This window comes from Rhamphochromis sp. 'chilingali', assembly GCF_963969265.1.
Source record: "Rhamphochromis sp. 'chilingali' genome assembly, chromosome: 10".
NCBI classification, from domain to species: Eukaryota; Metazoa; Chordata; class Actinopteri; order Cichliformes; family Cichlidae; genus Rhamphochromis; species Rhamphochromis sp. 'chilingali'.
In genome coordinates, this window is record NC_137937.1 from 24,623,750 (window position 1) to 24,766,575 (window position 142,826).

Genomic DNA, 142,826 nt, shown 5'->3' on the forward strand with positions numbered 1-142,826 from the left:
ACCAATGACATGAAAACATCACTTTCTCTGCTTCACACATTACAACAACCTTTGAATCGTGAAGTTATTGACATTCTGGTTTTTCATTCTGTTATCCAGAAACGTCTTCAAGTTGTGATATTTAGCTTGCAGATTTGGCTCACAACACCAAACATTTAGATTTCTTTGCCATCATCATGTTTTTGGATCCTGGTACGCTGTTGACTAGCTGAATGCTGGACTTTGATTTAGTACATTTTCACACGTTTTGGGTCGTCTCTTTTTCTCTCTCCTCAGGAGCCAACACACTTTGATGCAGATCCTGTTCTGATACAGGAGGACATGGAGGTGATGTCAGATTTTGAGCTGAATCGTCTGTGCCAGCAGTACTCCACTATCAGCTCCTACCAGCTTGAAAATGATCTCCTGCTTGACTCTGGAAAATTCCACCACCTTACAAAGCTGCTGGCCTCACTTAAAGAGAAGGTAGATAGAAATATACCGAACCATTTCGTTCTACGTTTTAGATTTTTGGAGCACAGGTTTAAGATTTTTTACAGCACAACCTTCCTGTCGTCATACAGGGGGACCGAGTGGTATTATTCAGTCAGTTCACCATGATGCTTGATATTGTGGAAGTGCTGCTGAAACATCTTATGCATCGTTACATCAGACTGGATGGATCCACACCCATAGCGGACAGGTGGGTTTCAAATATTGAAATAAGATCATTGTAGCTAACAAGGCATCAAGCATTTGATGTTATTAGGTCTAAATCTTTTCCTTTAAAATTATTTATAGGACTTCATTCTTGCGGTTCTCAGTCATATAGGTCATGCTTATCTAAGGAGCTTGGAAAGAAAAGCGACTAGACTTCTTTAAACTTCTTTTCAGTCACTTTTTTCCCCAAGCTCCTTAGATTCTAGTTATATTCTATGTTCTGCAAACCAGTAGAATAAAATTGTAACGTGATTTAAATTTAATATCTAAAAGGTCACGTTGTGCACATGTGGATGTCTATACAGACACTTTGACTGGAACTTAAACAACATCAGATATTACATTACAGTAAAGGCACCTTAAATCCTGCAGAAGTGTTTGTTAAAGTTTAAGCTGTTTGAAAAGTTTAGCACATCTGTTATTCTAGCTGTTGCATCAGGTAAAAATGTGTCAAAATGGAACCAATGTCTGTTCAATTCAGCTTGTACCCACCTGTAGCTGTTAAATGGTTTTCTTTCTCCTTCAGGATTGTGTTGATTGATGAGTTCAACACAGACCCTGACATATTTGTGTTCCTGCTGTCAACCCGTGCTGGCGGCCTCGGCATAAACCTGACCTCAGCTAACGTTGTGATTCTACATGACATCGACTGCAATCCCTACAATGACAAACAAGCAGAGGATAGGTGTCACCGTGTGGGCCAGACCAGGTTAGATGGAATCTGTGTACAATCCTAGATATATTTTACCCAACAATGTCTTGTGATTGTGCCTTATCATGTCAGTTACTGGGCAGAAAAGCGTTTTGCAATATCAATGCAGGTTCTGTTGGGAGGAAATTCTGTGGTTAGTATGGTTGCACACATGCCGTGTGTAGTGATGGATCTACTTCTGTGTATCAGAACTGTACAGGTGATTAAGCTGATCAGTAAGGACACTATAGAGGACTGCATCCTGCAACTGGGCAACAAGAAACTAAAGCTGGAGCAGGACATGATCTCATCTGAACAAAGTAAGGAGATATTTAAAGATATGTGCTGTACCTATTTTCACCGAAGGTTTCTCTAGTAGATAAATTCAATTAGATAAATGCATTTGTTTCGGTTTTTAAAATAAACATGAAAAAAATACTCAAAACATAAAAAAACAGTAGTGAGGATTTCATTAAGAAGTTCTAGCCTTTAAGGCCCAAAGTGTGCTTCTGTTCTTTTAAACATGGTCAGCTGCTTTCACAATAAACTCCTGCAAATTTTGTACGAGTACCAAATTTGTCAGAGAGATTATTGCCCCTCACTCACGTCTGTGCTCTGCAAGCAGACACTTTGAATTTTTATTTTAGCAAGTAATACTTACTGGCCATCTGACACTTCTCTTTCTCTGTGTGAGCACCCGAATCGATACTCTATTTTGCTTCTTTCTGTCTTTGAGTGACATTTTTAAACACCACAGCCGCTATCTTTAGCTTATGTGTACGACATATTTTTTTCAGATAAAGGTTGAAAGCCTCTGACTGCAGTGTCTACATCTGTAAATATTTGCTTTTGATTTCTGCTAAAACTCCAGCTGACTTTAAAACTGGGTCCACGTTTTATGGGGTTTTTCTGTTTGGAAAGTGCATGAATTCCAGGAGCAGTTATTGGATTAACCTGATTCTATTGTGGAAAATGTGGGAAATTGATTAACATTATTAGGCAGGTGAAGTGCAAACAATGAGGATTGAGAAGATAATCACAGGAAAATGTAGATATTTTTTGCAGTGTGTACCCTGCCTTTTGTTAACTGGAATAGGGTTAGCTAAGTTGGTTAGGATAATGCAAAAATAATGCTAACAAATGATTTGTCCTTTAGGTGATGAGGGGACCATACCTGAGGATATGGCATCTTTGATCAAAGCCTCACTGGGACTGTGATACACAAACATGTGAAACTTGAAACTGTACAAATGCATTTGTATGGAGTCTCCTGAGATTTCGGGAAGACTTGAGTATTCTGACTGAGCTAACACCATTGTGTCTGTACTTGAGAACTGCTGTAAACCATAAACTGCCATGCAAACACTGAAATCCAATAGATCAGATTTACAGTGTGACATGGCAGCTGTGCCTAAAACAGTTTTTACATACGCACAGTTTTTGCTCTCACTTTGACTACACGACCAGTATAAACTGCATTTTAGCCTCTGCATTTTGTAAGTGTACCAAGCAGTAAAAACTTGAAAAAGTGTGATTTTTAAATCTTTAGTAATAAAAAAGTATTTAAAGTACACTATCACACTGGTCTGACAGAATTAAAGTGTCGTTTAAGTTTAAACATATGCAGTGTTGCACTGCTCCCATTCAGATAAAAGTAACATGGTGGTAAGGAGAATGATGCTTACTTGCCAAACTTTGATACAGGAAATATTTTAAAATCTAGGACTTAAAGAAAAAGGTTCGAGCATGGAGAATGGTGGATATATTTTTACCCGCCGTTCCATACAGTGTTTACGTGTTCAGAGAAATACAGTTCTCATAGCAAGTATACTGAAAATGTTGTTCACATTAAATTCCTCTACCATTTCTGATTTAAAATTTGTGGCTGCATCACATGCATATGGACTCTGTCAGTGTTAAGTGTAATGTCTTACATTTCATCCTGTTGTCATCTTCTAATTACATATTTAGGAAAGGCAGACTGCATCAAGCATACAGATATTTTAATTCTTATCCTGGTATGTAAGAAAAAACCTATGGTGCTTGAATTTCTTTCATAGCTGTTTCTACTCCTTTAATTATCGTGCCGAGAGAAGACTTTTCGATTTAAGGAAGCAGCTGCCGCATTCGTGTACTGTATAAGTAGATAATGTGTTGTTATTGTAAAAGTGTTACTGTAAAAGCTTTTACTAAGTCATGTGTATGTTTGTTTGTTTTTTTTAGTTTCTTGTTAAAACTGAATAATAAATATTGGAATAATTGTTTGTGTGGTGTCTATAACAGTGCACCAGTAGAGGGAGCCAATGACAATTTTTTTTAACTATTATTATCAGAGATTACAAAGATCCTCCCAAAGGCCAGAGTTGGTAACGGTCTGTAGTAGTATACATTGCTGAACTATAATTACATTTCCAATTTTTCATTTGGAGAAACTGTAAAGGATTCTTTGATTAATCTAATGAAAGAGTGCCAAAATAATCACAGAGCAATAATATAAGAACTTATTAATAAACTGAAATTGGGAGGTCTGATATTTTTTCAGAAAATAATTGTTTGTATAAGTGCGTATTGTTACCTTGTTGCTGATGTAGACAGTTCCAACAGGCTTAAGAAAAGTCAAGGGTACTTAAAAATGAAACTGGTAATGTCTTGATTCAATTGTTTTTTTTAATTTTGGTTTATACAAAAATGCTGCTGACATGTATATAGAAGACTAACAACAAGTAGGCTATCAAAATGTATCAATACAATATAATGTACAATGGCACACTTTATCATTCATTATATATGTATATCATTAGAATGCATTCATGTCAGATTAAAAAATTAGGAAAAATTTGTTCCTGTAAAAATGTGCTCAAATACCATTTTGGTGCACATTTTACCAAGTTGTTCTGTCATATAGGCAAATCACAAGAAGGACTTAATGTCTTGGAAAACAGAACCACCAAATGATTATATAGAGTACTGTGCAAAAGTCTTGAGCCATATCTAATTCCTTTTTGTTTCCAAGAGTTTATTGTAATTTTTAAAGTGTCTTTGTTTTTATTTGATCACTCATTTAAAGTCCAGTCCTTGTACCTTGTACCATGCAGCACTGACCCATGGCTTATTCAAGCATAATAAAAAGCACCTATTCCAGTACTGTCTATGCACAGATAGCTCGGCAAAGAAACAGTTTTAAGTTAAAAACGGTTCAAACTTGACATATTTCAGCATGGTGTTCAGCGTGTCCTTAAAAATAGGAGGACTTAAATAAGTCAAAGACCATAGATGGTATCTGAGAGAGAAATCTGTTTTTCCAGTTTATCCATCGACCAGTCACTGAAGCATCATCAGAAATGGTCTTAAGAGAAAAATGGCTGTCGAGGAGTGTTCAAGTAAGGGAAAGATAAAAGGCTGGGGCGTGGCCAATTACACAAGAACTGGACTGAAAATTAAAAGCAACAGGTCTTAACAGCCACAGCCATTGTAAGACATGGTTGAAACTGACTTGGTTTGGGGCTGCATTGGAACCAGTGGTTTTGGGAATCATCTGAATGGCCACAGCTTCATTTTTCAGCATGACAATATTCTATCCATGAATGCAGTAAAAGCATGCATGGATAGAAAAACACAAACGCTCAGTCATAGATCAGAATCTGGACGTCAGCATTATTGAAGCAGTCTGGGGATCATCTTGACAGAGAACAAAGCAAAAAGTAGCCAACATACAAAGTACAGCATTGGAATGTCCTTCAAGAAGCCTGGAGATCTACTTCTGAAGGCTACTTAAAAAAAAATGACAAGAAAGCTTGTCTAACAGAATTCAGTCTGTGTTGAAGACTACAGCTGGTCATACCAAATATTGACTTTTAAGCTCATTACAAATGTACAAACCCTTATTTTGTCTTAGATTTTTTTTTAATAAATGTTGATCTTGTAATGTTTGTTGCTGCACCTATTTCCTGTTTTCATAGCAAAATATGGAGGAAAAAAAGAAATGAGGTACAGACTTTTGCACTACTGTAAATCCATACCTAATCTACTCAGCATTGGGGGAGTATCGTCCACACCTATATCCTGTCAAGTGAGCATCACAGTTGATTCTGTAGGTAAAATAGAGAACCCCTTTGCGCAGCTGACAGCTTAAGGAATGAATTCCTCGCTCTGGAAACACAATACACCTCCCTGCAATATCATTGTAAAGCACGTCCCTATCCCAGACTTCAAACCTCAACTCCTGACCCAGCTCCACCGAGCCAAAGTCATAGGTGGCATTCCATATCGGGTCATTGTCATCCATCACCGTGTCAGTCTCTTCATATATGCCATTGTAGAAGATCTTCACATAGGCATCTGTTTTTGTGAAGGTGTCTGCCCTCAGGCCTGCAGCTCTGTGAATCTCCAGTTGGAGAGTTCCTCTACCAGCCCTTAAAGGGCAGCAGTTATGGTCCAGGTTGGGAGTCGGTGAGCAGTTCTTGAAACCAAGTTGGTCTTCCTTCAGCTGGTTCTCTTTTATGTACTCTGAGACAGTCCTTATCAGATTAGCGCTGATTTGTGAATCCTCCACCAAGTGATGCAGAGGGAAGATGGCATAAGAAACCACATCGGGGTTTTCATGAAGGCTGTTCATCCAGCTGTGGTAGGCTTCAGATGGGTCCTGCTGATAGAGGATGTCAGGGAAGTACCTCTCTCCTCCAGTAACCTCAATCTTATGGGTCATGAAGCCTTGGTAAAAGCCCATGCTCATGTTGCCTTTAAAGAGGCTGTCACACCTGTTGGAGAAAGATACATTGGCCGGGAGGAAACCCAATGCCATACGGAGTTCAACATTCAGGCAGTTTTTGATCTCTGCCTCTGAAAAGCCCTTCAGGGTGGCCAGGCAGGTCCTGAAGGCAGTGATTCGCCTCACCTTACCACCGAGCTGGACCTAACACAAAACAGTAATAGAATGCATTATAACATCACCATTATTTTGCACCAGAAATGCTTTCCACAGCCTACATATTGCAGCATTAAACCCCTGTGTATCCAACAAGTTTCACTGACCTGGTGTATATAGTGTGTTCCATAAGTGTCTATTAGACGTCTGTATAGGGCTCTGTTCTGGCTTGTGTTTAAACTCTGTGGGAGTCTCTTGAGATGCTTTGTGAACTCTGCACTCAGCGGTGGATGATCAGCCAGCCTGTAGCTGCAAAAACAAAAGGCATGTGGAGTTCAATCATGAAACAACAGCAATTGAACCTTGCTTTTCTGTAAGAGGGACGATAAGCAGCTCAGTCCACTGAGTCCAACAATTCCAAAAGTAAACATTTCTCTCACATTGTAATCAAGGTCATCCTTTCAATTGTAACACATACAACTGAAAGGATGAGCCTGTGTTGCTTTACCTGTAATAGGTGCAACTGATTTCATGAATGGCAAAAGTGGCTTTGTCCACACTGTGCTGCGAACGTGCAAACTTTGCCAAATCTGAGCGGCTTCCTCCCAGAACTGCCTTTCCAATGTTGTCAAGGCTCAAACCCAAATCCCAGTTGTTGTTAACCAGCGAGTTGGAGCTGCGCAGCAGGGAGTCCACAGAGTGGTGAAGTGCACTGGAAAGCTGCTTAGAGCAGCGGCTGAAGGGACGCCAGTCAAGCACTGAAGCTGGGAGTCTCTGAATCTGTGGAGCAGATGAAAGGCAGGAAGTGGAGCGGGATGCAGGTGGTGGAGGAAAATATAGGAAGTTGAGGGGGAGGAAAAATGCAGGAAAGTACAGAAAAAAACAGGGTGAAGGAATGAACTTGAGGCTGATAAAGAGTGTGAAGGTTAAGTAGTAGGTTTCATGTTTTCACCTCTCCTTTTTGGAATCGGTTCGGACACAGTGTACAGGTGTGGTTGTCAGCTAGGTGGGCTTTGACATTGATGACATATGCTCCTGTCCGACGCATCCGCACCACGTCAAAGCCTTCTCCAGCCAGATTGTGGCCTGGTACAAAAGGAGCTTTCTCACACTGGGACCCTGTGCCACTCCGACAGGCCTGGACACTGCAGTCTTCCAGCATAATTGGCAAAGCCAACATAAACAGGAAAATGTGTCTCTGCTGGTATCCTCCTGCACACATGGTTACCTAAAGGTACAGTGAGGGATAAAAAAGGGAGTCAGTGGATATTAATGGTTACTGTGTATAAGCACATTTTTGTAACTGAGTTATTTTCCTTTGAAATAAAGAAAATGTCATTTTTTTTATTGATGTAAATGCAGATGAGCTTCTAATCCTCTTAAATATATAAGCTGTAATCAGGCCACAGATATTTTGTTAAAGCTGAGAATGTGCACATTGGTGGCATACATTCTTACCTTGTCCTAGCTTTCTTTGTCCTCTACGTTTCGTTGTTGTCCAGTATTTTTTCCACAGCCAAAATAAATCTCTTGATTTTAAGTCCCCCTCCTTATTTGCACCGTTGATTGCACAGCTCGCTGTGAACAATGGAACCTCAAGCTGACGTCTCGATCCTGCTGGAAATAAAATCACGGTTGGACGAGCCTTAGCGTTGCTGAGAGGTTGTGCTGGAAGCCTGCTGCGTGCACACTTTGGTCTATCATCTGCCTTTTAAAAAAAACATGGAGGGAGTTGCCTGGCTATGCTGCTCTCTCCCTCTCTGTCTCTCTCCCTCTCTACCCCAAGGCCTTCCCAATTTCCTCAGCATGAGCGGGTTTGTTTTTATTCTCAAGACCCAGTTCTGTAAATCCCTCACAGCCCTGTATGTCTGTGCACGTGCATGTGCATTTGTGGGGGAGGGAAATTTTGTGTAGTCACGAGAGAAAAGATGAACAGTGGTCTGAGCAGTCTTTACGGGAAATGGGCGTGTATTTATGTATGTTTGTACATGTGAGTGTACAGTGCACGGGTGTATGTCTGCTGGACTGAATCTGTGCTTTCGTTCACATAATGTCTGAGCTGGCCTGTCTGTGTGCTGATAACCTTACCAAAACCATGAGCTCAGCTTTGCCACTGTCTATTTCTGGATGTGGGTGGCGTGTTTGTGGTTTTTTCTCAGTGAGGACAAAGGAGAGAAACATGTCTTTATGCAAAAGGTTTCATTCAGTGTAAGAGGTATTCAGTTCATATTTGAATAAAGAATATTTTGTGTGGTGCCACAGATTTATGCAAGTTTTCCTAGTGTAAGTTCCCTTCACTGTTAAAATTTTGTTCTTTACACTATACAAACTATAAAGCAGGTATACTATAAAGTTCCAGTTAAATATGCTTTGTATCAGGTCAAAGATCTAGCACAAATTCATTTGTTGTATCATGAAAAAAATTCATACACACCCTGATCTAGGTAAGTCTTTTGTGAGGGCTGTTTCTTTGCTGACCATGACAAAGTATAAAGTAAAACTGAATTAAATGTTTTATTTGAGGCAAATGTACAAGCAAGATCTGACCTTGATCTCTCTAATAATCCTGTGTTTGTTTTAATGTCGGCCTTCACTGATTACCCCGTCCCAGATTCACATGAACTCTGGCCCACAAGCACTTGAATTGTGATGGACACTGCTGTGTATATAAGATTTTTATCTTTCATGTTGTTTTAGTGAAGCACTGAGGTCCGTGGGAGCACTGCACTTTCAAGTTCCTGTGTATGAGCTGTACATATGTTTTGACAATAAAGCTGACTTTGACTTTGACTAATGTTAATGACTGATTAAAAATGGTTTGGAGTGGGAGTTGTGAACCTTGTTTGCCTTCTAAAGGGAGTCTACATGGTTAGAGAAATACCATTAATCAATACAATGATAAAATAAAGACTGATCCATATAATGTCTGCTATGCTCTAGTGCACTTTCAGAGTCACACCAGTTTTTATAGTAGGCCTTAGAGACAGAAAGTATCAACATTAAAAAAAAAAACATGTGATACTTTAGATTTGTACTCCAAAAGATTGATTTTGTTCATCTGGACGTAACGTTTTCAGTGGGACAAACATTTTGTCACTAATTCAGCTGAGACTCGAGAATTCATGAATCTCAGCTGACTGCAGGTTTCCCCAACCTTGAAAAAAAGTGCATTTGCACAATGAAACTAGCACCCGAATGAACAATGGGCTGTGAGGTGAGTTCCTTGATCATTAATGTGCAAATTCTCATGACCATTGATCAACAACTACTGATCAAAGTGGTGCTAGTTTCAGTCATTGTGCAATGTACTGTTTATAAGGTAGTCAGCTGAGGGTGAAGAAGTCACTTGGATGAGTGATGAAACATTTCTCCCACTGAAAACACTACGTCCAGATGAACAGAATAAACTATATGGGAACCAGGTATTTGTCCAATTAGGCTTGTTAAACTCTAGTTTCTGTTTGCTTGTGTCCACTTTTGGCTCCTTCTCCCGCACTCAACCACAGGGTACTATATAATACAGCTGTAGCATAATATTTGCCTATGAAAATCATTAGGACCTGTCAAAACATGTCCAGTTGCAAGTAAATCAAACCTCCATTGAGTTAATGAGAAAGACACATCTGCTAGTTCTTCTTGCTGGAGGACAGCAAGAAGAATTTAGACACTCTCAAAGCTCATGTTCCCTCTGCTAAAATTGAAACAGCATCCTCCAAAAGAAGTTGCCCGGTTTTGTGCCAAGGTAGGTATCCCCAACAGAAAAATTTCCCCTGCATCAGGAGCACGCAGCAGCTGTCTAAATCATGGACAAATAGTATCTCACATTCTTGGTTTTTAGTTCACAAACACTTCTTAAAATAACTTATTACTCCAGACATTTTTGAGGTTTTAGCTCTTAATACAGTAAAGTTAGGATACAAATAATTATCAGGCAATTATTTGTATCCTGTGTGGTGCCACAGATTTATGTCTACAGTAGTTTTTGACAATTACTGTAGACAAGGCTTAGAGTTAGACCAGTCTAGTTCTTACTTAAGTCGACTTTAAAAAACCATCTCATAGATCTTAGTAACTGGTCCATGATGCAAACAGCATCTAAATACAAAAATAATGATATACTTTGTATTTAGACATTGTGAAATTACAAATAAAGTGTTCTTCGTTTATGAATTATACACGGTTTATTGCAAGCAGTGTGAAAATCATACACAAAGTTCTTTTATTGGAGCAAAAATTGAATTAATATAAAACATGGCATGTGCATATTGACCTCAAGGGGGAGCCGTTGGGCTTAATGTTAACTTTGAAAATCTCTTCACCTTCTTTTTTAAAAAAAGAGTCAAAACATTTTTCCAGAGCTATAGTATAACAGTATAAAGTTCTCGAGTACAAAACACAAAAAAACAAACTGAAAAGGCTGATCCAAAATAAAAGCTCTTAACATTTTTCAGTGCTGTAAGAAGCATAACAACCAATAGAGTCACATTACTATAATCTTTGTATCTAGTTGATCAAGGTATTACGTTCTTATTACATCTTGTTGTGTATCCATTTCAGCCTCTTCAGGTATTTTCTCATAACCTCTCATAGTTCTAAACCCTGACATCCTCCTCCTTCTTTTCACCAAGAAAACTGCCACTATGGCCACCAGCAGTATCATACCGATCACCCCAAAAGCTACACCTGCCTTTTCGCCACTAGACATCTGATTCAGTTTAGGATGAAGATTTTGAATAAATTCCTTGATTTCTTCTGGTTTGGCAAGTTTCCACGTCTTGGTCTGGCCCACTCTCACCCAGCTGTTTTCTCCTTCAGTCATCACCATCACTGTGTTGGTGGCTTGCATGCTGATAAGTGGAGGTTTGGTGAACGGAGGCAGATCGATGGGATTCAGCTCACCACCTGTGAACAGTCCAGACTGAACACAGTAGAGGATTTCACAGCCATCACTGATTGCAGCAAGGTGCTGACTAAACTTGGGAGGGCACCTGCGTTGACTCCTTGCCAGTGGGTTGGTTGACTGACAGCTGAAGAGACCTCCGAATGGTACTGAGAATCTGGTACCTGTCTCATAGTCATTACTCATACAGATTACCTCACCATCTGAGAGGAACTTTAGCGGAATAAAGTTTGGAGGACAGCTTTTGCTTTTCGTGAGGGGGTTTGGGAGATTGGGGTTGTAAATACCTCCAAACAGATACCCTGAATTTTCTGGAGCCCTTCCATTTACGGAGCACCAGTAGGTGTTGATGCGAGCAGAGCGAACATAGGTGTTGTCCCGACACCAATGATCATAACAAGTTGACATGTCAAAAAACCCACAATCATAGCTACGTGTATAACATTCATTCTTTGTTTCAGTGACATGTCTCACCTCTGATCTGAGTAAAGTTGGTGAGTAAGGTGGACGACAGGAGAAGTCACCTGTATCTGGGTTTTTCTGGGCCAGGGCATCACAAAGGGGATCTGCATCTGAGCTGAGTTTTACACACTCTTGGTAGACACCACCAAAACTAAGATTTGTAGCGGGACCCTCACAGGAATTATCATCCATGTTAGCCTGGAAGTTGAAGTTCTTGGAGTTGACATCAACACACCCAGGGCGAGTATTGATCTTGTAGTAGCGCTCTACAGCCTGACGGACTTTAAGAGCAACTTTTCCAATCGTAGGGTGTGGCAGATCAGTGAGAGTGTTGGTGTTTATGAAATAGTGCAGAGGAAATCCTGAGCGATCGATGGCAACGAGGTTGTTTCTGGTACTTTCCTGCCACTTCTGTAGAGTTATGCCAGGATAGAAAGTTGTGCCTCCGTGGCTTTGAATGAGGGAGTACTGAATATTGGATTGATATGTTTGAAGTGATGAGCTCTGTTGGGCACTTTGACTGCTAATGTCAAACTTTAGTTTATCAAAGAAGTTTAATCCAGCCTGTGCTTTCACAGAGGAGCTTTGTGACTGGCTGTCTGACACATATGAGGAACGGAGATAGTCCTCCTGCACCAAAGCAGCCCCAGCATCCACAGTAGTGATGACATGAGTCCCATAGTCCAGCACCATCATCTCTGAGAGATAGTCTGCATTTTTCGTCTGGTTGTTTTCAATCGCTTCAGCGATGTCTCTGACTTGCTGAACAAATCGTGTGTCCAGAGTGAAGTCTGGATAAGCCTTAACTGTGTAGAGGAAGTTACGAACCTTTGAAAGAGAGGATTACAATATTATTATTTCTAACTGCAGTATTTTTTTATCATTAATATATAATTAATTTTCCATATGCCATATGTTTTTGAATAAATCTTGAATGTCATAATTAATTTCTTCCTAACACAAAAAATATTTTTAGCATTCATTGGTTTAAAGAGACTAATAAAGAAAAAATATGTAATGCCATTTATCATATTTTAGCAACTAAATTTTAAAGACAGAGTACTTCTTACGCAAAAAAATGTTTAAAAGTGCTTTAATGAAGAAGTACCCCAACTTATGAAGCGCCTTGAGGCGACTTTTGTTGTGATTTGGCGCTATATAAATAAAATTGAATTGAATTGAATTAAACTGTGGCACTTGTGTTTTATTTTACACTAAAACATCTGAAGATAAACTTACCTGCACTCTGGCTGTGGTTGAAGAGTCTCTGACCTGATGGGTTTTCATTCTCTTGTTCTCACTAGAAAATTTGCCATTCAGCAGCTTGAGGAAGGACATGTCTGCATTAATGCTTTCAGAGGTTGAGCTTTTCTGCTCAAGCCAGGACCTGATGATCTCTGAGCTGGTCTCCACACCCTTCTCTTTGTGAGGGATAACAAAAATTTCATCTGGGGTAAGGTAGAGCCCATCCTCAGTAGTCTGGCACTGGAAGTAGCTGAGGTTCATAACTCGACCCATGTCCATGTTCCGGAGGTTGTCCCATCCTCCACCTGGCAGCACCTCCAGTGCTGTGATGGAGAGGTTGGTAGAAGCACGGCATTGTCTGAGCCAGTTTGTTGGACGGCTCACAGGTACTGAAGAGCAGAAATGAAAGAAAAAGATCACCAGGGGTGCTGCTGCAGCTTTCATGATGACTGTCAACTTGAGCACCAGCACCACTGCATATATACAGCTTTAGCCAAGTCCCTCCTACTCTTATCATATACTTGCCTTACTGTATCATATTACAGACATCTTTTTCAACTAATATCTGTAGGTTGAAGTTTTGTGTTCATTCCCATTTCTGCAATAGTTTTTTTTTTTTTACCCCAGAAACCATTCTTGTACACCTGAAACTTTTGCATATTCCTGCACAGTTTTATGTTATATAATTTTTTGATTATTATTGTTTTTATGCTTTGACTGTTTCTCAATCAAAGCATATTCAAAGTGTATAGTGTTCTAAAATTAACTCCAGAGAACCTGCCCGTACAGTAAGACAGTCTTTATCTTAAAAATATTAACAGACAGACACCTTAAGGTAGAGTCTTTGTCGTCCTCATGTAAAAGAGCAGATGAAAACAATCTTTTAACATCTGAACAGTCACATGAGTGTGCGTCACTGAAAAGTTCCAGGGAATTTTTGAGACTCCAACAGTCAAGCCTAGGATTGTATGGCAAAACCTCCTTTCAAGAACCTTCTGTGGCTGGGGTGGGTGAGGGGAACGGGTTGAGCAGAAAAACACAAAGAAAGTTGGTGAACAAAACCAGAACAAAAACACTGGCTGCTGAAGAGTGAAAATACTCTATAATAATACTCTTTTTCTCTAAAAGTAACTCATGGCGGGTTCACGCCCTCGGTCCACGCCTTCCCGGATCATGCACACCTGGGCCTCATCAGACCAGCTGGTATATTAGAAGGAGGAGATCAGCTGTTCAATGCTGGATTGTTGTGAAGACTCTAGTCCAGGGGTGCCCAATCCCGGTCCTCGAGAGCTACCGTCCTGCAGCTTTTAGATGCATCCTTGTTCCCACACACCTGAATCAAATGAATGGCTTGTTATCAGGCCTTTGCCAAACATGATGGCATGCTGAAGAGATCAAACCATTTGTTTCAGCTGTGTTGGAGTAGGGATGCATCTAAAAGCTGCAGGATAGTAGCTCTCGAGGACTGGGATTGGGCACCCCTGCTCTAGTCAGTACACGTCAAGCCCAAGTTTCGCATGCTTCCGTCTCAGAAAGTTAACGTGTGTCTCTGTGTTCTAGATTCCCCGGACCTGTCCCCATGTTTCCCCGTGTGGAGTGTGGAAGGAGTGACTGGTCACTAGCGGAGAGAGAGAGGATGGAGTGAGCGCGTGTGTGATTCCCTTGTTTTCCCTGGAGCCCTGGAACCCTGCCTCTCACATCTTGTATATAGCCCTATCCTCGCACTGTCTGTTAATACACTTGGTGAAGATCTTGTAAATAAACCATCTCTGTTAAAACACAACTCCGGAGTCCTGCGAGTGGATCCTCAGAGCAACCCGTGACAGTGATATCAACAGCAATATCAACTTTTCTGGTACCAACAAGTCAAATCAAGGGTTAAACTAGGCAGAACCATCCCAAATGGTGTGCTGGTGCCTTTAGTTAACCGGAGGTGAGAAGTAACAGCAGTTACGTAGAATTTTCAGGTATCTTAATTTATTTAATCATTTATTTTTCTGGCAGTCTTTTTGCTTTAGGCCTACTGCTTACATTTTCAGACACATATCTGTACTTTCTACTTTTTTTATACTTTTGTAACACCGTTATTATTTTACTTTGATATAAAAAGAGGATTTTAAAGAGGCAGACTTTCACAGAAGTAAAGATGGGCAAAGGTTCACAAGTTGAGATTTTTGTCTCAATGCATGGTCAATCATCCAGGTAAGAAAATCCCAGAAATGTAATTGTGCTCACCCCCAAATAAACAGAATAACTGAATAAACTTTCTCTGAGTTGAACCTTTCACCAACTGAGAACATATACAGGAGTGTTGAGCAGCTGGAATCCCCCACAAACATAGGACAACAGTTCTCTACCAAAAATCCAGCAACTGGCCTCCTCAGTTCCCAGACATTTAAAAGTTAAAAGATACTACCCAGTAGTAAATATGGCCGTGTTCCAGCTTTTTTGTGACATATTGCTGGAATCAAAGATTCAAATGTACCACCATTGCTACAGTGGCACCAATGGTGGTACATTTTCTCATTTTAAACATTTGATGTTTTTTATGCTCCACTGTTAAGAAAATATGGGTTTATGACAATTGAAAATCACTGCATTATGTTTTTATTTACATTTTGTTAGGCCTGCAGTTCTTTAGATGTTATCTGGGTTCTTTTGTGACCTCCTGGATGAGTCATTGATGTGCTCTCGAAACATTCTTGGAAGGCTAGTCACTCCTGGGAAGGATCATCACTGTTCCAAGTTTTCTCCATTTGTGGATAATGATATAACACATCTATGCCTGGTTCCATTCCATTTCTATCTTCCACTTTTTGACCTCCCACAAGGGTGAGAGTGAACTGCTTGACATGAAGAAGAACTTTGATCTCTGGCCTAGAATCATCATCAGGTCATGTATTAGCATTGAAGCCAGGTTCTACTGTTTGAAACCACAGCTCCTGTCTGCTGCAAGATTGTTATGCCTTAGTTTCTTTATTTAGTAGCAAAATCCAGTGTTTAGCTTATTCATTTATGGAAACTACGGACAATTCTTCTTGTCACAGCTGCCCCCCTGATTTCCTGTTTGCCATTTAACACACCAACCCCCTTCCTTACTCCACCTTTCCCTTTTGTTTTGTTATTCTTTTTACTGCCGGCTGCTGGTTGTGCTGAATCCCACGAGACATGCCTCAGAAACTTGACGTTTTAAAGAATTAGATGTGTTCCACAAACTCAGTAACTCAATTAATACTCGTAGTGTTTACATTTCTCCCGTGTTTTGATGTTCCCCTGTTTCACTTTGTGGTATACTAGCTGTGTAGTTCTTGTTTTTGGTATTGCACGACTGTCAGTATCATTAGTCTTCTATTCACTGTCATGGTGGTGACATAATGGGCTGTATATTTTCACATAGGGACAGGTAGTTTATTTTCCCTCAATAAATAAAAGTATAATTTAAAAAAAACAGCATTTTATATTTATTCAATTTTTCTTTAATTGAATAAATGAATTTTAATAGTAAAATGTGTTTAATGATCTGAAACATAAGTGTGACAAGTGCAATAAATAAGGAAGAGGAAATAAGAAAACACATTTTCAGAGTGCTGTACATACTCAAATATAGTGGATATGAAGACAGATTACAATCCTGTAAAACAGGAGAGATAACAAGCTGAGGAAACATGATGCTGTTCGCCAGAATGGCAAGTTTAAGACGGCTATGCGAACAACTGAGTTCCAAGGCACTCTGCTGCCCTCTACAGCCAAAGTGACACACATTCACTTGCAACACTGTTTATTTACTGGTATAATGAGGTTCACAATGTGAAGCATACAAGATTACCTGGACAGGTTGCCAATCTGTTGCAGGGCTAACACAGAGTGGCAGACAACCACTTACACTCACATTGGCCAGTTTAAAATCACCTCCACTCCAATCAAACTCCACTGAGAAAGGCCAGATGATGGATTAGACATTAGGACCTTCTTGCTGTGAGACAACAGTGCTAATCATCGAGCTACCTTGGTCCCCCAGTCATCCAGCCTTCACATGTGAATGACATTTGATTAATTTGTGCACTAAAGGATATGTCCTGGTCAAAAATGACTCCAGGCTGTTTCACAGTGCTACTGCAGGTCATCCTGATTGAACATCAAGTCTGACATTTTTAGTGAAATGCAATATCCAAGTATTTTTGTTCTTTTACATGCATGGATATGGTTTAACCAATATGTGTCATCGGGTGATTAAAAGCTCTGATGACCCTTTGTCAGTGAGCTGAGGGAGTCAACAGGCAGCTTGTTGGGTTTACTTTGACATTATAAGACTTTTTTAAGTTCCACGTCCACACTACTTGCCAGAACACTCATGCATCACCTAATGGAAGGCTAAATGAATCCCCATCATTGGCAACAGGGTGTGGAGATGTTCTATAGGTGGAGTGTGAATGCTATACAAACCATCTGGGACTCTCCACCATTTGACCCTAGAACTGAAGAAGCTTCTCAGATGAGAGGTGAAACGTCTTCAAGCAACTTAAAGAAGTCCAGACGCTTTTCTTTCCAAGCTCCTTAGACTATGATGACCTGGATAACTGAGAACCTTCACAGACATATTGCCGTTATGCGGTTATCCTAATTGGGCGTTTATAAAGTCAGCAAAGAGTAATTAGTAATTAGATATGTTACTAATCTCCCTGTGCAATACAGCAGCTGGACCTTTAGCTAGCAACACACTGTGCAAACTGCATACAAGCAGTTTGTTTCTTTACTGATGTTTGTTGAGCTGATGGCTAGCAAGATACTGAAGTACCGCAATTTATGGACACCTGCAGTTGTTCCGGTGTTCAACAAAAAATAAATAAATAAAAGGAAAAAGGACAAACATCCCCACTTAAACCCCTGACTATAGCACTCAGTTTTGCCTCTTTCATCTATTTTTATGCAACATCCTCTGGTGATTAATACAGGAACAGGATTGAGTTTCATGTGTTACTTTTAGGAAAATTAGTTTGATGTTTAAAGGCCCACAGTGACGAAATAATAACGCAAATGTGTCAAACCAAAAGTAACGAGCCTGTTTTGAAAACACAAGAAGTAGAAATTACAGATATTTGTTTAAAGAATGTAGAGAGTAAAATTAAAAAGTTAACGTAAAGTAAACAAATAAACTATAGATACCTGATAATTGTACTTAAGTAAAGTATGTATTTGTAAATTGTTACTTCCCGCTCTCTGGTTATGTGTGTTTTATTTAACGTAGTTCTAAACAAAGTTTCATGCAACCTCTCAATATTTGTACAAAATTATTTATAATCAACATGGAATTCTGCAGCTGGGCCTGAAGAGGGCAGTATTGGTTCAATGTGGAGTTTGGAAATCTCTGATTTCTGTTTTAAAAGCACCACTTAGTACTTTCAAAGATGGTGTGACAAAGCTATCTGTCCACATATACAGTACCCAAAAATAAGACGGCATGGTTGACAAACCATTGTTGGCAAAGATGCATAAGACAGTCTCTTGTCAGCCTCACACATGTAGAGCTTGGAAGTAGAAGTTAAGATCAAGATAGAAACAGTACAAACCAAAGATAGCCACTTCCTCCTCCATCAAACACATCCTGCATCAAGACTGATGATGATGTGATCTCCATAGCACAATCTTCTCTGTGCCGCTATCGACTTACAGAGAAAGTCTTGAATTTGGCGTAGATTGTATTTTATTGTAATTGTACCGGTAAGTGTTTTTAAAAACTCTGCCATAAGGGGTGTCATGTAAAAGAAATACAAACTTTCATAGCCGCTTTCATTCTGGGCCTCTACAGGGCTAGAAGCATACAATGCATAATATTAGTAATGTGCACAATAAAAACAGTTTTCACTTTAATCAGCTTAAGATACATAACAGAAAAGGTGTGCAAGAAACTACACAAAACAGAAAACTCTTTTTCTTTGCTTGTTTATTAGAATATATTGTGGAAAAAATGAAAACCCTTCTCAGATTATCTATTATACATGTTTTCTTGAAAGTATTTGCAAACAAAATCATGCATACAGTGCTTAGATATTTACAAAAAAATTTTTACAGCATGATCTTATGCATCTTGGGCCTTAGTATAAAATCACCCCTGCTTTCCCTTTTTGATGGCTCCATCTGGTGATTTCAGAGGCAGACTGCTACAAAGTCATTTCTCCCTGCATATATGTTAATAGTCTACAGGTTAAAGTACAAAATGTGGAGCATAATAAACTAAAGTAATGCAAAGACTGATTCAAAATAGAAGCTCTTAAATGTAAATATTTTCCAGTGCTGTAAGAAGCATGAATGTGGAGACAATCAAAAGAGAAGTTCAAAGCTAAACCTGCCACACCGGTTTCATTTCTCTATGCGAGTGATCAAACTTCTAAGCTGTGTTCTGCTCAGGAGCCTCATCTTCCTGTGACTCCCTCTCAACTTCTTCACGTATTTCCTCATAACCTCTACTTCTAAGCCCTGACATCCTCCTCCGCTTGAATAGGACCACTCCCACTATGGCCACCATCAGCATCACACCCATCACACCAAAAGCTACACCTGCCTTTTCTCCATTAGACATTTGACTGAGTTCAGGGTTAAGGCCTTGAACAATTTCCTGGATTTCTTCTGGTTTGGCAAGTTTCCACATTTTGGTCTGGCCCACTCTCACCCAGCTGCTTTCTCCTTCAGTCATCACCATCACTGTGTTGGTGGCTTGCACGCTGATAAGTGGAGGTTTGGTGAATGGAGGCAGACGAATTGGTTTGAGCTCTCCACCTGTGAACAGTCCAGACTGAACACAGTAGAGGATTTCACAGCCATCACTGATTGCAGCAAGGTGCTGACTAAACTTGGGAGGGCACCTGCGTTGATTCCTTGCCAGTGGGTTTGTTGACTGACAGCTGAAGAGACCCCCGAATGGTACTGAGAATCTGGTACCTGCCTCATAGTCTTTACTCATACAGATCACCTCACCATCTGAGAAAAAATTTACTGGAATGAAATTTGGGGGGCAGCTTTTGCTTTTCGTGAGGGGGTTCAGGAGCGAGGGGCTGTATATGCCTCCAAACAGATACCCTGAGTTTTCTGGACCCTGTCCATTTATAGAGCACCAGTAGGTGTTGATGCGAGCAGAACGAACATAGTTGTTGTCTTGACAACGTGTTTTGTGACAAGTGAAAAAACCCCAACAGGAATGACTTTCCCTATGACATTCATACTTAGAGTAACTCTGAAGTCTCACCTCTGATCTGAGTAAAGTTGGTGAGTAAGGTGGACGACAGGAGAAGTCACCTGTATCTGGGTTTTTCTGGGCCAGGGCATCACATAGTGGATCTGCATCTGAGCTGATTTTAACACACTCTTGGTAGACACCACCAAAACTGAGGTTTGTAGCGGGACCCTCACAGGAATTATCATCCATGTTAGCCTGGAAGTTGAAGTTCTTGGAGTTGACATCAACACATCCGGGGCGAGTATTGATCTTGTAGTAGCGCTCTACAGCCTGACTGACTTTAAGAGCAACTTTTCCAATCGTAGGGTGTGGCAGATCAGTGAGAGTGTTGGTGTTTATGAAATAGTTCAGAGGAAATCCTGAGCGATCGATGGCAACGAGGTTGTTTCTGGTACTTTCCTGCCACTTCTGCAGAGTGATACCAGGATAAAAGGTTGTGCCTCCATTGCTTTGAATGAGAGAGTATGTAATGTTGGATTGATATGTATGAAGTGATGAGCTCTGTTGGGCACTTTGACTGCTAATGTCAAACTTTAGCTTATCAAAGAAGTTTAATCCAGCCTGTGCTTTCACAGAGGAGCTTTGTGACTGGCTGTCTGACACATAAGAGGAACGGAGATAGTCCTCCTGCACCAAAGCAGCCCCAGCATCCACAGTAGTGATGACATGAGTCCCATAGTCCAGCACCATCTTCTCCGAGAGATAGTCTGCATTTTTCGTCTGGTTGTTTTCAATTGCATCAGCGATGTCTCTGACTTGCTGAACAAATCGTGTGTCCAGAGTGAAGTCTGGATAAGCCTTAACTGTGTAGAGGAAGTTACGAACCTTTGAAAGAGAGGATTATAAGATTAATTATTGTTGTACATCACTGTGTATCTCAATCTCTTCTTTATTTTCTGTAATTAAAATTACTTTTAACATATGTGCTGAGACTACAGTTAAAAAAGCTTTTTTTTTGGCTAACTCTAATATTTTTACAGTGATTTTAAAAGTGCATTATATAGGATCTTAAAGGAATAAAATGCTAAAGCTAAATTTCTAAGGATGTTCTACAACACTGTGCTGGCGTCTGCTATTTTTATGCTGTGGTCTGCTGGCGTGGTGGAATGGCAGAGAGGGACATGGGGAAACATAACAAACTGGTAGCAGCTGTCAGAATCTATAACACAGTTTAACATGGTTATCTTACTCATTACCGGTTTAATTGACATATCACTTGTTTTTAATTGCTGTTAGTCATTTGCATCTTGTTTGTACATATTCATGGTATTCATAACCCCCTCCCCCCCTCCAACACACACACACACACACACTTTTGTACATGTCTCTGTACACTTTTATGCATATCTCAGTGGCTTATGTATATAGGACTACTTTGTGTCTATATTCCTCTTGCTATAAGAGTTGTATAGCACCCAAATTTCTCATTCGTGGGATAATAAAGGTTTATTCTATTCTATTCTATTCTATTCTAAATATAATGTCTTAGCATACTGTACAAATACTGTATGATTAATAAATGGTAAATTGCTTAATATAAAAAAAGTCTCAACATCAGTACTGTGCATTTTCCTTTACCTTGTTATTGTTATTTATTCAAAACATCTGAAAACTTACCTGCACTCTGGCTGTGGTTGATGAGTCTCTGACCTGATGGGTTTTCATTCTAGTGTTCTCAACAGAAAATTTACCATTGAGCACCGTGAGGAAGGATATGTCTGCATTAATGGAGTGAGATGTTGAGCTTTTCTGCTCAAGCCAGGAACTGATGATCTCTGAGCTGGTCTCCACACCTGTCTGTTTTTGAGGGATGACAAACACTTCATCTGGAATGAGGTAGAGCCCATCCTCAGTGGTCTGGCACTGGGAGTAGCTGAGGTTCATGACTCGACCCATGTCCATGTTCCGGAGGTTGTCCCAGCCTCCACCTGGCAGCACCTCCAGTGCTGTGATGGAGAGGTTGGTAGAAGCACGGCATTGTCTGAGCCAGTTTGTTGGACGGCTCACAGGTACTGAAGAGCAGACATGAAGGAAAGAGAGAGCCAGGAGGGCCACTGCAGCTTTCATGATGACTGTGTCAAAAGTGAGTGCTGACACCACTGACTATAAACCCTAAGCCCCTCCTACTTTTGGGCAGTTTATCATATGACAAAGAGGAACATCTTTTTCCACAACTTTAGCTTATTAGCTTATTCCCTCACAGAAAAATGTCTTATCAGTAAAATGTAGCCACAGTAAAGGCACCACATCTTTTATTTCTTTTATGTTACTGCACATAAACCTGCAGTGATTTATCTAATGTTTCAGGTCATTTAAAGCTGTTATTTCATCAGTCAGTGGCAAAGTGTGCTGAAATGAATTCAAAATTGAATGAATTCATAGGAAAGTGCAGTTAGTTGGGTAAATGAGAGCTCCTAGGAGGAAAAAAATATTTATTAAACTTGCAAAAATGCACAATAATCTGGCAAAAGAAAATAATATTTAAGTAAGAGAAGTAAAATCAAAAACCTCTGCACCAGAAACGGGTAGACTGGTTACGTCTTCCTCATATTAAAAGGAACTGAAAGTTGATCTGAAAACATGTTGTGTCTGTTTTCACACGTATTTGCAAGTAAGTCACATGAGTACACGTCATTGGGGTTTTCCTGAAAATTTCTCAGTTTCTACCCAGAAGTTGATAATAAGCTTTCTGCATGTTTCCTCTTACATGCATGGTGATGTCTACCTCATTTCCAATAGTTTATTTATGATGTGTGACTTCTTTTGGTTATGTGAAAAAAAGGGGCAGGGGGGTAGGCACTCTCCACACATTCAGCTCTTGTTTCCTGTCTGCTGTATGGAAAAAGCCTTAATTGTGACCTCAGTTTTGACAAGATCCCCAACACCACTGTCTGAAATGCAACACCCCACTGTTCTACCTCTTTCCTTACCTCCTCCACACATGCAATATCAACTAAAAAAGGTCAAGTTTGGGTTCATCACTTCATAAAACCCGTTGTCCCTGATTTTCACTCCATTTCTTGTGTAATTTGGCATACATCTGGCTTTTTTTTCCTGTTTCCCTTCCTTAAGAATGGCTTGACAGCCGCCCTTTTGATGAGATCATTTTAACTTTTGACTCAAGGCCCAGATGCAGTTTTCAGGTCCCGTGCGAGGTCTTTTAGAGTCTTTCCTGTTTCTTAAGGACAGGACTTTTAGATACAGTTCATCTGCTGTTGATGTTTTTTTTAGGCCTGCAACTTCTTCTTTTGTCCTGTGATTGTGCATTTCCCTCTTTTATTTATTTATTTTTTAAATTGCACCACATGCCCGGTTTTGCTTATGCAAAATCATTTTGTTTGTGCACAAATACTATTTTATATCTCCAAAGTGTTGTCTTTGACATAAAAATCTACTTAGAGTCAACTAAAGAAATGTGAACATATGATGTGTTTTTGCAACAGGCTTGTACCGTGCACAGGTACATGTTGTGAACTGAATTTCTTTTAGCTTCTTTTAATAATGCTATCAGAGATGTGAGGGCTGCCTATTTCTAACAAATGGTTACAAAGAGCAGAGGTAATCATAAGGTGTTATTCAACCATTAGTCACCATTGTTACTCCTGCTCTACCTGCAGCCCCTATTTCCTCTAATGAAGATTGTGAAAATTTTCTGTCTTTTCTGCTTGCAAAAATTAATAATGTAAGAATGATTTTTTTTTTACAATCAGTACCTGTTTTGTCTGTCTCTACCCCATCTCGGACCATCATCTTGGATACTTTCTCTCCTGTTTCACTACCTGCGCTGGTAAAACTAGTGAATTCAGTGAAAGCATCCTCTTGTTGTTGTTGTACCTGTATCATTATTCAAAAATGTCTTCCAGTCTGTTGGTCCATGTGTGCTCACTTTAATCAACTTTTCACTGGCATCTGGTATAGTTCTGGTTTATTTTAAAAATGCTGCTATTCTCCCACTTTTAAAAAAATCCCAGTCAGACCCTTCTCTTTGGGGCAGTTACAGGCCAATCTCTAAATTACTGTTAATTTCTAAGCTTCTAGAAGAGGTTGTGGCTAAGCAACTTATAGAGGCTCTGGACAAAGATAGCTTTTCTTGATACGTTTCAGTCCGGCTTTCGTAGAGTTCACTCCACGCAAACAGCCCTTCTTAGGGTCTCTAGCAACATTTTGATGAGTAATGATGCAGGAAAATGCTCTGTTCTGCTTATGTTGAACCTCACGTTGGCGTTTGACACAGTTGACCACCATATCCTGCTTGAAAGGCCAAAACTTTGGGTTGGTGTATGTGGAACTGCCTTAGAGTGGTTCTCCTCATATTTACATCACCAATGTTTTTCTATGGGGTTTCTGCTTTTAGGTCATCCTCTACCTCCCTTACTTATGGTGTCCCTCAAGGTTCGGTCTTGGGGCCTTTATTGTTTTTAATATATCTTCTCCCCCTCCAGCATATAATGGGCTCCTTCAAGGACATCTCTTATCACTGTTATACTGATGACATTCAGTTTTAAGCCCCAAGATTTATCCAAGCTCCAGCTTCTGAATGACTGCCTAGATTATATCAAAACCTAGCTTTTGGTTCATTTTTGCCTGTAAGTCATAAGGTAAGTCATAAGTCATGAAAGGTAAAACAGGCTGTTTTACCTTTCATGACTTATCTTTTTGCAGCATTTCGTGATTCTGTCTAGAAAGGTGCTATGTAAATAAAATGTTATTTATTTGTTGTTTATAAAATGTTATTGTCAGTTTCCTGTTTTACTTTGGTAATCCTTGTCCCATGTTTCTGGTTTCAGTGTTGCTTCCCCCTCTTTCATCGTCCCTGCATTGTCCCAGCTGTGTCTCCCTCCTGTCTCGCATTCCTTTATTACGCCAGTATGTATTTAAGCCCTGTGTTTTTCCCTGCCCTTTGTCGCGTCCTCTGCGTTAGCTGTGTGTTCATCCCTCATCCTATGTCGTCAGGTTATGACATGCCACACTACTTAATTACATACAGGTACACATGACTACCAGTATACTGTAAGGACCTGAAGAATGAGACTATTTCCAGTCACAGAAAAATTACTTCAAGCAGACTAGATTAAAATCTAGCCTTAATAAAAGGCAGTGTCAGAAAAACCACCATTAGAGATTATTAGGTTAAATGTTTAGGTAACAGCCATGATGCTGAATCTGTTGTGCAATTGGACTATCAGATAACACAGTGATTTGTGTTTTTTAATTGTCTAAGTTCAGTTTTAAAGGAAAGTTCCATGTGGACAACATGAGAAGCCACTTAGGAGAGTTGCAAGTAAACGAGGGACCTTTGCTTTCTTCTGTCAAATCTATTTTATTCATTTCAAAAGTAACTCACTACTTTCTTTTTTATTAGTATTTACAAACACAAAAACTGTTACCTGTTCAAATACAAGTGAGGAAGTATGCAGCAGAAAAGGGAACTAACATTTATTCTTAGTCTAAGCTAAGACTAGCACAATGTCAGTTTTATTATTAAACAGAAAACATGAAGTAAATGTATAGCCATGCTTTGTTTTCAAACATACGGTTCCGTAGAATCCAATTCATCATCATGTCTATTTGAGTGCAGACCTGATGATGATTTAGGTCATATTCATAAAGAAATGCAGACAATTGAAAACTGTTCATAAACTCAAATGCACCACTTTACATGGCCAATGATCTCCTGGTACTTCCTAAGCCCAACAATAAAGTTCTAATCTTTAGCAAACTACATATTTTAATGGAAAAAATAAACAAAAAGAAAACGATTTGTACGAATAAACTGCAGAATTTCAATTAATGCATCAATTCAAAACAGCAAAGGGAGAACAACTGATTGTTATTTGTTTCGGTTTATTTTGGGTTAATGTTTGGCACTGAATAAATCATTATGTTCACACTTTTCTCTCAGTTCCTCTCTCATGCTCTGCCACTGACAAACGGAGTAAAACTTCCAGAGTTACAGGAAATACATTACAGTAGCATGGGCACTGTCTCCATTTTAAACAATTTTAACATTTTTCATCTGTTATTTAATTTACAAGAAAAAAAAAAGCTCACTCAGTTTTATGACAATTTTTTGAGTGAGAGGGATGCCAGCTTGTATTTGTGCAATAGGGTTCTGTAAAATACTTAGTTGGTTACATTTTTCGTCAGTAATCTGCATGTTACAGTGAAATTAAACCACACACAGTCTATGCATCTGAACCCAGATAAACGTTGCCTACATTTCCAGTTAACAGTTGTTAATTAATCCCGCCAGCAGGTGGCAACACTAAACCACTCAGCTAATGAATCGCACAGTGGCGCGAGTCACTGCTGTTTGGATACCTACAATCTTTCTTTGTTTTGCTTCTGTAAAGCACCTTCAAAACGCAATCAAGGTGTGATTTTAAATGTAGGCTTTAGTTTGAGAGGCTTTATAGAAATCTACTGTTGATGGTTTTGTCATTTTAACTTACTTGTATCACGTGTCTTTAATTGGTCAAGCTGTGAGCTTGGTTTTTAGTCAGGAGTCTATTTATACTTAAACCTTTGTGAAACTGGGTGTAATTTCTGAGTAGTTAAATAATTATTTTTGAGGTACCCCCTGGTGTGAATGGTTTTGTAGATTATTTCGCATTAGTTTAAAACCTCATGAAGTCAGAATATAATAATTAACAACAATATCACCCCTTCATCCCTATCACGTTCTCATGCTAAGCTCAGAGTAACAGCTGTCCTCTGCTGTGTACATTCAGTCATAAACTGCGATGATGAGTGTGATAGAATAAGCCCCTTTTGGGAGATGAGCGGAAACCATGTTGTGATACGCCCATGAAGCCTCACTCTTCTTAGTATTGGTGAACTCTTATGGGTGTCACTTCCTGTCGATTTTCCTTTTTTCACATTTATATGAGTATCTAACCGGTTTCTTTATCTATTCTTTTTTTTTTTTAAATCAATGTGGAATAATAGGAAAAGTGAAAACTTTGCATAAGTATCTCAACAATTTAATTTAATAACTCAAACTTCTGAGAAAAAACTTGACTACTAAGTAGGAATTTTGAGATAATAACCCGACGTTGTGACATATGGATAAGGATGGCCCAAAGTTTTGTGTTTGTTTGTTTGTTTGTTTGTTTGTTTGTTTGTTTGTTTGTTTGTTTGTTTGTTTGTTTGTTTGTTTGTTTGTTTGTTTGTTTGTTTTACTACTTACTATCTTCCATAAAATCGTTTGACACTGTGGGACTAAAAAAGATAATCTACCACTTCCCAAGAAACGGATTACATAGAGTTGAAAACTATATAACTCTGGGAAACTAGCTCCCTGTGCGTAATTGTGCGTAATTGCGCGTAATACGCACTCCTCCCAAACTTAGCCGTGAGTCAGGCAAATCAGCTGTTAAGGCGTCACGCACCAAAAAAAGTTAACCGCCGTTCAGAAAACATCGATTTTTTTCTTTTCCCGATATTGTTTGTTTTTCAATTAAATTTTATCAGGCTGGAGAATTTCTTTTTCAGATAAAAGCACACTGTACACTCTGTAAATGAAAATAATTTTATTTCAAGCAAGTGCTATTCAGTTCATTAAAACATCATGACAGGAAGCAGGAAAGAAAGGCTTGTACAAACTGCGAGTTCATTTTTTCTACTTTAGAAAAAAAAACCTACTTAAAGCTTGACTTGAATGCAGCTCAGTCCGCATAGAGTCCACAAAGACCGGCATTTAGTGTTCAGTGGAAGAGCATTCACTTCTTGGCAACAGACCTGGTCTTGGAGACTCTGCGTTTGGTCTTCTTTGGGCTCTTTGGCTTCTTGGGCTTCTTGGCCGCAGCGGGTCTCTTGGCTTTCTTCGGGCTCTTTGACTTTCTCCTTTTCTTGGGGGACTTCTTGGCTGCAGGAGTGGCTCCTGCTGCTGCTGTTTTCTTGACGCTGGCCCGCTTGACCTTTTTCGCCTTTGGCTTCTTCTTTCTCACCACCTTCCTCTTCCTAGGTGTGGGGGGCTTTTTGTTGAGCTTGAAAGAGCCCGAAGCCCCGCTGCCCTTGGTCTGGACCAGAGACTTTTTGGTCACCAAGCGCTTCACGGCGATGAGAATCCTGGCATTGTTTTTCACCACATCATATCCACCGGCCTTCAGAGCCTTCTTCAGGGCTACCAGAGACACACCGCCACGCTGTGTGGATGTGGACAGAGCCTTCAGTATCAAGTCTGACACAGTCAGGCCTGTTTTCTTCCTCGGAGACTTAGCTCTCTTTTTAGGAGATTTGGCCGGAGCTGGCGGAGTCAAAGCAATCGCAGCAGAAGACATTGTAACAGCTGTGATACCGAGATGAAGTCAGTGAGGGCCACAGACAGAATCAGTAGAGAGTGATATCTCTGCTTGCCCTCTTGGCTGGTTGAGGCTTTATAAAACCCCAATGAGAACCGTGTAGAGTCAGTCCCACTGCCACAGTGCGCCTCTTCTCCTCCTCCGCCACTTGATCAAATTTGTGTTTTCTTCAACTGGATAATTCTTTAAAATTCCAACGTTAATTGTCATACAACTATATATAAGTCACTTCACAGCAATCAGGGAAATGTGAACTGTCTGTCTGTGTGTTTTTATTCAGCATGCGTTCAAATATATTAGCACCTGTTGAGCGATTAGAAGCTGACAAACGAAGAATGCAATGTGGGAATCGTGCTTTTAACATTTTGACTATGTTATATTTCCCAAATAAGTAAGAAAAAAGTTTTACAATTAAATAAACTCTAACATAGCGACGTGTCTAGTACACCGAGCCCAAAATTTAGTTTTATTTCCACCGTTATTGTGAAATATTTTCACCTAAAGAAGACTCAAGAAACACACTTGCCTTGATTCTATTTCGAGGTAACCACAGAGAGACTTCTAATGATAAATATTCAACTTGGAATCAAAGCAAGGGCGGTCTTTGAGTTGGGGATGATGTGTTAAAGTATAATTAATAGAAAATTTTGTTTGATATGAATATATGTAACATGAAAGTGAAATTAAGGCTATACATTGTGTATTCCCTGTGTATAGATGGACCAAAGCCAGAGCAGTTATCAGCCTGTGAGGAGGGGCAGCCCAAGAAACGAATTTCTGATTAATTTCCCGGGCTTTCTTTTTAACGAGACACTTTGTGGAATGACTCCAGTGGGGTGCTTGTACATAAATATAAATTTAAATTAATTTGAATTTAGATCATTTCTTATTTATGCATCAATTAACTTTTATGAGGAACTGCTGCGTAAAAATTGTGCAAAAATAACTTCACTTATGAGATTATAACAGTTCTGCGCTTATAAATGCAAAAACACGAATCATGTTTCATTACACTGCACTTAATTGGTTTTGGTAAAACAGCACAGCACACATGAATGTACAAAAACCATCCTTTACTTGCGCATCTGTGAAACCAAAACAAACTTCAGGCACTCTGACGCGCTTTACACGGCTTAGCTGTTTGACCTTTTAATGATAAACCATCGGTTTTATTGGGTTTTACAGGATTGTTACATACCCGTGGGGGACAGGGGGGTTGTGATATTTGTTTACAAAAACACGCAATAAAATCTGCCACAGGTGGAGCCAAACAGCGGGAAAATAAACCAGAAAAAACTAAATCGTGTAGTCCAACATTGGAGTCTTTGTTTTATATTAATTTTATATTATTTTTATATCAGTTTTAAAATGAATGCAATTATCAGACATACTTCTGGGAATGTTTTAATATTACAGTCTTAGTGCAATCCATCAAAAACGTCTCCAGTGAAAGAGGGATGTGTTTTTCTCTTCTTCGTGGTTTCTCGCGCTACTTTTGTTTGTTTTCTTATTATTAATGTGAGATAAGATATGTACTTGTGTGTGCTTGCGCGCGAGGGAAAAGATTGGCAAATGTTTCCGTGCCTTCTGTAGTGCGCTGATAGCGCCTCCTCACAAACACTGGAGTTTTGTTTGGCTGGAGTGCAGTTCTGATGGACACCTGTAGGTGGTGAGAGTGTTGTCACGGGAGACCAGCTTGAAGTGCCCACTGAAAGCCTCAGATGTGTAGTTTTTGTTTCCATTTCTCGCGTGTGGAAGCTTTTAATCGTGGGCTTGTATGCAGAGCAGGATGATGCAGGTATACTGCAGCACGTCTGATAAGGCTGCAATAAACTCTTGGGATTTGGACCCAGAGTGGGAGAAACTCCCTGGCAGATGCTGGATTTTCATCCTCTTTAACAACAAAGCCTTGACTGATTTTGCAGTTGTTGGTCATCTTGGCCTCATTATCAATACAAAACCTTTACTTCTATAGGCAAAGAGACCTACTCCGAGGCTTCTACGTGTTCCTCTGAATAGCGTGCAGCCGTGGTTTAAGAGTTATAACCCATGTCACAGTCGGAAGAGCAACTGAATATTTCTGCCGCTCCCGCATTCATTTAAATGAGTGTCAATTGCTTTAATCTAAATGTGTCAGTTGCTTTAATCTCTTGCAGTGATACAGAACTGAGCGCATAAAGGTCAAACGAAGCCTTCTGCTGAACTACTCTGAATAAAACAATTGTTTTTGTGGCTGCAAATTGTCTGTGTTGTGGTTTTCTCTTTCTATAACTCCCATCCACATAACCTTTTGACTCAATCCGAAAGAATAGCTGCCTATTGTCCTCAGAGTTACTGCAAAAAGAGTCACTACTTAAGCATGCTTCACACGACTAAAATACATATTTTTTCTGTTATTAATAACAATAAAAAAAAGAAATGTGACCCCCCTATTATCTCACATACTTAGACAATGAAGGACAATGAATCTTGTGCTGTATTTCACAACCAATGACTGTATAATTGATGCCAACATTAAATTACATTACTGGAGCACATCGGTGGGATTAAAACCAATATGCAAATTTGAGACATAACCTTCAAAAAAATGTATGCTTAAACAGTAAGCTTAAACACACCTTCCTCATGCAGTGATATGAAAAGCATGCTGCTTATGTGCACTCTTCTTTGCCTCGAGCATTGGAAGTTCCATCCTTTGTGTATTTGTTTTTATTTTTATTTTTCTAATGGTTGTCACAAACTGCAAATAGGTAATTTTATTTTCTACAAATTTATAAGATCTTTGGCTTTATAATGGAACTTAACTGAACTGCATGTTGAATTAAAGGGGGGAATGAATAAAAATACATTTTTAAATGCCAAAGGCATTTAAAAGTAGAATCCTTTCTACGCAAAATTATGTTAAAATCCTTTAACCAAAATAAAACGCGTGTGATATCAAGCAGCTTGATAGAGTCTCGGGCTTCCTCGTGTGAGACTGATGTATGACGTGATGCACGGGTTGGAGTGGGAGGGGGAGCTGCAGGATCTGCTGTGTAGCTTTGCTCTCCTCCCATCATCATGTGACCAGGTGATCAGTCGGTACAGTCAGAACACAACGGAAACTTGTGACCAAAGCGGGCGGGCAGCTGGAGAAACTCGGCGTACATAAAAAGCGACATAAAAAGCTGGACATTCGGTCTTTTTCTTTCTCTCCTCCACCATCCACTGAGACGCCATGGACTGCGGAGTCGCCAAGATCATCCTCCTGTTTATCAGCTTGATATTTTGGGTGAGTCGCTGTGTAATTCTGTCGTTCGTCCACCTGCAGAGATTTTATTTCCTACTGACGACGCTCTGTGATGCGGAAAGGGAAAAAATAAATATGTGGGGGCTTTTCTATTTGTGTTTCTCAAAAAAAAAAAAATCTGCTGCTATTTGTTTTCTCTTTACTCCTCCTGTGTGAATTGTGCTGTTTGGGGTGTAAACAAATCAGTATTATGGTTTGATAAAGATCCCAGTAGTCAGCCCCCCGCCCTCCTTTTTTTATTCTAGCACAGTCGCAGCATTACAGAGCACTTCCTCATTTCACCCCACCTACCCTTTAATAGACTTCTAACGTATGTAGCTCTGAAATAAAAAGGCCTGGGAAATTTTCATGAGATCACTGACCTGCCCGACTCTGCTCTTATTTTTCCGGCCATTCACTCCCTCGTGCAGTCATGTCTGTCTTTGTGTTGGAGTACTTTCAGTTGTGTGCTGCTCGTTAATGTTGACTTAATAAACCCAAGCTTTCCCGCCTGTGTCCTCTTCAGTGACCTTACGAAGGCTTTTGAAAGGAGTGGGTAAATTTCCCAGCCTGTCCCTTCCGTGGTTAATGTGTGTGTCTAATTGGATAACTGTAAGACAGAAACAGCCTGTGTGTGTGATTATTTACCAGAGACAACATGGACGTGCTTTAATTTGAGTATTCAAATCCTTTTTTCCTCTCCTCTCCACTTCCTAGTTTTCCTATCTTCTGTTCCAGCCTGTATACTTTCTCTTTCTATGCCACACTTACCATCTTACATCCAGCAGCCTTGGGTTGGATTACCAAGCCTCTTTGAATCAAATGAAGGTGTTATTGCATTTCTCTGACCTTCACTTTATTTCAGTAATGTTCACTCCCTCCCAGCATGTGAGCATTACAGACAACAAATGACTCCATATTTTAAAAACACCTCTGCTTTTTTTTTTTTTTTTCCTCCTTTGTTGCACAGCTCAGATGTGGAGTTAGTCAAACCTGCTGAGATTGTTTAGCCAACAAACAGCATTCCTGTGTTTGAGCTTCAGGCTGAATGTGCAAGTTTGACATTTTTTTTTTTTTTTTGTTTTTTTGTTTTTTTGTTGCTGATTTATCAGAGCAAGAGCCCTGATTAGACATGAGTTGATGAAGAAATCACGTATCCGGTTGAATTAACTATTGACCTTCATGATATACCCAGCAATTTGATAAATTAAGGAGTTTCAGCTTTCTGTGGGAAAGTGAACATTTTTTTAAATGATAAACAGCCAGTTTCATTCTGGGGGATTGTTTAAAGAAAATCATTCAAAAGATTGAACTGAACTATGACCCACAGTGATAAACATTACACAGATCCTCACACGTGTTTTAAACAGTTGCTGATATTTCATGGTTAGATTTAGTGAACATGTTCATAGTTTGCTTTTATAAAACAGGATTTCTGCTGCTTCACAGCAATAAAGTTCATGTATCTGATTTAAGGAAACGATAAGTTAAATGGTTCCTGGTTCACAAAATTTACAGTAAGTCTTGTCTTTTCCTGGAATCAGATTGAAGCTGGACCTTCAGAGAACCCCTCATGGCCTCAGAGAGCTAGTTACATTCCAGAGAGGTTGCGTTTTACGTTGTGTAAGCCTCTTTGTGCTGCTTCTGAGCCCCAGGATCTGAGATTCTGGAGGGATTAGGGGGTGAGCACTGGATGGGCGGGGGGGGGGGCACAGCGTAACAAACCCACAGGGTTCCCGTGACCGTGAAGTGATCAAGAAAAGTGAGTCATGGGGCTGAGCTACAAAGTGAATTGTTAGGATGCGCTAGACACAAGCAACCAATGTATAAGTTGCTTAACTATGAGGGGAAGTAAAACTGAAAATTGCATGAATGACTTACCTCGGGGAAACTTTGTGTGTGAGACTTTCCGTCTGCTACAGAAATGAAAACGTTGCTGGTTAACACCTCTGTTCCTGTGTTCTGACTGACATCACCAACGTATGAAGAAAGAATCTTTCATAGACTAGATACAAAAATGTTAGCTTATTAGTTAATGAAGCCTTTTTTAAATATCTTTTTTTTTTGTCATTGCTACAGTAGATTTTTTTTTTTTTTTTTTTTTCAGTGTGAAGAATCAGTGTGATTCTTTTTTTTTCCCCTTTGTTTTTAGGCGTGAGCTCCCTATGCACAAACTTGGCCCTCATACCTGCGGTCATATGACTGGTGATCTCACTACTAAAGCATGACTAGCAGTAAGGTCGTGATGGCAGTGTGACTTAACGCCAGATATGCATCAAAGTTCAATGGGGCAGACTATCAGTGACTCTCACAGAGTATGTTAATCACATGAGAGCCAGTAGGACAGAAAAATAAGAACAAACATCTTTGTGCTCAGTTTTAACAAAAAGTTTTAAAATCAATACAAAAAATAGAACTAAAACAAATAATTGATTTTAACAGTTATAGGTTTGGCCAGTGTAACATGTCAGAAACAGAAGTGTTGTAGAGGAGGAAGTATGATGCGGTGTGTCTGGTTTTAATGTTGTGTTGACAAAGCAAGGAGCATGTGACTGACTCGAATTTTAACAGTGTAAGCTTTTAAAAACCGGTTGCAGTCTGGTTTCTAGCAACTTCATGTCTAGAACGTCAGTTTCTTCATGAAATCGTCAGAATGACTTGTGAAGGTGCAGATGATTTAGCATCTATTGTAACCTGTGTTTATTTATAGTGGAATCTCTTTTTTTTTTTTTTTTTTTTTTTTTTTTTTTTTTTTTTTTTTTTTTTTTTTCTGTCCCCATTTCCTTCAGGCTGCAGGAGCAGGACTGGCCTATGTCGGTCACTACGTGATCAAGTCCTTCGGCAGCTTTGACAGTCTGATTCAAAATAAGTCAACTCTAATCCCAGCAGCCATTATCATCGGAATCAGTGCGGTGATGTTCTTTGTTGGGATCGTGGGATGCTGCTCAACCCTCCGCGAGTCCAAATGTGGCCTCAGCTTTGTAAGTGTGTGTGAGGGAATTAGGACAAGACGTGATTTGTGCCTTAATCATATTCCCAATTCCTTAATGTTTATATGCTCATCTGTAAAATCTGAAGGTAGAAGCCCAAGAGCAAACCCTTATCACCTCAGCTATGAAGTTACTTACCATCCTTTCTGTTACATTTATGTTTGTTTCTGTTGATCTTTCGCTCTGTTTTAGGATCCAAATTTACATCTCATTTCTTTTTTCCATTCATTTTAGTTCTTTCTGATCATCATGTTGATCTTTGCAGCTGAAGTGACTGCTTTGGTGTTTAGCTTCATCTACCGCGGCAAGGTGAGTCACAGACGCTTCAGGTGTTCTAAATAATCCTAGAATATTAATCTGTGTTTAGTTATTTATTTTAAGTAACAGTAGGGAAAATATACTTGTCGTAGCTCACGGTTAACTTACATGACTGCTTACATTTGGGGGGGGGATTTGTTTCTCAACAGATCAATGGACAGCTTGAGAGCCCCATAAGAGACTCTCTTTCCAAGTATAATGGGGAGAAGAACTCTGATACCGAAGCAGTGGACAGCATGCAGACTTTGGTTAGTGTATTTTCCACTTTGATAATAGATTTGTTTTCTTGATTCTATTTTCATTCTCCATTGTCTCTTTTGTTGTTGTGTGCATTCTCTCTCTTACATGGTTTCACTTCCTCTTCTCCCTCCAATTTTGTCTTCAGAAGACAACAATAAAAATAAAAATGAAGTTCATAGGAAGTCGTTGCACTTTACAGCTTCATGACCTACATGCACCACTTTTACTTCTCCTGTGTCTGTCAAACGTAACTGTGGGAAACTGATAACTGGATTAGAAGAAGAAACCGATCCAGTGTGTACAAAACTTGAAACACTGCAACACAGCCGCAGTACCATATTTCCCTTAGCTCAACTTCTTGTAGGACCTTTATCTTTACCTGTACCTTTATCATAGTTTCCGTTTGCACATGACCCTCTTCTCTTTGACTTTTTGCAGTTAAAGTGCTGCGGTGTCAAGAATTACACCGACTGGACCAACACCACCTATTTTTCTACAAACAAAACGCTGCCTTTGTCCTGCTGTAAAAACTCCTCATCGCCACAGTGCAATGGCAGACTGGAAGAAAAGGACCAGTTTAACACTGAGGTGAATCACACTTGAGTCACACGTGTTTGTCTTTCTCTGGACTGTACGATGTTTACTCTGACTGCGTGTTCACCTGCAGTTTGGATACTTCTGTCATTCAGTCTCAGATTTTTTTTTTTTTTTTTTTAATGATTAAAAAAAATGTTATTATGACAGTTTTTAAGTCTGCAAAAACTCCCAGCAGTAAAGGCAACAAAAAAGGAGCTAAAGTCAAGTAAATACCTTTGATGTGCATGTACTGTATGTATACTCACAACGATTGTGTATGTGTTTTTAGGGTTGTGAGCCCAAGCTGGAGAAGTTCATACAGGATGTTCTGACCTACGCCATGCTGGTCGTTGTTGCTTTTGCCATCATCAAGGTAAGACCAAGCTTAAATGTGGTTTGGCAGGTAAATGAGGATATGTCATTGACCTGCGTCTTTCAAACTCTGAAGTGCATGGATTTGTTAACTTAGCACTTGTGTGATCATTTTGTCTTCTATGTGAAGAAAAAAAATTAATTGTTAAAGAAATTCTAAAAAAAAAAAAAAAAAAAAATTTCCTGCAAGCATGTCTGTATTATTGTAGGGTGTTACATAATTCAATTTTATATATAAATATATATTTCAAGGTTTTGTTTTTTTTCACTCAGGAAGCCAAACTTTGTGATAGGTTTGTAAGATAAAAAATTTCATCCCCCTTATTAGTCGGTTCATGTAACCTAAACAGAAAACGTATTTTAATTGTGTCTCTGATTTTTATTTTTTCCTTTTCCAGTTTTTTGGGATGGTGAGCGTGTGTGCGATAACCTGTAAAAGCCGAAGGAATGGTTACGAACCCCTCTACGCTTGAAACAGTTCCCGCAACCTCCCACTGTACCTCCTCCTCATTTAGCTCCACTGGGATTTCTGAGTGCTTGCTCTACATTGCACAGAAGCATCTGTTCGTTGTGCTCTTCTAGTTCTATTTAAGTAATTACATGACGATCATTGTCTGGGCCTTAATGGGGTCATACCGGAACATTCCTGCACGAAAGAAATCTTGGTGAATCTTTTTGGTTAATGTGAACGCAGCTCTTTATTCGTAGTTTTTGTTTTTGTTTTCCAGCTATGGTTTGGAATTTTTTTTTTTTTTTCTCTCCTTCATTTCTTTGGTATCGTTTTCAAAATAGTTTAAATAATCATAAATGTTGTTCGCAGCTCGATTGTGCTTCCAGCGCAGGCCATCGTCATAGCTGCCATTTCATCAAAGGGGAAAAAAAGAGAACGAATATGAACATTTACTCATGTGCTTGTAAATCCTGCTGGGCCCTTCCTGCCCTGCTGCATCTTGTAGATACTCATTAAGAGGAAATTACGCTTTGCATTTCCACTGTACTTTAATGAATGAGCTCTGTCCTTGTTTTAAGCTGTATGCGATTGTAAACAAAAAGACAGCAGTTATATGCCTTATCTAGGACAGCAGAGTTTATAACCACCTGCACGAATGAATACATGCAACACTTTATGGTCAGTTAACTCTGGTAAATTGAGTTGTAGTTCCACTTTGACTTTTACTGTGTTTATTATATTTCTAAATTAAAAAAGGTGAATATCTCACAAGCGTGTGGTGTGGTTGTGTCACTTTCTTTTTTTTTTTCTTTGTCAACTTATTTGCAACATTCAATGATTTTTATAGAAATGGCAAGCATCGCATTTCTTGTTTCTGTTGCTGTTGTTCTGAACTGAGGGCAGAGGGAGCAGTTGTCTACTCCTGTGCCCACTTTAGTGCCTTCTAGCTTTACTATTCACTGCTGCACGGTGTTCAGAGCATCCTATTAAACGTGACCCAAAGCATTTATCTGTTACCTCCTGACTCTGCTGATAAAGAGGCCCCTCAGTGTGGCACATACAGAAGATAGGAGTATTCATATTGCATAAGCAAAGTTAGCGTTCAAAGAGATAAATAATACAGACTCCTGTCCAGGAGATCATTATTCAATCAATGTGCAAGAGGAAACTGATATAGCAGACACTGATGAAGCTGTAGATAAAACTATTTTCAACCATTTAATCTCAAATGATCCCTGTACTACGTTTTTGAAATTAATGACACATTCAAGCTGTTCACACTTCAATCCTCATTTGTTTCCCTATTTGTTCCTTCAATTTTTCAGTTTGCAGCTGTGACATTTGATAATGCATAGTCATGTTGGATGCTGTGTATTTAGTTGCAATAACATATAAAATCCTGTATATGGTGCTAGAGAACCTTTTATCTGAGTTTAAAGTTTAAACCATCAGCTGTAGCTGTGACCGGGACCTCAAAACATTGACTTCTGTGGAAGATAGTTCATAATTTGTCAGTAATTACTTGAAAGGTAAGATGTGATGGTTTAGAGCCTAAAGAGACATCTGAAATTTTTTTTTTTTTTAACCGTTACATTTACACTCGCAAATCTCACATCTCTGATAAAGTTTAGTTGCTCTTCGTCTGCCTGGGATCTTTCCGTGGTTGCTGCTGTATTAATGACATCGACTGATGTAAATGACCCTGCTGCTGCGTGTCATTCTGGGTCCCTCTCATATCTCCTGGCTGCATATCTTATGCCGTGCACATCCCCACTGCCCCAGGCTGTGTTGACATTTAGACAGGCTGTTCCTTTTCAGAGAGAACTTGGCACGCACACTCCTAGATAACCTTGTCAGCTCCGAGACTTGCCTGTTCCTCAAACTGCTTTTTTCTCCTCTCTCTCTCTCTCTCTTTCGCTTTCATGGCAGTTTCTTCTTGTGTGTTTGTGCCATTTCCCTAGCCTCACCTTCTTCTTTCTTGTCATACATTTTTGTTTGCTCTTATTCTTTTTCTTTTTGTTGACATTTAAAAGTGTATTTGCATCTCTATCTGACACCTGGATCTGACACCTGTTTTCTGTTCTGTCTTCTTGTTTTTCTGAACTTCTCTCACGAGTGTTAACCCTTATCATATCAGCTGGTGCAGCAACGAAGATAGTGCTCTTTCTCACTCACTCTTGCTGAATACTGCGAATAATACCAATCGTTCTCAACACAGCAGCTGTCTATAAAAAGTAGGTCAGTTAATTAAAATCATGAACTAAAAAGGTGTTAATTTGAATTAAGCACTTGCTTAACTATATTAAGCAAGTCTATTTAAAAGTTGTGTCTAATCTGTGCATAAAATGCATATTAGAATAAAGCTCCTGTGTGAAAACAGTGTTATACTCTTATATTTATACAAACCCAGTTTCCAAAAAGTTTAGGAGGCTGTGTAAAATGTAAATAAAAACAGAACCCAATGATATGGAAATCTGATGAACGCATGTTTTATTATAGAACAGAGAAAACACACTCTTTCTATTTCATGCAAATTATTAGCTCATTTTGAATTTTATTGCAGCAGAAGGCTGCGAAAGGCTTTTTAGGGGGTACTAAAAAGAAACAACTGGAGGAATATTTTCCAACAAATTAGGTTAATTGGGAACAGGTCAGTAACGTGATTGGGTATAAAAAGAGCATCTCAGAGATGCAGAGTTTCTCAGAAGTAGAGTTGGGCAGATGTTCACCAATCTGTAAAAAAAACTACAGATTGGTGACAAATCTACAAATTTTGCAACAATATTCCTCAGTGTTAAAATGCAAAGACTTTGAATATCTCATCTACAGTAAATAATAACATCAAAGGATTCAGAGAATATGGAGAAATTTCTGTGCAAAAGGGACAAAAATCAATATTGGATTGGATTGGGGCCCTCGGGCAGCGCTGCATTTAAAACAGGTACGATTCTGTCATGGAAATCGATGTAGGGGCTCAGGAACACTTCCAGAAATCACTGCTATAAACACGGTTCATCGTGCCATTCTCAAATGCAAGTTAAAGCTCTATCGTGCAAGGAAGAAGCCAAATACTGTATGAACATGATCCAGAAACGCAGAGTGGAAAAATGTTATGCGGACAGACAAATCAAAATTTGAAAATCATTTTGGAAAACATGTACGTTGCATTCTGTGGGCTAAGGAAGAGAGGGACCAAATGTGACAAAGAACTGTTGAGCAGCAAGAATCTTTTTTTTTTTTTCAGCTTAAACATCTGACATGTTTTCTGTGTTCTGTTAAAAATGAAATATTATATTTATATTTTACACAGACCAAACACCTTTTTTTTAGGAATCCCGTTTGCATACTGGAGGAAAACACTAGGTTTGTTTGTTGTTTTATGACAGTATCGTGTTCACTTTGAAGATAAAAAGAACCAACCAGAGAGCGATGAATTCATGAGGTTGTGAGTCACTTGTGTGGATAATTTATTACCGTGGCATTTTCTGTTGTCTTACGTGGACACCTCCAGATGTGGCCCCTTTCTCGCTCTCTCACACACTTTCCAATTTGGGCCATCAACTCACAGGAAGAAATTCCTCACAACCCAAGTGCACATGCCAAATGTCATCACAAGAAGATTTCTGCCTGCCCTCTAATTTATTTATTTCCTTTCCTACTTAGAGAGGGATCTTTGCTTTTATTTATTTATTTTGACAGGAGCTAACCTGAGGAGGACACACATACAGTGCTGCTGCTGACTTCCTGCAGGAAGATGGACAAAAAGTTCAGAAGGACTGTTTTTCTGCCTCTTTGAAAAGATTTGAGGACACTTACCTGAAGAATTCCTTCATGATGTGTGCAGCTATTCAGCTACTAAGTGTCTTTTCTGGATTTGTTTCATAACTGCTGCCTTTGTCAGCTTTACCATCAAAGGTTTAACAAAGAACATGCCTTGAAGTGTATCACATGGTGGATTAGGGGGATGTTTGCTTTCTTATAGGTACAGCAGGGGGAAAAAGGTGGGATTTGTCTCCTTTTTATTAAAAAGTTATACAAACAAATTGTAGTAGTGTCAAGGTTTATTTGATTTTCCAACCTTTCACCATCCTTTGAGACCAAATATTAAATATGCATTGTCAGGACCAAGAGCAGGTGCTACTGACAGCAAGCATGCCCACTACTGTTTATGTGTGCTTCTCTACATATTCATCCACAACCGACGCTGTGATGTCTCCATTTGTTCTACGCCATCACTGTTAATTAGAGAGGGAAGCCAGAGAAGAGGCCCAGACACACAGGACAGAGAACAGAGGCTGAAATAGACCACATGAGGAGCAGCAGGTCACAGCTCTGTCCATATTACCTATAATTGTGTATCTTCACAGCATGCATTGTTGAAGGAGATATCCGTATCTTCTAGCTCCTTTTTTTATATTCCTTTGCCCTTTTTCTCATTATTCCATCGTCTCCTCCTTTCATTTATTTATTTACCTCATTTCCTTTACACCCAGCTTATGTTGCTCAACAAAGAATCTGATTTGCCACATGAACGATCAGAACAGAAATGGAGAATGAATTTTAAAAATATATCCCCAAACAAAGGGTTATGTCCATCTTTTCTATATCAGTATTTTTTTTAATTTTTGTCATTTAAGTTTGTTGCAGAAAATATTCACAGGAAAAACAAAATCTGCAGACAGATGTGTTTTTGAAATGTCTGGTCACCAGTTGCATAACATAGCAAAAGGTGTCCATCTCTGTTTTACATTTACAAGGATTCAATGGACTAGAAACAGGCTTTTAAACAAGGGGGTGGTGCAGTGGTACTGTTGCCTCACAGCAAGAAGGTCAAACTGAGTCGCCTCCACCACCTATGTGGGGGGGAGTTGCATGTTCTCTCTGTGTCCGGGTACTCCAGCTTCCTCACACAGTCCAATGCAGTTGGTAGGGTTGGGTTATATGATGACTCTAAATTGCCCATAACTGTGAATGTGAGTGCAAATGGTTGCCTGTTCCTCTGTGTCAGACTGCTGACCTGTCCAGGATGTAACTTACCTCTTGCCTATGGTAGCTGGGATAGGTTAGCTGGGATATCGGTCAGGATGGTTGTCACCATGCATTCTGATTCTTTTCCTGCTACTGAATAAAACCATCCTTAGAGGAAGTCTCTTTGGGTGCAACTGCAACCAAAGCATTTGACAGTTTTCTACTTTCCATTTGTAAACCTGTTCTATTTTTGCAGGACAAAGAGCAGATATGCTTCTGTAAGATGCAAATTTGATAGACTATACCAAGATTCCCTTTAGATACATAAAAAAAAGGAGAGCGAGAGACAGAAATCCTGTTGTTGGAAATATTTCTTGTCACTTTTCATCTTAGCGATAGCAGCGGCTCTCTGGTTTCAAACCTCCTTCTGTAATTACAAAGAAACCACAGACCCACTTACTGGCTTGTGTTTAGCAAATGATTCATCCCCGAAACATAATTCAGCCAAACATTGTAAGATACTTTTTCCAGTCTGAAGACCTAATAAAGTCTTGTGTCCCAAACTGTTTTATGCCACGATGTTTCAGATTAGAGGTGAGAAAGACATCTTCATCTGTGCTCTCACGCCATGAATCCCCATTAGCTTAGATATCTGTACACTAATGAGGCAGAAATGGAACACAAAATGCAGAAGTGTATCTGTAACTGTGTCTTCTCCTTGACAAACCCACAACATCATAACAGCATCACACACAGTTCATTACATTAGGTGACTCATGGATCTGTTCTCTGTGGAGCCTCTCTCCTCTTTATTAATCCCTCAGCTGAAGGAACCCTGCATAATTATTACGCTCACCGTGACCTTCCAGCGGCTGCTGAGGTTTGTAAGTCAACAGATTATTGAGATGCTGGAGAAACTTTGCTTTTTCCTGTTTTTTCCGCTCTGTTAGTCTTCATAAAGGTCAACAACCCACACACTTTGAGCTCACGCAGTTTTCTGGAGTTGTCAGAAAAGGGTTTAGGAAAGCAAGAAATCATATCTTAATATGGCTTGAGAATGAGGAACCAATCACACTGCGTTTATCCAACTATAGCTGTAGATTTACCTTTAACATCACTGTTTTTCCCCTCAGTTTTTTAGCAACAACAGCATGGCTCAAATGGCTTGTGAAATAGACTAATTTCATCATAATTTATATAATAAAACTGGCACACTTTAGTTCATCAGCAGCCATTTTCTTCTGTTCCTCTTTTAAACACTAGCCAATGCCATGCTCACAAAAGCCGTGTGTTTTTCATTTTCACTCTCCTCACCAGCTCCTCACCAGGTGGATGTTCTGCAGAACCCACAGTCAACAAAGGCTCCTCTCTGGCTTCCTGTCTTGGGGGATCTCAGACCCACAGATGTTGTGCCTGTCAGGATGATAGATGGCCGTGGTAATCATCAAGCTATAATAACGAAACTGGAGTGAGATGGAGGGGCGAAGGGATGAGAAAGATGGGGTCTGAATTATAATTTTCTCTTTGTTTATCCTTCAGCGGGTTTGGAGACCAGTAACTGTGACACTCGTGGAAACTAAGGTCTGGGAGATGCTGCCGGGAGTCACGGAGATATGAGGGAGAGATGTGAAAGTGAGGAGGGAGAGGGAGAGGGAGAGAGATTAGTACTTAATCATGTGTGGTGCAGTGTGTGAGAGAGCCTACGAGGCCACTCGGGTCTGCTGGATGCACCTGAATCGGGGTGATCGCTTCCTCTCCGCCCCCTCACTCAGATCATCGCTCTGAAGCGCTGACAGAGAGCGGACAGTCGCTCACAATAACCGGCTCTGTAGCAGCCTCCGGCTTATCTCATCTCCCCCCAGCCCCGGTGCCGACCCGCACCGACTGTTCCCCTCTCTATCAACTGAATCTCCCCGACACACCATAGAGGCAGAGCTGCGGTCGTGTTTCACTTTCTTTGCTTGCACGGAGCTCGCATCGTTTCCCCGGATCTTTGTTTCTGGACGGCAGGCTGCGGCTGTGTAATGCCCCGGTGAGTGCTGGATGGTTCCTGGTGTTATCTTTGCGTGTATTTCTTTCTTCTTCCTCTTGTCGTTTGCCACAGAACAGATGCTCTGATAAGATATCTGAGATATGTGTCTGACATAGGGTTGTTAATGTTTGGAATACTTTTCCCCTTATAAACTGGGCTTTATGTTTTATTACATGCACTTCCATTACATTGTTTTTGTTCTGTCAGAGGGGCGTTTCTAGAGTGTGTGTAGACACACAAAGGCAGCTGCATCAAGCCAGCATGCGCAGAGGGAGAACATGTAGTGTTTCCCATGATGTAAAGTGGGCTAAAACTGCCTTTACGCTTATTGGGAAGTAAACCGAGTATAAAAGAGAGCGCGACAGAGAGAGAGAGAGAGAGAGAGAGAGAGAGAGAGAGAGAGAGAGAGAGAGAGAGAGAGAGGAAGACGGAAAAGAAAGAGTAGAAAACAAAGCTACAGAGGTTCCTCTGGGACAGAAAATCATCAGCACAAAGCCAGGAGTATGACAGATGTGCCCTTATTTGCTCATATCTGCTATCACCTACAAATTTAGTAACATCATATTGGCTCATGCCAAGAGTTGACTTTTATTTCCCTCCTCTTAAATATGAATGAATAACTACATTATATTATTTTAAAAAGCATGCACTCTGAATTTAAATCAATTGTTTTTGACATAAACATTTTTTGGACTGGATAAAGCCACTGCATTGTTATTCATAATATATAGCACTGTTGCATAACCCGAAGAAATATAGAGAATAAATGCTCAGTTTGTGTGTGTGTGTGAGAGAGAGAGAGAGAGAGAGCACCAACATGTCGTTAGTGGTTATGCATTATTTATAAAGTTACCCCAGTGCTGCACCTCCCACCCAGACCCACTGTCAGTGCTGCCTCTCTAGTCTCTCTGTTCTCACCTTACACTCTTGCAGCCTCTGACTGAGCTTAACATGAGTGTGTAAGTATTTTAAAGGCTGTGGAAATAGGGGGGGGGGGGGGGGGGGGGGATAAAAGCACCTGCAGTCCAGTTCAGTTACAGGGTGTATGCTCTCCAATTCAAGTAAGAAAGAGCTAAAAGAGGGATGAGTTCATTCTCAACCGTGCCTCGAGGCTTCTGGTAGCACAGAGATTTGTTTTATGGATTGATGACTTCACCTCTGGGGCTGAAGAGAAGGACAAAGTCAATTCTTTTGTTTGCTACCTCTATGTGACCTTCCTGGGTTAGAAATTGGAACTAAAATTGTCTAAAGCAGATCAAAAACTGAAAGGATGAACAAGAAACTGCAATCATGTCAATCTAGTCCACCCTGTCAAATAGACTTTTTGCTTTGATGTGATAACATTTGATGTGCTTTAATATAACGCATATTAAAGCACCATAAAATTGATCATCCTCTCTCTATGCACTCAAAGTTGCTTGCATAGATTAGGTTACACTGCCATTTGGTGTTATGTAATGGTAACTCTGCCGCAACAGACAACGTTAACACCCGGGCTCTGCTGCCGTCTAACTTTCCTTGTTATCTTCCTCGTCTCCAAGCTCTCACCCCGTTTCCTCTTTCCCTCCCCAGCAGCAGGAGCAGCAGATGTGCTGAGCGATGCAGCTAATGGTGGTGTCTTCCTATACTGGCCTTGATGCTGATGCTGCTGAAATCCCTACATTCAGGAAAAGGCAACAGGAAGCAGATTTCTGAGGGATTACACCCAAGCACATGTACACATATGCATACTGAGCGGATACCACAGTTCTAGGATTTGGCTGGCACCCAGGTGTGGAGCTCCCTTTGAATGAACTCGCGTGCCTGAGAGAGGCACTCACTGGTATCATGGAAGAAGAGGAGGAGCCAACAGAGTCTTATTGAATATAAAACACATGACTGCTCCTCCCTTTTTTTTTCCTTGCCTCACCATCAAAGGCTGCTTGATGACTTGTAACAAACAGCGGAGCGTGCATAAACAGAGAAGAGTGCAGAGCCGACCATCCGCCTGCTGCTGCTGCTGCTGCTGTCCCATGATACATCAAGTCAAGAATCAGCCACACGGAGGGTTGTTTCTATGGATACCCCATGCCCTGAGTAGTATTAATAAGGCTCCCTGATATTCTGACTATCTGTGCATGAAGATACAGGCAGAGATTAGAAGTACACCCCTGCAGCAGACTTCAGCTCTAAAATAAAACATCTGTGAGGGAGAGACAGACATCATCACCATCAAGAGTCAAGAGGAAGATGCTGGAGGAAAAAAATAAGTTATTTTTAAACATCCACTGTAGAGGCTTTACCAGCATGTTAAAAGTGTCCCTGTGTGATCACTGACTAAAGCCGAACATTACAGTTTTGCATATTTTTAGCTGTACTGAGTTTGAGGTTTTGCTCAGTTGCACCTTTTCTCAAAGGCATCAGAGTTCATCTTCTTTGTCCTTAGTTTGGGACACACAGGCAACAGATGGTGAAGTACAACTTGAATTGCTCCACACTGGACTAAATGAAGAGGTCAAATGACGCACAAAATCTTATTCTTTAGATCCCATGGAGATCATTTCTTTTCTTGCAATACTAAGAATAGCTCTGAAATTCAGCACAAGCATTTCTTAATAATCCCTTTTAAAGTTTTGGTTGGTCTCTTGAATTGTCACCATTTTTCGTAGGAATAGTCCTGCATTGTGCTTTTGTCTACAAGGAAACATCTATCTACATGTATCTAAATGCAGCAGCTAAGTAAATAAAATTCAGGTCTCCACTCACCAGCAAGATGTAACGTGTGCATAAAAGAGTGAAACAATCATTGCTAATCAAGAGATTAAATCTACCGTCTGGTACCTCGAATCATACATCCCTGTTACCTCCAGAGTGAGCAGCGATGGCCACACAGGACACACCGCACTTTCTCCATGGCTTCGACCTCGGTGGTCACTTTGTTGACCCTCGACCTCTCGGTACAGGTGTCACAGGCTTGGTCCTGTCTGCTGTGGACCAGCGGACTGGAAAGCGTGTAGCAATTAAAAAGCTGGTGATGCGAGACGCCGTGACGGTGAAACATGCCCTGCGGGAGGTAAAGATCACCCGACGGCTGCACCATGAAAATGTGGTGAGAGTCCACGAGGTTTTAGCTCCATATGGACGGCCCTTGCCCCGAGATCCAACCCAGCTCAGCGCCCTCTACATTGTCCAGGAGTGCATGGAGACTGATCTGGCTCGACTGCTGGAGCAAGGGCCGCTACATACAGGTAAATAAAAGGAAGAATACAGAAAACTTGCCCAGCAAATCACCACAAAGTTATAAACAAAGCAGGGTTTTTTTATAACAATTTGGCAAGGCAGAAATCTCACATCAAAACAGTCAAGATGGATAAACAGAAATACAGGCCAGAGGGATACGTATTTATTTTTTACTATTGCCTATATCCAGACATGATAATAGATGTTTTTTAAAGAAGAAAATATGTGCTTATACATTGCATATGGACATTGGGGTACATCGTGATGTGCTGATTTGATTTTTGCCCTTGAGCAGGTCATGCTACTCTGCTGTTCTACCAGCTGCTGAGGGGACTGAAGTTTATCCACTCTGCCAACGTCCTGCACAGAGACCTGAAGCCAGCCAACACATTTATCAACACGGACCAACTGCTGCTCAAGATCGGAGACTTCGGGCTGGCCAGAATAGTCGACCCTCATTATTCTCATAAGGTAAGCGTGAAGACGCACAAGGACCACTGAAGGACCCACGCACACACAGGCACACAAACACACACAGAAGTGCATGATCTGCAGGGAGACTCATGCTGACAAGGTGGCAGCTCATTGCATGGATAGCTCGCTCAAAAAAGTTTTCCAAATGGCCTACAGTGTCTTTTCAAATTGGTAAATGGATGAGTCATATTACAGCAGTACTGTGCAAAAGTCTCGAGCCAACCCTCATTTCTTTATATTTTGCAAGGAAAACTGGAGATTGGTGCATCGATTTATTAAAACACGAGTTTGTACAATTCTAAGAAGTTTGAATGTCAATATTTAGTGTTACCAGCTTCATCCTCCAACACAGCCTGAACTCTCCAAGGCAAATTTTATTGTCATTTCTTCAGGTAGTCTCCAGGCTTCCTTAAGTTCTTCTTTGGATGTTAGCTGCCTTTTGTTCCGTCCTCTGTCAAGATGATCACACACTGATCCAATAATGTTGAGATCCAGGCTCTGGGGAGGCCAATCTATGATAGTGTTTCAGTGTGTAGTTCTATCAGGGCATGTTTTTACTGGACTGGCATTGTGTTTGGAATCACTGTCACACTGAAAAATGAAGCTGCTGCCAAGCAGATGCTTTCAAGATGGTATTGAATGGTGGATCAAAGTCCGACTGTACTTTCTGCGTTCATAATTCCATCAGTTTTGACGTATTGTTGTACCTCTATCTGGACCTCCTCCATACATCATTGACAACGATTAGAAACAAAATTTTCAAATTTGATTGATCATGTCCTCTTGCCTTATGACAGCTGGGATATGCTCCAGCCCTCCTGTGACCCAGAACTCGATGGATGGATGATGAAATAAGAAGTGCTCAAGCTTTTTGCACAGTACTGTAGTTTTTGTAGTCTTTATTTAAGTGCATGTCTATAAGAAAATACTGGTGTGATGACCAAAGAAGAGATTGTGATATGTGCACAAACATTCCCAGATGTATCCCAATTATTCTCACTTAATGTTTTTGTAGGGCATGTAAATAAAGCCAGAGTGCCAAGATCTATTTTGACTGGAAGCTAATTAATGCCTTTTCATTTTTTTATATAAATCTTTAAATCCCTGATCAACCACGAAGGGCTCTGTTGGCCACATTGATTTTGAAATCAAAATAAAAAAATAAAAAATGAAATACTTTGTGCAGCTTGTTCTACAAAAACTAATCATACCAAACATTTCAGCCAACTTGCGGGGGATTTCTTTTCCTCTCTTCTCATTTCTCTGAAGCACCGTATGCCATTCAACTGCTGATGGCTACATCTAGGCAGCACATTGTAATATCAAACATTATCTCTGCTCCATCTCATTATGGTAGAGTTGTTATTAGGGAAGAGACACCAATTCCTCAAACCCTATGTGGTTATCAGGCAGCTGATCACACAATAAATAGTGTAGTGCTGTAAAAGAATCCTTTCAAAGAAAATTCTTTCTATATTTCAATTTGCAATGAGGAATCTATCAGGTTTCCATTTTATTTTACAACTGGATGCTTATCAATAGTCTGATCCTGCGTATGTAAAGTGCACCTGTGGACCAAGCAGCCAGAATTTCATAATCTCCAATTTTGAGAAGTGTGTAACTGATGTATCTCTCCTTACGCATTGCAGTGCAGGCTAATGTTTGTTTCATATATTCTCTGATTACACATCTCCCTGTTTGATATTGCCAACCTGCGTTTTTCACAAGAAGCTTCCCCTTCACCCCGAACCCAGCTATTTATGTCTTCTTCCCAGAGCTGATATCAAGTTTTTCACTAATTAAACTCTGTGGATAGTCTGGCAATGGCATATAAAGACTTCTGAAAGATTAGTGTGAAGATTTACTGCTCTATTGTTCAGCTTTATTGTGTGCAAAGAGCCCAAAGCCACACTGTAACACTAGCGGGACTGAATGTGTGTGCAAGCTTATATGTTTGTGTGTGGGGGGGTTTGGGTTTGTGCTTGTGAAGAGGAGCTCTTGTGAAAGGCGATCTTTGTCAGCTCAGAGCACGGGACTGGGGATCAGCTGGGTGCAGACACAGGGGTGCATTCGGAGAGGGGGGGTGGAAGGGAAGAAGAGAAGGGAGAGAAAGAACAGATGAGAAGCAAGAGTGAGAAATTTTAAACCGGGGAAGGCTGAGCGAAAGAGCTAAAAAGCTTTGTAAAAAAGTATGAAAGCAGAGGCAGGGAGAAAAAGAAAGAACGTGGAGAAAAGCTCAAAGCGGAGACGTCAGACAAGGGCGAGAAAAAGTCAGAGGCTACAGTTTTTCAAACACATTTCTCCAAAATACTATTTCAGTACTGAAAAAGTGTTTTCCAACACCACTCACACAGTCATGTGAATGTGAAGTACACTCGCTTTTGGTTCTAAGATTTTTTTATTATCAAGATACAATTTTAATTTTTTTTGTCCTTATCAGGTCTTGCAATTAGATAAATGGAACCTCAGACATATTACATGTCACATCTCATTATTTATTTAACAAATATTAAGCCTAAATGCAGAAGCAGTGTGTGGAAAAACACATATTCAACCTTTCTCTTCCAACACCCACCAACTTCCATAGGAATTAAGAGAGTAAGTAACAGACAGGTGCTGCTAATCAAATCAACCCGATTAACTGAGCACATTTATAAAGCAGAGGTTTTGTCATTTTGCTGGTCTGCAGTATTCGACTGCCTGTTAACACAATGCAAAGACATCAGCAATGATCTCAGACAAGTAACTGTTGCTGCTGTTAGAAATCCATTTCTAAACAATTTGAAGCTCGTGATTTTACAGCGAGAAAGATTATTCACAAGTGGAAAACATTCAAGTCTGTTGCCAGTCTTCCCAGGAATGCACGTCACAGAAGATTCCCCCCAAGGTCAAACTGTGTATTGCTCAGAGACCCTGCAAAAAAAAAGCAAAAGAAATCCACCAGCTATATCTCAGACTCTATAGAGTTCAGCTAGCATGTTAAATGTTAAAGTTCATGGAAATACAATTAGAAAAAAGCTGAACAAGTATGGCTTGTTTGGAAGGGTTGCTAGGAGACAAGAGAAAGTCTCTTCTCTCTCTAAAAAAAACCAAAACCAGGGCAGCATGGCTTAGATTTGAAAAGCTGCATCTCACCACATTACAAGACTACTGGAAAATTTCCTTTGGACAGATGAGACGAAGGTGGAAATGCGTGGCTATAATATACAGCAGATTCTTGGAGAAAACCAAACACAGCATATCAGCGCATACACTTCATACCAACTGTCAAGCATGGTGGTGGAGGGATGATGATTTGGGCTTGTTCTGCAGCCACAGGAAGTGGGCACCTTACAGTTATCGAGTCAGCCGTGACATCCTCTGTTTGCCAAAGTTTTCTAGAGTCAAATGCGAGGTCATCTGTTCGTCATGTAAAGCCTGGCTGAAACTGGGTCATGCAGCAAGGCTATGATCTCAGACAAACCACCAAGTCTACATTAGAATGAGTCACAATGACAAGAATCAAATGGCCCAGTCAAAGTCCAGGCCCCAACCTGACTGAAATGCTGTAGTGTGACTTTAAGAGAACTGTGCAAATGCCCACAAACCTCAATAAACTGAAGAAATATTTCAAATTTGAGTGGAATCCTCCACAACAATGTGAAAAACTCATAAAGTCAGACAGAAAATGCTTACTTCAAGTTATTGCTGCCAAAGGTGCTTCCTCAAACCACCGAATGATGGGGTGTAATTAGTTTTTCACACACTGCTTCTATATTTGGCTTGGCTTTAGTTTTTAATAAATAATGACATGGTGTAATATGTTTTGTTGTTTAACATCTGGGTTTGTATTTTAATAATATAGACTACAGACAATATTCTAAATTATGTTTATTGTCCTCAGCACTGAAACATGGTGTCTCTTCTTTTTCACACGACTGTTTCTTGTCCTGCGTATCATGACTGATATTATTGTATCAGACCATTGATTTGCTGAGAATAACTGACTGCTAATACGAATCAAAGCTAATACTCTTTGGATGTTGTTTTCAAGGTTTTAAATTCTACCTTATAAAGCAAAAGATTAGTATTTGTTGTAGAAAAAGAATCCTATAATTGAAAATGAAGTAAAATACAGCAATACAAAAGAAAAAGGAAAAAGATAAAAACAGAACAATGGCATGCAGACTGTCAATGCCAAAAAAAAATAGGCTTTATTATAGTAGCAAAATAGTCTTAGGAACCAGTGGACATTCTGTCCCTCTGTTTGGCTACATGACCAAGCACTTAATACTCTTCCTTGTACTGCAACAAGGGGATGTCTTCTGTATTCTACCCACATCACATCCTTCATCTTCAAGGTGGTTGGTTATTACCCCCATGAATGTTTATCTAGGCAGAATCCAGTATGTTCACAAAGTGCTGCATCTGTGTTGCACTTAAGCTCTATAAATATGCTTTAAATGGTTTTGACAACAACATGGACCAATCTTCAGATGACAGCTCACACAAATTAAAAACGTCTAAAGATTTTTGCAAAATATTCAAGAAAAGAAGAATAATCTCATTCATAAGTTAGATAATGCTGCAAAGGATTTCTCAAATTATTATGGATGGATAACGTCTGATGCTATTTGGGCTATTTGTGATGCAGTTTTGATACCAAAGCAGATGCTTTCAGTGAATACAATAGCATTCTCTCTCTGTTGCTCTTATTCAATAATGCAAACCAAAAGTGCCTTTTCAGGCATTTTCTGTTAATGGGCGTAGGCCGCATTAACCTCAGCTGTGATGGAAATTCACAAATGCTGTTAACTTTAAATAAGACTGGTTAATGCTTTAGTATCACAGAAGAACTTATGAAGATTTTATATCATGTTTTTTTTGAAAGAAAGTTGTGATGTGTAATTCTTCCTACTCAATGATCAGACAGACTTCTTCTCTGCATTAGCCATACCTTTTAATACTTGTACTGTATCTCAGTCCAGGCATTGAAATTAGGTTGTTTGAAGAGCTGTCTGGAAGTGTGTTTCTGACTACACAGAGCAAACATTTACTCAGGCAGAGAGAGATGACAGAAGGGCTGAGAGGAGAGAGGCAGAAAACAGAGGGGGAAAACAACATTATTTGTGATGTTATTTACAGTCTACACCGGTAAGATCTTGGTGCTTCTGTGAATGTGTATGTGTGAATGCCACCTGCTGAGGCAGTGCTGGATCTGCCCAGAAATTATTCATTACCTGGATGAAGGTCAGAGCAGAGGAAGGGGGAAGACAGTTGGATAAGGACAGAGTGTTTAAAAGTACCTGGAGAGAAGAGAAGGAGGGAAGAAACAGATGAGAAAGGAGGTAAAGGAAGCTTGTTGAGATGCACTAAAGGCTAGAAGAAAGAGAATAAGTGTGAAGAAAAGAGGAAGGGAAGGGGAACAGGCGCAGCTAATGATGACGCAGAGAAATACTGAGGTGGGAGGTTGGGATGAACGAATGATAAAAAAAGTGGGAGGAAAAAGCAGGAGGAAGAAGGTCAATGGGGACAAAGAGGAAGCAAAGATGGGGGAAATCACCCCATAATCTTAAAGAGTAGCAAAAACACTAAAACAGAAGTGGGGATAGTTTTGGAAACAAAGCAAACACAGCTACAAATGACATATGTGACCACATCTATGCATTGCTTTATAAAACTGAGGCCTAAATTTGCTTTTCCCTTAAAAACTGTGTCCAGGCTTGGGTTGGCCCTGAAAGAAATGTACTTTGGTACTTTTGAAACATCTATCAAACTCTCACCAGGGAGCGTAAACAAGAGCTCAGATATGAAAAGGCAACAGCGGGCCAGACAGATAGAAGATAAGGTCACTGAGTAGTCAGCATCATTTTTTGCACTGTCTCCTGCCACAAAGAAGAGAACAGGCAGTGACTTAGCAGTTACATTCAATGCACGTAGGAGTAGTCTAACTTTTTAAAAAAGAGTCGTACAGTCGTTTTGACATGCAAAGAAAACCTACTTCGGCCAGGCACACCGCGCACAGCGATGTCTAAGTGGGAATCTTGGTGTGGGTGGCCCACAGTGAAGAAGACTCTGAGTCATACTCATAACCTGCTGATCAAGAAAAATTACCCTTTTTCTTTTTCCTATCGAGAAGGCACTTATTTTCAAGCTGTCGAAAATATGAAGCAGCTTTGGGACGCATCAAAAGCGTGAGAAAGCAGGCCAGCCCTTTTTTGGCATAGTACCCCCAGATGATTTACTGACATGAAGAGTTTCAAGTGTGATAGCTTATCTGAATGAGGAAAAAAATTCAAGCTGTCTGTATTTTATTGGCTTAAATAGAGTAACTCTTTCCCCCCAAAAAATAGATAAGAAGATAGGAGACTGGTGAAAAGGAGAATAGAAAATTACTTTAGGAGAGCGGAGGATAGAAGGAAAGAAGAGCAACGAGGATAAAAAAAAATGAGGGCTAGAGAGGCAGAAAGGATAAGAGAATAGTGCTAAGAGGCATATTAGACATGTATGCCATGAGCCATTGTGGGGTTCATTTTCTATCTATTTCTGATCTTTGCCAGTTAGTCATCAAATTCAAATTAGCCTGAGAGATGGGCAACAGAATAGCGTCCCAGCACAATGAAAAGTTTATGTGAGTGATGTCAGTCATTATAAAACAATTCACAGCAGCTGAGTGGAAAAGCAGTGAAGACTACATCTGCCTTTTCCTGCCAAGAAATCTAAAAATGTGTGAGGGGAAATATAACCGCATTTTCTCGTGCAGTCTGCTCTCTTTTCAAGCTGGGCTGTGAAGAAGTTTAAGAGCCTGGGGCAGTGAAATTTGGCTCAGGAGAACTACGAGGGGAATAAAAATATGATGTAGTAAGTGAAGGTATTTTGAGATTTTACAAGGCTGGAGAGTGAGAGGTGGGGTGATATACAAGAGGTGGGGAAAGTGTTAATGATAGCAACAGGCAGAAACATCTCATTATCTCTACATCAGGGAATATGCGGACTTATCTCTGTGGTGACTGGCGTATCTCTGTGCATAACATCATTATTCACAAAGAGGATTTTTTAGAGAATTAGATAGAGTCCTCTGAATCCTGTCAGAGCAGCACTAATGAGGACTTATGTTGTTGCTTCGGTGGAAATTCAGGGCAATCCATTTTAAAGACAAACAACTACCAGCAAACTTTATACGTATTCAAGTACATGCAGCCTGCTAACAGTCCAATCTGATGCATGCCCGTCGTATATGAAAATAACTTAAGATTCTCAGAGCTTTCATTTTCTGTATTTCTCACTTTCAACAATTTTATCCCTCTGCTTTCCTTATCCAGGGCTATCTGTCGGAAGGTTTGGTAACTAAATGGTATTGCTCCCCACGTCTGCTGCTGTCACCCAACAATTATACCAAGGCCATAGACATGTGGGCTGCGGGCTGCATACTGGTTGAGATGCTCACTGGACGCATGCTATTTGCAGGTATGTCTACTGTTTTTAATGCGTTCACCGTTTAAGTACTGTCATTTTCAACCTTATTACTAATATATCACCCCAAACCGCAGATAACTGCCCCTCCCTGAGCCTGGCTTTGCCTGAGGTTTCTTCCTCTTAAAAGGGAGTTTTTCCTTCCCACTGTCACCAAAGTGCTTGCTCATCTGATTGTTGTTTGGGGGTTTTTTTTGTTTTTGTTTTTGCATTTACTCTAAAATATAAAGCACCTTGAGACAACTGTTGTTGTCATTGAACTGAACTGAACATAATTATAATAATTGCATCACACTAGTGACGCCATCCAGTTAGAGCAAAGAGAGTTTGGTTTTTTTTCCTTTGACAGTGTCCTCCACCAAAGACACTTTGCTCTCTTTCTGCACACTACTTCTTTGCCTGACTAGAATGACAATGATGATAGAGAAATTCTCACTCTCCAGAGTAGATGTAGTTCTTCCTCACAGGCTGGTTTGACCTCCATCAGCCCTCTACACCACAGGGCTGGCATCATAAACATATAGGTGTTCTTTGTTCCTTAGTGTTCCTGCATTTTTTAAATTTCATACATCAGATGTTAGAGGTGTTTTCCTTGGCTTTTACTTAACCCGCAGACTAGAGTGGAAACAGCATATATTTGTTTACCAGAGAGGAGACCGCATTCTCCCTTCCAAACAAACTACCACTGCTTGCATATTTCTTGCAGCTACGACTCTGTTGATATAGCTCCACCTGCTGGTGTCCATTGGCTTTATGAAACATTTAAAGGGAACTTCACCATGTGTCAGATGAGCTGAAAATGCTGCTTTGCTGCTCTGTGTTAGAAGAAGACTTGCATGCCACAGAAGCATGCTACACTTCTGATTACTCCGCATTCAGTGACTTCAAAATATGAATTTTCCCTCCAGCTGTCAGAGGTAAAATGCTCTTTGTGAACTATAACTGAGTGGAAACTTACGACAACTGATTCCTCCCAGTTGATGCAGGCACAGCAACAAGCTAGGGTAGTTAGAGTAGATGTCTGCCAGTGTAGATGGGTTGCAGGATGTTTATTCCTTAATGTGAGAGTGGCCAAAAGAACAGTGTGCCCAAAGTTTCAAGTTTACTGATTCCACAGGGTGTGGTGTGAAATTTGAATGCTTTAGTAGTAATTTCCACCTAGTTGTTAACTTACTGTGTCTTTAAATTGACATCTTCCATCTCCCAGATATTCATGCTTGACTCTTAAAGTTGACGTTTCCCCCCAGCTTATGTAACTGATCCTCTGTCTCTTCTGAACTTGCTTCTGATTGGTTGTGTCTTGCTCCCAGGAGCTCATGAGCTGGAGCAGATGCAGCTGATTCTCAACACAGTGCCGGTGCTGAGAGAGGAGGACAGGCAGGATCTGCTACAGGTCAAACATCAGAGGCTACTGCAAGTCATATTAGCATTATAATGTCTGACTGATTATTAAGCCTGACATTCATTTTCCCAGCTTTGGAGAGCAATTTTTTTTTTAAAGAAATATTGATTATGTCAAGAACTGCACATATTATAATATCTGAAATAATCATGCACTCCCCCCTGTTTTTGTTATGAATGTAGACTAAAGACTATGTCACTTCACCTCTGTGAACTTGCATTTTGAATTTAATAAATCTAACAAGACGCAATAAGACGCATGATAAACAAAATATATGTTTCATTCACCCGACCATTTTATTGCTTTTACTTTTTCCCCAAATTTTCTTTGAATAGTGAGATATTATCATTTTTATTAATCAAGTTATTAACGTCTGATGTTCTGAAAGGCTTAATTTTGTACAAGGTTAAATGTGTCTTTTTTCAGCGTGGAATGCCTTAAATGTAAACAAAATAAATAAATAAAATAATGAAACATAAGTAATATTTTAACCATGCATTTCTAGGTGATGCCTTCATATGTCAGTCATGAATGGAAGGTGAAGAAACCCTTTTCTGAACTTCTGCCTGAAGTGGATCCTCAGGGTGAGTGATGGGGACTGAGTGATGGGGAGAAGAGGAAGGTCAAGGACTTTAAAGTATGAAGGGAACAAATAATGGAAGTGCTAGAAGGGAGAAAAAAAGATATAGAAAACCACAGCTCTTCTGACCTGTGACAGATGAAGTGATGCTGGAGTCGTGTGAAGATGTTTGGAGGTCTAACACATATAATTTAGGCTTTACTCCCACACCTTCTTTTCCCCTCCCAGCTGTGGACTTCCTTGAGCGTATCTTGACCTTTAACCCCATGGATCGCCTGACAGCTGAAGCGGCGTTGTCTCACCCCTTCCTTCAGCAGTACTCTTGTCCAGAGGACGAGCCCACTTCATCGCATCCCTTCCGCATTGAGGATGAGCTGGAGGACAGCCTCATCACTGAGCAGAGCCTCAGCAACAGCAATAGTCAGGCCTCCAGCATCCAGTGGGACAGGTGTGTGGATTTTTTTTAATCACCAGTGGGGAAAATTGGATCATGTTTTCCTAGTCATTCTTAGTATGTTTTAATAATAAAAATACTACTAAAAATGATCTGTTGATCATTTTCTCATCAAATCAACTACCAATCTCAGCTGTTCATTCGTGTATTTTCAGATTACAACTTAAATGTATGTGTTTGAGCACAAATTATTTACTCCTGACTTGTAATTTCTGCCTTTCTGCAGGTACGAAAACAGTTTATCAACAGTTATGTGCTGGCAACAATCAGGTGGGAGGTGTCGCTGCGTGCCCCCTTGTCACATTACCTCTGACCTGGGAGACACTACAGAGGAAGAGGAGGTGCAGAGAGACCCCCGGGCCAGTTCCAGCTCACTTGTAGAGGAGGCTCAGGTTGGATATGCTTCCTCCCTTTTCTAGATACTAGGAGACTGCTGTACTGGCACTACTAGTACTGTAATGTCTTTGTTATGCAAAGACATAAGTGAAGATGTTGGATGTTGGTCAATAATTTTTCTACATTTTAAAGCAGGGATACTGCAAGTGTCAGCAGTTCTTGTAACCCTGTTGGCTCTTGTCACAGTGAGATGACCATATTGTCTCAGTTCCTATAATTCCCCCCTCTTCTTGCTTCCTCTCACTGGCTTCCACAGAGATTCAGAATTCATTTAAAATGTTATTAATTACATATAAAACCCTACATGGCCAGGCTTCTGAGTATATTTCAGACCTGCTGATAACTTATTCTGGCAACTTTTGACTGTGTCACACTTGACTATGCTTTTGTCCTTTCTCTGTAGTATTTATTCTGTCATGAGCTTAAGTTTCATTGAACACATGGGATATGAGTCAACACAACTAGAATTAATTGCTTATTGAAATTAATTACTTTTCCCTCACCAACTGTCTCATATAGGTTGATCCACGCAAATATTCCCACAGCAGCTCGGCGGAGCGCTTCCTGGAAAACTCTCACTCCTCTCTGGAACGTGCCTGCGGTTTGGGATACGGGGAGGTTGACTGTGGCCGCTCCTGTGATTACAAAGTGGGCTCTCCTTCGTATCTGGATAAAATTGCCTGGCGAGAGGGAAAACCTCAACACTACTCAGAGCCTAAGCTCATCCTTGATCTGTCACACTGGAAGCGTAACATTAACAGCCTCCTTGTGCCTCCTGAGCCTATTGGTGGCAGCATGGAGGATCTGGGAGAGATGAAGGAGGAGGAGGCAGCGAAGGAAGAGGAAGACAAGGAGACAGGGGATTTGTTCCAGGAAATCTCTCGCTGGGTTGAGAGCACCCAGTCTCGTCTGCACTCACCCAGTCCCAGTCCTTCTTTGGAGCAGCAGTCACCTTCCTGCTACACTTCCTCGCCACCTCTCCCTCTGTCCCCTACTGACCTCCCAACTCCAGTCTTCCACTACACGGAGGTTGTGCGGCAACCATCAGAGTACGATGAAGGCAGACTAAGCCCATTTCGCCCTATCATGTCTTCCTCTTATGCCCTCCCATTACTTCTTCCTTCATCTCCCACCTCCCTACATCCTCCTCATTCATATCAAACGGTGTCTTCCCCCACCACCACCACACAATTTTTCCAGCCCACAGAATCTCAGCCGCTTTCTTCCACTTCTTCCCTTTCTCAGCCAGTAAACGCTGACTCCCTGGAGTCTCTTCCTGTCAAACAAAAAGAGCGTCTGTTTGACCTAGATGTGTTTATATCCCGAGCACTGAAACTGTGCAGGCAGAGAAAGGAGAAAGCAAGCGGGAAGAAAGCGAAAGAAGGAGGATGGATGGAAGAAAGCAAACAGCCAAACATTAACCGAAAAGTACCCGGCTTCCCAGAGCACAGGACTCCATCACCACAGACGCCACAGACTCCCAACTCTTGATGTTGAATTTCAACTGCAGGTACACCACAGCATCATACCGGGTAGCACTCCCAAATGCTCATAGTGCTTTACATTGTGAGCAGTGCCCGTGGTTTAATATGCTGCTTAAACATTAGACCATAGTGTTAGCAGCTTTTGTCTTTTTTGGTACTATTGCAACAACGCACTATATGCTGTGATAAAACAACCCCCTGACTTAAGCAAGCAATCTTCCAGCTTCGTCGTGAGATGTTCTCAGGCAGTTAGAGGTCAGAAATGTGGACCACATTTGCCAATGCAAGCAGCAAAGATTTGATTTACATGAGCATATTTTAAAGCAATCAGCTGACATTCCTTATTAACTGAGGTTTGCTCTGATCGATCAGACAACAATTTCATTTTGTGCCACAAACATTTGCAAATGACAAAAGAAGGAACAGTCAGCTGCTGGTATCACCTCCCTACGCTATTAATAACTAATAGCTTAAGCCTGTTTTAGGCTTGCTTTCAATTTGTTTTTCTTACAAGATTCTGTACTTATTCTCTACTTCTTACTGTTTGTAATCCTTTTCAGAACAAAAATTCAAGTGGTCTTCCAGCGGTGAGTTTCACCAGCTAATAATAGTGACACAGAAGGTGTTTTTCCGGTGTGTCTCTGAATGTATTTATTGGAAAAATAATCCATCATATTATGCTACACGATGACCCATAAGGAGTTTAACACTCTAACAGCAACTTCATTTTGTCACTGCTCCAAACGGCCTGTCAACTTGTAAAAAATACAGTCAGATTTAATTACATACTATATTTCTCAATGACTAGTATTTTTGTGTTTGTATTTTTCTTGTGCTCTTTGTTCATTGCTACAACCCATGTTCATGTTATTTGGAGTGAATTGTGTTCTTGTTGAATGTGGAATGCCCTGTGGTAGTAATTTTTGACTATCAGACAGCTATGGTTTCTTGTTTGCTTGATGCACCAAGCAAGGTCTGTTTTACACTGAACATATACTATCCTCTCGTTCCAAGACAGCCACACAGAAAGCTTTCATGCAAACAACGGTATACTATATTTTGAAGTATATGGATACTTTACAACCTTTGCAGGAAATTATTTGTACTCAAAACTTTTTAGTGGTTTGCAGCAGCCAGATTAATACATGAAACTCAAATAAAAAGAATTAAAAAAATAGACCCAGGTAAATGGCAGGTGAACATTAAGCAGTAGGTGAAGGCTGCTGGCTTGTGCCTCATAGTCTGTTAGTCAAGAGCTTCTCACATTCTCTTGAACTGTGGAGCTAAAACTGGCTTTACAAAACTCTTCAACGCTAATGCCAAACGTAACCCAGTTAATTTAACATTCCTTTTATTCTGTGGCCTCAATCCGTCCATCTCAAATGTCACTGTTTGAAATGTGATATTCTGCTGTTAACTGATCAAAGAATGTACGAGTTGAGTTGTAATGCTGAAATACACTATATGGATAGAAGTACTGGGGCACCTAAATATTACCCCTACAGGAGCTGGGATGGAAACCAATTCCACGAAGCTCCCCGTGCACAGTTTTTGTCCTGATGTGAATGCCAGAGGAGGTTTTGATCACTGCAGTTATTGAGTCAGCAGTGCAAAAAATAACCCTTAAAGTTGATAATGGAAGATAAAATACATTTGAAAAAGTGACAAAATCCATCCACAGACACACATAAATACAAACTGGCATTGCAACAGTGGCATTCTTACTGTGTAACTGTGTGTTTAGCATCCTATTACTTCCTTCACATATGTTTGTACAGGTAGACTGTATAAATGCTTGATTTTATATACCACAGGACTGAAAACACCTGAATTCAAAGATTAAAGGGTGTGGCCTGTCACTTTTGTCCATATAGTGTACGTGAAACATACTGCCAGCAACACAACAGAATAAGAATGTTTTATTCCTTTCGTATTATCAAATAATAAGTTGAATCCTTCCTTAAAATCCATACAAGCCACACACAGGTCGAAGTTGTCTCGAGTCTTAGCTGTTAACTGTGCAGATGTAAGTTGTTCTAAAACTGTTGACTCTCATGCTGTCTGCACCTGTAATGCATGGTGTAGCCTACATACAGATGCTGTAGGCACATTTTCACTTGCACAACTTAGTATGACTTCCAAAGAATTGAGCCATACATGAGATTTGCCATAAGTACAACCTACGAGACAGCAAAGCCGAGTTGGTTCTTTTAAACATCACAGTGAAGCACAGGTAGTGTCACTAGCACATACAGAAATACAGGAGTTCACCCTATTTTTTGCCAGTAAACTGCGGTCCACCTAATCAAAAGGAATTTTGCTTTAAGTCAAACACAAAGGATCATATTTTGCATTAGCAAATTTCTTCTGAGCTGCAGGTAGAGCAAAGCCAGCAATAACGTCACTGAAAAGTATCTGTAACACATGTCGGTACTGAGCCGAAGTTAATTATTTTAAGTGTTTAAAGCAATGTAGAAAATGTGCCTCGGTACACCTCAATACTTCCAGCTTGCTGAATGTAACGTGTCCTTTTCCTTCTGCATGGCTCTTCAAAAAGCTCAACGGTTGTTGTTTTCATCATGTGTCACTTTGTGATAAGAGTCATGTTTCTGTGGGCACCTATTTATGTTGTATCCATGCTTCAGGGAGGCCTCAGCTTTTCATTTGGGAGAATCTGTGACATTTTTAATTCTCTCTATATTGATAGTATCTCTTTTGGAGTTTCTGTTCTTGCTGGAAAATTAATAAAACAGTACTAAAACTATTTTTTGATGTCATATTTGACTGCACTGGTATAATAATGTAATGGTGGGGAAACTCAGGCAGCAACACTCCCTAGCAGGAAACACAACTCCAATCCTAACTCTGTCAAGCACAGATGGGAGTCTCAGCCCAAAATCCACAGAATCCAAATGATCTGCCAGCTTTCACAGGAAGCCCCCACAGTTTCTATGTCCACATGTTAGAGTTGTTTTGGCAACACAAGGGGGAAATGTTATGACTAATCAGAATACAGAATGTATATTTCGTTACTCAGTTTATGATAATGCACTTGGGGGGAGGGTTGAAAAAACTGTTAGAAAATTGGCTTGTTTCGCTAAATTTGTATTTTAAATTGCATTTAAAATGTAAATGCATTCTCTTGTATAAAATAGTGTGTTAAAAAAATATCAGCATACATATCGACTGAAAGACACTGTCAGTTTTTATGTACAATCTACATTTAGCATTCATTAAATCATGCCAATAAATATACATTCCATTTTTGTTGCTTTCAGATAAATATATAAATATGCCTTTCGTGATCTTTTTGCATTCTTCTGTTAAGACCTCTAGCAATATCCTAACATCTGTTAATCTGTCAATATTATTGTAGGTTAGTTTAGGAGAGCAATGAGTGTTTACTCAGAGCATAGGCACTATTAAACTCAGTTCATCATTATCTACCAGTTTCTGTGCTGTGTAGCCTTCAAATAAATATATATGGTAGATACTTCCTTATTCACAAGGGGTGAGCACAGTTGGTAGCTCCGCATGTCTGATTTGGCAGATTCTTTACCCTGGATGCACTTCCTGACACATCCCAGAGAGATGTCTTCTCCTAAGACTGAACAGGGATGTTTTGCTTCTTAGATAAATATGTAAACCACGCACGCACCACATAGCCACAAATTTTCTACGCAATACAGTACCACAGCTTAGGATAAACTAGTAATATGACATAACATGCGCAAAATAAAATGCGCGTGTTGGAGTATTTACGGTAATCGAGAGGGGAAACCCCAGCATCTGATTGGTCGAGCGGCCGGGTTCTTCTACAGCGTTTCCTCTCCTCGCGACTCAATCTGGTGTATGTGTGCTGGCAGGCAGGCTAATCCCAGGGTCAGTCCACAGAAGTTAGGCACAGCGAATATCATAAGAGTTGTGCCTAACAGACATTGAACGGCAGTATTATATTACTCAAGAGCAGGTAAGCGGAGTCGTTGTTCTCTAAATTGTAGAAAGTGTGTGTCATTTGAGAACTTCCTGCTTACTGAGCCAAGAGAGATGGCAGCAAGCAGGGCTGTGATGAGTAAGTGACTGCATTTAGCTAAGTCATCCGAATAAAAAGTGCCTAGTGTCGGTGTGCTTAATCAGTTTAGTAGCTTCAGACATTAAGACTTAGGTGACAGAGGTGTTCAAATGACGACACCCTCTGCTTTATTTTAACTTAAAGTTAGCAAAAGGTTAGCTTTTAGCTCCTGTGGTTGTGAGGCTAATGGCTTGCAGTTGTGGTGGATATCAGTTTTTGGGGGGTTTTGTTTTTGAAAGATCTCCAACATGTTATAAGGTCACATTTGGCATTTGCCCCCAATTATCTTCTCATTCCCTTGAGTGTTAAAGCTTGGGACAGTTGAGTATTTCCTTGCCTTTTATTGCAGGTTCTGCTAATATTTAACCTCCACCGGTGGGTTTTTTACGTTCAGTGATCAGACACACTGACAGGGTGAGTGAGAAAGACTGAGAACAATAACCTGTTAGTAAGGCCACACCTAACAGCTGTGTTAAGTCTGTCTGGTCACTTGAGGAAACTAATAACCTAAAGTATCATCTGTCTTCAAACCACTTTACCCTGATCATGTGAGACCATAAAAGATTTACACTTAAAATCATGCATGTGGGTGAGATTCGGAGCTTGAAAAAAGGTGCCCAGTGTGCACAAGAGGGTGGATACAATGCATGTTATTACATTATGACTGGTTTAGTTAACACAGTTGTTGTTTGCACCAGTTATTATTCCAGAACCAATAAGAAAAGATTTATTAGCAGTTTAAATTGTACTGCCTTATTTGTCTCACCTGTTTACAAAGAAATTAAATTACCAGTACTCCACAGGAAGACAGATGGCAAGTGAGATGCCTGATTTTGAATGGCATTTAATTAAACGTTTCTAAGTTATGGTTTCTAAACTTACAGAGCATCTGTATCTAGCTGCAGTACTGGTGAGCTCATGCTGTACATTTTCTGATCTCAGCACAATTTTGCTATCATTTTGATTCCCATTTAGAGCAGTCCAGGTGCATAATTATAGGCAGGTTTCTTGTCTCCATTCATACTCTGTTTGCAGACAATTACTCCTACAAAAAGTCCCAAGCACTTTCTGGCTGTAATGGTGTGCATTCATGCTCTGTGTTACAATAATGATGCGAAGCTGGCACATGTACAAAGATTACCTTGTTTGCTACAAATGGAAAAATTATTTGGTATCTACACCACATCAAATATTATCCTTCCCATTAGCCGTGGCCTTTTTTTGCTTCTGAAAGAGGTCGCAAACCTAACCTAACAAGAAAAGATCTTTGTACAGTTTGAGTCATAAAGACTGACATTTCACAGACGCTGCATCGAGACAGCTTCCTCTTTGATATCAAATCAACAGATCATTAAAATGTCTGCTGGTTGTTGGAGCTGCTTATGCAGTCTGCCGCTTTAATGCTGCTTTCTAAGCAGCATCTCGTCCAGCTGGCTCCACTTGTTGTTTCCTTCATCCAGACATTATGGTCAAATAGAGGGATACATAATTCAGTGTGAAGTGCTTGAATTTGTTGATCAGAAAAGGATAGGCTAATTTGCTTTTCAGTTGTTTTCTTGTTTTGATATAGCTGCTCATCAGCATAGCATATTGTATTTTTAATATTTGTTTAGCTTAATACAACTTAATTTTGTGTTGGTAATTTTTAATTATGATCAAATGTGGATGAACAAGGAAAGGAAGGAGGCAGGATAATACTGACCGCACACATGAGTGCCTTTTGTCATATTAACTGACACCAACTTTGTTTTTTTGCCAGCTGAGCTCAGCTGCATGTTGTTCCAGGCCGAGAAATGAATACAAATTCTATTTCAAGCCTCACTGGGATTAAATTGCAATGGAAAAATGCATTTCAGTTTAGTATGTTTTTTGCAGAAATGCAAGCCTTGGCTGCTTATTTAAAAGGAACTGATATAGAAACTGCAATGTTGTCAAATTGCATTTCCTGTGACATTAAGGAAGGCTAACAGGAATTTTGCTAGATACAAAAAAATTGTAAGAAGTGGTTTACATCTCTTTTAACATCTTCACAAAATTTAAAGAAGTCCAATCGCTTTCTTTCCAAGTTCTTTACTGGGGTTTTTTTTTGTCTGCTTTAGTCTAAAAGTAGTGAAAATCTTTGCATTCCTTCTTGTTTGCAGTCCACATGCCAGGTCATTTCTGCAGTTATTAGTTGGAGTCTTGCTTTCTGTCATGCGATCCCTGTTGTTTGTCTGTCTTTCCCATCGGTCCATTGCTGGATGATTTAAAAATTTTAACTCTGTGGTGAGAAGGAACTTTTAAACCCATATGCTCCTGCTAGGGCTTTAAGGTCATCCTCACAGTTACTGCTGGTTCAGCCCAGATCTCGACTGAAATCTAGAGGTGATCGATCGTTTGCTCTAGTTGCACCAGAGCTGTGGAACAATCTCCCGATTGGCATCCGGGCGTCTGATTCTATTCATTCTTTTAAATCACAGCTAAAAACATATCTTTTTAAACTTGCCTTTTCTACCAGTTAAATGCTGGCTTGCTTGCAGTGACCTATTGACCTATTGTATTAAATTCTCTGCTATCTTTCCATTATTGGTGTCTTTTATCATGGTGGTACAGTCTTACCTTGCTATAACCTATGTGCTGCAGTTTACTCTTATTGGTGGCTTTTATCTGTGAGCATAATTCGTTACCTTTATGTATTTGATGTTAATGTGTGAACTGTTTTATTTTTTTATTGTTTTATGTAAAGCACTTTGGTATGCCCAAGGCTTTTAAATGTGCTCTATAAATAAAGATTGTTGTTGTTGTTGTGATGCCATAGCGATTTATCTTGTTCTGTGTCTTCATGCAGAGCTCATCACGAAAGGGATTATGACAATCTGTCAAAGCTTTGTTTCTTAGAGCGCACACTAAATCGCTTCAGGCCACGTCCAGATTAATGTTGGCCACTGCTTCCAGCATTTGTAATCCTCAAGTGCTGTCCATGCACACAAAGAGGATTCATTGGCTACTGTGAATAGGTGTGTGTGTCTGTAAGCTGACAGCACTGACTGCGGTTAGCTTTATAACGTATTAAGATGTGATAATCTGATACTGTCATATTAAAAGGCTTTGGTAACAGTGCACTGCACGGTTTGACTGTCAGAAACAAGAATAATTAATAGTAAGTCTTTGACTCTAACCTGCCAAAAAGCCCAAATGGTAATGCACCATGTAGACAGTTAAGACTTAACAACTTAAAATCTGAAATGTGTCACCATGGTGATGTAATCACTGTGCTGCACATCAATACTTTTGTCAGTAAAGCTATAATCATTTCTACAGCCAGGTTGTGCATATCATTTGCACATGGTCAGTATTTTTTCATCTTTCCCTGTCTTGTCTCCCTCAGAAACCAGTGGATCTTCTAGAAAGCACCAGTGGACCCACACCGGTGACTGTCTACCATGTTGTCCAGATTAAGGACAACCTGGTCTCTGAGGCCATGCATCTCTCTTTGCAGATGGGTCCACACCAAAGAAAAGGGCAAGCCCCTCATGCTCAGCCCTCGCACCAACAAAGTAGGTGGACCTACCTTGTGTTGGGGTTTTAAGACACGGTGACAACAGCCCGTTTTTGTCTTGATCAATGTTAATTATGTCATTATGTGAAGAAGGATTATTTTTCTCTGTGTGCCTGGACAGAAAATAACTATAATGAATTGTTGAAATGTTATTGTTTGGTTACAGTGTCCAGAAATGAGTAGAAATTTACTGCAAGATGTCATAACAGTGGTTATAATGTAATCTTTTAAATTTTAGGCCTGTATATTTTCCACACGTTTAAATGCCATAGTCTATCCCACTGCAGATGCCAATATCTGTTTATATCTCAGACAATAGAATAGTGGGGAGCTAAGCTTGTGTGTGACTGATATAAACTGGCATAACCATTTTTAGTAGTCTGCAACCAAAATACAAAAGTTGTAAAAGAAGTTTATGCTTCAGTTATTTGTATTCCCATATCTGTAGCTATTGACTATTTATGATGAACGGTGCCTGTCTAGCACATTGTTATTTGGCTGCTTTCTGAATTTTTCTTTAAGGTGTTTGTGATTTTCGCTGTCTGTTTTAAAATGCTCACAGCAGGGTATCTAGCAGTGCGCATACAAGTGAGACAATTACAGTGTCGTGTATTTGCTAAATTGAAATGATGCTGTGAAGCATTTGGCTTGGAGGGTTTGATTTTTCAGGAGGTTTGCCAACTACTGAGAGTTACAAGTGATATTTGTAACATGTACATTTTGCTGCTTGAGGTGATTTGACCTTTTGCTAAACTTAGCCCATACCAGATAAATATAGAAATTCCAACCTACATGCAAACTGGACACAGACCAGCTGACCAGTGGTCCCACAAACTGGGGTTTCAACTACTGTTTTTTCAGCCATTTTTTGAGCTCCTGCATAGCTCCATGCTTGATTTAATAATGGTTTGTAAAAGCAGGCTTGCAATGAAGACTGTATATAGAAAAACACTGATATAAAAGGCCTATAGAGCTGCTTTCAGGTCTGTCAGTACTCCCCTCCTCCCTGACTACCTCACAATACAACTAGCAACCATACCAACCAAGCACTGCCAGACAATATATGGCATGCTGTATTCTAAAGTTAAAGGCATGGGCAAAATGACTGTAATTGGCACCTATTAAAAATCCTGAGTGGGAGTCCGAGAGTTTGCAGGCATCCAGGAAAAGGACACCCACATACATAACTGAGATAATAAGTAAACAGCATTAGATAAAACTTTAAAATCCATTTATTTATTTGCTCAAATTAAAATTATTGCATTATAGTAAATTCTCTACAAATTGAGTTTATGTACTTGCACTCAAGAAAGAGGCACAAACCTAATTCCATGGTTTGGTTCGGCATTTTTTTAAAAAAAAATTTTTTTTAAAGTCAACTTGAAATTCTTCTTGCATTAAAAGTCTCAGTTTCTAAACGAGAACATGCCAGCTGGTTCTAGATTACAAATATAAGAGCAGTACTTGATGTGACTTGCATCAGCAGTGTACTGTAGCAGTAAAGGTCACTGTGTTTGAAATGTAGTCTGGTATGACTGTTAAAAGGGCTAGGATCTCAAATTCCTTCACCCTAAATGTAGGGTGAGCTGTGCAGGGAAAGTGTTCACTGTACAGAATGTATTAATACCTTTATCCAGTATATTCCTGTCTTGGAAGTGTTGAAATTGCATTTCTAAAGTGCTAATCATGGGCTTGCTCAAGATGGTCTTTCATAGGGAAGTGCTCAGCTCCTGAAATCTTACAAAAATGTTACTTTCAATTTTATGCAAAAGGACAAATGCTAGATTAAGGTGTTTGCAGCATGTGGCATTGCGCTGAAAGGAACTGATTGGTAGAGCTGTGTGAAGTGAAATGCTCTATCAGCATGACTAAGCATTTTTCGAGGGGAGCCCAGCATTCATCATTCTGACAAAATAATCCGCCCCCTTCTGCAGCCCCAGGCATGGCGGCCTCTTTGTTACGCCCATATTTCAGTCGGATAGGAGCTTGTACACTGCAGGGACATGCAAACACATTGCATCCACCTCTCACCTCCCCCATCCTCTCATTTAAAAATTGGGGTGTTTCAGCCCACAGTGGTCTTCATTGGTTTCTTTGAGGCTACTCCTCCTCCTCCACTACTACCCCCACTCTCCGTCCGTCTTTGTCCTGCTGCAAAATTGCTTTCGTTTTGTTTTTCTTCATTCCGTCAGCCTGAATTTATTTCTGTAAATGCTGAAAAGGTAAACTCAGTTAAAGGTCCCATAATGAGGCAGTGCACCGTCTAAACAAACTCCATTACAGTACATGAACAGTTAGTCCAGAAACTGCTATATTTTATAAAGAACAGGACAGAAATGTGGTATGCCTTAGCCATGAGTAGGGGGATGGTTGACATAAACAAATAAAGCCCTGCCCCCAACTACAGGTTGCAGGAGGAGTCCTGTTTTTTATGGTTTGCCAGTAAATTTCACAAAAACGGTCCTGTTAAGAAATGGCTACAGCAGACTTTGATGCGTTAGTACTTTTAGCGTCCCAAGTAGAGGTTGATAATAGACGCAATATACAGTAGTGTGCAAAAATCTTGACTCACCCATTATTTCTTAATATTTTGCTAGAAAAATGGGAACTAGGTGGAGCAATTTATTGAAGCAAGTGCAGATTTATATGAACATGTCTTATAAACACAAGGCCACCTTTTATTCTATAATACAGGCTGAACTCTCAGACAAGTTTTCTTTCAATTTCTTTAAGTAGTCTGAAGAATGAAAACAACCCTGACCACACACATTAAAAATACCCCTCATATTATTCATGAGAGTGCAGGCAGGGTCGAGCGGGTGGAGGCAAGTGTCAGAGGTGATTTGTGACAGAAGGATAGCAGTAAGAGTGGAAAAAGATGGTGGTGAGACCTGCTGTGTGTGGTTTGGAGACGGTGGCAGTCAGGAAAAGAAATGCAGAGCTGAAGAAGCTAAAATGTCATGTTTTTGTGTTCCTCCACAGGGTATGGCCTTTTCCCTTCAGGAGCGTCAGATTTTGGGGATACATGGTCTGCTGCCTCCCAAAGTGGAGACTCAGGAAATTCAGGCCCTGCGCTTTCAGAAAAATCTCAAAAAGCTGCACGATCCCCTGGAGAAGTAAGGATGCATTTTTCTTGTTGTACTGGAAAGCGTAAACATGTTTTTAAATAAAAACCGAGCATTTGTCTTCCTGTACACAGCTTAACTTTTCTTTTTCCATACAGGTACATCTACCTGATGGGCATCCAGGAAAGGAATGAGAAGCTTTTCTATAGGGTGTTGATGGAAGACATAGAGGAGCTGATGCCGATTGTTTACACTCCCACTGTAGGGCTTGCCTGTACGCAGTATGGACATATCTTTAGAAGACCAAAGTAAGGCCTTAGCAGATAATTTGAGTTTTTAATGTAGGTTTTGTTGCTCCAGTTCTACACAGCCAGGTATTTTGTCGCTGGGAGGAAATCGTCCAGAGGTGTGCAGAAAAGCTTGATATGGAAGAGAAGAGAGATTGCTATATGTCTTGACACAGCATATTGACAGCCAGTTCTGAAGGCTATATCCTTACAAGGACAAATAATACTGTGTTCATGTCTGAGATTGTCTATCCAAATATGGCTAACACAGCTCTTATCTTCAGTCTAAAGGAGCAGGAATGTTATGTATGCAAGATCCTATTGATTCTTCTAAAATTAGGACAGAAGCTCCTTTCAGGCGAGACCTTTGAGACCTTACCAAGTGAAGGGAGACCTGCTTTAGTCAGGAAAAGCTCTTACGTGTTTTATTTTTGATGGCAGGCGTATTGAATCTTATGCACATAATGTTAAAAAGTGGTTTTATGCTGAAGATGCATTTTCTTTTTCTGCTTAGTTAAAGTTAGGATTTAATCACGATTGCTGCAATAGCTAAACTGTCATCCTGTTTATCTCTCTAGAGGCCTGTTTATCTCCATTCTGGACAGAGGACATATCCGCTCCATCCTTGACAACTGGCCAGACACTAATGTTGCAGTAAGTCTCAAAATCCTCACTATAGTAAAACCTTTTCAGATATTACATTGGAAAAAAAGTCTAAAAATATGTCATAAAGATATGACAATTGCTTATAAATATGTCAAATTTTAATCTTCAGTTTTCCAACTAATGTGCTTCCTCCATCTCTTCTTTGTGTAGGTAGTAGTAGTAACTGATGGAGAGCGTATCTTGGGATTAGGGGACCTGGGTGTTTATGGAATGGGAATACCTGTTGGGAAACTTTGCCTGTACACTGCCTGTGCTGGCATCAGACCTGAGAAATGTCTCCCTGTGGTGATCGATGTTGGGACGGATAACGAGGTAGGAAGGCTAGGTGTTGGTTTTTTGTTTTGTTTTTTTTCTTTCTGTTTATTGCATGTGTGAGAGAAGAGAAATATAATAACTGTGTTTACTTTGGCTTCTCATGGTTGCCCTTGTCCTCCCGTTAGACTCTCCTTAAGGATCCGCTTTACATGGGGCTGTACCAGAAGCGAGACCGCTCCCAAGCATATGACGATCTCATTGATGAGTTCATGGAAGCTGTCGTGGACAAATACGGGCAGGACACGCTGATCCAGTTTGAAGACTTTGGGAACCACAACGCGTTCCGCTTCCTTAGAAAGTACAGGGAGAAGTACTGCACCTTCAACGATGACATCCAAGGTTCACACATAACCCCTGACACAGCACTTTGAGACTACTGTAGTTAAATAGGTGCAGATAATGTCTACCTTGTTGTATGACTCTGTCGTCCTAATTCACATTCAGGTTACACCACACAAAGTGCTTAACTTACAGTTTTATGTTTATGTATTTTTCCAGCTGATTCAAAGGCTCAAAGTTGAGCAATATTTACAGATCGGAGTATTTCCTAAGAACAGTTCTATAAGATTTGCAAGTTTTAGGCCCATCCATACAAATGACTTACGGCCTTAACTGTTAAGTTACTGGAGCTGTTTCTAAAAGGATCGCTGCTTTATTAGAGTCCACCTGAAACTCAATGTAAATTTTTATTGTTGGATTAAATTACTGTGGAGCATTTCAGAAATCATCTGTTGTGAGTGATGCTGAAATAAGATGCATTCATGAGCTGTTTTCCTTGAAAATCTTTCTGATTTTAGACAAATTATCATGAGTGTTTGGATGTCTTTGAGGCAGAGACTCGATTGTTTACTCTTCTGTTTGTCTACATGTTTCCAGGCACTGCGTCTGTAGCTCTTGCCGGTCTGTTAGCAGCTCAGAGAGCAGTTGGCAAACCCATCACTGAACACCGGGTGCTGTTCCTGGGAGCAGGAGAGGTAAGCTGATATTCATCCTTTTAATCAATTGAACTTCTCAAGATTTTCTTTGTTTTTTTGTTCTCTTGACTTTGCTATATGAAAGTTACGTATTTGAAAATGGCAAAAAAGGCACAATTGGAAGAAGCGTACTGTTCCCGACTGACCACAAACAGAACAAAAAACCTGAGGAGTTGCTCCATTGTCTATTTAGAGAATAATCGTTCATGTTTTCTTTGTGTAAATTTTTTTGTGTTTTTATTTTGTTTATTCATTCTTTTATTTATTATTTGGTAGGCTGCCCTTGGAATTGCCAATCTGATTGTGATGGCCATGATGGAGACGGGAATGACCCAAGCTGAGGCCAGGAAGAAAATCTGGATGTATGATAAAGATGGCTTACTTGTAAAGGTAAGTGTGTGACACAGGAATTTATAATAAGAAAATGATACAATTTTGTCTACTTTCCTGGCTGGTCCACGGTCTAAACAGTCAACGGCATTTTCACTGAACAAGTGTTTATTAGTAATTGTGTCTAATGTGTCACATGTGACTCCAGGGCAGACAGCAGGGAACTGACTCTAACCAGGAAGCATTTACCCATGAGAGTCCAGGGGATGTACAGAGCTTCCTAGATGCTGTCAATGCCATCAAACCTACAGCTATCATTGGTGTGGACCTTTAATTTATTTATTTATTTTTTTGTATTCATATAATTGTAGCCTTGTAGCACTGCTTGCCAACCAGAAAGAATTATACAAATATCTATTTTATTAAAATATTGTTTGTTAATAATAAACAATAAACTCAGTCAGTTACAAAAAGGTTGTAGTCTTATTTCAGACCTTCTTTGAACAGTAATAATAAATCAGTCTCTCCTTTTTTCCAGGTGTGGCAGGAGCTGGACGTCTGTTTACCCATGATGTCATCAAGTCCATGGGAACCCTGAATGAACGGCCAATCATCTTTGCCCTGAGCAACCCAACCAATAAAGCAGAGTGCACAGCAGAGGAGGCCTACACTCTGACAGATGTACACATTTTTTTTTCTAGGCTTAACTTTTTTCCTCTTTTTTGTCTTTTTTGACAAACTCTTAAGTTATGCATTCAGATTGTGTTTTTCCTACCTCATCACCTCTCAAGATTTGTTTCTGTGTCTCACAGGGAAGATGTCTTTTTGCGAGCGGCAGCCCTTTCGGTCCAGTGACTCTGAGCGATGGTCGCGTCCTTACACCAGGACAAGGGAACAACGCTTACATTTTTCCAGGTGAGAGGGGGAAAAAAAATTGATTATTCATTATTTACAATAAATGCAGCACTCTTAAGATGGTATGAATTGCATTACATCCTGCAAATTTGAATGCAGTATGTTGTAATTGGTCTTCATGCATTTCAGGCGTGGGCCTGGCTGTGATCCTGAGTGGAGTGAGACACATCAGTGACACGGTTTTCTTAGAGGCTGCCAAGGTCTGAAGACACTACTAAATATTTTTCTACCTGTTCTTTAAGTTCATCTTTAACTTTTCCCTCACTCCATCCTGTATTGTCTTGCTGACTCTTTCATGTATGCATATTCTTCATACAGTTTCTTCCCAAAGCCCATAACCACCCTTATATCCATCCATATATACATAACACTATTTATTACATATTTACTTTTTTACACTGGTTTGTATATTCGTACATTTTATATATTTTTTTCTCTGTTAATACTGTTCATATGTATATAGTGCTGCAAAACTGACCCCCCCAGCATGTTTGCACTGAGTAGGAGATGCTCTGTATCTCATTGTACAATTGTATAGTGACAATAAAGGCATTCTGTTCTTCTATTCTATATTCACTATATGCTCATCTCAGCCCTGTTTAACCCTTCGATGTCTCCTCTTCCCTCTCTTTTTAGACTGGCATAACAGATGAAGAGCTTCTCTTTGCTGGGCTGCATTTGATACATTAACACTAATCAGTGCAACAGATGATCACTGTGCTTTGTTGCCAGTGTTTTTGTTACTGTTCAGTGTCAGAAACACTGTGATTTGCATGGTGTTAATAGTACTAGAAGGGGTTTGATTACTTTTGTAATTACAACTGGCCAAAATCACATGACTAGTGTGGGTAGACAAACAGTAGTAGTAGTTTTGTCTGGTTTTTGTGACCTAGAAATTATTCTTTATTGTAAATGCAATCTTACGTTCCTTTCAGACACTTGCAGAGCAGCTGACAGATAAAGAGCTTGCAGAAGGCAGACTCTACCCTCCTCTGTCCAACATCAGGGAGGTCTCTATCCAGATGGCTGTCAAGGTAAGCCTCCTCCAGTTTAAATTTTGGTTATTGTCAAGGTCAGTTTACATATTAACAGTCTCCAAGAAATAATCTCTGTGTTCAACGGATTTTTTTTTTTTGAAAAAAGAAATTCATGCCCTGCAGCCGGACAAACCGTAACATAACCTATCAAACACTGTTCTCCTTTTGGTCAAAGTCATGTTGTAGTTCCTGTGTCACTCCTTACGTTTGGTCAGTGATAAATTTTCTCTTTCCCACTAAAGGTGGTGGAGTATCTCTATGCTAAAGGCATGGCGTTCCACTACCCTGAGCCAGTGGACAAGGACGCCTTTGTGCGGGCTACTGTCTGGAAGACCGACTATGAATCTTTCCTGCCGGACACCTATGATTGGCCAGGTGTCAACTTTAGCCCCAAGTCCATCTAGAAATAGGGCACACTCACTGTGGCTCATGTCATAATGGCCTTCTCTTCCTTTTTTTCCTGCTTTATACCTAATCACAGATTTTGTAAGATTGCCTTACTTTAAACATATGCTTAAAAATAGACCACAGTAGCCATGCTGCTACATTTTCACCAAACCAGTCTTATTGGATCTGTGAACAGTCAAAGTGGAAAGTGAAGAGAAGGGCATTGAAATGAGATCAGCCATTCTCATTTTAAATTACACTTCTCCATTATGTGCATAATGTAGAAACCTGCACAAAGCCAGATGGCCACCTGGTGGTGGAAATGGGCAGTGGTTACATCTATTTTCCATGCTGCTCCATCAAAAACTCAGCACTAAATTTGCATAAGTTTCATGAATTTTTTTTCCCATTAATTTTTAAGATGTTATTGTTTCACTGTATCTGTAATCTAATAATGACTAATCTGTCATTTTGTTGTGTACATTTCTGATATTTGCTGTCTTCAGTTAGCACGCACAAACTCCATTCTTTACTTGTACTCCGTCTTCTAGTATTCTTGCAAGCTTGCAAGAAATGACCTCAATTTCATAACATTTAGTAATATCCAGTATGTATTTGTGTATTGCCTTTGTCCACCTTAAATAAGGCTCTGGTCAGTTTTCCTCTTCTCATTAATACCCAGTATAAGACATCTAGCAGAGCAGAGGACTGAAGAGGAGAGCCTTTCTGTTAGAGGCAAACAAAGACCGATTCACTAAAATTGAGATTTTCTGAAGGGAAAATACATGAAAGTTATATATTTAAAAAAAAATGTAGGCAGACAACCTTTTAACATCCACTCCAGCCTTTTGTTTGTTTGATTAATTGTGTCACCTAATATTTATTTCTTTGAATTCATGTTTTTTTTTTTTTGTATTCAACTGTTTTGAAAAGCCTCTCTTCAACACTCCTTAAGGAATGGTCTCATGAAGAATGTATCCCATAAAATGAACAATTTTGCTTAAGTGTTATATGAATACTTAAGAAAATATGTGCAGTATATAATCATTAGATACTCATTTATGTTGTTAAATGAACTTTTTTGGTCTGATGCGCAGTGTGTGGCATTGAGGTATGTTGGTTTTACTACTATTGTTTCGTCTGAGCAGACTGTACAAACTCACAGGCCAAGCTTCTCTTCAGTGTTATGATCCACCACGAGGTTAAAACACAGGTTATGTATTCTAGCACAAGTGCTCCTCATGTAATAAGTCTTTTTTGACTCAGCCAAGTGATGTAAACTGTGAACTGTTTGAAAATATTATTGGGATTAGAAAATATTGACTGAAAAGCCCTGGTTGATTAAGTCCTTCGTACTGAATAGCAATGGTGCCTAAGCACTTATAGACTGGCAAAATATCTTTGTGATAAAGTGCAAGTCGGCTATACAGTGTACAAATCCACATGTCAGTTTGATGTACTGACCTAATACCAGTAGGACACACTGCTGACCGTTAACCTGCTGAGGTTCTCTGTTAGCGCTTTGTTTTTGCTCAGTTCTGTGACAGATTGCTGCATTGTAATAGCAAATAAACTAAAGGTATACCACAGTGTTTCATGTAAAATGCAGGATTCAATCTATGCTCTGATCATATTTCTAAGACTTTAAACTGCTTTATGACAGGGGCATTGGCAGCATTGCACATTGGTCTTCAGAGATGTGTGTAAAATGGAGATGGTTGACAGGTTAAAGAAAGAAAATGAGTATTTTAACAAGGAGAGGGCACCTACATCAGGATAGAAGTGCTTCATGGTTCATATGCAGTGAATGCTCCCTGTAACCATGCCAGCAAAAAGCCGCCTTCTTTTTTCCTTTAAATTGTCATCCATCGATTTACACTGTAAAACTTTAACTCAAGGGCCTTCCAACCGCATACATTTAAGTGCCTGCACAAATTACAGTGTCCCTTCATAGTCACTCCCATGCCTCATTAAGTTAACCATGCAGATAGCCACACTATAATTATTGACATTATTGTTTTGTTATGAAATGGTGTAACTGTAGCATTGAGCATACAGTGCTTTCTCTAATAAATGTTAGATTTAATGCAAACTTTTCAGTGGTTTAATGATATGTAAACACTGTAATGTCATCGGTGTGTTGCTCACGTGTTTGTTAAGATGTTGACTGTAATTGTCCAGTTTGAGGTTTTTGCTGTTTTGTTCGATGAGTGGTTAGTTCATGTGACTCTTAGTGGTTTCAGTATTCATAAGTATTCCCATGCAGTCTGACACTGATTTTTGGTGCAGTCATGTTTGTATACCAGAGTGCAGTATGTTTGTTTTATTATACTTGAGGTGTGAAAACTCCAGAATAAAACCTATTTTTACATCGGCTCCCTTGTCTTTCAATTTATTATTATTTTTTTAATCCCATTTATTTTTCTTCCTTTTCTTTCTTAACAGATTCATCTTTTAAACTGCTTTTAACAGGCAGTTTACTACAGTGACCTCCTTTTTGAACCCTTACTGAATTCTCTCTATATTCTCACTATAATTTAATCCTGCTGATACCAAAGTACGTTCGTCTAAACAGCTAGCTGTGTCCAGTTGTTAGGAGGACGATGCATGAGTCCGCTTTGAGTCAACAACTGGAATGTATTTTGTGGACCACTTAAAGAGGACACTAACAGTTTTCATGGCTGCATTACCGAATGCATCAAATTGTAAACATGCCAACTTACCAGCCCAGGACTGCATGCTGCTTTGAGAACAATAAGACTTGGATCACTACTGATCTTAACTGCTTAATAAAAAGAAGAAAGCTGAAAGAGGAGAACTGAGGAGAGTGCAGCCCGACCTAAGGGGGAAGCTGAGGAACTGCAAGGACTCCTACAGGAGGAAGCTGGAGGCTGAGCTCAAGCCGAACAACATAAGTGATGTGTGGTGTGGAAAGAAGATCTCTGGGTTTAAGGTGACAGCCAGCCAGTGAGCACTCTATGGAGAGAGCAAAGAGCTACACAGATTCTTTAGTTCACAGCTTTCTACTGCCTTCTCTACCACACACTGGCCTCCACGCTGCACTTCTTCAAGTGAATTCTGTAGATAACACCCCCACATCGGTTAAACACCTTCTGTTTGAGTGTGACTTCTGGCCAGATTAGGAGACAGCCTGAGAACCAAAGCAAGGCTGCTGGCCCTGACAGCATCAGGCCCGAGGCTGTGACGTCCTTTGTTTTGAAGAAGTACAGGTACATGGGCATCCATACTGACAACAAGCTGAACTGGAAAACCGATACAGAGGCTGTATACCAAAAGGGGGTGAGAAGTAAGCTGCAGAAATGATGGTGATACTCTTATCACTCAGTCGTGGTGGGCCCAGCACACTGCTGTGGTCTGCTGGAGGTGGGTTGGAGCTGGTAACACGGTAAACAATAGACTAAATACAGTGATCAGGAAGGGTGGCTCTGTGATTCACTGCAAAATGGACACTTCTGAAGCTGTGGTGGAAAGGAGGACACTGAACACTCTCTGCACCATTTACCGGACAGACCCTTTACAAAGAGGTCAAAAAGCGGTTTCCCATTCATTGTTTTGCTTTTATAGATATAGCAATTTTGCATGAAACAAAATCAGACTGATAAAAAATACAACAGATGAGTCTTTCACATTGAGCTCTGTGATTCCAACCAAAATCAAAACAAAAACAAACAAACAGCAGAAAATCAGGTTGGACATTAATAGATCAGAGCAGCAATGTCTTTCCGAAGGTTCTGTGAATGGGTACATTTTCAAAAAATAAAAAAAATGAATACATGTCCACGGATAAGCTTACAGAAAGAGTAGGAGATATCTACATAAGCTTTATATTTCAGAAGGAAGTGTTTGGTTGGATAAAAGAAACTTTTTTAACTTAATAAGAATTAAGAAATTTTGTGGAAGAGGTCATATTTTTACCCAGTTCAATTTCTCCCCGCAGTTTCCCCAATAGGATACAGAGGGAATATAACATCGTCTTTGATATGTGATCTTAAAATTACGACCAATCGTACCTAACCGGACACGTCACGCATCCTACGTCATCAGCGGGCGACAGTATTTTCATTGACATGGCATGCTTGCTACTGTGTGGCAGATAGTAAAAAACAGTTTTCTGTAACTCCGGGAGGATGACCATGGATTTGACTTTCCTCGGGACGGGCTCGGCGTACCCGTCCCCTCACCGCGGTGCCTCGGCTCTGGTGCTGCGGACGGACGGGGAGTGCTGGCTGTTTGACTGCGGAGAGGGAACCCAGATCCAGCTAATGAAGAGCCAGCTCAGAGCCGGTGTGCCACTTCAGATCCTCACACACACAGTCTGTCTGTCCTTTAAATATTTCTGGAAAAATAAAAAAAAGTTTTCCCCTGAATAAACTTCCTGTCATTGAAACAAATCTGTTCATGCCTTTCCATACCCCAAATCATTTGTTTGTAGGCTAATTAAGACTTCCTTTTATAAGTGCTCATAAATATGAAACAGACAAAACAGTGCACAGTGTTGTTTAGGAAAAGAAAAAAAAATTCCTCATCTCCATCTTGACATGAACCTGTTTTAAGTGCATATAGTTTAATTCAGTTTACAGCAAAATGCCCGACTTGATATGAAGGTGTAAAAATGTGATGTGCTTTTCACACAGGGCGAATCACCAAGGTTTTCATCTCCCACTTGCATGGAGATCACCTGTTCGGTTTACCTGGTCTCCTCTGCACTGTGAGTCTCAACACCAGCCCTGAATCTCAGCAGGACCTGAACTGTGTGGACATCTATGGGCCACGGGGTCTCAGACACTTTCTCAGAGTCACTCTTGGCATCACTGGATCACAGCTGCTCTTCCCTTACGCAGGCAGGTCCAAGGCCTGATAAATTGATCAGGCCCAACATTATGACCACCTGCCTGACGTTTGCCCCGGTTCTGCTGCCAAAACAGCCCTGACCCATCGTGGCACAGACTCCCCTAGACCACTGAAGGTGTGCTGTGGTGGCGTCAAGGTGTTAGTAACAGATCGTTTAAGTCCGTAACTTGCGAAGTGGGCATCCATGGATCAGATTCAATTGGATTGAGATCTGAAGAATTTGGAAACCAAGTCAACACATCAAGTGTGCAGTGCATATTATCCTGCTAAAAGAGGCCACAGCCAGCAGGGAATACCATTTCCATGAACTGGAAGCTCAATACAGAAGCTATATGGGTGTTTCCCAGGTTTTTTCATACACCCCCCCAGCCATCCACATGATGTCAAAGAACATATGATTCATCACACCAGGCCAACTTCGGTGGTCCAGTTCTGATGCTCAGATTCCTATTGTTGGCCCTATACACAGCCTTTGCTCCCCACGTGCATCAGTGAGCCTTGACCACCCATGACCCATATGCTGGTTCACCACTGTTCCTTACTTGGAGCACTTTTAATAGAAACTGACAAATGCAGACCAGGAACGCTCCACTGGAGCTACAGTTTTGGAGATGGTCTGACCTAGTCATCTAGCCATCACAGTTTGGCTCCCAAACTCACTCAAATCCTTACACTTGCCCATTTCTCCTGCGATTAACACATCAACTTTGAAGACAAAATGTTCAGCTGTTCCTTAATATATCCCGCTGATTACCATGTGGCATGATGGGTTAGTCAGTGTTATTGACTTCCCTTGCACGTGGTCATAATGTTATACCTGATTGGTGTATTGATACAAGATTGAAAGCATTCAATACAGGGGTTTAAGAACAAGCAGACGGTGTAGCTTGTTGTGGATGCTCTGTTTACTAGTTTCTCTGAGTCTGAATCTTGTTCCCTGGGCTATTTATAATTTGCTGCTGTTTTTTTTTAATGCAGCTGCATCATTTTAAAAAAGAATCTTTAAGAAACCTAGTAGATGGCTCAGATATGCTGCTTGATGAACACTGATCAAATAATTCAAGTTATACCTAAGTTATATCCTGGTTAAAGATATAATAGTTCACATCTTTTCTCTTGGTTTTTAGTGCATGAATTGGAGCCCACACCTGACCAGAGCCCAGAAGAAGGAAAACTTAACCCAGAGGTAAGTCGTTGATTTTGTTGTTTTGATGTTCCTGTGTTGTAGAATATCACCTCTCCCTGCTGTCAGTCCCTGTTTTTACTAAATGATGAAATCTGGAATTCATATTTTCTATTTAGAAAATGATAAAGATGTAGTGAAAGTTCCTAGTGATCTTATGGCCTCTATCAGTGGTCTTGTCTTTGTCCTTGTCCTGCTAGACCTCAGTGCAGCTTTCAGTACTGCTCATCACAACATTTTAATACAGACTTAAATACACCACTAGCTACACCAATCGTGTTGATCTGACAGAGTGTAAGTGTTATATTTGTGAGGACATTCACTGACAGTAATACCATCTTAAGATTCTTACCCCTAGGTTTAACTGTGTGCTAAACCCTCAATCTAAACCTAATTCCAACTTTTACTTTAAAAGTTGATCTTAGCCCTAAAAAAGACTTTGAAGAGGTATGAAAAAGTCTATGTTTGCCAAAAAGATTAAAAAAAATTCTCTTTTTGTGGGTTCATCATTTCATTTATGTTTTTATAAAAATATATATGATTTTCTGTCATGCAGGACAGTCATACTCTTCCTCCAGAGAAAGTGCATCTTCACAGCTTTCCTCTTTACATGATCACTTCCCTGTGTGTGATGTGTTTAGGGTCATCTTTAAATTGTAGCTTTTTTCTGTTTGTTTTTTTTTTATTACTGTGCATGATAGTTTAGTTGTTTATTTAAAAGACATCAGTGTGCAAATTGTTGCTGATATGCCTCCTTTGACTTGCGCTGGTACATGTTTGAGCATATCTCCTCAGCTCACCAGTTATGGCAGTTTCCACCTGAGCATTTACATTTTGTATTTTGTCCACTTGTATGCTGTTTTTTTCTGACGAATACTAGCACCTCTCTTGTCTCCCCAGATGGCAGCAGAGTGCGGTCCTCTCCATCCTCAGGAGCAACCAGGCAGAACAATCTCCTTGGATGTCTCCAGTGACACTTATCTTCTCTTTGAAGACCAGAAGTTTGCGGTCAAAGCCTTCAGGTTGTTTCACCGCATCCCTTCCTTTGGTTTTTGCATTCAGGAGCGAGATCGACCTGGAAGGTTGAAAACAGAACTGCTGAAGGAACTAGGTGAGAGGCATTTTCTGTTCTTTTAATATCTCTTCATTATTTGTGTAATATTAAAAATATAAATTCCCTGCATATAAAGTAGATGGAAATAACTGTCGTCACCAATTATTTATTAATGCAAGAAACAATTTCAGAAAAGCAACCCTTGCAGCTGGTCTCATTTTGTATCCTACAGGCCTGAAACCAGGCCCTCTCTATGGGCGCCTCAAAGCTGGGGAGTCAGTAACTCTTGAAAGCGGGCGTGTGGTGCAGCCTAGTGAGGTGCTAGAAGAAGCTATTCCTGGGAGGAAAGTCTGCATTTTAGGGGACTGTAGCTCGGTGCTTGGGGAAGGGCCGCAGAGGTTGTGCAGTGGAGCGGACATTCTGGTTCATGAGGCCACCCTTGGGAACGAGCACCGAGAGAAAGCAGTGGACCATGGGCACAGCACACCTGAGATGGCAGCGGCAGTAGCACGGGCTTGCTGTGCACGGAGGCTGGTGCTAAATCACTTCAGTCAGCGGTACAAACCCAGCGCCATGGTGAAGGAAGGAGATGAAGACCATGTTTCAGAGTTAAAGAGACAGGCTGAAGAGGCTTTGCAGGACACTGGGGTAGATGTGATTCTGGCAGAGGACTTTCTCACTCTACAGATCTCTCTCAGAAGATCAAGATAATAAGCAGCTGGTTTAGTGAGTATAAAGCTGGTAGTGTTTTTGGCTAAAAGCAGAGGAATTGTCTGTATATTTTATGATGTAAGGTGAAATTGTCTGCTCTTTGTCTAACTTGTTTTTATTTTATTAAAAGACAAATTAGTGAACTGACAAAAAAGTCAAGCTCAAGGTCCTCTTGTTTGCAATCTACGTTGATAATCTATATTATCATTAACTATTTTTCTATTTTAGGGAATTTTATTACCTGTAATACATGTTGGCTCTGAACCTGAGCTTGGCAATGGCAGTTTTTGCAGTGGCCAATATGCTTCATCTCAGGCTTGATTAATTTTCTTTATTCAAGTCTTATATTCTGGTTCCTAAAAGCAAAATTGCTGAGTGCCAATGTCACGTTGCAGTTAAATCACTGTCCTCCAGCAACTATATCACTGGTTGTGGAGGAATGTCTCTGTAAGGTTCTGGCTGAATATAAGTAGCTGTTGAGAATTTCTGTAGCTATTTTGCAGATTTTTAACAGTTAATTAATCAATGAATTACAATCAGGCAGTGAGTGGTTGCAAACCTGATCTTATATCAAGGAAGGAACAATTTTAAAAGAAAAAGACAGCAAGTTTATTGCACGCAGTCCCAATAATGTTGTTCATTATTCAATCTCTAGCCAGTTTTCCCTAGTGTGACTAGGAATAGTACTTTTTAGTGCTTTGCCTACAAAGTAAAGGTTGCACCTTTGTGTTGATTGGACAGCTTTTATTTTGTAGACAAATGTTTTCATTTACTACTTAATAGTTGACAAGTGTTTGCAGACATGTTGCTGTCTTCCATGCAAACTGTGGGCACCTGAAGCAATCTGATAGAGACCAAAGTAAGTGCAAAGTTTTATTTTGGTATAACACGTGGTTTGTGACCAATTTCACCCAGCAACAATCAGCAACCACTTGCTAACCAATCAGGCAATACATTTTCCCTACCAACCTGTGGTTGTAAGGATTTTAGGCTGGTTCAGATGGAACAGGCAGGTAAGCAGAACTTGAGCTGAGATTTTGTCAGTTTAAAGAATGGTTTTGGGGGGGCTGTAAATAATACTTGGTCCAAAAACTAATGACTAAAACTTTCTTTTTTAATATCACGAGGAATTTAAGCCTCAAGTTTTGTTAAACTGCCGCTCTCATGTAAAGAATAAACGTAATGATAAAGATGCAGCAGTAATCTTCGAACCTTTTCCAGAGCTTTATTTCTGGATCTGTACACAAGGTATTAAAGTACAACATAAAATACAAAATAATGTTTAACAAAAGAAAAAAAAAAAACAAAAAAAACTCAATGTTTATGTACAATTTTTATAAACAATAAAGATAGCTTCTTGAACATTTCTCATAGTGAAGTTTTTGATTGTCTATATTTCTGGATATACATTTTTAAGTTTTGTAGGTTTTTATTCACAAAGGTGTTTTTATTTTCATCAAAGGACTTTGTTTCCTTCTTCAAAACCACAACTGCTATATTTTTTTCTTTTTTAAACTTCAAAACACAATACAAAATATAAAATAAATTTGTTTAGTGCTTGCTTGCACACACAAGTCTCATACCAGAGATATCAATAAAATATCACATTTTCGAGAGTTCACAGGGTGGTGAAAAACCTACTTCTACTACTTAATGGCCTTTACATTCTGACAGTTTTTCTGAGTCTTTGTACAAACCACAGGTGAAATAAATATCACTGGACTGCTAAAGCTAGAAGAGCTTGGAGGACCTACTGCATTATGCACATTGCATTAAAAGAGAAACTAGCTCTCCACACACTTACAGCAGCAGCCATCCCGTTACCATCGAGACAAATATAGACGACGACAACATGTAAAAACTCTTAAGGAAAGAAACATGAGTGTCTTTTACACATGGCTGCATGTTTTGAATGCAAAAATTGCAACATTGAGTAATATCAATACGTCTTCGGGTAAAGCCGTTTTCAGTGGTACACTTGAAACAGGGCACAGCTGGCATGCGTGGTTTCAGCTGTGTCCTGGTGTCTGGGTGACTTTCCAAGGAGAGAAAAGAAATGAAAACACCAAGTCAACCAGTAAAATGCAAAACCCAAAATATCTGTACATATCTACAAATTATTGCCTTTCTGACAAGGAATCAAAGTAAAACCTTTTTATCAACACAGATTCACAAGTGTAAGAGGTCAGTTAATAGACTTTTTAAAGGCTATTTGCTAATTATTTACATGAAACACAGATGTGATTATCCTCTCTGACGCTGGCCGTTGAAACTGAACTGCTTGATTAAACTTAAGGATTATTAGGCATGAATGGACACAACAAACATGATGTACCCCTGAAACAAACTAAATAGTCATAGCACAATGCATAGATAAATTAAGTAAACACTACTACTGCATCCAATCAACTGACACTGACCTGCTAAACGTTTTACAACTCACAATTATGAACTTCAGTCAAGCGAAAAACAGCTCCATTTCTGCTACTAGGCTCCAAAATATTGTCAACCGGATTTCAAAAAGGCATAACTAGGCAGTACAGGCTAGGCAGAGGTTCAATACAAACTCAGAGAAGCTTTAAAAAAAAAAAAAAAATTAATAATAATAATAATAATAATAATACTGCTAGCAGGTTAGGGGGGAAAAAAAAAGAAAAAAAAAGGCGCTACTTGATTTAGGAACATATCCACTTAATTAGGACACACACACAGCTTAACTTGCCTAAGCGTAGCGTGAGTGAAAGCATGAACTGAAAGGGTGAAATAAAACTTTAGAATGAGAAAAGTATATGCAATAAATACATACTTTACTGTGTCGAGGTTTAAATGGCTATTAACCCAACCAGAAATCTTTGCATTGCAATATTGCTGTTATGGTTCGTTGATATTCTAGCAAGTAGCAGGATTTTAAAAATATATTTATATACTCAACAGTAAAACAAGGTGACTCCCAGTATATTAATTTGCGCCGGTATTTTTCAATCACCTATTTTAAAATGTAAAGAAAAAAACAAAACAAACAACAACAACAAAAAAAAACAAAAAAAAACAAGGCCATTCATTTGGGTTTGACTACATGGGCATTATTAAAAGGAAAAAAAAAAAAAAAAAAACTCCAGTATTGGCCACTTTGAACAAAGGTAAATAAGCAGACAGACTACAAAGCACAAGAGAACATAAAGAGAAGAAACCCAAACAAGATGGCCTTAGCAGCTTAAGCCACGACACTTCCTGGTTTCCAAGCTAATCTCCATGCTAGTGTTGCTCTTCGTACAGTTATGTATCCAGGTAGATTCAAATCATATAAAAACCATTTGCACAAGTTGGGTTACTGGAAAGTACCTGTAAACAAAAAAAAGAAAAAAAAAATAGTACCACCTTAAACAACAAATACAGGCAACTAAATGCTAACACCAGAGCTGGGGAAACTAAGTTTTTGGCAGCTAGAAGAATGGCAGGATAAGGTACTGAAGCTCTGAAGATGGTGGGTGTAGATGTGGAGGAGGAAGAGACACATCTCTCCTACTGCAGCCCCTGGGCCCTGCTGTACATGGACGTTACACATCTCAAGACCGCAAAACAAAAATAAAATAAATGGCTATATAAACTCTTGAGAGAAATCAAGATTTTAGTTCTATATGATAGACATCACTGATGTCATATTACACAAAAAATGAAAACAAAGTATAGTCATATACATATATATAGATATATATATATATATAATAGAATTTAAACAAATTGAATTTTCCAGTGAGGTCAGTCTTATGTACAAGCAGGAAAAAAAGGGATCTTAAAAGGGAAGAACAGGGAAGAAGATGAGGAAGATCACTCTGACTGAAGTGCTGCAGTGTGCTGTGTGTGGTGCCGTGCATGTGCTCCCAGAAACCCGTTGGGCTCACCGCTCCCAGCCAAGCTCCCAAAGTCTGTGACAGATACTGCCATTTTGGCGCCGGTGATTCGGTGGTGATGCGTCGTCGTCCGTCGTGCATCAAAGTCCACTCCGAGGTTACCCACGGATACGTCATTGATAAAGGAGTCAGGCAGCGCCATCTTGAGTCTCTTGGAGGGCCGCTCACAGTCCTTGTTGACGCACACGCCTCCCAGCTGGCCCAGATCTGAGTGGTAGAAGCCAGCCTCAAGCATATTGAGGCAGTCAGGTTCTGCACCATTTGCAGGGAACCCAAGGGATTCCTCGTGGTTCAGGGAACCTCGATGGAGACTGTCCAGTGGAGGAAAGCTGTAGGAGTCCAGGCAGCTAACCTCTGCAGGACTGCATACTGTGGCTACAGTGTTGCTCAAAGCTGCAAAGACACAAAACAGTTAACAACAAGAAGTAGTCATTTATTTTTATTTTTTTAAACCATCGCTGCACAACTAAGGTCTGTAACTAACCCGTGAGGTCGCTGGCAGTGATGGAGTTGAGCAGGCTAAGCTGCTGTTCTGTGGTTGTTTCCAGCCTTCCACCACCACCAGCACCTGAACACACGGAGGAGGAACTGTCCACAGCTAACCCCTCCGCTTCATCCACCAGCCTGTCCATCAGGTCACTAGAAACAAAGAAATGTCACTGGGTTTGTTTCTTCCATATTATGTGAACTTTTTTCCATTTTATTGAAGCAAAGCAATAAAGACAGACACTCCGTTTCATTTCACTTACGTTACTCCAGGATAGTTGCTGAACTTTTTCTTCCCGAACCGATTCTGCTGCACAAAGAAGTCAAAGCGCTCTGACTTTTTCCACATGTAATAAAATGCCACACATTCTGCTACTGTTCTTGTTGTGACCTGAGAGGAGAGGAGGGGGACAGAGTTTACAAAACTTTGTATACATTTTTATTTGCATACACTTGTAAAGGGAACCATAAATTCACACTTACTTTGTGTTTCTGAATGAGGTGAAAGTTCTTGTCATACATCTGAAGAGCATGTTCAAAGTTCTTGCATTCCTCTTCAGACCATGGAGGTGATTTTTCTGCAATGAAACCATGAATCCATTTTAACAATGGGTGTGCAAAGGTAACCACAGGCCATGTCGAAACCAAGACATGTCCCACCAATAAAATTCATCCCAACTGAATGGTCCATTATTCCAAACTTAGTATCAACCATTTAGGAATAACAGGCATTTTTATATAGTCTCCCATATTCCAAAGGTTCAAAAGTAATTGGACAAACTAATAATTTTTAACAAATGTTTAAATTTGCCTCAGATCTAGCACCCGTGGACAATACCAAATGTATTGATTTCTGTCGCGATGCTTTCATTGGAGCCGTGTTCAATTTCTATTTGTTTGTGGATCTTCTGCCTTCAGCTCCATCTTCAGCAAATGTTAAGGGCCCGTAACACTCACAGCGGCTACCTTGCGAATTGTAACACACACTAGACTAGAGATCGCATGATAACAATAACAAAAAATAAATAAAAAATACACTGGGATAGCCTACTCAGAGATGAAATGCCGGTTTGGCAGCATGTAGCGAGGCTCCCGATGCTTTTTAGTGTGAAGTCACTCCAGACCGCCGACAGGTCTCGCACACAACAGCCGCTCTATCAGGTGACACATACTGCTCCAACGTGCTATGGTCGCGAGCTGGTGTATGCCATGTCAAAAGTTTTGTGAGGTGCTTTTGTGATGTTTAATTCATTTTTTTTTTTTTTTTTTTATTTCTCCCTGATATCCGATCCAGTAATTTAGGTCAAGATTGGACCGGTACCAATACTGTATATCGGGTTCTTCCATCTCCAGTTACATCCTCAGTCCTGCGTCACACATTGACATTATTTCGACTCGTTCTTCAGCTCTCACTTTTTGTAACCCCAAACGGGTGGCTTGGCCAGACTGAAGGCAAAAATACACAATGTAGTGACCACAATGGGTCCTTAAGGGATACTCCGCTGGTTTAAGATCAGGTCACTGGCTTGGCAAGTGAAGAATATCCCATTTCTTTGCCTTGAGAAAATCTTGTTGCAGTCTCCATAATCAATAAACACATGCCATAACATTGCCTCATGTTTAACACATGATTTGGTAGTCGTTTCTCTCCTTCCCCATACTTTTCACTTCCAATCATTATGGTACAAGTTCATCTTGGTTTCATCTGTCTAAATGTTTTTAGGCAGAAGAAACTGCTCCTTTAGAGGATTCCTTGGCAGGCCTAATCAGGCGTTCTTATTATTCAGTGAAACTAGTGGTTTGTAAATGTCGTCATCAGACAGTAAACGTGAGAGTTTGCATGCCTACCTGTTTTTTGTGACCGCGCAGACTTGTCTGCTGAGACAATACAACCATGCATGCGCTCAAGCAGCGGACTTCAAGTTGATTTTAAAGAAGTATAACAGGAACGAGAACTCAGGCATCAGGCCTCCAGCTGTCAGTGTCCGCAACAGATTATAATCCAAGCTTTAGTTGTCTTATGTAGTCTTTTGGTGTTGCTGAGCGGCAATGTTTTCCTTTTTCAAAGACATCTAATTTGTCTAGTCCCAAAGGTTTATTTTGGTTTTTCAGCCTAATGATGGCATCCTACATTTGCATTAACATCTCTCATATTTTGATGTCAGTGAACAGCCATCAAGTCCAATACTTGCAATCAGCTCGACCTCACATGATCAAGAAACTGTTCATCAATTCTCATTTGTCTAATTACTGAAAAGGGGGGGCCCCATGTACAATAATGACTTTGAATGAAAGTGAAATCTACATGTGAAGCATTTTGAGTGTCTTGAGGTGCAAACGAATCACAATGACATTTCCTATGAGAAATCACTTGCTTACCTTTTGAGGACTTTACATGGTTGCAATATCTTTCTAGTGCTTCGCGGGTGTTGTAGTTGCATTTTACAAGCTCACGTAAAGCCTACATTGAAAGAATGAAAGAGTAAAAATTATAGCATTTGCCAAAATTGATCAGAAACAATTAAACAGATATGAATGTCAGAGAAAATACCTTTCTTGAGGTGCACTGCTAATAACACATTCATCATTTTATCAAACCACGTAAAGGACTGAGTAAGACATGACTGACCTGCTCATTGTCTCGCACATGCATTCCTGGTTTGTCACACCCCGTCTTTTCATCTGTCGTCCGTGACAATACTTCACACAGGAAACTTCTAACCTTGTTTTCTGATAATACACCTGGACTCCACAGTAACTCATCTTCATCTTCATATGCTATACAACCAAATACATGATGTTAAAATTAATCACCAGGTGTACATCACCTATTCTTAATTGAATGGTTAACAACACTGTAAGCAGCCACATTAAAGAATAGATTAGGAACGTGTGATGAAAGCAAAAGAAGTAGTATTCACCTTTCTCCTCATCTTTGTAGTGACAGAGGCAAGAAGGAACTTCTGCTTGGTATTCCAATCCCACCATTATTTCCTATTACAAAGCATAAGAGGGCATGTCTGAATTCAAAAGCAACCTGACTTAACATGAAACAAACATGAAACGGCGAGTAAACTATATCCTATATCCATGTTTCCAAATGAAACAAATCATTTACCTTTCTCGAGTCCTCTGGGCATGGGCCATCTTCATCACACTCTGACTCTTTATCACCGTCAGAAATAGCGTTTGCTGGGGGGTTTTTTTAAAAGAAAGAAAAAAAATGTTTAACAATTAGTAAATCTTAAATACTTTAGCACACCCTGAATTTAAATGGCAGCTGCTTAATGCCAAAGCCGGATGTTTTACCCAAAAGATTTTTTTTCCAGTTTTTCTGCTAAAGGTTGTAAGATCTCCTCAAACATACTTGAAGCTTTCCAAAGAATTTAGGTAAAGTTATGTGTAAAGAACCAACACTGTTTCAAACCACAAACCCACGGTAAGTTGGCTGAGTAACACAGCTGCAAAAACAAATTTATGACAAAAATATTTTTCCAGTAAAATGACTGAGCTAATGATTCATTTTTGTTATGCAAACTGCATAACAAATCCCAGCTGTTTGTCTTTATTTTACAGTGTTATAATTATGGTTTTATTTGAGTTACTTTTCTAATCCAACCTATTTGTACTTTTTTTGATTCTGGCTCTATTTGGACATGCTAAAAATTAAATTTAGTCTTAAATGGACTTGAGAACAGCAGTCAGAGACAGATAAGCTAAGCTTAACTTACACAAATAACTGCATTAGCTGCAGACTTAACACATCTTTATCTAAATGTTTTGTTAGACAACGAGCCTTGTCGAATTTTATAACCTTAACAGTAACTTTTTCATCAACAGCTAAGTGGGAGAAGTGAATATTTCACAGTGCACAACAGTAAGTGACCCTCCTTTATAACACCAAGATCCACAGTCAAATTACCGTTTTATTGTGTGACATATTACACACTAGGTTTTAAAATAATTAAAAACTAGTCAGCTGCACCAAATATCTGTGACAAAAAGAAGGGAACTGCTACTACATTTAGCATTCACAACCAAAATCTAAATTTGAAATTTAGCAAACTACACATCTTAGTATTCTCAGTATTCTCATAATATTAATATAAAAAAAATAATGAGCACATTAATCACTGTATTGCACACACTAAAAAAGATTTAATTCTGACAGTTGCAAACATAAAATACTTTTAATTTAAAAGTAGTAATCTATCACTTACATCTAAGTGTTCTTGGGAAGAAATCAGTGGCCTCATGGGAGGTAACTGAAGGAGTCAGATCATCAGCTGAGGACTGGGTCTCCTCCTCATAATCTCCAGACAGAAGGTCTTTAGCTATTTCCTCCTAGTGAGTAAAAGGAATATAAATTGTACACCATACAAAAACCATAAGTTACAAATATAGCATTGTTTTACAAATTAACGCTATATTTATTGCCAATTGCTTCTCACAAATCTACTTAGCAACTGTATAACTACCAAATAACAGCAACTCCTTACCTTATCCAAAGTCATGTCGGGGAGCTCATCAGTCAGGTCTCCAGAGGAGCTGTCTATACTGGAGCCTGCTGAGGCCTCATAGCGATAAATGGCCAACAGTTCCTCTAAAGGCATGTTCCCTTCCTGTTAAAAGAAAAATGAATGGTAAATAGTATCAATTCCATTTCACAGGGTTATACCGTTTTCATGTACGAAGTACAAGATGGTCAAGTTGGACAAATTTATACACTGCACCTATCATATGACATTTGGAATGGCATATGGATTTACTGATTTATTATAATACCTTTTCCAGATCTGCAATTTCAGATCTGAAATTTGTTCCGCCTTCCAGAGACTCTTCCTCCTCCAGAGTCCTCTCATCATCATACTCATGAACTAACATTTCTGCTGTTGGATCAAAGTCATGGTCCTCTGATGATAAAGAGCCAACTGAACGAGAAAAATGGAAAGAAAAATAAAAGAATTATAAATACCAAATTGTTATCGTGCAATAAGCAAAACCTTACTTTATTACAAACTCATAACATTTTCAGAAATTCATCTCGATATTTCTGTTTACTATTATTTGTGAAAAGTAAAAATAGAGTTTTGAAAGTACACCTTAATATAGATTAGTAAATTGTAAAAGTAAATTGTATTACCTGGACTTGAACTCCCTAGGGAAGCCTGGAAAAGAAGGGAAAAAATACCATAAATTGGAGCAAGACAGAAAATTAGAATTAAAATAAATTACTCGGGGGCTTTAACCTCAAATATTAAAACAGGATGACCAATAAAATATTTTTACGTTGTGTGTAATATGACCCAAGGAAATAGCCGGGCAGGAAAACTGCAATTGTCGCTAATGTTACCCGATATAGGTGGCTAATACAACGCTAGCCGAGCTGCACACTCAGGGAAAGATACGTTTTTTTAAACGCTGGAATAAAAAATTTCCCCAGAGGACTGAATAAAAAAAACCTCGTATAATCGGTTGTATATGTCATTGCAGATCCAGTACTGCTTAGCTAGCCGGAAAGCTATTTCCAAATCCAAATGTTAACGCTGTCCACCGAAAAATGTAAACACTAATTTCGTTTGCGCGGTACTGCAATCGATAAAGTCGAGCAACCTTTTAAACGTAGGTGCCGCTACTCCAGCCTGAACATCAAAAAATATTTTTCCATTCACCATAAAGATTATATGGTCTGCAATTTACTTGAACCAGCAAGCTAACGTTAAATTTACGTATGAATTTACACAGCCGCTTCACCGAAGCAGCTGAGAGCGAAGGCGCAGAGGCCTCGTAGTGAAGGATCAGTCCAGACATTTAAGCATATTTAAGAGAAATAAAAACAACAATTATGAGACGAAACACGCTACACACAAGGCAAAAAGCATTGTTTCTTCAATCGATTGCGTAAAAATGAAAAATACAGCACACAAATTTTAAAAATGTCGATTTAACATCGATTGCTTCTCCCCTGTTTTCCCTCTTACCTCCGCCATATTGGTACCTTTAGCTAATGGGCTCCTTCTAGCGCAGTACCCGGATCAGCGCTCTGAGCCAATCAGAGATCCAGGTGACTGCTTGAGTCGTGACGCCGTTCAAACCATCTACTGGTCAGACTAACGGTAATTACTAATAAACGGGTAATTTACGGTATAAAAATGTGAAAAACTGAGATTACAAGTCAAATTGCCGATACACATTCTACCTACAACATATCGGTGTCATGGCGTTGGCCGGTGCCTTACACAAAGACGGTTTACTGGAACATTCCCGGCACATCCCAGCTGATTTCCTGTTCTCCTTACCGTATTTATCGAAGCTATGGCATCTAAACTACTGTGTTGTCAACACCGTCTTGTTTTTCCGCTGTATTTCTGAAAGAACAGTCCAATGCGGAATTCAAATAGAAATCAGTTAAGGTTTTCCAGCTGTAACACTGGATATTAGGACAGTAATGTGTATGCTACTGTAATATTGCTGTTAACACACCTGTCTTCTTAAATAAAAATAATGCACAATTTAGCTATAGATAAACATTTTTTATTAAGTTGACCGTTTATTTATCATAAAATTATTTTACTTGAATTTTGATCCCTTACCAATCAAACTCCTTGGTCTGCACATTCCTCAAACTCTTCAAAGAGCAATTTGTTGTATTTCTATTTGAAAAATAATACTCTTATAAAGCACCATACTAATTATTTTAGAGATAAACATAGCAATAATTACAGTTTAAGTATGTTTTTAATCTTTTTTTATATGTTGATATATTGTACTGTTGGTATATATTTAACTTTCTCATGAGAAGCTCAACTTAATTCTGCTCAATAATTATTTTATCTCTGTTATAGCTCTTTTTCTTTCTTTATAAATACCTACTGGTAAGAGTAAATTAGACGTTACAATTAGGCAATGAAAATGTGAAATAAATAGTAGCAGCATTTTATCCATCCATCCATCTTCTTCCGCTTATCTGGGACCAGGTCACGGGAGCAGCAGCCTAAGCAGTGAAGCCCAGACCTCCCTCTCCTCCAGCTTGTCCGAGGGAACACCAAGGCATTCCCAGTCGATCATTGACCTGCAGCCTAGGGTGTCCTGGTGTCACGTGCACTTATGGACAACCTTATGTTCAACATAAGGCTGTTTGTTATGGACAAACTGCGGTTTGCACATAAGTCCAACCAAAAAACACCGCTTGGGTTCAGATCCGGGAGGCCGTTCCTCTCAATCACACCCCTCCAGGTCTCATTGCTGTTGCCCACATGAGCGTTGAAGTCTCCCAGCATTTTATTGTTATTTAATCAACATCCCCCAAAACAATTGTGAATGAAATGTGCATACTTTTGCAAAATTTCAGAGACTTTTAACTTTATCCAAAGTGCTATTTCTGTTTTGCTTGGACGGGAATTTTAAAGACAGTGTACACATGCTCACCGCTGAGAGAGGATCTGTATTGTTTGTTCTCATATGAAGATAGATCCAAAGAGAACCAACATCTTCTGAGCATGTCTCTGACCATGTGTGGAAAGTTCTTCTATTTGAGAGTGATCTGCCAGAAGTGAATCAAAAGTGCTTGTGGTAAAGGTAACTATTTTTGTTACCACATCAACAACATGGTTAATATTTAGCACTGAGTCACACAACACCTCCAGTTTCAGTTCTGCTGTCATTTCATGTCTCTTTCTCTTGCATCCACTTCAAAAGTCTGAAATTTTTCCCTGTCAGATTTGGACAGCCATTGGCTGCGATACCGGTTTGTCCATTTTCAACCTCCATGAACAATTCACTTACTATCAGAGTCTGTTTCACTGAGTGCATTGCTGCCAGCTCCTCTGTAATCTCAGACTCTTTCGTTACCACATGTACAAAGATGAGTAACTGAGGTGTGTGGTGAACATCAGAGCTCTCATCTGGAGCCAAGGAGAAAACAGACTAAACTGTCTGCTTTTTCTTTAAAGTTAAGTGCCACCAAACATTCTTTGATAAACTTACAATTTTGTGGGAAATCACAAAACTGGTCTTGAAAGTTCCATCCCTGGATGTGTAAAGCTTGGTAAAAAGTCCTTGCTGCTTTTGCAGCTTTGCTAGCAAAGGTTCAGATGTCTGTCCGCACTCTGCATCAGTCAAGAGCTTGTCGGTGTGTGCTTACTTTCATAATGGAGAATGTGATTGTAATCGTTACACACACAATCAGCTCTCCACAAACTAAGCATGCGGTTTTGCCTCTGATTTGAGTAAAGGCATTCTTACAAGTCCAAGTCTTGTTAAAAAGTCCACATTCTGCATTGGTCTTTCTTTGTTTAGTGTGAGCTGGCATCTTTCGGCGCTGGCAAACTCACATCTCTCAAACATGACGCTGCATTTGCTTGTATGTAAATTTAAAAAATAATAGCCGGCAACTTTAAAACAAAAGCAATACATTTGTATAATGATTTCCCACAAAATCACAAAAACCAGTAAATCATTTTCTTATGGGGATCATTATGGAGTGTTTGGGGGCTAAAATGGGACAAACTGCATGATGTATTCCATTTTTAAACCATGGGGTTGAATATGATGTCAGCCCACCCTTTTCACCCTTTTGCAGCTTCAGTCTGCATGCCTAGGTGCTTGATTTCATAAACCAGAGACCATGGCATTAACTGAAAAACCTGAATTCAACAATTTGGATCAGTGATTTAATAGTTATAGTGTATTTATGTTTAACCTCCTAGGACCTGGCGTCCACATATGTGAACATCACATTTTGGGTTATTTAGACCAAAATACTCAATTTTGCTCTACAAGGGCCTGATATCCACGTACGAGGACATTATACTGCTACCGTTCTATCAAAACTTTAAACGAATATCCTCATATGTGGCTCTTATTTTTCTTAAAAACAAAAATAAGGTAAAAAAAATCTGGTAATTATTTGTTTTTACATTCATCGGGCCCAATCAGCCCAAATATCAAAGAGAAATTAAAAATGCATGCCGTGGAAGAGTTCGGGTCTTAGGAGGTTAAATGCTAATTTCCCTTTTACATCACGTGGGCTGGTAAGAGACTACCAATGGGCTGGATGTGGCCTCCAGGCTGTACAATGCCCAGCACTGACACTGGTTACACTTACAAGACACTTTATTAACAACACTTTGCTAACACTGTGTTGCGCCCACCTTTTCTTTTAAAGCTGCCTTAGTACTACAGATTCAAGAAGGTGCTGGAATCATTTCTCTTGAGATTTTTGGCCAAATAGTCGCTGCAGATTTATTAGCTGCATACCGTGATATGGATCTTCTGCACCGCTACATGCCAAATGTGCTCTATAGGTTTGAGATCAAGTGACTGTGGAGACAATCTGACTAAGATGAACTCAGTGACAGGTTCAAGAAACAACTTTAAGATTATTTGATCTTTGTGACATGGTAGATTATCTTGCTGAAAACAGTCATCTGAACATTAGGCTGTGGTCATAAAGAGAGGGACATGATCAGCAAGGCTGGATCAGAAATCAAGACTCATCAGACCAGACAATGTTTTTTAAGCCTTCTGTTGTCCAAATTTGGTGAGTCTGTTTGAACTGTAGCCTCAGTTTCCTGTTCAGGACGGACTGCTGTTGTGGCTTTCTGCTGCAATTCATCTATGCCAGTGATTGAGGTGTGATTATTCGATTGACGGTTGCCTTCCTATCGGCTGTAAGTAGACAAGCCATTTTCTCCACATTTCTGGTATCAACAAGGCATTTTCACCCACTCACTGGGTATTTTATTTTTCAGACTCTTCTCTGTAAACCCTAGAGTTGTTGGGGTTCAGATACTGAAATACTCAGACCAGTCCATCTGGCCTTAACAACCTTTCCCAAGTTCAAACAATTTCACCTCAAAATTTCAATTCACTTCGGCAGGTTGTATTGGGCGTGTCTGCTCGCCTAAATACTAGAGTGTGAATTTTGTTTGAATTGCTGTTGTAATTATTTCTGTATGACATAAAATGTGAACTACCTCTTTAAGGCAAGAGTTCTGCATACCAGAGAATTACTTTTAGGAAATACTAAAACAATATAAAATGTACTGTACAGGCCAACAGGGGGTAGCCTGATCATACAATATATAGGAGTTTGTTCACAAAACTGAGCTCCCCACACAATCTTCCCTCTTTTCCTGTTTTTGGAAAAGAGGGAAATGGGATAAGAGTCGTGAAAGCTCTTATCCTATTTGTTCATGCAGTCACATATAAAAACAAACTGACAGTTTTGGCAAGGAGTGGTGTATGTTGGAGAATCCAGATTTCAATCTATAAGGTAACAGGCAATTGTTGTCGTTGGTTCTGTATTTATTTAGGGATTTCAAGCTCTTGAACTGGGTTCACAGGCCAGTAAGCAAGGTTTCTTAAAGTTGTAACTTGAGTTTTTGCTATTAAAGCCTTCAAATGTTTGTACACAGCACGTCAAAGATAAAGGGGCTTATTTCCTGGTCGGGTCAGATTCAGAGCAGAGGTGAGGGGCCTTCCTGCAGTATAACAAAGTTATCTGTGCGCTTTTGCCATGTCAACCACTACATTTGTCTTAGACTGGGGACGTGAATACATTTTTTTGTGTCAAAAGCTGGGGAAGGGGTTTTGTGTCTGTATGATTTAAAGAACAAGAACAAAAAAAGGATTTAAAAAAGTTAATATTCCAGTTTCCACTTGTCCCGTTTGGCCATTCAGAGCACAAACAAAAAAGTGGAGTTTCCACAGGAGTGATGTGACATTAAAATCCACATTACACGTAGAAGAGGGTCGAACTGCTTGATTGTGCTCGTAATGGTTGCCAGCACTGAATTAGATGACACAGAATTGCAATGGTGTTGCTGTGTTTGACCAAAAACCTTGTATTCATTGGAGGTGGTTAGTATATATACAAAGACTACACTCGGATAAACACATCTTAACCTTGTGATGCAAACCAGACGTAATATCTAACTAATAAACACTGATTTGTGAGTTTCAAGTGGTGGGCGTTTTAAACTTATTGTAGCAAGTAAACACCTCTGTGTCTGCAAAACAGAATCCCCAGTAAGGCGTAGGAAGAGGGCAGCGTGGGCTTCGTTTGGAGGACTTTACAAACAGATGAGTCACTGTTTTTTCGGAGAGTTCAGAAACCCATCTCTCTGTAGGCCACCACATTTGCTAATTATCTAAGCTACTTTAGACCACTAAAAGTTAAACAACCACTGATGCATACACTGCATTGAGTTGACATCTTAAATGAATGAATAACCTCCCCAAAAGGTTTAGGTCATCGTATCCGGCAGATGATTCTTCTTTTTTGTGTTTCTCTTTGCACAGGTGGTCATGTTTGGATGTGCATACTAAGTAGAGTAAATAATTAAAGCAGAGTAAAATGTCTTTCTTCCTTCTCTACTCTGTAGATAATTTATGATTGCCATAATTATTTGAAAGCCCAGTTTTAAAACAACAACAATGTAGCCAGGAAGATGTGGGCCCTTACCCAATGAGTGAAGCTGTCAGGTCAACAAGTTATCCTCTGACGTAGGTTATGGGGAGGCGGTGATAAAGGGTCACAGTACATTGTTACAGAGTAAAAACGGATGTGGCTAATTAACACAGACGCTAACCTACACTGTTTTTTCAGCTTCCCGGCAAATGCCCACTCTACTGATGTGCTATTCAATACATTGTAACTGTAATAACGCATAATTATCTATTATATTTCAGGCCATCTGAAAACATCAACCACATATTCTGGAGGATGTTGCACTGAATGAACTGTTAGTCTTGAAAAATTTTAGTATTATTATTTTTTGATTCTGTACCCTAAAGCACTAAAAAAAATTGTAATCTAATTTGCATGGTTATCTAACGCAGTATGATGTGTTAGATAACCATGCTTCTTTGCAAATGTAGCAGGACAGGAACAGACTCCTCAATTTTGTCAAGAAGACCATTAAATCACTACTGTGCAAAAGTGTCAAGCCACCTCTCATTTATTTATATATTGCTAGGAAAATTGAAAATACGTGCAAACATGCATGCATATAACTTTAAGTTTGTACAATTCTAAAAAGCTTTACAGTCAATATTTGGTTTGACCACCTTTATTCTTTCACAAAGCCCAAACATTTTATTTGGGCATTTCTTTATAAAGTCTTCAGGAATAGTTTTCTAGCCTTCTTGAAGGACATCCAAAGCTCTTCTTTGGATGTTGGCTTGTTGATGTTTTGATGATGCAACAATGGTTCAATAATTTTGTTGCCTGAGCTATGAGAGGAGGACAATCCATGACTGACAGTGCTCAATTGTGTGTTTTTCTATCTAGGTATGCTTTTACCACATTGGGAGTGTGTTTGGGGTTAATGTCATGTTGAGAAATGAAGCTGTTGCCAATTACACACTTTCTAGATGGTACTTTTCTATGTTCATAATTATTGATCCAAAAACACAGTATAAAAATACAGTTATCTTTGGTATTTTTCATAGATTAAACAAAGAAAATAGGAACTAATTATGTGTTTTCAGGCCCTGAAGTACCTAAAGATAAAATGTGTGTGTGTGTTATTTGTGGGCACAAAACTGGTTCATCTACTGTGTTAGGTGTTGTTTTTAACTTTTGTTATTGAATTATTCGGCTCGAGACTTTTGCAACGTACTGTATGAGAATAACAATATTCTTTTTGCATACTGAAACTAATGAAAGGTAGAAAATGCAGCGCATGCAATACCTTTAATTGTACACAGATTACAATCCCAAATGGGATGCTGTGTAAAATGCAAATTCAGTTCAATTCAATTTTAATTACCGTATAGGGAGACAAATCACCATCGAGGTACTTTATATTATAAGGTAAAGACCCTACAATTAAAAAACGAATACAGTAATTTGCAAATTTATGAAACACATATTTTATTCATAACAAGTCAGAAACATTACTGGGTACCAAAAAAAAGTTTTTCTCAGAAGCAAAGATGAGCATTGGTTCACCTTCTTGCAAATGAAGCAAAACAAAACAATCTGCAAACTGGGACAGAATTATCATCCTCAGCATAAAATTGCACAGGCTTTGGATAGCTCATCATAAAGTACATAATATCAAACATTTCAGTGAATGTGGAGACAAGAACAGGACAGAAAATTAATACTGGATGGTTGTTCTAATAGCACTGCATGAAAAACAGGCATGATTCGGCCATGGAAATCACTGCATGAAATCGCACTCTTTGGACACAGTTCCCTGTGCCTTCCACAAATGCCGGTAAAAACTGAAGAAGCCATACATGAACACTGACAGGGCTGGACTGGGACAAAAAATCAGCCCGGGCATTTTGACTAGAGACCGGTCCACCAGGTATTATAGGAAAAACCATAAAGTCTTTGAATGAAAACAAACGCTGTTGTGACAGTGATGTACAGTCTTGTATGTATGATTTCTATATGTTGTACATCAGATAAAAACTTTGGTTGTAAGATTCAGATAATTATTTAATAAAAGCTAGATATTGTAAACAGTGTTGGGAAGGTTATCTTTAAAATGTATTCCATTACAGAATACAGAATTCATGCCCCAAAATGTATTCTGTAACGTATTCCGTTACGTTACTCAATGACAGTAATGTATTCTGAATACTTTGGATTACTTAATATATTATCGTGCTTTTTACAACAACGTGAATGTACTATTGCTGTGTGATTTATTACTATTACTGAAGGTCCGCGACTCCAAACTGTAGTAAAGGGACCTCTGACTAATACGGCGGGGTCCCTGTCGGCTCGTAGCCGAAAAATAGCTTTACTTTGTTGTGTGGGTCAACTTTTCTTGCGAGAGACAGGCGTTGAAAGACTGCTCCAACAGAACTTATTGTTTTCGGAGGAAAACACGAACACGGTGTACAGTCGAGTCTTAATAGCTTACTTACTGCTGGGCTCGTCAGGCACTCTTCTTGGCTGCAGTGGTTATTATTATATTTACATGCTTCCAGCTCCCGTTTTTCCTCGATGACAACTCGTACCTTTCCACTCCCCTTTTTCTCCCTCCTCGCGCTCACAGACCCATAACGTGTATGGCAGTCCATTCTCCCTGCAACACGGACTACACTGCCCATGATGCTACATTCTTTAGAGCTATGCTTGTAGCATTCTGCCTGTTAGCTTAGCACAACAACTACAACAACGAAAAGGCGCTCTCTCACCCAGGAAACACACAGTCGCAGAGAGAGAGAGAGAGCGTCGCCCTGTAACCATGGCAACCGTAACGCTGCCGCCTGGAACAAAAGAACGTAGCTGTCAAACAAAACCCAAACAGTCCTGACCCGCGACAATATGAAACAGGAAAGTACCGCAGTGTAATCCATTTATTTCAACAAAGTAACTGTATTCTGAATACCACATTTTTAAACGGTAACTGTAACGGAATACAGTTACTCGTATTTTGTATTCTAAATACGTAACGGCGGTACATGTATTCCGTTACTCCCCAACACTGATTGTAAATGAGAATAAGAAAGAAAAGTATTTCTTTGTGCCCCCCTCTCCCTGTTAATGCCCTACCTGGCCCCCTGGCAAAACTTTGCTAGATCCGCCCCTGCACAGTTACCAGCTGTCAGCTACTTAGAAAAGGATCCTGGTGTTATTTGTCTCTCAGAAACAGTTCATAACTTCCCTTCAACTCATTCATGTCACCTAAAGGTAAACCCGTTTCTCCATCACCTGTTCAGCTCTGATGATTCAGTAAGGACATCTCCTGGTTTCATCTTCATGTTTCCCTCTCACCACATATCCAAGCCGATATCATGACCAGCAGCTTTTACAGCTGTGGCTCCAGCAAACATCAGCTGATACTAGAAAGTAATAGAAGTTAATATTAAATAGATTCTAACAACAGCTGATCAAGCTTGAACATGCTGCTGTTGTTTAGCACAACAACCGCTGGTTTCCTGTGGTGCAAAGTGGGCGATAAACAAGCAATTGATCAGTTTCATGATTGAATGAGAGAAGAAGAGACAGCTGACAGCATAAAGACAGAGAAAAACTCCAGCTTTGTGTCTTTTTCCATTGTAGCTGAAGTCCGGGACAAACTGTGTTCCTTTTCACCTCAATACGAAACGCGTAATATTTTCTCGGAATACGGGACAATTCCGTTTTTTAGGGGACGGTTGGCAACTCTACTAACTAACCTTATGAATAAAATAAAGTTCACTATCAGTAACATAGCACCCACCCAGCTGTAGAAACTCCGTCATGCTAGCTAGTACGCAGTACAAGTTATTGTAAGTGACGGTAAAAAGTCAGCACAATGAAAATAAACTCCACCTAAACTTGGTTTATATCTGACCCAGATAGACTGCAGGTCATAACTTCTTACCTGAAGTTCAGTTCACCTGACACTCGGACCGGCGGCCGCCTCGGGTCTCTCCTCCTCCTGCCTCACCTTTCCCTCATCCCTGGCCTCTTGTGGCAGCTCCGCCATAGCCACCACCAAACAACTGAGTTATTTTTACACATTTGCCAGCATCTGGCCAATCCATCACCTTTCATTGTTTATACTGTTATAAAAATAGATAAATTAAAAAAAAAAAAATCATCGGCCCACCGGGCAAATGCCCGGTATGCCCGATGGCCAGTCCAGCTATGAACACTGATGCAAAAAGTAACTGTCTTCTTTGGGCCAAAACTCATTTAAAATGAACTGAGGACAACTGGAGGTTATGAAGTTTGCAAATCCTTGCTTTTTCTTTTTCTTTACATTTGTACACACCTATTTATTTGGAAGTGGGGTTTGTACATTATGGTCTTTTAAATCTAAATTCAAAGTGGCTGCACACTTGTTAAATTAAATGTGTTCATAATCATGTATTTTCAGAATTATAAAAATACATACATCATATATGAGCTGTTCTTTTATAGAAAACGCTGTAGTAATTCATTGTTTACTTAAGTGAGGCAATACATTTATGCACCACCAGGTGGCAATATGTGACAGATTTGTGTTCCTCATGACTCAGCTTTAGCCTTTTCCATTTCCTCTGTGCCCCAAACACCATCCTTCAGGCTTCAACAGTGAGTGTGAGCACTGACTATGTGTTGTGTTGATATTTTAACATGAATCATGTAAAACTCCAGCATGTGCAATGACACAGCTTTGTTTGGAAGTGCAGTATTTATTCCCACATGCTGCTCACTAAACAGTCAGCAGCTGCAGAGCAAGTTCTATAGCATCAATAAATTTTCTGTAGTACTCGGCCATTTCAAACGTTTATATTATTCACCAGTAACACAAACAAGCTGCTTTCTTTCCTGTAGTATTTTGCAATTTCCATGAAATCCTGTAATACTGATTGCGCACATTAATAATTGTAAAATAATATGACATGAAGTGGCTACAAATGCAAGCAAACAGTTTACAGGGCACTAAATTTAACTCTATCAACAGCTTTTGCTTGCTAGAATAGTCCAAATGTAACTGTTGTTGCAAGACTGGTGCAACCATTATTTTAGTGCCGTCAGATGCTCTTTTAGGAAGATATGAAGGAAATCTTAACATACTCACTGGGAGATTATTATGTTTTATAAATGCCATAAACATACTGTAATCCTTTAGCACATCTATTATGTCCCACTTAATGAGTCATTTGTTCAGGGATGTTATTGCACATTACATGAAAAGTATGTTTTAAAAAAAACAGTTTTTTTACTGGGACATTCAAAGGCCTATTAGGCTCAAGTAGTTCTGTTTTTTGGTACTGAAGCGTTAGATGTTTTATTTTTAGGCACAAATCTGAGTCAGTGGTGCTGTAACATAACAACACGTGTTTGGTCACCCAAGATTTGAGCATGTTTATTACTAAATATTGCTCTGTATCATAGCTCTCAACACTCAGCCTTCTAAATCCAGGACTTTTTTTCTTTTTAAAAGATGTATTAACAAATTCGTCTTACTGAAATTTTGACTTTGGCTTGTTTTTCTCCACCTCAAATTTGTCTGCACAAACCACAAATGCAAAATGGGTTTATGTGCAAAAAGGAAAATGCTTCTGGAAATATTCATTTGTCTAAATTTAAATGAACCCTTTCAGTCTCTGAGGAGAATTTTGATTATATTAAGGGGACATTAGCAGCAGTTGGTACATATAGGTGCAGAGGGGTCTTTGAAAATGAAAGAATACTCTGTAGTACGTTTACATCGCTGTCTGTGCCTGAGATGCGACACCAGCTCAGATTATTAAAAATGTAAAGCATAGTTGAAAATAACCTTAAGTGGTCAGAAATAGCGTGATTACGATCACAGACTTTGCTAATGGCTGTCCTTACCTTATCATTATTGCTTATATTAGTTCAGTCAGCATCAAACAATTTGTGAAAATTGGCATTTCATTCACACTTAAGTGGACTGTACCAGATGGTAGCAACTGAGACTGACAGACTGAGAGATTTTTCATTAAATCAGCCCTTAAAGTACCCACTGACACTACTTTAATGCAGCCATCATGGGCTGGTACACGGACTTCTCCAGTTTGTTGGGTATCTGTTATATATTTTCAGGTGATGCTTTGGTTGGGAATTCGAGGCATGCATTAACTGAGAGTATTAGCAGAGCTCCATCTCTGCACCCATGCTGAGCTCCACAGCAGAACACCACAGAGCTCATCTTTAACTGTCTGATTTGATTTAACTTAAAACATCATGTATGAATGCAGTCTAATTTAACAGTGCTTTAAATCCGCCCTACTACACTGTTTATCAGTGCACAGTCAGTGTTAGAGGTTGCAAATGTTGAATAAATCCAGTAGTAAAAGCTTGGCAGTTCAGCGTGTGCTCTCTTCATTTTTGCAAATGCTGGAACACTGAGTAGTGAGAGCTCACTTCAAGGCGGAGTAACAGTGAGTGGGCACTGCAATTTCCTCTCTTTCTGTAGTCAGACGCAGTTGTGGAGGTGTTTGTATATATCCATAACCTGCGTCATACTGTGTACTCACATGCTTTAATATGAGATCACTTCTTTCAAAGTCTTGTTTTAAATAGCAGTTATGGAAATGCCCATATTTGTAAGAATGATGGGCATTAAACGCTTGAGAGAATTTCCAATCTCAAAAAACACAAAGTGGAGAAGCGAAAACGAGGTACTGGATCCAGCAGTAGGCTCGCGTAATGTTTATTTTCTTATATTTATGCTCCCTATACAAGTATTGATTCAGCTGTAGCCGTGAACATTACTAAGCACCAGTTCTCACCAGTGGGTAAGGTTTTTAGTGTGAGCAGGATGTCGTGCTCTAAACGATCCTTTAATTTGAGTATTGTGCAGAATATGCAAAGTGATGAGCAACGTACCAAATGTGAAGGATAGAGGAAACAGCTGTGTTGTCACCGATAAGAGCATCCTCATGATGAGACATGTGGGTGATTCTGTCTCCATGGCAACCCAAGATTCAACCGCTAGAACAGTTTGTGAAAGGAGGAGAACAGAAGATGCTGAGGCTGAAAACTTGGGACGTTTTTGAACTTTTTTTCTTTTCCTTTCTTTCAGTATAATTTCATTCAGATATCACACATACAACTCCCACTCCTAACAGAGACATTTTTACAGTTTCTTTATTACAATGGTCTGCTGTCGCGTTTAGCCACCTACTCGATCGTTCCCAAATGATTGTAGAAAAAGAGACTAATTAGACAATTGTGTCTTTTGCCTTAAGGACACAGCTGGCTTTTCGATTAGGGGAACAAGTGAAATGGTTTGAACTACTACTCTTTGACTAATTTTCACATCTATGAAAGCCATATACAACCCTGAAAATAGCAAATACTTTTGAAGGGGGAACGAGCCTTTAGAAATTTGAGAGCTACTGCTTTAGATTACTTTAATTCTCAAAGTCATATTAATCACTTCTTTTGTAACAACAAAGGAGAAAATTACTGTGTGAATGGGAAAAAGGTTTCTTCTGATAACTCCACAAAGAAGCTGTGCACTTACAATGAACTATTTGGGCTTTTTCTGAATCTTTCATTTTTGGTTGTACAGAGTATAACTTTTCTTTTTGTTATATTTTGCTTGCGATAGTTTCTTTATCCAAGAAGACGCACATGAATGCACATCCTAAGATGATGATATTGTTTAGCACAGAAAAGATTTGTTGACTATGATAGCAACATTATTTGTACTTTATGCTTAACATAATATTCCATCATTTGTTCCCATTTCTTTTGCAAAATCCAACTATGTCTTGGTGTGTGTCTATAATAATAAAGGATTGCATTTATATAGCACTTTTCGGGGCCCTCAAAGCACTTTACAATTCATTCACTCTCACACTGGTGGAGGCAAGCTATAGTTGTAGCCACAGCAGACTGACAGAAGCTAGGCTTGGCCAGTAGGCGGTAGGTGAAATGTCTTGCCCAAGGACACATCAACCGAGACTGTCCGAGTCAGAGCTCGAACCGGCAACCTTCCGGTTACAAGACAAACTGCCAACTCTTTGAGCCACGATCGCCCTATGGTGTGCACTGTGTCCTTAAAAAAAAATGTGAGGGAACTGGACAAGTGAAGAAGTGGCAGAGCTATCTATATAGATCTGACATAGGAACTGAGACATCTGGCACAGCTGATCTATCTACTGTTCACGAAAACCTCATTAGAAATGGCCTCAGCTGTCAAATCAAATCAAATCAAATCAAATCACTTTTATTGTCACATCACATGTGCAGGTACATTGGTACAGTACATGTGAGTGAAATTCTTGTGTGCGAGCTTCACAAGCAACAGAGTTGTGCAAAATACAATAATGTAAACAAGCAAAATACAAGAATGGCTACATCTGAAACTAATAAATATATGTACAATATATAATAGTATATGCATTTCTGGATGTGTATACTAAATATTTTTCTACGTGTGTGTGTGTGTGTGTGTGTGTGTGTGTGTGTGTGTGTGTGTGTGTGTGTATACACATATTTTACAAATTAAATAGAGTAAACAATAAATAAAATATATAAAAATATACAGAGTTGAGACATGTGCAAAACAGTGGCATTACTGTACAGTATACTGTACAGTCATTGCTGTCAAAAAGGCATTCTCAAGGAAGGAAAACAAGACAGGGAGAAAATACTGAGGTATGCCAAATTACACAAGAACTGGAGTAAAAATCTGCGGCAGCAGGAGTGTTGAGTACAAATTAGAATTTTTTTTGATGATCAACATTTGAAATTGTTGGTTCAAATCATTGTCAATATGTATGGAGGACGTCAGGAGAGAGGTACAATAGTGAGAGTCTACAGCAACCTGTAAAAACCAGCAGGAGCTCTGTCATGGTTTGGGGTCATAATCTAGCCAGTGGTGTGGGGGATCTTGTCAAAATTGCTGTAGAAAAGCACCATCAGATTCTGATCCACCATGCAATACCATCTGATTTCCAGTTGCTTCATTTCTTAAGATGACAATGATCATAGTAGAGTTTTAGATGTCCTTTGAGAAGCCTGGGGAACTATTTCTAAAAACTTAATGCTTACCTAGAAGAGTTCAGGTTGTGTTAAAGAATAAAAGTGGTCATGTGTATTCTGTGTTTCTATGTATTTTAATACACGTCAGTAAATTGCTGTACCTATTTCCCATTTTCCTACAAAATCTAAAAATATTAGTGGCGGTTCAATACTTTTGCACAGTACTATATGCAAGTTGAAGTTGGAAGAGAACATTATGACCTAAATTTAGGTCAACAATTAGTTCTGAGTGACTATATCTTTTGATGTCCAGCCATCTGGCCATGGTTCTCTATTAAGTTGTGATTAAAGGATGAAAGCCAATCTGTGGGAGGACTTTTTCTTAAAAATAAACTTAGAAGATTGTCATTATCACACACTAAAAGTAAGAACGTCTTCTGACGTTGTCAGTTATACTGATAGGAATCAGTTGTGGTGCCTAATTAAATTGAAAAATTAATGAATTTGACTTTGAAGGAAGTAGAAATAATTGATGCTATCTTCAAACAGAAAACCCGTCATTTAAAGAGCACTCAACTGTATCCAGAGTTGTGTGTCTTTATATAAAAGCCGTCTGCAAAGTGTGATAAGAGGATAATATATATATATCTATAACTATTTCCTCACCTGAAATTTTTTATCCCATGGGTTCTCAGCCAAGGCAGACAGTGTCGCTGCCTTTTGTGCTGCTTCACAAAGAAATCTGATGGGTGACGAAAAAGCAGTGCAGATATCTGATTGTTAAATATCTCTATTCACTTGTCAGACTTTTGACACTGTTCTAAATTTGGTAAAAGAGGAAGAAAAGAGCCAAAAAAATGGTTAAAAAAGGAACTTAGTGAGAAGAAATGATAAGGGATTTCTTTATTGAAACACTGGCTCACAGGAGAGTAGCTCTAAATGCACGAGTTTAGAGTCTCCCCAAACTTTAACAACTGAGAAATTCAATCAAAGTGCTTATCAAAGAATATATTTTGCTGTACAATTCTTTTTTTATAACTGGCGAGCGTTTGCTCATTGATACCTCTGAAGAATGGAGTCTTTGAAGTTACACGTACGTGTTCGAAATGTGTGAATCCTGCTTTTATCACACCTCTATTTTCCGTGGCTTTATCGGGAGACCGTAGGTGGTTAAATTGGAAAAGGAATAAAGGATGGAACTCCCTGGTGGAGTAGCATTTAGTGTTACATTACATAATAGTTCAGTATTACAGTACAAGCTGTACACCAGCTTGTACCGTGTATTGCCTCCATCTCTTCCTCTGTACGGCCCTAGTAATGCACCGCTGGAACTAAAGATATCTAATGATGCTCCGAATTCAGCTTTCAAGTGCATCAACTTGTTTGCTGTTGCTATTAATATCAGTCTTTTGAGAACAGTCACAGAAGAGTGTCAAAGCCGGTTTGTCATCCACAAAAGACACAAAACAGGCACAAAGGAGATCGTTATATCCCAACGACACTAAATATAGTGCCTGTGAAACATCCTGCAAACAAAGACGTACGTGGCTGTAAACTTCCACCTTCCTTGCTATTCTGATCAGTTTTGAAACATGAGAATGCTCATGACAAAAGTCTTTTTGGCAGATAGCATGGATTCTCGGACACTCGGCGGCAGTAAATGGAAATTTTTAGCAAGTGTGTGGGACCAGTTTCATTATTTTGGTCTTAGTTTGACTGCTGAGCAGCTTTACTGTAATGTGCTGTAATGTTGAACATAAAATAATTTAAAAGCATGAAGGTTTTAACTATCTGTGTTTTAATGATACCTTAGTAATATAATAAAATTACATTTACACTTAATTTTACGTTTTAAACATTTGTGGTGTTTTTATTTTTTCCCCCTAAAAATATCTCTAACTGAAGATTTGTCAAGGCTGAGGTGGAAAATGGTTCCAGTCTGTGTGTTTATGTTGTACAAACTATGGAAACAGACATCTTTGAATTCTCTTATTAGGTTATTAGACGATAGGTGTTCCAACACGTGGTTATGCAGCAGCGAAGGGACGTGCTCCGTTCACCTCTCTGCTTTCTGATTCACAAGCACCTCACCCCCTAACCTGGGTGGTGGCTGACTTTCACAGCATTGTTCCAAGCCTCCCATTCTCCGCCATTTTGTTTCCTGTGCAGGTCAGGAAGTCCTGCTTGCAGCTGTTCCCAGCATTGCGAACTAAAGAGCTTTGCAGGCAAAAACACACACACACTAAAACACAACAGTAAACACACATCCCTTTCCTTTGTGCTTCCCCTCAGCCTGTGCTCAGGATGCCCTTTTCAGATGTGAAGATGACCCCCAGGAATGATGGGATGAGCCCAAACGCATGTATGCTTTTCTTTTGAGGACAGCATCGCTTCTTGTACGTAAGCGCTACGTGTGCAAAAAGCTTGCAAAAATATTGCAAAATACAGGTACTTCTGAACTAGCTCCAACGCTAGGAATATTAGCAGTTAGAGTAATGTAACAGTGAGTATAAAACAAAATGCATTATGTTGTAGGATCTTTCCAGAAATCTCTCATTTATCCGGGAATGTGTTCTCAGAATCATTACTTTTGTATTTAGTATTTCTCGCAGCGTGAAAATGTAAATGAAACCGTGATTCTTCTCAATAGCACAGAATCTGGGCAATTTTACAACCGTGGGAAAACACCTAATGACCTTGTTCTTACTGAGAAGCTGATGCCCTCAAGTCTCCATGCTGAAAAAGTTCCTGGAGAATGAATGTTGATATTAGCTTGGCATCAACAACTACATCACACAATTGTTCAGACACCTCATTTGCACTGACTCTTGATAACCCTTTTTGTCTTCCAGTCCTTTAACCATACGGTTTGCAATCACTCACATTCTTTCAGCACATAAAGATCACATAGGCTATTTGATGCTAATGAGCAGCCTTCACAAGCATAAATGCACGTTGTTGGCTTTAAAGGCAAAAGTACCAAATGCAGACACAGAATTCTTGATTCTGCAGCCGGGTGTCAATCTGTTGTTTATTGTAAGATAAGAGCAAAAATCAGCTGGAAATTTGCAGCATTGTTCATTCAGCACCAGTAGAGTTAAATTCATCACTTTGAAAGTTTGGTCCACACCACAGAGAGTTAAAACTACACATCTAAAAATGTGTCAGATACTTTACACCATGAGAGCTGCAGAGACTCCCTTAATAACTGAAATGTAACACTTGTCAACACGGGTCAGGATTGACGTTATGCAAGATGAGCGTGTTTTAGCAAACATTAACACCGTCATATTTATTTTTAACGCTAATCACGACTCTGTCATATTAAAATTAAGGAGTTGCAAATGTGACTTATTGAAGTCTTATTTTTAAGTCTTGTAGCACTGATTGACATTTCAAATACTATAAGGTCAACTACCACGCACAGTAGAATATTACTGCAAAAAAGTTTGTACTTCAAGCAAAATTATATTAAACAGATGTCCATCCATCCAGTTTCTTAACCACACATCAAATTTATGGTTGCAGGTGGGGTGGAGCCTATCAAGTGTCATTGGATGAAAAACTGGGTACACCCTGGAAACACACACTGTGCTGTGAAAGTAGCTTACTGCTTTTATATCATTAATCCCCCTTCACTCATGGTACAAAATAAATTCTTCATGGACAGCAACTGTAAGCTATGAGGAACTCTGTAGAGGTGGGAAGACCAGTAACACAAATGTACTACACAACTATAGTGCTGTAAAATAGCCTCATTACATACTGGTCCAGAGACACATTGTCTGAAAGAATGCTCAAAGTAACACTAATGAGATCCTGTGAAATCAGCACTGTATTTTGTTTTTCACAGAGTACGACATTGCACTCTGTGTATCAACACCGGCTTTTAAAGAAAAACCTCCCTTGTAGTTAAATTGGAGTAAACAGCTCTCCAACACAAAAATGACAAACACTTAAATTCTTTATTTATCCATTGCCTAGTTGCATCAGATCCCATTACAGTTAGTATTTGCACTGATATTGGTCCTCATTTGGCCCACTTTTCCCATGGTCACAGGGGATTTTAGCTTATCAGCACATTTATAGGGTGGGGTGGCAGGAAAATACTCTGGACATCTTGTTAATCCATCAGGCTTTACATCCTCTCCCATACCTGAGGGAAAATTTAGGCTGCAGTCCGTTTGAGTTGGAGTGTGAGAGGAGAAATAAAGGTTTGGAGGGAACCCATTAAAAAAATAGATGCATGAAACTTTACATAATTTTAAAGGTCCCATTGCAAAATGTAAGTAGGAGGTTTGATGTTAATTAACACTGACATTATTCTGTCCTTGAGTAGTATGCATGATTACTCACGGTATAAGAAAAACGCTGCATAAAAGACATTTGAAACTGAATTAACATTTTTTTCTCTATGGTTGCAATATGACATATGATGTATTGCATATTTAAAGAATAAAAATCACTATATGTAAAAGTTCATCAGTGGAAATTTTTATTATAACGTTTATTTCACTTCCTGATTCTCATCTGTCCACATCAGTGTTTTCAAAAGGTGAGAAATTACAACAGGGCCATTCGAGACGAGCACTCAGGACTAAAAAAAAACCAAGAATGCAGACAAATATTTCATTTGTGGTTCTTCCTTTGCAAAGAACACAATGGCTGAGTACATTTGAGTACAAGTACACAATTAACCAGCCATCACTGGCAGTATTAGGTGATGAGCAACAATGGTGACTAATGAAATCAAATTACTCTTCAAGTGTTATTCATATTTATCTTTTGCATCTAAGTAAGGGTGTACTGCAAGGTACTCTTCAAGCACATCCTTCATAAAAGAAAGCTGCTGTGTTTAAAATCTTGCTGACTTCAAGAAAAAAAGAAAATGGATCTCTCACATTCCAATAATTAATTGGGCTTCCTCTCCATATCCTTTGTTTTACCCTCTGGGGAAACTTGCTTCCTCTTCAGGACCTCTTCCATGTGTTTCCTTTATAGGAGGATGCCACTCACACCTCTTCCACTCGGAGGGTTCCACCCTTTCCTCACTTAAAACCCTTGACCCAGTGATCCTGGATTGGGTGTGAAGTATTAAGTAATGCATTGTTTCATACATTAAATCCCAATCACATCTGTGTTAATTATGGGTGTGTGCCTGTGCATTTTTTTGAGTGAATGGGAAATATATGTGCTTTGTGTGCAAGGGGCTGTTTAAACAGTCTGGGAAAGTCATAAGTAGTTCAAGAAAAATCAAAAGAAAATCCAATTTGAGACATTTTATATGAAGTTCTTCTGTAAGCTTATGCAACATAGCCCGGATTTTATAATGTAACACTAAGCCGTAGCACTCCAGGGATCAGGATATGTTGTTTAAGGAATTAAATCTCTGCATTGGTATGTGATTCAACTTGGAAAGCAATAACTGGTTTATTGACACACCAGAAGAACAACATAACTTCATATTGCAGACAATTCATGCGAAGCATATTTCAGTGGAAATGAGGACAATGTGGGGGAACTTTCTTTTTCATAGTCTCTAAAGATGGCTGGATGAGGCTTGCAGTTGCAATAACAGCAGTCGAGCACATGGGGCACAATCTGCCCACACAGGGCATCTATATCCGTGGATTTACTTGTGACTCACTGAAAATAAAAAGAAGGAAAGGCTTTCTGACTAAAGGGAAAGAGGAGGAGTGAAAAGTCAGAACAGGCAAAGAGAGGAGAGGATAATATGCTCGAGACCAAGGAAGGTTAGTGAGTCATCACAGGGATTCCATGAGTGGTTGGTGAAGCCTCCCTCATATCACTTTCAGAGGAAGAATCTCCCAAAGGGCAAATATGCAAGAACTAGAGAGCTTCCTCCTGCAGGGGAGCACTCACCTCAACTTCAAAGTTCGGTCATCTGAAAATGAAAAGGTGTGAATAAAGTTGGGATCACTCAGATCAAGAAGTATCAGAATCCCTGGATGCTGTAAAACACCTGAAGCTCACTGCCAGCCCACTTCCTGATCAGAGTCATTAAAGATTAATGCTGGGTGCTTTCAGCTCACTTAAAAGTCATTCAAGAAAATTAATGCATGCCCACATTTCCCCAATTTGTCAAAGGCTACTTGTCTACATTTCTGGCATATTTAAAATGTTACTTCATAGCCTCTGAAAGGCTTATGCTGATTTTTCACACGTGTGTAGGAATGTCCCTGTGAATGTGGCCCCACATGTGTGAATACGTAGTTTTCACCCACCTGTGCGTGGTTATGTAGTAAACCGGAATTCATGTCATTGGCACTTTCAGCAATCTCAACTTGCAAACAGAATTTTTAATGTGAACATCCAGCAGAGCACAGCAACAGAAAAGTAAATCCTGTGATGCATGTCATATGAAATACATGAAAATATCTCTAAAATGTGGCAAACAGAGTTAAATTCTACTCTGGTTAAATAACCTTTGTGCCCGTTTAATGAATTTCAGTAGCTGAGGCATGAAAAGTATGTCATTCAAGTGGCACAGTTACAACTAGTAGTACGACATATTTAAGGTAACAGTATATTCAAAGCCCTGTTATAAGAAGAAGTATTGTTCAAAGACTTTATTAGAAATGACTCCATGCTCTACATGTAGTTCAACTACTGTGTGAATAAAGTACTATTCGGTTTCCTGTCCAAAAATAAAACTGTGCATTCTATTTTTAGTTACAAGGAAACAAAAAGACACAAAGCTTATCATGACGTATAGACTGTAGATAAAAGACGGACCGACTGACGTTGTGATGCATTTTTCAGCCTCAGTGTTAGCATTTAGCCCATTGCTATGTTGGGTTCATTTTTTTAGACAGAAGTTGCAATATTTGGACAAGAAAGGTGGAGAATTATCAGCTAACATTAGCAAGCTTCATCCATAGACTGAATAGATGCTACCCACACACACATGCACATATACCCATTAATTAATAGCAAGTATAAAAATAACATACTTTAATTTTCAATGCCAGAAGGCCCAAACTGTATTTTGTACCTGGCTGTATGCTGCTTAGTAAGGCAATTTAACATGGGAGTCACTGGGGACTAACTTACTTTTGGAGTCAGACTCAGCTGGACACTGCAGTTTGGGTCCAGAGTTTGCTGCAATACCGTACTGACTATTTAATCTGACAGGAAATAGTAAAGCACTGGAAGTCAGCTGGATTTGTATTTTTAGTTTATCACCGCTAACACATTCTTTAGTATAATAACAGAAATTGTTTACTAAATGTTTGTTGTGATTTGCTATTATTTTTGTACTTCCTCTGTTAGCTATGTTACCATTCCCAGTGAGAGCTTATGTGACAACACTTAGCTAGGTGGGGTACTGCTCAATTAGGGATATTTTTTGTGGCTAAAGGAAATGTCCTATTTCAGCCATCTAAAACAGTAAGATAAGATATCAGCTTCATTTTGGACTGCTGATTGATCAAAGAAACAGGCTGTCAAAGATGCAAATGAACACACACACACACACACACACACACACACACACACACACACACATACATACATATATATATATATATATATATATATATATATATATATATATATATATATATATATATATATATATATATATATATATATATATATATGCATATAAAATATATGTATTTACTGTATTTCAAATCTTCCCCAAAAGCCCAGTGGCTGCACATGGCATTTGAGGTGCATGGGCAGACAGTCCTTTATATAATAATCCCAAATATCAACCACACTGACATTTACCCCTTTAAGAAATTCCACCTTTGCAAATTTTCTTTGACACAGAGAGCGCTTGAAAGTCCTGCACTAAAGCCCATCTGCAAAGTGAATATTATCAATCTTACAAACTCTGTTTGTAGTTATGTTAACTATTGTTTTGGTCAACTCCTAAGCAATGCTACTACTGCAAAATTATGAATTATAGTGTGAAACTTACTTATCTTGAACCTAACTTCTACAATCGAAAAGGCGTAGATCAAGGCGGGATGTGGAAAGAGCTTCCTCACTGGATGTTTTTCTCTCATGAGCGATATTTCTGAATATCAAAATGTAAAGAGCTAATCAAAATCCAAATCTTTGCTCTAAACATATAACACTCTGGAACATTATCATCATTAGCTTTACAGTTTCACATTGAATATGTCAAAGTCTTAAGTGATTAAGTGGTAGTGATTCCTCTGCTCTGAACCTAATCTGATTCAGGCACAGTGTTTTCTATCAACAAACACTGTATCCCCCCCCCCCAGCTGTTTACAAAATACAGTCTAAGGTCGATGTCATCTGTGTCAGTGTTTAGAGCTAAATTACTAAGCCCGGAAATAATGGATGAGGTAATTTCTGCTGGCAAAAAGTCTTCTAGGGATGTTTTGAACACACAGGATAGGGGCTGGGCATTGTAAGTGGGGAGGCAGGAGAGGAAGGGGAGGACCTTGTAGGCCTTGTCTCTCAATGTGTGCAGCTGCAGGAGCGAAACAATAATGCGAAACAAACAGTGAAAGGAATAAATATGACCTCTCCCTCAGGAAAGCCCCTCTGGTACCTGGAGGATAATATGACAGCCTGTGATTAAGGCACTACCATCACTTGAAGCTGTCATGACATCAGAAATAATTAACTTCAAAGTCAGTTTCGGTGAGAAAGCACAGGCAACCAGATGGTCCGGTGTCCATTTTTATTGCTAAGCTAAGAAAGCTGTACATTTTTAGTGTGCTTGCTAGAAGCATGTCTCTGAGGAAAGTGATGTCAATGTCAATCTGAGTATTGTTTAAACACCACTACCTACCTGATCATGTGCCTTGCACATGGTTTCAGCAGGATAACACATGAGGTCACCAAGCACAAATCATCTCAAACTTAAACTGAGAGTTCACTGGACTCAAATGGCCTCCACAGTCACCAGTTCACAGTTAAAGAGAGCACCTTTGGGTTGTGGTGGAACAGGAGATTCACTTTATCAGCAAACAAATCTGCAGGAGCTGTGTGATTCTATCATGTCAAGATGGACCAAAATCTTAGAATATGTTCAGTACGTTGTTGAATCTATGCCATTTGGAATTAAGGTCTTGTAAAGATACTAGGTACTAGCACTGATCACAAAGTGACCAGTGAGTCTAAATTACCATTACACAGACAATATTGATCCTAAGAGAATGCGGTATGATGTTTACAGTGATCCCGTTATTAATTAAATGACTTACCATAAAGTTATATTGAGACCTTTTCTGTCTCTGGATACATTTTGACATTTTTCTAATAAATCCCCAAACTAAACAGTCACAATGAACCAACATTAAAGGAACCAGAAAGTCCCCTTAAGGAGTTGGGTTGGGCAGTAGTAGCAAAAACACACCCAGCTTTCAAATGTTGTTTGGTTAGGTTTAGGCACTGGCACTACTCGGTTAGACTTAGGCATGATTGTGTTGGTTAAAAATACACTAGTTTAAAATGGTGCCAATTTCCACCCCTTCTGTAGGCGAGGAGAGCTGTGGTGGTTCAAATCAGCTTGGAGCCAGTAACGTGTTCATATTCTAACATTTAACTTTGATGTTAGATTCCCAGATTACTATGTTAGCACTTACCTCAAAACACTGCTGTGCCTGTAAGTGCAGCCTTACAGAGGTACTGAGGCTGCTGACTTCAGTTAGACAAACATGGACGTTTTATTGCATGAATTATAAATAAACTGTCAGGCAGACTGTCTAAAGCAGTCGGTTGAGGGACAACCTAGTTAGGATGGTTAGGATGCCTTCTGGGCACCTGCTTTAAAGGTTATCCAGCCCAACTGGGAGCAGAGATTATATAGGTCATCTAGCCTAGGAATGCCTTGGGATCCCTCAAGAGGAACAGGAAAGTGTGACTGGGACTAAGAACCCCAGGAATACTCTACTTAGTCTGCTGCTATTACAACCTGACTTTGGAAGATTACAACAAAAAAAAAATCATAAAATAATTCTGAATATAAACATCCCCAATTACATGTGCTATATTTCAATGAAAATCAGTTGAAGTAAAGCTTAATTAACGTCCATCATTCTTGTTATTATCAGTTAACACCGCTCTAAGCTTCCAGTGTCCTCTGAGTCATCAGAAAGACTGGAAATAAGTGAACGAGAGGGGTGGTAAGCAATGTTCTTGGCATCCAACATTGACATGTGGTTATTTTTATTTTGTCAGTTATTGTTCTACTCTCTGTAGTCTATCATTCTTATTCATGAGCTGCAATTGCTATTTTTGTTGTTGTTGTTTTTTTTAACCACAGATTGATTTCATTTTGGTCGCAGCATGCAAAATTTAATTATTCTAGCCCCCTGGATGAAACATTGCATCACCTTTGTAATGAGTGGGGAGCCAGCACGAGAGGCTAAAATACATTTTGTAGCTAGAGAGAAGACATATATAAATCTTGATGCATCAAGATACTCTTGCATGCAGGTTTCTGAAAAATAATTGCAAAAATCGGACATGTGTTGCATCATCTGTGGAGCGGTCTCTCATCTCCGTATTCAGTCCAGCACTCACTGATTGCAGCAACCCAGAATCATTTGCTGACATAATGCCTCATGGTTAAAACAGAGTAGTGCTGAAATTACATTCATTTATTTGTTAGATGTCCCCACAACAAACCGTGGAGAGCAGTATAAATGTGACATTTCTTGGACAGAAGGTCAGCTTGAGTTCATAAATATTTGTCTCACTATGCCTGACGTAGCCCCTCTCCCGTGCTGTTTCCCATCCTGTTTACCTATGCACTCGAGCAAGAGAGCCTCCTCTATATACCCTCAACCCATCATCTGGGTCCTCATTAAAAAGTGGAGTGCAGTTGCTTGGACAACGTGGGGGCAGTTGTTGCCCTGAACTCTGGTTAGTATGGAAGTTCATCACATTTGAAAGCCGCGAGTTAAACACCATTGACCTGTCAGTCATACCACAGTGCTAACAGCAGTACATGCTGTACCAATTGTAAGAAGTTTTCCCTTTCACAGCCACATGGCAATGGTATTCAAGTTGATGGGAAAAAAAAGAAAAAGAAAAAAAACACCCACTTAGATGTTTTATTGAGGAAAAAAAACATCTGATTTTGTGTGTAGTAAAGGTCAGTCTTCAAACTGTCTTATATGCCGTTACCATGCAGAAAGCATGCTATAGAAGAACACAGAGAAAGGAAGAGGAGACAGTGTGTGACCTTTAGTAGACAGTCTGTAGTTTGGAAAGAGCAGCACAATCTTTTCCAGCTCTCTGAAGAGCCAGAGAGGATTCTGGGTGCTTAACTCATTGTAATTACATGTTAGTCCATCTAGATGAGAGGACAGAGCAGTCAGCTAGGGCAAGTGAGTCGGAGTGATTGGCACTGTGTGCAAAAGTACTCTAGTCTATAATTAAATTTGGCAGCAAAATGTACTTCAATTAAGCCCTAAATGTTCAAGTGTTTATTCTGCAATACTCCTTTTCAAAATGTTAAATTGGCGCATTAACCTGCTTGTTTTGATTTGTGTAGACCATGTTTCTTGCACACAAAATTAATATGATTTCATACATTGAGCCAATTTATTTTTCTTGTTTTTTGGGTGTGTTTTTTTTTTTTCTACAAGTCAATTGCCTTGGACTAAGCGTATTAAATGTAAATGTGGAGTAATGTCAGTACTTTATGTGCTACATATGCAAGCTATTTAGTGCAAGAGAAAGAAGGAAGGGCAGGACGTTCTGTAAATGCGTGACAGGATGCATCTGTGCGTGTGAGCGCTACTGTGTGTCTGTGCTTGTGTGTATGTATGTTACCCAAAAGTGTTAAATAATGGCCACATGGGGTAAGGGTGGCTAGTGTTGCTTGGTGGTTGGTTGGACATGATGATTCTTGACAAAGTGTCTGTGTGGTTGTTTTTCTACATGAATGTGTTTGTGTGTGGCTGAAGGGACCAAGGCTCCAGTGGAGCTGACAGTAACTCCAAGCTTCTTTGTCTGAACTTCACCCCCAAAGCCCCAAGGCTTTGCACAGACATGAAGAGACTGAAAATGACTTTCAAAAGAAAATCTTCTCTTTCTCAGCAGCATCGACACGGACGATATCAGCAGAGACACATGTGGGTTAACACCTGCTCAAAGGCACAAAAATAACATTTGTCAATTTTAACAAAAGTAGTCATTCTTTTTCATCATATTGTTACTATTTTTAATTTAATGACAATATACAAAAACACATCATCAGGCATCATCAGCAAATATTTCTATATATTATTGTTTTTATTTATGTTATTTTCTCCACGATTTAGTAGTGAATAATCATCATTCTAACTTCCTATTTGTGTTCTGTCCTATCAGACGATGTTATGTACATTTTGCTACATATATTTGGTTTTGGAACCCCAATAACTTGCTATAAGATATACATGCAGATATATCCGGTTTAGATTGTTACAATAAAATATTTAATAATTTTATTTGATTACTATAGTTATATTGTTTTAGGTGAACTGCTGCAATGTTAACACTAGCAGTGACTCATCCGAGCAAGGAAACTAATCGTAGTTGATGGGGATGACCTTAAGAATGAACGTCTCCTTGACACATTATCTGTGTATCACCATGGATACTACAACGGGAACCAGGCCAAACTTGAGCTATGATGATCTAAAACCAACGTGATGCGTCCTGGCAACTGAATGGCCTTGTTTGGTAGTTTTAATTTTCAGTCCAATAATGCTATGAATGTGCCAGCTGTTCTAAGTGAGGCAAGATTTTTCAGGAATGATGACATTTCTACATTGCCCAAATTTCTGCGTGTAATTGAGTTTAATGAACAGTAATAATTCAGTCACTGCACACAGTAAAAGAGCAGATTGTTTTATTCTGCCAGTATAAATGGTGCTTTGTTAACAAGGGAAGGATATGATGTCATAGCAAGATATTACAAGTGCAACTGTTTAACAGTTTCTCTAGACCAACATTTGAGATAGAAAAAGAAAAGACAGCAATACCATTGTGTGCAATGAGTATATTGCATAAAATGCTTTCAAGGCATGTTTTAAGCTTTGGGAGCTCAAAACCTATGCCTGATTTTATTGTTATTTAAAGCTCTCAACTTTGGTGAAGGTTGGCATTTCTTTTGTGGTCATAAGAAGCCATAATAACGATGGTGCATTAAATTCTATTGAACATCATAACCAAGTTGTAAAGGGCTTTAAAAGTTAGTCTATTCATTTCTCATGGAACAATTACAAATATATCATTTTATATATATTTTTTTACATCACTTACCATTATATTCTCGCCCATGTTAGGTCGCATAACTGCAAAACAGTGCAAATATATGACTGATTGAAGTTAGCTTTATAATGACTGACTAGCAAAACTTGCAAATGAACACAAAGGAACATGCAGTAGCCTGAGTTCCTAACCGAGATAGAAAGATAAACAGTACATATATAGAAGGATAGATGGATATGTAATCACTGTGACGTAACCTTACTTTGTGGAAATTCTTGAATTGTTCGTCTTGGTTTTTCACATCAAAATTGAGTATATTTTGCATGTTTTGCTAAGCTAACACTTACATTAACTATGTCAACCCCCCTCCAAGGTGCCTCTCTATGCCAGAGCACATACTCCTTGGACAGTATGTCAGGACAATTATCTGCATGACCATATTATTATTATTATTATTATTTTAACCCACTAACAGAGTCAAGAGGGCCAGTTCAGGGACTTGAGCTAACACCTAGCAAACAGCTAGCATCTGGTTTGGGTCTGTCACTCAAAGCAGCCACAGCCCAAGTTTAACAAAACTGGAACAAATGAGTCTAAAATAGTTGGGTTGCGGTCACGTGGTTCTGATGACGTGCGGAGGCAGCGCGATTTTTGAGTGGAGGGCGGAAGTAAACATGGAGGACACTGTGGAGAGTCAGGAGAGCAGCTATTGTGCAACTTTAGACCCCGTTTCTCGGGAGAGATATAAACAGATAGTTAAAAAATATATCGGACGTGATCCGTATTCTTTGAAAATGTCCGAATACACCACAGAAGTAAAGGATTTGCCTACTATCGAGGCTGTGGATATCACCAACTACTTGGTCCTCCAGACTTCTTACTACACTAGGCAGCAAATGAAAGCTTTCAAGAGTCTGGAGGCGTACAATTTTTTTGTCAGCGGGTGGGTCCACAACCTTGGAACAAAACGTCTCCGTGATGGATACAGTTTGGTGTTTGCAAGGGTGAGTGTTTGTTCTTATATTGCTTTATCTTAAACACGCTAACAGTTAGCGGTAGCGGCTTTAACGTCAACAAACATGCCACATCCTTAGGACTTCGTTAGAGTGACAGTTGTTTGTTTCAAGGTAAACCATTCTCAGCGGTCTAACGAGACACCTCTGAAGACTTGGGTAATTGCAAAGGAGGATGGAGAAGTGATTGCAGCTCATTGCAATTGTATGGCAGGGTTAGTAGCCTGTTCTCCACTGTCACTAGGCTCAAATCCGGGCTCTCAGCCGTCTGTTGCATATCCAAAATCGCCTCTGCACATCGATGCTGTTCTGCCTTAAGCTTCATTCTTTTCTCTCGTTTGAGAACTGATTCCGATCTGGGTTTTCGTTCGTAGCCGAGATTGACCGTCGGAGCCCAGTCCTCCGACTCTTCGTCATCCAAAGCACTTGGGCAGCCTATAGTCCCAATCAAGTCAATATTAGACTACTAACTTAAAAGCACTAAGTAAACGAGAATTTAACGACAACCTAATGCTAATAAGTTCGTTTGCAAACATAACATTACCTCTGACGAAGTGGTCGCTGCAGACACGGGCATTGGCAGACTCTGCTCCTCCCGACTGTAAACGTAAATTTAAAATCCAATTTTTCCTACGTTTTTCGGTTAGAATTTTCCATTTTTCTCCTCTTCGTTGGGCTATTTTTGGTACCCTAAAATACCGTTTATCAGTTTCTCTGGTCGACCTACTGGAGCATCCGTAAACACAACAGGACATAGGCATTTTGCGTACTGTCTGTCTGTGATTTTGCGCTTATCTTTTTCACTTCCGACCGCCAGTCAAATTTCGCGCTTTACGTCGACGTCACGTCTACGTCAAATGAAACCTAGCTATTGTACCCTGTACAATTTGCATGAAAATAGTTACACTGAAAACTACATAGTAAGATTGGGTATATGAGTCTCTGGGGCTATGACTAGCAATATGATGAACAGCAGTTTTTAGCACTTTCATGCAATCATAATTTTTCAGCATCAGTGACTGCAATTTGGTTAAGAGTTGTCACAATAACAAAGACAATGCTTTTCTATGAGGTTTGCAATGAGGCTATACAAATCTGATTTAGTGTTACATGTGCTTCAGCTGTTTATGCACAGCATGGCACAGGAGAAGCCAGTGCTAAAGATCACCAAAAGAGTATTGCAACAGGTTTTTTGTTGGGGTTTTTTTTGTTTTTGATTAGAGATTTTCTTCCATTGCTTGATTTCTTTCACTACTTACATTGTTTTGTCTTCATATATTCTGGTATATTTAGCTCAGTATATATTTTTTTCACTACAAAATTATGCAAAATAGACTACCAAGCAAATAATTTTAACACGTCTAACAGGAGAATCGCTTTGTGGATAGGGATGGAAGCTCTCTGTGCCTTGATCCAGGGACACTGTCTAATAATGCTAACATGCCCTTTAGCATATTTTGATATTGGTATTTCAGCTGTGTCCGAACAAAAATACAAAAAAAAATTTAATTCATTTATCAAATTTTTTGGCGTTCGATAATGTTGTCAGCCTTCATTAATGATGAATAATTCAACAGGACCGCTTCTAAGATGAATTTCAGAGCTTCTAATGGACCCTGGCAAAGATCTCTATTCATTTATAGTGTTTCTTTGTGGTTGCATAACGTGTGCAATGTAACCTTTGTGGTGGGGGGCGCTGATCGCTACAGGAGCAAGAAGAGGATGCAACAGAGACAAAGACCAGAAAACAGAAACGAAAGGTGGTTAAATCAAATCACAGCCGTCCAGATTAAAAATGAAAGGCTGCTTTTGGTAATAGGGCATAAAATGTCATGGGAGCCAGAGAATCATCATCACAAAAAAAAGCACTTATGCCTGCAAACACGTTGCAAACTGTCTGTATGAAAATGGGGGAAATGCACCAGATGAGGAACAGAGAGCACCTGCTTTCCCATTCAGCGATCAGTGCTGAAGTGAAAAATGAATATTAATTAACCTTGAAGATTATGTGGTGAGCAGGGATGATGTCATATTTCATTCATGTGCTCTAATGGAAATATTTGTGTGTGCGTGTGTGTTATAGGCGCTCGAAATTTTAGCTGCTGCTTAAGGTTGTAAATAGAGAGAGAAGAAGCAGACACTGCATCAGAATTTGAATTCAGCAGCATTACCCCAGGCTGCTTCGCTCCCATTCAGTACTCACCATTGTTTTGTTATCACATGGTTTCAATCAGTTTGGGCTGTAATCATGATTCATACCAAGATGTTCTTCAAATTCCAACAGTATTCCCTCTGCTATGACGGTTTTTTAGAGAAAGCTGCACTTTTTTAACAATCTGTCTTGTACATTATATACACTACAACAGGTCACTAAAATACCATAAAGGTGCATACTAAATGAGGACCACCCATCTGGGTATAACAGAGGATAGCGATAATCCTAAGAATGCTTTTTTAAAATAACTAACGCTCTCCATCACTGACGTTAAGAAAGATGTGTCCTCATATCACTGCGTGCTGTTCTCATCATCCTGAACTCTCCCGTTTTGCTGCTATAATTCATGAGTCATGCTTCACATTCTTGACCTTCACACGTCACATCTTCTTTCGACAATCCCTTCATAGTCTTCAGGTCTTAAGGATTTCTCTTCGCACCCACTCTTTAACATCCCTCCCTGTGTTTTTCCTGTCACACTAGCTCTCTCTTCTTCCCTCCCCACTAACTCCAGCATCCGGCTTCTTCTATCTCTTTTTCTCTCTGCCTCCTGTTCGCATTAGTATTCAGTTCAGTCCCAGTCGGTCTAAGCGGGGAAGCTGTGGGTGTCTGCTCCTCTAGTTTGAAGCCACTGGAGTGAGGCACCCTGGCATGGCAGGAAGCTTTATTCATCAGAATTTAATTACTGAAAGAGACACACAAACAAACAAATAACTTCACAAAAAAACCCAACTTGCTAAATATCTACCCAGCTTTGTTTGTCATCCTGTCCCCCCACACCCACCCCGCTATCTTTCTCACTCCCCTGCGTGGTGGTAAGTAGTGCTGCTGCTGCTGCTGCTGCAAGCTGCCCCTGAGTGCAGTCTGCTCTGACAGATTTCATTAGAGCTGTAATGCAGCCTGTCTCAGTCTCTGCCTGTGATAAGTCCTTAAGGACAATGCAGACCTGAGACATCACGACACACAACACAGTGTTCAACAGCACGCTACAATACAGCATGACAAAGCAAAAGAAGAGGGTGGGTGGGGGAGGGGGCATAGTGTGGCATAGTCACCTTGAATTTTCAGAGTCGATAGCAACAGCGTTTTCATTTACCATCAATCATAGATGAATGTGTGTGGTGCAAGTATGCAAGTTAAAACATTCCACACGATGTCCATGCACATATTATAAACACTACACCCTTGAGGGACTGGGCCGCACCATGCTGTGACTTATTCTTTTTCTCACTGAATACCTGCTGCATCTTAGCAACCCAGATGGCATTTGTAAAGACATTCAAATATCCACTGAAGCAGAATATGGTAATTCACACTTCAGTGCCAACTCAAGCAAAGAAGGGTGCTTCAGCCCCTGCTGCAAAAATGTCATAATTTCAGTGATGCTACAACATCCAAGCCTTCATGTTTTTCCACTCTCTTTTCGCTATTTATTGCACACAAGGGCTGCTCAGAGAAATAAAGGCAGAGTTTTGGCCCTCGGGCAACACTGTGAAGAGGTATCAAAGGTTTGATGTTGTCCTTGGGATCTATTACAGGAAAAAATGTGGACATGTAGAACAAACACAGAACAAGTCTGTCCCAGTCCCACTTCACAGCCCTGTGCTCAGTTCTGCAGATTTCACATCTCACTGTCAAAGGCTGTATTTGGAAGAAAACTCAAACACAATGTGCTGAATCTTTGGATGGCAGAGTTTTATTGACAACAGATATGAGCAAAAGGCACTGCAGAGACCTGGCAGGATAAACTGTGTGATGTGCATGAAAGAAGAAAATAAAGTGAGGTCCAAAGAAACAAATGGAAAAGAATACTGGGCTATTTATATATGCTGAGAGTTGACGAGTGAAGAAAGGTGGTGAATGAGACACAGTTGAAGCTGACTGAGACAATCAGACAAGGAGGAAGCAAAACGAGAAGAAACTGCCAAAGTAAAACAGGAAATACAACAAAATCAAGATGTAAACCAAACAGACGGGGAAGGAAGTTAAAATATTGCAAGATATTGAAAGAAATTAAACCAAACAAAAGACAAATACTAATCACAGAGACAAGAGGTAGACAGGGGAACAGGCACAGAAAGAAGAGAGCGAGGGAGGAATAAACAGGGAAACACTGAAGGAACTGAAGCTGCTACAGGTAATTTACTTCTGGTAATAAAATTCAAGAGAAAAACCAAAACACAGGGTCATAAAACTTATCACCCAAATAAAGTAGATGAAGGAATCAAAAACTCTGTAATAAAATCGCCAGAAATGAAAGTCACAATCTAATAGAATAAGAAATGAAATCAGGAACCCAAAGTTTCAAAACTTCAGAAATAATAAATTCCGAACAGGAACTCAAACTCAAATATATTCAGATATATTCTCATACTCAAACCTGGGACCATGACACTGACGCCACACAAACCATGTGATCTTCTCATATTCAACACATACTTGTAAGTTGCATGCTGCTCAAAATTTTCAACTGAATCATTTTAAGAGAACAACATTAGAGAGGAAAGATGCATTTAAGTTTGTCACTAATTTGGCATCATCTGTGGTTTCTGGTCACTTCATAAAGTACAATCTAACAACAAACATACTAAATATTACCTTTTTCCATCGCACCATGATCAGCAGCAGTCTTATAAACCACCTCTCAATTATGAGCGATGTTGTCATTGGAAAAAAAAATCTCCTATCCTTTACTCATTCCAGTTTCATAAACTACATCTCGCATGCAAATTCTTTTTCATACTGACATATGCCACTGTGATGATGTGCCACTGTTTTGCTGCTTGTGTCATATCTTAGTGGTGTCTTGCTGTTATTTGATCATTACGGGAAAATGATTAAAACTGTTAAAATTCTTTACATATTTTGTACTGGTCTTTGGCACTCCTATAATATGATGTGCAAGACATGAGTCAAATAAAAACAGCATAGCGAGTGACACTCTCAGTCACTGGAATTAACACGTGTTACACAAATCACATTCTAAAACTATTATTCAATAAATGAATCAACAAATGTCCTTATGAAACTAGTGGTAACGATCAACCTTTGTTATAGGACTATCACCAGGCCTGTATTAGTAGTAGTTGTAACAGTTATGTAAAATGTAACATTGTTACAGAGGCTTGTGAAGGGGATGCGATAACAATAGGAATTAACACACCTTACACCGAACCCTAATGAGGCATTGTATGTTAAATTGTTTAAATAATTGAAATACTTATTGTTTAAATCTAGATTGCTTAGTTATAGCTCAACTAAAGGCATGACAAAAAATTGCAAAAAAAAAGGAAGCAGCGAGCAATTGTGTCTAGCTTACTGTAAATTTCAACAGAAGAAGAAGAAGAAGGTTTCGATCTTTGTTAGGAGCAACCTCAACTGCTAAACACTGTTGAAAAAGAGGACACGAACGACAGAGGATTTATATCAGACATATTCAATGAGTAAATATGATGAGTAAATTTCTTAAACTGAGTATCTCTTATTAAATCAAAGAGTGTTGTGTGTTGTCATTTATGTGTAGGTGCAATGTGTGTCACAAACTGGTAGCCTTTTTTTTTTTTACTAGTAACTATTCAGGTTGGCTCAACTCAACTTCCACTCTGTTTTTAGGGCTTTCCATTAAGTAGTAATACCTTGGTACCAGGTACTTTTTTAGTACCTACTCGGCTGGGGTTCTAAGTGATTTGAGGCCATCTGAAAATGTGACATCAACAGACTGCATGACACTGATTGGCTAGTATATGGCATCATTCGATTAGTCATCAGTGCATCTCCCTCACGAAAATCAAAACCGCCATTTTTTTAAAAGCTACCAGTGAGGGAAATGGCTGCACAACAAACAACACCACTGAGTCCGACAAAAAGCCATACACTGAGCAACAGGTATACCATCGCCTCAACATCCTGTTTTGGCCACATTGCTATAACGACCCCCACACATGACCGAACTGAAAATGAAAATGGTACATATATTGTAACCTTAACTATCTGTATATATGGAAAATAAGGTTATATTCACAACTGGATTTTACAGTCTTTTTCTGTAATAAATTAATAAATAAATGAAATTTTGTTTGTTTTGTTTTGTTTAAGCAACACTTCTGGCATGCTGATGCTATCTCTTCATTCGTAGAAAAAACACAGTCCTGCACTGTCAGTAATGTGGGCTTTGATGTGTGTGTGTGTGTGTGTGTGTGTGTGTGTGTGTGTGTGTGTGTGTGTGTGTGTGTGTGTGTGTGTGTGTGTGTGTGTGTGTGTGTGAGAGAGAGAGAGAGAGAGAGAGAGCCATTTTACCTCTGAAATATTAAGACACTGCAGGTAAACACTGATGCAACCCCGCCTTAATTCTCACCTCACTGCCTGCAATAGAAAGGTGAGTCAGTTTTGGGAAGGTTGGTATGCCATTGAGCAACTAATAACTGGTATGAACAAGCTTTCAAAGGAACAGTCACATGCAGGAAACACCATGGCATTCTTGCTTTACTAAACAATCTTTAGTTTGTGCCAAAATCACTTGTCAGTTCAAACCTGCAGCTGACAGCAGGAAGGCAAGGTTATCATAAAGACAATAGATAAAATCTGCAAAACCTGCAGTTTCGGTATTCGCGCTTGTTTTCATGCTCTTGAACTTTATGTGAGACATGCTTGGGCCACGTCTGTAATTGTGGCTCAAAATAAAGCCTTAGCAGAGCAGTCTCCTGATCCTGTTACAACACAACAAGCACTTACTTTAAACATTTAACTGTCACATCAGAAAGAAGCCGATAGATACTGATGTGTTTGAACATGTCATCGGTTAAACTTTTGTGGTGCTCAGGTACACATTTGAGTTTAGTATTATTTCAACCTGTGACTTCCTGGCCTTGCCCAATTTGCTGTGATATGACACAACAAATTTTGAATTGCATAAAACTGTGCTGCCTTGTCTTGTACTGACTGTCTTGAGAGAACCATTCTATATTTTCTCACACTCAGCAAATCAGGAGGTGGGGCACACCAAATAAATAGCTTTGTCTGTGCATCACAGTTAAGATGGCAAAAAAGGTCTCTGTTCGCAAGACTTTAAAGATGATTTTCGAAAAGAGTGAAGCTGCAGGAGATAATGAAGAGGATGAGTTTTCAGAATTTAAAGATCACATTTCTGGCACTTCAGAGTCTGATAGTGAGTTTCAGGATGAGGATGCAATCGACCTTGAGCAAAACAATCTGGTCAGCAGCCAGTCCATCAAAAGACAGGAAGTAGATGAATATGGATGTTAAAAAACAGTGAAATTGAATGATCTCTTTGACTGTGTCGCACTGCAGTGCTGTCAATGTGACAAAGATACAACCAGGGCCAACATGTCCAGGACATCAACCCAGATGACATCCAGAAAATCGTTCTAGATTGCAATAATGTATAGGGGAAAAAGGTGGAAGAAGATGGATCGAACCCATTTACATGCATAGTTTGGGCTTTTTATTCTTGCTGGAGTTTTCAGACCTAAAGGAGAATCCACAGAATCCCAGTGCGATGCAAAAACTGGCAGACAACTTTTCCATAACACAATGTCTCTGGAAAACATTTACACTATATCTAGTTTTCTGTTTTGATAACTGAAATGACAGACTTGCAATGGATCGTGGGAGTGCACCGCCTTCCCTTGTTCTACAATCCTTGCCATAATGTTGGTGAGCAGCTGATGCAATTTAGGGGCCGGTGCCCTTTCAGTCACTACATGCCATCTAAACCTGCAAAATACAAAATCCAGATCTGGGTTGCCTGTGATGCTTAGTTTAAAACTTCATCATGAAGATAAGTAAATATTTTCCAAAGTGGCCTTTGGTCAAAAACAGTTCTGCGATTACACTGTTCACTTTATTTGCTTGTTTCACAGCATTCTGTAATCTGTGTCTGTTTTGCACACTTAAGGTTCCAAACCATGCAATTAGAGAACAAGAAAGCACAGGTTCAATAAATAGGCTTATAAAACAGTGTCATAATTTTCCTGTCAACACTGAAGACGTGCAATCTTGGGCAGACCTATGATCTTTGCTGACCTTTTTTATAGAAAATTTGCAGACTTGACTGAGTGTTGGCATTGAAATTCTGTTTATTTTTTTTTATTTTATTTTATTTTTTTTTTCTTTTTCGCCTGTCCCATTTGGTTCTTTAGCCATCAGAATTGTTGTCTGAAGACCAACAAGGATACCCAATGGATTTACTTTGCCAAATGGATCATCGTGGCATTGCCGTATTGGTCCATTTGGTCGATCTTTGTTTTTATTATTTATTATATTTTATTTTCAGATGTTACAGACGGGACAGACATGAGTGAGAGATAGGAAAGGGAGAAAGAAAGAGGAAGGAAAGGAAAAACAGAAGGGGAGAGGGACAGTGAGAAAGGGGGGGAGAAAAAAAATAAAAATCTCCTGGATCACCTGTTGAGAGAAGAATAGAAAACAAGCAAAAAAAGACAAAAAAAACAAAAAACAAAGCAACATACTAAACACAACACCATCGCATTAATCTAGCTAAGTGTAAACAGCAGTAAATACTAAATATTCAATGTTGTTGTGCAGCACGCAGGACAGATGTGCTTCGAAGTAGCAGCCAAGAAAGGTGTAATTTGGGTCTACGAGCAGTGAACACCCGTGTGCATACCTGTGTGGATCAGCGCGCTTGTATTCCAAAGGTTTCTCCATGTAACGATCTGCTAGGGAGTGTGGGGGGGCCACAGCCCCGTCCTCCAGGGTGTGAAGCAGGTATGGAGGAGATCAAAACTCCAGACATCCAGAGGCCCCCAGAACACAAGAAACCATGGAAGACCAACAGAGGGGCAGCCGCGCCACTGTTCCAGTAAGAGCTGAGGAGAGTCCCAGATGAGGGTTCACTCAGCAGCCGCGGAGCAGAAGCCAGGGGGAGTTGCAGTGACGCGCCCGTGAGCTCCGCCGGCCGCCAGCTGTGCCTGAGTGACCGAGCCCCAGGCCGAGAGGCCGGGGGCACCCCACCCCCGAAGGGGCCCGAGCGAGCCCCAGGCTCCAGGCCCCGATAAGCGGCCGCCAAGGAGTGAGCTGGTGTGTACCTGGACGCCCACCCCCAGACACAAAGAACCACCAACGCACCGACACCTGAGGGAGTCCGCCACCGGCAGGGGTAGTGGTGGTAGGTGGAGATAGGCCTCCAAACCTTGGAGGGCCTGAGATGTCCCCAGAGAGGTGGCGTCTGATACCCAACCTGACATATAGACACAGACATACAGGCACACACAGACACAAACATCCATTCCCACCCTCATGCTCTCATATGCACTCACTCCACACTCAACCAACGTGGAGACAGACATAAAGAGACGCTGTACACACGATCACACTCCCCAAGCGTACTCTACAAACCGGGTCTAGGTACCCTTGCTCCTGGAGGGGGGAACTGCACCCAGACCCAGGTGGTGTTACCCTTTTCCCTGCGGTGGGGAGAGGCAGACCACCCCGACTCCGTAGCAGCAGGGAGGCCCCACACTCCAGACGGCAGTCGGACGGCCAACTCCACCTAGCCCTCCCGCTCCAGCAGGCCGCAGAGAATGTTTATTATTAATAATGGTGCTCAGATACTTGGGCTGGTGAGATGGTTAATAGGTAAGAACAAATTGTGCTCTTCCTAAAATCAGCAACTATATTCTTGGTCTTATTGGTGTTTAACCTCAAATAATGTATGTAACTGTGTCTTGTGCATACTTTAAAATATCTTGGTGCTGTATTATTTAATGCCACCTCTTCAACTCTGGCGTATGTGCAACTCCCAGAATTGCTGATATGATATTTAAAGTCTGAAAAAAAAAGTTAGTACTGATTACAGTTTTTTTTTTTTATTAAAAGAGTTCTTCAGGCTGAATGCCATTAAACCATTATTTTTAAAAACATACTTCTTGGATATAGTATTGGATTAAAATACATTTGCACAAACACTGATTCTAATGCAACCAAATGAATGTAACACATATTTTAAGGATACAATTTCCAAGCCCTTCCCAGTTTCTGCAAACTAGTTGACTAGTTGTGTCTTTTCTTAGTTGTGAGAAACCTCATCGAAATTGTATTTATGTGAGGCAGGGGAATTTTCACACAGAGATCAAAGTAATGTGTACAAATTAGCAATACTAATTGTATTAATCAGTTATTATAATTAGCTCAGGGTCACAAATCGAGTACACACAGTAGTCAGTCGTTCTGGATTTGGAAAAATTGAGTGGACATGAGTACTCTTCAGCCCAATGGGAACTTTGCAGTTTTTGTTGCATACGAAGTTTAAGAGACACCGTTTTAACAGAAAAGCCACTTTTTCTTATCCCACTAAAGGCTTTGCTGCACCTGCCGAGGGAAGCAGAGACAATGGGGTAAAACGAGCTCATCCATCAACTCCTCTGAGCCCTTCCCATCTCTCTCGCCCTGATCTCTGTTTCCTGTTGTGCAGGAAGCGTAGCTTTATCTGCTCCACCCACTGGTTGGAATGCTAAACACTGTGTGGGACAGAGATACAAAGCAGGGGTGCGTGACTGACAACCAAATCTCATATTACCTGAGTTTGGATCACTAAATAGATCAACTGAAGTCAGAGTTAATGCATTTGAAGAAGGTGACACTAAAAGAACCTTCAGAGCATTAAAGCAGATTTACTGAATGCAACCCACAAAGAAAGCTCTTTGCAGCTGCACATTTTCATTGTAAGAGGCTAGCAACGGTTCATTAACTCAGGAAACAGTCTGGCAGGAAAAGTACTGTTGGGTTAAATTAGGCTGCAGGAAGCCTTGTGCTTAGACAGCCTTCTCTTTCCTGCTGGAAGGAAAGGTGTGATCATTGATGCACTCTCTGATCTGCAGCTGCAGACCTTTGTATATAAAACTAACATTCCTCTGTTATATATGCTAAGTGAGGTGAAAAATCCCGCTATTAGAGAGGTCTTTACACAATACGTACACAGTTAGCTGTGGTTTCTTCAATATAACCATTAAATAAGTTTTCAAGTTATGAGCCTAAGCAATTGACATCAGCAGGGCATCAGCACAGTGCACAGTGTGTATGCAAATGGCATGTTAGCAACGTTAGGCGAAGATACCACTTCACACCAACGCATTCATAGAATCATTTTGTGTGCGACTTTTGCATACTGATCATTGTTCCGCACACACAGATGCCACTGTTTACATCCATATCGGAAGGTTCTTCACTCTTAATTAATAAGCTCTTCATTGGCCAGAAACTAGCCAGATGAGACCAAAGTAGTGACGTTTGGCCCATAATCTGCAACATTTATTACAATATCAGCACAAACAGCTCATTAATAAAGTCCTCTGTATGTAAAAGTATTACAGAGTCAAATGTGAGCTTGGCTGAAACTGAGCCATCCAACAGGGCCCACGATCACCAGGAAGTCTTCAATAGAAAAGAATCCAGATAGTGATAGTGACCGAAGTCATGCAAAAAGTCATACAGTTACTGCTGCTAAATGTGGTTTCACAATCTCCTGGATCATGAGGTGTGTTCATTTTTTCCACCTGACTGAATAGAGTCATGTGAAAACCTTTTTTTCCATCTAAGTGTAAATCTGTGAAAATAACCGCACGCAAGCTGCGTGACACATAACAACAAAACGCCAATGCTCAGCAGCGAGAATGACTTCCTTATCTTCTGAAAAAATGTGTGGGTATCTAACAGCACAGTCCTCAGGAATATGGGGCTTTCGTTTTATTATGAGCACTAAGGTCTGCTATGGATTTGGTGATGTGTCTTTTGTTGAAAAACATCGAGGTAACAACTTATTATAATATTCATCTCAGTATACAGTCTGACAGCTTCCGTTAAATTATTTACAGAAGAAGAAAATCAGTGCACATAAAGCACTATTAGCCTTTTGTTGTTGTTGTTGTTGTTGTTGTTGTTATGGCTCTGTCAATGAAATGGTCCACCTGATTGCCAACTGGCAAATCAACAAGTACCTAAAGATGCATTAAAGGGTATACATGTTTCATGTGTCGATTTGTTGTTAAACAGCAAAATATGCGATTGCTTCGGGTGGTGATGCATATATGTGCTTATCTGTTAGCTGGCAGTTCAGTCCTTATCCCATTCCTGGGCAGTCAAAATGATTCAGCATAAACATGAGACAAAGCCATTGAAGTTGTGAAGAAGAGTTTAACAGCTCTCCCACAGCTGAATAATGAGCTGTCATTTCTGCTGACGTCTTTCAGAGCTTTGCACAAGCTGCTCAGTGCTGCACTTTTTGTGAACTTTATCTCGGCAAGTCTATTCCAGGAAACAAAAGGAACAAACCTAGTTAATATTCACAAGGTCCCTACTGACTTAAAAACTTCAGTGACCAATGTTTCTCTTTAGCCTGGATATTTGGCAAACAAATGGCAGCTCTCTTATGATTTGGTTGCATTTACCTATGAGCTCTGAGAATCCCAATCTGCCCTTTCTGGGCCAGTAGTACTTTCTATTTCTTAGGAATCACACAACTACTTTCTATTCCTGCAGAAATGCTTTCTCTTAATTAAGTGTTGCCACAAGTGTGGCACACAACCATGTGACACACACGCTGCCATACACACAGGCTTTGCACTAATTGGTTTGCTGTATATGTAGCTGGCATTCTCCACAGTGCTGTGACAGTTGATTGCTAATGGACTGAAACTATGGGTCCTGCTGTGAGGCTGCTGCGTCACCTCATCGTCATTCCAGATCCCCTACTGTAACAACCAATGCCTCACTCTTCCACCAAATCTTTTCAGCATCTAATTCCACCATTAGGTGATTTTCTTTTACCGGTAATGACTAACAAATCAGCTCTCCTGCCAGCCTAAAATCTTTTTCTTTTTTCATTCTTCCTGCACCTTTGACACAGGAAAACAAAAACCCTCATGCTAAGTAAACAACCTCCTGACTCTTTTGTCACTGCACTGTAGGTGACATGATGCTGCAAACTTTAAATTCAGTCTAAATATGATACTAAGTTCTAACAGAAAATTTACACTGACAGTTTCATCACTTCACAGATGTACAGTAGAATGTTTTATCATTGTTTAAAGCAGGATAAAACACCAAGGTAGTTTAATTCAAAACTGGAAAAAAAACAAAAATATTTTTTTCTATTTTTTTTGCTTCTTTCCATTATTTGTACTTTCCAGTTCAGGGCGCTGAAGCTTGTCCCAGCTGTCATAGGGTGAGAGGTAAGGAATTGTCCAAAGAATTGGACAGGTCACAATGTGTCACAAAGCTAACACCTACATAGAGACAGCCATTCAGACACACATAGATTCACACCTATGGCCAATTTTGAATCACGAGTTAACCTGAACCTATCTGTCTTTGGACTGTGGGAGGACGATGGAGTTTCACACAAGGGGGTAAACCTGCAAACACACAAAAACATCCCAGCCTGGATTCACAGATATACAATGTTTGCCAGTATTTAAAAGTCTTTGGCTACAACATGGCAATACTTTAGCGCACAACTCTAAAATAGCTATGTTATATAATAATTACATTATAATAACTGTGTTATATTACAGATTAAGTTGCCCTAATATGTTAATTATAGCACTGACTAAAGTCAACCTAATAATGTAATATGTATTTAAAACTAAAGTGAGTCATTTAGCAATATGAAAGTAATCTGAATATGATGCTGGGGTTACTTTGTAATTTACTGTGAGGCTTTCTTTTACTGTTAAACATAATTCATGCATTTAACAGAAATGAGCCATCTGCATTAATTACCAGTAAAGTCATATGAGTGTTATAAACAGCAACAGAGAGCCTTGTATGACCTATTAGTTTTTAGTCAAAATGGGAAAGTTTGAGAATAAAAATAACCCTCTGGGCTAGGTTGTCTATTGTCATGGATGACTGGATTGACACAGAAGACCTTTAGTGTAGTATCTAACGAAGCAGAGAGGAAAAACTCCACCAAGCCCCCTGGGGGAAGGTTTCCATCTATCTGCATGTTATATAAACACTACACCAAGTAAATCTATTCAGATATAAAAGTCACACAGACTAACTGTAAATGAAACGGGGTTCTGTCATTCTCACTTTTTTCAGTGACGCATTCCACTTTAAGTGTTTAGACATCAGTGAAATACAGCTGCTGAAAACAACTTTTCTCCTCTGTGTTGCATAATCTTTGAGGAGTTTAAGCTTAATGAATTTTTAAAGTCTTTCTTGGCAGTAAAATGTCTGAGCCGAGGCACTGATGCTGAAGTCAGTCAAGTCGCACAGGACTCTTGTCTAGTCACTGTGTCAGAAGGGAGATTTTGGGGGGGTGGGTGAACAAGTGAGCTCATCTTGTCTACCTCCCACGACAGGCTGTGTAAACATGTGATCTGATTTTGTGTGTATCTTGTGATCGGCAAGAAATGACATCATCATCAGCAGAGGCAAAGACATGAGACACTGACAGATTTTTCATGTAATGAAACGCTCTGAAAAAAATGCATGAGGACTGACTCAAAATCTGGAAACGGAGAGATCGATGAAAATACCTGACAGGATGTTTTAATGAAGTGAATAGAAATGTGCACCGTGGCAGCTCTCATTTCCAGGTGAGGTGAATCAGCGAGAGAAACACTGACAATCTTCTACTTGAGCTACCCAGTCGACTTGAATTTTCAGTGACTCTTTCCTGTCTTCCTGGCTCGTTCTCATCACAATATTTATCATTAGGCAATAATGAGCACTGGAGGAATTTTGTGTGTAATGTGATTAGCTCTTTCTATCTACAGGGGATAAAAATAGGACTAATATTTAATTAAGGTGTCTTATTAGCAAATCAGCTGTTAAAATCAGTACATTTAAATGATTTCTCAGAGCTAATCTGAAGGTTATATTGGGGCCTGCACCTGTTAAGCTTGCCTGTTTTATTATACCCAGCATGGCAGAAGTTGGGTCATCATCAAAGCTTTCCTTACTAATGTGCTGAAGGAGTTTCTGGCCATGGTGGTTAATAACAGAAAAGTCATCTGTTAAAATGATAAATGACAGAACATTAATTTACTTGCTAATGCTGGCTTTGTTTCCACACAAAACTCATATCATAATTGATCTCACAGCAGTGAAAGCAGAACCAGCAGCAGCTTGTCTAGCAAGCTAGTTCACCATCAGCCTCCCATCAAAGACCACCAACGGTTTATTCACAGTGCACATCTCATCCAACCAGAAAAAAGCTTCTGGCCTCACAGCTTATTAGTCAGACAATTGGACAGTAAAAAAACAGAAAAATAAAGCAAGTTCAAAGGTGTCTTGAACTTGGAATTGTAAGGCCACCAGATGGCGATAGTGAAAGTTACAAAAAGACTTCTGGTTCTATAGAAGTCTATAGGAATTCTATACCTTGATCTCTGTAACTGCTTTACAGCCGAGTTTATTGAACCATTTGTGGTCATACTGAATAAAAATCAATCTTGGTCATACTGTGTTTCATAATGGGGGGTTTCGATATACACCGTGGCAATGGCTCCTTATCCTTATAAGATGGCAGTAATATAGGAGACTATTAGCTTTCACTATGGCAAGTTTTAATTGGTCTCTGCTTTTAGATTTCACTGGACAAATACTGCTTTCCTTACTTGCCCTGACTAAACACCACTGATTGATTTTTCAGTTTTCCATCAAAGACAGCTGACGCCAGCTTAGAAACTTGCATCTCCATAGTATGTAGGTATCGTTATCATTCTTTGATTTTGGACAAAGGATCCTCACATTAAGAAACTTAAGGAACAATAAACAAAAGCTACCACTTGCAGAGTGAGATTGCAGAGGCAGATAGAAGATAAACCGCCGGAAGGCATTTTTATTGTCTAACTACATAAAATATCTTCCTCATTCCTGATAGGTTTGAACATTGGACTAGGAAGCATGCCCAGACTTGTTCACACTCTTGCAAAGAGTTACTTCATGTTTGTTTTGAAAGGATAGTCAAGGAGGTGTTTTTCCATCACAGGTGAAATTCTTTTTGCAAGGTGCTGTAGACTGTATCCAACAAAATTGACAGGCTGGTAATGAGCAGAATCCTGCTTCTATTTTTCCTGTCCCTCCTCTGATTTGTGGAAACAGTGACAAACAACTGAGACACAAGTCCATCCATATCCAAAGTGTTCACAGACATAATGAACATAGACACTGTGGTGCCAGACATGTGTTTTGGGACTCTGGTTTGAAGCTTTAATTTCATTTGTGTTTGGAGTCAAAAATGATCCGAGGGTGGTAACAGCTAAATGTATCCATAAACTGTATGAATGAAATACTTTTATTTCACTCAGTAAAACTGGAGGACTTTGATGGGCTGTTAGGACAATAAACCACACAGCAAGACATATTATTCGGCAGATAATTGCATTAAAAGATGTGTGTGTGTGTGTGTGTGTGTGTGTGTGTGTGTGTGTGTGTGTGTGTGTGTGTGTGTGTGTGTGTGTGTGTGTGTGTGTGTGTGTGTGTGTGTGTAGTGGCTCTAAAAGCAAAGCAATCTCACAGACTCCTTAATAAACACATAAAAAGAAATGATATATCAGAGTAGAATGCAAGTATACAATTGCGGTCATCAGAGCAGGTCATCAGAGCATTGCAGGATATTTACACTCTATAGCTCAGAGTCTGTTTTTGTGCCAGCAGCCCTGAGAACCTGGGGGAAACCCATACACAAAAAACAAACACTGCTACAAGTGTGAGATTTAAATCCCCTGTCCTGCTGTGCAGCGGTGAACTTGCCACCGTATGCATTTAAAAGGTGTTAGTCAAGCATGGATACGGGCCTGCGGGTGGGCTTTTAGTTGACACACACACAGATGCACAGACACAACTCGCAATTACAGTCATCGCATCACTCTGAAAGGAGAGTGAGTAAAGCTGTTTGTCTGTGTTTCTGCACTTAGCTGGTGTAGTCACACAGGTGACCTCAGGAGAGCCTCAGAGTACGTGCTGACACCTGCTCCTCAGCACGTGTAAATGTATCTGAAAGAAAACCAGACAGTCCTTATATGGAAGTCACAATGCAAAGTCCAAAACAGATACATAGGGTTGTGAATTTCTTTGTACTCTTTTAGAATCTGAATACATGATTATAAATATGTGTATATGTCCAATTCATTTCAGCCTTACTTTTCTACCTTCTACCTAAGCTGAGCTATCCCACTGCCACATTAGTTTCTGTCCTTTCTACTCAGTCACAGTGAATATCTTAGCATCTTCCAGTCTGCCACCTCCAGCTCTGCCTCCTGTGGCCATTAGTTCCACTTGCTCCATTCTGCCTGCACTCTTTTCTTCACCTCTCTTGTTCAGTGTCTGTAACTTTGGATGGTTACTCATCCACCTTCACTACCTCCGCTCCTTGCAGCTTCACTGTGACACCTGTGTCCATCCCATTGACACACGTGTTCTGTCTTGCATCTCCTTACTTTCATTCCTCTTCCTCCTGAGCATACCTCCACTTCTCCAGGCTCTCTTCCACCTGCTGCCTACCCTCGCTACAGACCACAATGTCATCTGCAAAAACAGTCATGGTCCACAGAAACTCCTGCTTGACTTCATCTGTCAGCTTGATCATCACCAGTGTAAACAAAAAGTAACTCAGACCTGACGTCTGATGTAATCCCACTTTTTGCAGTATATTTACCTTCATATATCCCACCCCCGCCTTGAAACCACACGACACTCCTACCGCACACCTGACCACTGTCTTGTTGTCTTCATACATGTGCTACACCACCCTCACATGCTTCCTTGCCACTCCTGATTTCCTCATGCAGTACCTTTCCTTCTCTGTACTTCTTCAACAACTGTCTAAAAGTAAACATTGCATCTTTCTCATGCCATTTTATTTCATGTCATTTTAACTTTGGGGATAAAGATAAAGAAAAAACATTTTTTCTTCTTTTCTTTTTTGTTTTGTCTTTACTGTATCTCCTTGTTACCCCTTAGCCTTATCCTTAAACCCCTCAAGGGAAACCCTCCCCTACAAAATTGGACATGACATAATCTAAGTGACATCACTTATGAAACACAAGCTACTCCACCTGCATCTTTGAACATTCAGTTTGTCAGTGATGTCTTGGTTTTCCCCTCTATTTACCCCACTGGCTGTATTTTGCTTTAATAATTTATACATCTGCTTAACCTTTCTTCCCTTATCTACTATCAAAATCCAGCATCATCACACGCTCATCCTGCTATTTCAACAGGATTGTTGGGTTAGAGTCCAGCTCGCCATTCTCCTTCCAGCTCTAAATTCATGTGGCTTATTGTTCCCATTTCATCCGCTAAACTAAACAGAGGATATCCAGTAGGATGTGTTCCTGTTCACTTCCTCTGAAAGGAATACAAACAGTGACAACTGCTATTGTCCTGCTGCTTCGTTAACAGTAAATGGCATGACAGTTCGTCAACAATTATCGTGTCACATTTGGCTAGCTGAAAATTTATTCATGAACGCATGTACCTCAGTGACTGTCACTGTCTATCACTCCTGTCTCAGTCAGTTTCAATCATTCAGAAGAGCCATTGCAGCAGCTGCTCCCCATTTGTTGTATAACAAGCAAAACTGATTTGTAATGCAGTGATTATGGCTCTCAAATTACCCATATCATATGGGTTTTTACTTTATATATTATATAGCATATTTACTTGCCATGTTTTTGTCTATTTTAAAATGCCTAAACTTTGCTCTTAACTCCGGGGTATTGTCAAATGGTCCAAGTAAAACATCTGTGTAACTTGTTTATGCAGACGGTGTTATCTGGGTGGATACTTCCTGTGGGTGTCAGGTGATTAACACAAAATAAACACAAGTGTAAAGTAAAAGCATGGTGATAAGGAAGATAAGTTTTGGCAAAAAGCTAAGACAAAGACAGTCTGAAAATACTGTTGCAAGCATCATGAGCAAGTTACCAGTAAGCTGAAAGCAATGAGAGAAAAGAACAAAGCTGTGATTAGGAGAGTCATTTGTGAATCAACTCTTGCAACAATATGAAGTTCACAACCTTAGTTTTTTTGGTCACCATAACATAAAAATTGTTTAGATATTATCACTGATTAAATCGAATTCATATTATGTCTACAGTAAGCCAAGAAAAATGATAAGTTCATTTACCTACATCTTTACTATGGCCTCGGTGACACAGTCCAAAGGTTAATGACCACCCATCACCTATTGATCACTAGATAAAACTATTCTCCAACTGGTTGGCAAGTGGTTGTTGGAGGTTTCTGGCTGTTGCTGGGTGAAATCAGTCACAAAGAGCATGTTGCCAGAAACAAATCCTTGTAATTGCTTTGGTCACGAGCAGATTTGCGTGGTTGCCTTTAGTTTGTATGGAAAGTCGTCGTCGACAAACACTTACCAAAACCATTCGCCAAGTGTGAGTGAAACTGGAAACAGTGCAATGCAGTTGCACCTTTTGGAACACCTTAGTTGTAGCAGCAGGGATGGCAAAACTATTACTATGAAAGTGAGCGTTCTCAATTTCAGGTTTGTGCGGCACTTTCACTGTGTGCAGTTTCACTACTGCTCTGAGAGTAGTTAACGAGTGTTTTGAGACAAGTCTGTGTTTGCTATACAAACTATGGGTGACCGCAGCAACCTGCCTACAATCAAACCAATCACACAGAGGTTTCTGGTGTACTGATGTGTACTTCTTTGTAACAGTATTAACTTAGCAACTGCTAGCAAACACTCACCCACCAGTCATGAAATATGTATAAAACGTGGATGTTGCTTGGAAACATTAACGCAATGCAAAAGTGTACTCGCATTGTATATAAAGGCCAAGAAATATCTCATAAACAGGACTTTCACAAGTCAGTGCATGACATCACAGCAACTGTCTATGAGCAATACACATTTCTAACTGCATAACTTTTGCTCTTTAAAGCATTATGAGCCCTTTTTTTTTATTCGGTTGAACATTTTAAATGATGTGTAGGGAAAGATCTCAGTTTAGATATAATGCTTTCGCATTTGTACCCTGTGAGACTTGGTTATCAGTCTATGAAATAATATTATTGCAATGCTTAACCAAGGAGGTGTGCACGCAATTCAGGATGACTAACAAAGCAGCCAAATTAATAACAGCTGGATGTTTACGTGCGGGCGAGGATGAGAGTGCCAGTTGCCATAGGAACAGTAGTGTCTCCCACTCAGCTCAATAGCAGAGCAAGTGCACACTGCAGATCTATTATTGCAGATGATGCATTGATTGGCTCATTGATGGGGCCGTTAGGCAAGCCGCCGGAAACATTTATCTTGACCACGCGAACCTCATACCTGACCCTCCCGTTTCCTCTCTGTCCTGGCATTTCAATTTTTCTCTCTCTTGCTATTTCTATGCCAAAGCTGATTTTTTCATGAATGAGTGAGCGTAGACAAAGGAGAGAGCAAGAGCATCAACAAAAGGCAGTTTCAGCTATATAATGACAGCTTCTTTTCTTCCCTTCAGTGAATATTTGCACCTGATACCCTATATTTAACAGCACACAAATACAGTTTAGGTTGTAGCTATTCTCAAACAGAAATTTAGATTTGAAAAATCGCAAATTAAATATAACTTTAAAAATGTTTTCCCTTGAGTGTGTAAGCACTGGCCCTGTGGAGATTCATCTTCCCCCAGCCGTCATCATGGAGAGTCCTCCTCCATCCAGCACCACAGTCCATTTGTCCACCCCTGCACTTGCCTAGTGCATGCTGGGAGAATGGCAATCTGGGTAACAGTACTTTTGGCATTTACCAGACGAAGGCGTGTTAATGTGGGCATGGAGAAATGCCAAAGGTCCATGGCTTTTTGACACAGACTTTTCAGTTAGAATAGCTGAACAAACTTTATTACTGAGTCAGAGATCTAAACTCCTTGAAGTTCAGATCTTGTTACAGCAAGTTGACATTCCTACAGCGATATTAGGAAAAGACAAGAGCTTCTGAAGAGCTTAAAGAATACACAGTCCTCTGTATCGAGCAGTTTTACTGGCACTTAAGTGTGTGGGCAAGTTATGACAATGTGAAAGGTGCAGCACTGAATCAAAGCTTTTTGTATCAACAATGCTGAATCGGCTAGATTCAGTGACTCTGACATATATTTACATAAAA

General features: G+C 39.7%; 10 protein-coding genes across 13 annotated transcripts in view; 5 read left to right on the forward strand and 5 right to left on the reverse strand.

Moving 5' to 3' along the window:
• The window catches only part of smarcad1a (SNF2 related chromatin remodeling ATPase with DExD box 1a), a 15,540-nt gene extending 11,886 nt beyond the window's left edge, over positions 1 to 3,654 (forward strand). For both annotated transcript variants that reach the window (XM_080895009.1, XM_080895008.1), the window contains exons 19-23: positions 277 to 465; positions 564 to 682; positions 1,226 to 1,408; positions 1,601 to 1,710; positions 2,547 to 3,654. In XM_080895009.1, coding sequence (XP_080751135.1) covers positions 277 to 465; positions 564 to 682; positions 1,226 to 1,408; positions 1,601 to 1,710; positions 2,547 to 2,608 — 663 coding nt within the window. In that variant the 3' untranslated portion in view covers positions 2,609 to 3,654. The remainder of the gene's footprint in view (positions 1 to 276; positions 466 to 563; positions 683 to 1,225; positions 1,409 to 1,600; positions 1,711 to 2,546) is intronic.
• Positions 3,655 to 3,794: 140 nt separating this feature from the next.
• prf1.5 (perforin 1.5) lies at positions 3,795 to 8,013 on the reverse strand. The gene is made up of 5 exons (XM_080895010.1): positions 7,713 to 8,013; positions 7,207 to 7,482; positions 6,763 to 7,034; positions 6,422 to 6,563; positions 3,795 to 6,302 (listed from the first exon to the last, which is right to left on the reverse strand). The coding sequence occupies exons 2-5, from the start codon at positions 7,474 to 7,476 to the stop codon at positions 5,415 to 5,417; spliced, it is 1,572 nt and encodes a 523-aa protein (XP_080751136.1). The 5' UTR covers positions 7,477 to 7,482; positions 7,713 to 8,013; the 3' UTR covers positions 3,795 to 5,414.
• A 2,426-nt stretch (positions 8,014 to 10,439) lies between these two features.
• On the reverse strand, positions 10,440 to 13,305 carry LOC308404396 (macrophage-expressed gene 1 protein-like; the record flags this gene model as incomplete). Its single annotated transcript, XM_080894423.1, has 2 exons — positions 10,440 to 12,444; positions 12,856 to 13,305. The coding sequence occupies 2 exons, from the start codon at positions 13,303 to 13,305 to the stop codon at positions 10,774 to 10,776; spliced, it is 2,121 nt and encodes a 706-aa protein (XP_080750549.1). The 3' UTR covers positions 10,440 to 10,773.
• Positions 13,306 to 18,799: 5,494 nt separating this feature from the next.
• On the reverse strand, positions 18,800 to 22,159 carry LOC308404395 (macrophage-expressed gene 1 protein-like; the record flags this gene model as incomplete). The annotated part of the gene is made up of 2 exons (XM_080894422.1): positions 18,800 to 20,917; positions 21,710 to 22,159. The coding sequence occupies 2 exons, from the start codon at positions 22,157 to 22,159 to the stop codon at positions 19,247 to 19,249; spliced, it is 2,121 nt and encodes a 706-aa protein (XP_080750548.1). The 3' UTR covers positions 18,800 to 19,246.
• Positions 22,160 to 27,643: 5,484 nt separating this feature from the next.
• Positions 27,644 to 28,450, reverse strand: LOC308404047 (histone H1.5). Its single transcript, XM_080893887.1, has one exon. The coding sequence runs from the start codon at positions 28,372 to 28,374 to the stop codon at positions 27,814 to 27,816; it is 561 nt and encodes a 186-aa protein (XP_080750013.1). The 5' UTR covers positions 28,375 to 28,450; the 3' UTR covers positions 27,644 to 27,813.
• A 3,011-nt stretch (positions 28,451 to 31,461) lies between these two features.
• Positions 31,462 to 37,381, forward strand: tspan36 (tetraspanin 36). Its single transcript, XM_080894499.1, has 7 exons — positions 31,462 to 31,666; positions 34,453 to 34,644; positions 34,888 to 34,962; positions 35,121 to 35,219; positions 35,650 to 35,799; positions 36,077 to 36,160; positions 36,558 to 37,381. The coding sequence occupies exons 1-7, from the start codon at positions 31,613 to 31,615 to the stop codon at positions 36,630 to 36,632; spliced, it is 729 nt and encodes a 242-aa protein (XP_080750625.1). The 5' UTR covers positions 31,462 to 31,612; the 3' UTR covers positions 36,633 to 37,381.
• Positions 37,382 to 43,065: 5,684 nt separating this feature from the next.
• On the forward strand, positions 43,066 to 61,835 carry mapk4 (mitogen-activated protein kinase 4). 2 transcript variants are annotated; one of them, XM_080893554.1, is made up of 9 exons: positions 43,066 to 43,610; positions 45,183 to 46,837; positions 47,125 to 47,300; positions 54,605 to 54,749; positions 56,066 to 56,148; positions 56,663 to 56,741; positions 56,966 to 57,185; positions 57,418 to 57,583; positions 58,107 to 61,835. In XM_080893554.1, the coding sequence occupies exons 2-9, from the start codon at positions 46,471 to 46,473 to the stop codon at positions 59,076 to 59,078; spliced, it is 2,208 nt and encodes a 735-aa protein (XP_080749680.1). In that variant the 5' UTR covers positions 43,066 to 43,610; positions 45,183 to 46,470; the 3' UTR covers positions 59,079 to 61,835. The 2 variants fall into 2 exon arrangements, with proteins under 2 accessions (XP_080749680.1, XP_080749681.1); XM_080893555.1 differs by having other exon boundaries at positions 45,186 to 46,837.
• Positions 61,836 to 62,899: 1,064 nt separating this feature from the next.
• Positions 62,900 to 77,026, forward strand: me2 (malic enzyme 2, NAD(+)-dependent, mitochondrial). 2 transcript variants are annotated; one of them, XM_080893375.1, is made up of 16 exons: positions 62,914 to 63,041; positions 65,971 to 66,139; positions 66,511 to 66,679; positions 69,664 to 69,797; positions 69,905 to 70,054; positions 70,612 to 70,687; positions 70,850 to 71,011; positions 71,140 to 71,353; positions 71,891 to 71,988; positions 72,265 to 72,378; positions 72,527 to 72,638; positions 72,857 to 72,999; positions 73,131 to 73,233; positions 73,363 to 73,433; positions 74,169 to 74,267; positions 74,513 to 77,026. In XM_080893375.1, exons 3-16 carry the CDS (start codon positions 66,566 to 66,568, stop codon positions 74,672 to 74,674), a joined length of 1,752 nt encoding a protein of 583 aa, XP_080749501.1. In that variant the 5' UTR covers positions 62,914 to 63,041; positions 65,971 to 66,139; positions 66,511 to 66,565; the 3' UTR covers positions 74,675 to 77,026. The 2 variants fall into 2 exon arrangements, with proteins under 2 accessions (XP_080749500.1, XP_080749501.1); XM_080893374.1 differs by lacking the exon at positions 65,971 to 66,139 and having other exon boundaries at positions 62,900 to 63,041.
• A 1,699-nt stretch (positions 77,027 to 78,725) lies between these two features.
• On the forward strand, positions 78,726 to 86,132 carry elac1 (elaC ribonuclease Z 1). Its single transcript, XM_080893972.1, has 5 exons — positions 78,726 to 78,962; positions 79,313 to 79,519; positions 80,657 to 80,715; positions 81,613 to 81,823; positions 81,999 to 86,132. Exons 1-5 carry the CDS (start codon positions 78,806 to 78,808, stop codon positions 82,475 to 82,477), a joined length of 1,113 nt encoding a protein of 370 aa, XP_080750098.1. The 5' UTR covers positions 78,726 to 78,805; the 3' UTR covers positions 82,478 to 86,132.
• A 28-nt stretch (positions 86,133 to 86,160) lies between these two features.
• mier3b (mesoderm induction early response 1, family member 3 b) lies at positions 86,161 to 92,942 on the reverse strand. Its single transcript, XM_080893971.1, has 13 exons — positions 92,856 to 92,942; positions 92,018 to 92,042; positions 91,660 to 91,805; positions 91,374 to 91,496; positions 91,095 to 91,218; positions 89,993 to 90,066; positions 89,796 to 89,868; positions 89,504 to 89,652; positions 89,254 to 89,335; positions 87,358 to 87,452; positions 87,138 to 87,265; positions 86,873 to 87,027; positions 86,161 to 86,781 (listed from the first exon to the last, which is right to left on the reverse strand). Exons 1-13 carry the CDS (start codon positions 92,862 to 92,864, stop codon positions 86,306 to 86,308), a joined length of 1,659 nt encoding a protein of 552 aa, XP_080750097.1. The 5' UTR covers positions 92,865 to 92,942; the 3' UTR covers positions 86,161 to 86,305.
• Positions 92,943 to 142,826: the final 49,884 nt, after the last annotated feature.

Excerpts from the sequence above, each read along its gene's own strand:
- prf1.5 (XM_080895010.1), bottom strand. The coding sequence starts at position 7,476 with ATGTGTGCAGGAGGATACCAGCAGAGACACATTTTCCTGTTTATGTTG. Across the intron at positions 7,035-7,206 it reads ACCGATTCCAAAAAGGAGAG|ATTCAGAGACTCCCAGCTTC; the intron begins GTGAAAACATGA and ends TCTGCTCCACAG. Across the intron at positions 6,564-6,762 it reads ATCAGTTGCACCTATTACAG|CTACAGGCTGGCTGATCATC; the intron begins GTAAAGCAACAC and ends TTGTTTTTGCAG.
- LOC308404047 (XM_080893887.1), bottom strand. The coding sequence starts at position 28,374 with ATGTCTTCTGCTGCGATTGCTTTGACTCCGCCAGCTCCGGCCAAATCT.
- tspan36 (XM_080894499.1), top strand. The coding sequence starts at position 31,613 with ATGGACTGCGGAGTCGCCAAGATCATCCTCCTGTTTATCAGCTTGATA. Across the intron at positions 35,800-36,076 it reads AGGACCAGTTTAACACTGAG|GGTTGTGAGCCCAAGCTGGA; the intron begins GTGAATCACACT and ends ATGTGTTTTTAG. Across the intron at positions 36,161-36,557 it reads TTGCTTTTGCCATCATCAAG|TTTTTTGGGATGGTGAGCGT; the intron begins GTAAGACCAAGC and ends TTCCTTTTCCAG.
- mapk4 (XM_080893554.1), top strand. The coding sequence starts at position 46,471 with ATGGCCACACAGGACACACCGCACTTTCTCCATGGCTTCGACCTCGGT. Across the intron at positions 47,301-54,604 it reads ACCCTCATTATTCTCATAAG|GGCTATCTGTCGGAAGGTTT; the intron begins GTAAGCGTGAAG and ends TTCCTTATCCAG. Across the intron at positions 56,149-56,662 it reads ACAGGCAGGATCTGCTACAG|GTGATGCCTTCATATGTCAG; the intron begins GTCAAACATCAG and ends ATGCATTTCTAG.
- me2 (XM_080893374.1), top strand. The coding sequence starts at position 66,566 with ATGTTGTCCAGATTAAGGACAACCTGGTCTCTGAGGCCATGCATCTCT. Across the intron at positions 71,989-72,264 it reads TGTTCCTGGGAGCAGGAGAG|GCTGCCCTTGGAATTGCCAA; the intron begins GTAAGCTGATAT and ends ATTATTTGGTAG. Across the intron at positions 74,268-74,512 it reads CTATCCAGATGGCTGTCAAG|GTGGTGGAGTATCTCTATGC; the intron begins GTAAGCCTCCTC and ends TTCCCACTAAAG.
- elac1 (XM_080893972.1), top strand. The coding sequence starts at position 78,806 with ATGACCATGGATTTGACTTTCCTCGGGACGGGCTCGGCGTACCCGTCC. Across the intron at positions 80,716-81,612 it reads AAGGAAAACTTAACCCAGAG|ATGGCAGCAGAGTGCGGTCC; the intron begins GTAAGTCGTTGA and ends TTGTCTCCCCAG. Across the intron at positions 81,824-81,998 it reads AGAACTGCTGAAGGAACTAG|GCCTGAAACCAGGCCCTCTC; the intron begins GTGAGAGGCATT and ends TGTATCCTACAG.
- mier3b (XM_080893971.1), bottom strand. Across the intron at positions 89,653-89,795 it reads CTACAAAGATGAGGAGAAAG|CATATGAAGATGAAGATGAG; the intron begins GTGAATACTACT and ends TTGGTTGTATAG. Across the intron at positions 87,453-89,253 it reads CCATGTAAAGTCCTCAAAAG|AAAAATCACCTCCATGGTCT; the intron begins GTAAGCAAGTGA and ends GTTTCATTGCAG.